Genomic DNA, 144,179 nt, shown 5'->3' on the forward strand with positions numbered 1-144,179 from the left:
TTATGACATATTCAACTTCTCAGTTTCATTGCTGGGGAGGTTGCAACGCCAGAGACAAAACTTTACAATGGAGTTCACTAACAACGAGAGCTGAGTAGTCTCACAGTAAGAGTTATTTTTACTTTGTGTGTCCATGTTAGCCGTGTCCATCCCGCAGACATCACTATCAGTCAATGCAGAAGCTGTGGGAGCCAGCGGTTGCTATAGGAGTGGCTAGCAACTCATGTCAATCAAAGAAATATGGCGATTTAACAGTTATTACAACAATCTGTGTAGCTGTGTCAATCTCAATTATGCTTATCTACATTTTCATTTAGAATGACAGGATGATGACATTTACCCATAAACCTTTGATTGGCCTGTGCTTCCTCTAGCTGAGGAAACAGCCATCAGTGAGTACCTGACACTAGACCTAGTTCAATCACTGAAAAAGAAAAATGTGGTTCAGAAATCTGGAACCAGGATAAGAACAAAGAAGTCCTCGGTTTCACCAAAAATGTTGTAAATCATGCATTGTAAAAACTTGGAGATGGAGCAACTACAGTATCCAGGTAGTTATATAGATAGATAGATAGATAGATAGATAGATAGATAGATAGATAGATAGATAGATAGATAGATAGATAGATAGATAGATAGATAGATAGATAAAATCAGTGCTAATTGGGAAGTTTTACCATATCCTTAGATCCCAGTGAGTAAACAAACTCTAAAGAGTGGCAAAAACTACAAAAATACGATCATTTACTTAATTAAATATTTTTTAGAGGATTTTAATTTTTCTCTCCTTACAGAGAGTGAACACTGAGTATCAACCTGCCATATCCTATCCAGAATATAGTAGGCTGCGATGACTCCAATATCCACAGGTCAATATAAGTAGGTCAGGGTTATCAGAAAATGTCAGCAGTGGAGTGGGAAAGGTATATGTGAGAAACAAAACTTGTTCTGCCCTATATTTAATGATTTCTTTCCCTAGCACTTTCTGTTTCTGCACCTTTGACAGTTCATACGAGCATCACCCTCATTTTTCCTTTTTGCCTTCATTGTTTTTACTGTCTATCTATCTATCTAGGTCTTTCTTTTGTTTTGTCTCTGTCTCTGTGTCTGTGCGGGTTTACCATGCTCCTCTAATTGTTTTCTCATCTCACTCTCCAGGGATGTGTAGGCTTGGCCTTATTATCCCGGCTGATCGATGTGATTTATAGGTTTAGGGAGCAAGACATGCAAACTTTCTCATCTCCTGGGGATAAACCGAAGAAATCAATCACACGCACTCGCTGTGTGCGGGCCAATCCAGACCTGAAAACTACTTTCGCCAAAGACCATCACGGAAGCACTAACAGTCTTCAAATAGAGCTTCTTTGTTTAAGTTGTTCTTTTTTCTCTCAAATACTCAATTTAATCTTTATACTAGCATAGTATGCCATGCCATGTATGCCAAAAATATACACTATATTAATGTTACTCAGCTGAAACACCTGGATACACATTTTTTAGTAATCCTTTTGTTTGTTTCACTACAGTTATGCTGATTAATTTGTTTATGCCATTGCACGGTGCAGTAATTTGCCATGATGCAGATGGCCTCCTTGTTAACATAATCACGTTGGCCCTCATGAGGACAGCAGGAAATCATATAGCAGTAGAGATTATTCCCACCAAGATTTGATGGTAATTGCTGTCATTTCTTCTTTCAAAGATTTATGTTTTTAATGGCATTCAGCTTCATTAGGGAAGAAACATGTATCACACTTGATCCAGACCTAGATAGACTGTGCACTTGCAGCTTTTTTTTATTGATCGTATACATGACTCGGGCTGGCTGAAGGACTGGGGACAATAAAAGCCTTTCAAAGACTGTATTGGATTAAAGTTACTCTGATTTTTTAAAACCTCGCTCATCCTTGATGATGGATCACACTGTGTACCTGCCAGACAGGTGTGTGACGTCAAATCAACATACGGCAAGCTGTTAGTCACAGCGTGATTTCCACGTGATCAATACCACACAGTTTAGCATTCAGAATCAGCTTTTTGGCTGAGAAGTGTGACGTGTAACGCATTCAAAAAGACTCCATCTCCATCCAACTCAGCAAAACTCTTGATAATGCATCCAGAAAGGTCAGATTGTTTAGCTTCCTTTAGCAGCAGCCTTAAGCTAATACCACTGACAACTGGTATTTGCAAAGTGGAGGAACAGGTTACTGCTAGTTAACCAGATTCCACTGTGTTTTGGCTGAAATAGAGCATGCTCTTCTTTATATAGCAGGTTTTTGTTTCAGGAATAATCAATATTTTCATATTTACAATGCAGCTTCCATTGGCTTTACAGATTGTAGCATATTCATTGATTTCGATTTTCCAACCTGCAACTTTATTGTTTTGGTTCACTGTCACTGTCCACATAGTGTCAGTTTGTAGCAGAAAAATCAGAAAAACAAACGTACACTAGCATCAAATGGCAACCAGACAAAGTTAGCAACTCGCTGACAAGGTGATCAAGAGTTGGCAGGGACCAAAACAGAGCTAAACATTACATTTGTGAGGTCGCCAGAAACACAACCGTTTTCTGCTTGATGTATAAATAAACGTTTGTTAAATGCTTTCGTAGAACTATTTTGTCATGTGACTCTAAATTGTCCCCAATGTTGTGATATTTTTTACACTTTATTCATTTCTTACAGCTCTGCCACAGCTTGTGAAAGTATCTGGAACTTCAATTTATTCCACCTGCACATCATGTGGGATCAATGATAAAGATGGCAAAGATCCCATATTTACTAGTTGCAGGCGTTCACATCATTAGACAACTATGCAGAGTGCAGAGTTGGTTGTGGGTGGGTAAAAATGTTGTGCATTAACAATATAACATGTATATTCCATTAAATTTAGGTTTAATGACCTTAAACTGCAGACTGGCAGATGTGAGACACCCACATTTGTTTGCTTCTCAGGCACTTAAGTCTTACTAAGTGCCGAGTTGGATACCTTGAAGGAAAAATCTAGGTCTTCTCATTTCCTGATTGTCATTATGACTTCTATGTTGATGACAATGCTGTTTACAAGTCAGGAACTGTGAATTATAGTAAATTTGATATATAGATCATAACTCCAGGAAGTACAGCATCAGAAAATATGATGAATGTGCCTACATGTCATTAAATTCCTCTTTTTGAATTGCATGTGATTATATTGAGAGCTACGAACCAGCAAATTCCCTTATTTGTGTCAACATAAATGGCCAATAAACTTGAATCTGATTATGTTTCTAGAGGAGATATATTGAGGTGGGGAACATATGCCCCCAAAGAGAAGATGTAATTGGCAGTAATCACATATGAAGTCCAAATCCCAATTGCTGAGACTTGACATGTTGTTTAAGACTTTAAAGTGCACTTGTACTTTTTTTGACTTAACTTGAGGTAAGACTTCACTCAGACTCTGATTTAAAGATTTGAGCCTTGACTCTGACTTTAATTCAGTGATGTATGAACATCTCTTGGTTCTATCCTCTCTCCAGCCTGCGGGGACGCAACCTGTTTACTGTCGCTGGATAATTTTTTATCTGTTTTCCAATGACTCAATATCTTCAATTAACTCCAATTAGACTTGTTTAAGGACAGTTAATCATTAATTAACCAAGGGAATAGGGTGGTAAATATTTACTTATTCATCAGACATATTTCTTGTTTTGTTCGTGATTATTTTATGAGCCAATTTTCTTATAATGTGTGTTCATGTGTGCAGCATTCTAATCTAACGGGCTGGTGTCCCTGATTGCACATTCATCATGAATGTTAGACCATAATCTTTTATCCCTCCTTCAGACAGTCTGTTGATAAAATCCAGTGGAGAGCAGGGACCACAAAGTTAATAGACTATCACTCCCCCTAAAAAGAACTGATTGTACTATTCAGGCGGGTCACATACACAGTGAGAGGGGTCACAGCAAAAGCGAGAACAAAAGAAAAACTGGGTAAAAGTGAGTGGAGTGAAAGAGTGTATTTTGAGTCCTGCGGGTTAATTCAGTGCCTTTCAGCTACAATTGCCGTGTCTAAACATTCATGAGCCGTAGAGGGATGGAGGGAGGGAGAGAGAGAGAGAGAGAGAGAGGCAGAGAAACGAGGGGTATGGATGGAGCAACAGCACAGCGCTCAGACACAAAAGGGAGAGCTGGAGAGGCAGCTGCTGTGTAAGCTCGTCCACAGCGCTTTGAGCAGGTAGAGCGAGCACAGGCAGCAGAGGGAGAAGCGGGGAACGAGAGAGAGAGAGAGAGAGAGAGAGAGTGCAGGAGGATAGGAGGGAGGGAGGGAGGAAGTCTGTCTTTTCACCTGAAGATTACTTTGTATCACACTTCTCTCACCCTGAGCGCTGGAAGGAACAGCGAGGAAGGAGCTGAGCTGATCAGGAGGTGCCAGCACTTGCTCTCTGTTTTTTTCCCCCCCTCTTCTGCACGGGGGTCAGCTGGACTTCTCTGTAAAAAAAAAGACTAAAACAAACCCACTGATCAGCCTCTACTGGAAAGACTGAGAAATAGAAGCTGGCACATCAAGGATAGAAGACTAAAAAAGTGAGAAAACTGCAGTAAATGACACTGGCCGCAAAGGAAGAGAAGTTTCACTGAAAATCTACTCCTGAGAGCTTTCAAAGGTAGGATTTGGATTTATTTGTTTAATATTTCTGTGCAAACGGGAATCTGTTAGAACCGCATCACCTGAACTGCTTGTAACTGGAATCATGTAAAATCCCAAATTGGTTTGACGTAGTGACCAGAACAACCTGTTACAAGGTAAGTCGTTACATGCTGACTTTGCATGCTTGCAGAGTGTCTCCTATATATATATGTGTATGTATGTGTTTGTCATGAGGCAATCATGAATATCATTTATTGACTTTGGGGAGCAGCAGCAATTTTTTACCTCTGTTATTTAAATATGATAAAAATGTTGCAACAATGTAAAGTAGAACAGAGTGTTGGAAGGACAGTTTGTGTCAAAAAGATGATCTGCAACAGAGCAGAGAAAGAAGATAAAAATGTGAAGGAGAAGAGGAAGAGACAGTGGGAGAAACAGTTGGGGGGGGTAGAGAAAGAAATACACGAGTGTGAAGGAGAGTTGGACTGAGAAAGACAGAGAGTAAAAGAGGAATAGCAGGAGGAGGGATGGAGGTCTGGAGTGGCGGGGGCTCGCTGGCAGCCAACTCAGTAACCAAGGCAGCTGACATGAGGGAGAGCCAACAGGGGACAGTGGGATTTCTATTTTTCACCCTTGCTGAGATACGCCGGGGCTCTGCCAAGTCCCCTGCCTCATCCCCCACGGATAAAGATTTCATTGTGCGGCTCTGTGACCGAATTCATTAAGCATCAACATGTACTCTCCCCTGGCCGTACTTACTCCCTCACGCTCTCTATCTCTTTTCTCCCCGAACTCCTTCTCCGCTCGCACTCTCCGGCTGACACTCACTCTCCCCGTCTGCTCCTCCCCTCTCGCTTTCATTATAGTCTCAGTTGGCCCCATAATCAGCTCAACTCGTGTTGCATCAACAGTTGTATTTTGTAAAGCCCTGCAGTGAATAATAAACACATATGCTATGATTCTTCAGGGAGGATTTCTATCAAAAGGAGCTACTTTTGGCAAGGCTGGCCCCCAAGCCCAAAGTTTATCAACCTTGGTTTCAGGATGCCACATGGGGTCGCTCTGTATGCAGCTGGGGGGTCTTGGGAGATTTAATGGATGGCAATTTAGCAACTTTGCTTGCGTTCTGGGGATTTTAGGCCAGTAAAAGGTTGAAAATCCTGCTTTTTGTTTTTAAATGTCACACTGAAATTCTGTAAATGCAGAAGAAAAAAAAAAGGTGTATTTAGAGTTTTCATGCATTTCTTATTCAAAGCTACCTTCAGGAAGACGTGATGACATAGAAGTGACTACAATAAATGATTTTTTGGATCATTTTATGGGAAAGGGGTCGCTCGAATACTCACCCGATCTACAGTTCCCCTTAGCACAATGGAACTCCATGGAGCGTTTTCAGTGTATTGTCTTCTGTTTTGGCCATCCAGCTTCTTTTTCAGTAGCAGCAGGCACCTGTTTGCAGCAAAGAAGCTCTGATAAACCAACTGTAAGCTACCTGCCCAGCACCAAACAGCACAGTGGCAAACCTAGTAACCAGCTGGCAAACATTGTGGGGCATTTAGCATACAGAAATAGGCAATTTGTGTCTCCGTATGTCGGGAATGCCTTTTGACAAATTCTTAAATGTCCATTTTTAAAGCTACATTTTGAAAATGTCCAACTTTGATGCCCCATTGTGGCAAACAGCAATGCACACGCCTCTCCTTTGAGTTTCTGTTCATTTCACAAAAATGTACGAGACTGCATTGGGAGTACCAAATAAAAGCTCCAGAAAATGACCTTACCACAGACTTTATGGATGGAAATCTCTAATTTGTTTAAAAAGAAATGGCATTTCTTCAATGTGGTATAATGTTTTCATGAATCTTTCTAATTTAAGAGGTCATAGTGAAAACAAAGGTACTGTTACATTAGATAATTGAATCACTGAATGTGGAGAAAGCTGGATTCAAATGGTTTTTGAATGTGTTCACTGTATATCATACATTAGTCCTTTCATTCTCCACTTTGAAGACCAAGTCATCATCCCTTTTAGGTAAAAGGCTGGTAAAAGGCTCCTTATTGTTTCCAAGATGTGAAACACTTTGCTTGTGGTGAAATCAATAGCCCAGTAAATTCTTAATTGAATGACTGCAGGGCCTGGAGCCCGATGGTGCTTTATGGGCTACCAGAAGGACCCTTTGAGAGCATGCAGAATAACAAGGACCCTGCCGGCATTGTTGTGGACTGGGAAACAACGTCATGTCAATCAGCCAGGCCTGGCAGGCGACAGCGGCGATGGGAGTGTGTTAGCGTTTGTACACCTGCCATGTTACGCTTGAGCAGAAGCTGGTGTCATATTACCTCCAATTAGCTTTTGTTCCTCTGAAACGCTTTTCTTGGCTCATTGGATCATTATGCAGCCTGTGTTATTTGACACCAAGGCATGGTTTCATAGATGTCATCAAGGCGATCAGAGATTGAAAAACACTCAGGGTGAAACATAGTTGTCAGGAAATGGACACTGGGTGTCAAAATGAGATATATGATTTCTGTACACAAAGCATCCTCATAGTATTTTGTAGCAGAGCGAATCCTTTTATTGGAGCTGTAACTTACCTGTCTGAGTTGTTGATGGATTGACTGACCTTGGGGCCGTGGTTGCCATTTCAACAGAAGTAAAAGACAACAATCCATACTTTAGGTCAATTTTCTGAACATCATGATTGTTTCATGCTGCAGAAGCTCACCCATCACTCTGTTAACCATGTTCTGTAGTCTGTTTATGGATCTGTACCAAGAATTACTTCTGCTTTTCTTGTCAATAGTCAAGTTTCAATTCTAAATAAGCACACATTTTAACAAAATTTCCAGATAATCGGAAAAGTTGGACCCATGATGTCACTGAAAGAGCACCAGTCAAACCTCAGACGCTGAAAAAACATGTGAAAAATGTGATGGAAATATAGCATGAACCATCTATTGTTTCTAACTGTTAAACCAAAGTAAGTCGAGAGAGTAAAAAACATCCTTTCCATCAAGAAAAGCCTTCAGTGCCATTCTTTTTTCTCCTTTCAATGAAGAAATATTCTACAGCTCTGATATATCTAATACTGCAGCATCTACACTAACCTCTATACGCCCACCCCCGGAGCTGCAGTTCTTCCTCAAACGATGTAGACCGAGCATGATGCACAATCTCGTTTTCTTGCGAGTCATTGCGAGATGTTTAAGTCACATGCGTCTTGCATGTCAGGATTTATTTGTCTGTTTCCATTGCTCTTTGTTGAATTTTGCTTTTTAACCTCAGCCAAATGTAAAAACATGTGATATTTAAACTTTCTCTGAGATTTTTTTTTCCACTTAGGTTTTGTAATGCAAAATTGAAAACATGCATTGAACAGGTGGTTGGAAGCACACTTTGACAGCCAACCTTCGCTAACAACCTCACCTCTGAGGGTGGCGTCTCGAAAAAACATGTCCAACTTGTCCATTTTTTTTCTAAATGACACATTGTTCAACCTTGTTTTAAAAGATTTGCAGTCCCTGAACAAAAACAACCGGCACTTTTCCAGAGACATATGTTCAGCACTACTTGTTAAAGAAGAAGCACATGCAGACAAATGGACTGAGGCAGCTAAAAATACGACTGTAATTTAAACTGTCAGTACCAACAAGGCTAATACAACTGCACAACCTTAAAGAACACCTACAGCAAGTAATAAGTTCATTCCTGTGGCATCTGAGAATTTAAATACAGCCAACACTTCCCCTTTTCCCGCAGTGTATATACAGTACAATAATGTTCATCTGTGTGTAATTGATGCGTGTGCATGGGCCATTGTTTGTGTGTTAGTCTTAACAAATTCCTCAGTGCCCGAGCTTGATCATGCACCAGAAGATGCAGGTTTTCATTTCATTAAGCCGCTCCTGCAACTCCCTGTAAGCTCAGACAGTGAATTATTCCATCCCCTCTTGGGTTGAAGAAAGCAATCATGTTTTCACTTCATGTTTTTTTCCAGGACTGACTCTCAGGCAATGTATCTATTGAAAATGAGAGTTGCTTAAAGTAATAGACAGAAACACCTCATCTCTGAAATTAATTTGAATTGATTCTCCCTAGTCCTTTTCCCCTCTGACAAGGTTTTGAGAGGGAAATTTCAAACGTTCAAGGCCACATGTAAAAATCAATTTCTAAATTAAGCTGATCCGAAAGATGAGCTGTCTCTCTCAGACGTCCTCACCGTGGACAGGAAAGCAGTCTGAGCACATACCAAACTTGCCTTAACTGTTGCATGGTAACATACTGTAGAGCTAATTAGAATAGAATTGATGATTTCCTCTTAAAAAAAGACAGCACTGCCTGTGTTTTATTCATTAACATATCATACATATCATATCCAAAGTACACAAACAACGATTGTATGATATGTACGTACACACAGGCTACTGCTCATTGTATGATCAAGATGACAAATTCTCAAAATAGATTGAAGACAAATTATGACTGATTGTTTTTAACAAATTATAGAATCTTTTTTTATTTCTGAGATATGGTTTAAACTGTGCAAAACAATACACATTTCCTTTTCTTTGTAAAAGTGAAAGTGAGGTCTTTGTGCCTTGATACCACGATGGATACCACAATTAATATTTAATCTCCCCATTTTGAATCAGATTTGTAGAGATTTAACTGTCTTGCGATAGATCTTTATATCCCTAGTCACTACAGCTTTGTGTCTTGACAAGACAATTAAAGTGCATGTACATTTGCATGCCAGCCCAAAAAAACTGACAAACAAGTGGCTGTGGCAGTGAAAAGTTGCCAAACACAAATAAGTTGGCAAGCTAGGCTAAATGAACCAGACTTTTCTTGAGGATTCTAGCCTAATCTTCTCAAATGGAGTCTTCCACAGCTCTGGTTGTTGGAATATGATGGCAGGTTTGATAGAAAACATGTTCATGTGAGAAGAGAGCTTTTTTTTCTTGTTGAAAGGACAGCAGACAAAACAGAATTTCGTTCTAGTGAATGAACGTTACCTTCACTGTTGTTTTGAAGCTGTAGCTGGTGGACATCATGGCATGGAAGTAGTAATGAAACTGGACATGTTGTTCCAAGATGGCGACTTTCCAAAATAAGTTGTTCACTGGATGCATACAACAAAAAATCATGCAAAAGTTTCTGCATGTTTGGGACCCAAGATGATGCACAGAAAAATGTATATAGTATAAGTTCTTAAGGCTAAAACTAAGTGATACAGCCTGCAGTTTGAAATACTGGCACTACTGCAAAATCCCAAGTAGTGGCCACAGTGCTGGACCTCGGAGATTGCGTGAGGGGTTGTTCATGCAGTGCTCTCTTTGGTGGGATGGGAGGACTGAAAGTAAACAGGATGATGTCAAACTGTCTTACCTCTGCCAATAGAGGAGACCGAGTAGTTGAGGAAGCTGTCCCCCCACTGAAATGTCACCAGCTTAATTCATGCAACAGTAAATGTGCTCACTGTCAACCTGTTCAAACATCCTACCTACTCAGTTATCACACTCTGGATTAGAGCACCAGGAAAAACACCTAAAATATAAGAGCAAACTATGATCTGCAATTACATCAACGCCAAACATCCCCTATTTAATTCTTTAACAATCAATCTCCCTGGCATAGGCGAAAAATAAACAGCTAATCGACCTTCAGCGAAGGCCAAAATAATCATCACATTGCATAAGGAATACAGTTTGACCTTGGTCCTGGCAGACAGTGATTACGTTTTATTGGCCCAAAAAATGGAGCCCCATACTCACCAATGTACTCTGGCTGAATAAAATGGAGCGCAGTGGGGAATGAATTATAGTCTCTGGAGTCTGTGAGCTCCAGTCAACTTTTTTTCTCCTATAGCAATGGAGGGGATGAGCCGCCATAAATCTGACCCAGAGATCCATTAGGTTTCTGTACTCTGCAGCACACAGTATCAGGCTACTCTCTTTTTCTCACTCTGTCCACTGCTCTTTGGACTGGCCCTGACAGTAACATAATCTGTAATGTTAATTAATGTTATGGATTTTGTTTGTGCATTTGTACATCTTTGAGACCATACATTGTTCATCTCCGTGTGTATATACTGTGTTTGAGTGTTTGCGTTAGTGGTGCAGATTAATTGTCGAGAGTTGTTGCAATGAAACCAGTGACTTAGAGAGGGCATTCCTCTGTCAAGCCCACGCTAAAGGTCTTCAGGGATTAAAAATGTTCGACGTGACCTGAAACAAACCTGTGTTAAACCTAAACCCTAACCTAATGTGAATTAGTTAAATAAGACTCAATCTAAATGGGATCCAAATACCTGAAGATAACTAAACCTAATTGTTGATGCAGTAGAACCAAAGAAACCCAAACAGGAAAGACAACTCTTTTTGACAATCAACGTCCCATAACAACCACGCTCAACTGGTATTACTAACTTTTTCTACATGGTTAAAGACTTAGAGACCCTTCTGTGTCATGAATGTTTTGTCCTGAATAAGGAAGAAATACAAGGATTACAAAAACTGATGTAGAAATTAAGTATTTTTTCTTGCACTTAACATCTAACACCCTTTGTCTTATCATTGTCTTACATTAAAACCTTTGTTTTCCCTGCAAGTTTACATGCGACTTTTTGCAACACATGATCAGTGCTGACTGAGAGTCCGGAAAAACCTGACCGAGAGTGTTCATGAAATATTGACGCACAGATCCGAGACCAGCAGCCATAGAACTTGATATTTTCCAGCCTGATTAAACTGAATATAATTTGGAACTAGCCCAAGTGAGGTCTTGGTTATGAGGAACCAGGAGGTCTTAGAATAGTTTAATCAGCAATAAATATGGTCAGTTGTGCAGACTGGCGGGCAATGGTTCTGACATTTTTATAATGACTTAATCCTGCCTCTAAATTTGAGATTTTTATAATAAAGAATTGTGGATATTTTTACATGATTGACTTATGAGCACACTGCGACCGTCCATAAGAGAACTGCCATCCAATTTACCAGAATTGCTCAAAATGTATATGCAGAAGTGTCATCAAAATCTGACTGTAATTGCACAATGTGATCAAACGTTATGGCAGCTCTAATCTAATTATTTTTACTGCATATATGGAAATGCATCAGGTTTGGTAAAGATTGGACTGGAGTTTGTAGCAGAAGTGGTAAAAAAAAGAAAAGATTTCAGCAGTGATAAGTGAAAATGTAGAGGTGGTTAAAAATAGCCTCTTTGGGACACTCTTAACAAAATAAAGCAATCAGTTTTTGGCTCATGGCTGAACTTTCCATTAAATAAAAAGAAAGGTGTAATATGTATTTTCTGAGATCATCTGCGCGTCATCATTTGCAGCTTGTTTCTTCTCCTATTCATGTCCAGGCTTGATGTGAAACCTGCTAAAAGAGCACTGTATTTGAGCATGTTTGTGTGTGTGTGCGTGTTAGTGTGAATTTCTCTGTGCGTAACCTGTGAATACGTGTGTGTGGGGGGGAAGGTGGGTGTTTGCATCAGCGCAGATTGCTCATAAAATATGACCTCTGGAAAAAGTTTCCTGTCCGCGTTCTCCTCCTTGAACTCCAATCCATTATCTTCAGGTATCAAATTCATCCCAACAGGTGTAGTGTGTTAAATGATATGGGCCCGTGGCAGCCTGCCACAGATGCTAGGATGAAAGAGAAGCACGAGATCAAGTGCCGAGTGCTGGCTCTGCTTATACACACAAACACACATATACCCGGCTTACCTTACACATTTCACAGGGGCCCTATACTGCAGTTATCACCCGCATCATCTGCAGCTGTGAGGGAAGTGAGAGCGTCACACCATGACAGCCATCTGATGAAAGTTTAGTGAGTTTTCCTTTTTTCTGTCTTGGAGGACTCAAGTTTTGAAGATACATTGCGCTGTAAGATACAGTTTGCTCTCTGATTGGCTGGAAAGCTTTTATCTGTGCTTTCCTCAAACATCATTTTTCTTCCATATCCTGAAGCATCCGATCGATGGTGCGAGCGGCATGTAGACAAAGAAGACAAAGTCAGAAAAGAAAAGTCTCATATCTGTTTCTTCCCCGCTGTTTGCTGACAGTCAAGAACTGTTAGTTGTGCAAGGTGAAAACATAAATCTTTGGCTACACTTTTTGCCTCACAGTACTATAAATGAAAACAGTTTAGACCCGCTCCTGCCAAACTCTCCTGCGCCACTATCAAAAAATATCACAATCCCCTTCAGACATCAATTCTGTAACATTGTTGAATGAGTCCATATGTTAAAGTAATGGCTGTAGGGCTTTTAAAGTGGCTATTATCAATATTATATATTAATAATAGATCAAATGACAGTGTGTAATGTGAAAGGGGTTGCTTGTAGTGATGAACCCACAGACAATTCTCATCCAACTCTGCAGTAGCTGCTTTCAGCTCACTGTTTTGCATCACTGTAACCGTTAGTTAACGACGAGGTGGTGAACACAGTGGAGCATTTAGCAGCTAGCGAGACAGATGAGTCTTTCAAGGGTTGATGGAGACCAAAAAAGAGCTATAAGGAGGGGGACTTAATTAACACTTTCACTTTTGTCTACTAACATGTTTAAATGAGCAGCTGTTTGCTGACTTGATCATATCAAATTTCTGGTGTTAAAATGTAAAAGTTGTGATTACAGCAAGTTAGCATTGGCATTAAGGCCATCACCATCTTGTTTTTTTGGAGCCAGATGTGATAATACTTGGACCTGCCTCTCTCCTGACTGGATCTGACTGAGATCCCGAGGACACGCTGTGGTAGGCTACTTGTCAATCACAAGGTAGTCTCATGATAGATTGGAGAGCTTGCCATCTACCAATCATCTGGGGATTTCTAAATTCCTAGTAGCTGCTTGAACGCCAGCACGTACAACCCTTACTTCAAGGACACACCTTACCTGACTCCATGCTCTCTGCCAGTGAAACAAACTGGAGATACAGTGAATCACTTTGTAACACGAAGAGAGCTTTTTAAAACGTTGTGATGTGAGAGTCACAAGGAAGCGACACCCTAAGTCATACCCTGCTTAATCATCTATTTTAATCTAAATGAGACCATAATTTACTAAATTAACATCTTGCTGTGTGGAAGAAGGTAGGTAATAAATCAAGTGGAAAGTAGGGTGATTTTCTCATAAACTTACATACAATCAGACTTTTGTTTGCAGCAAGTAGATTCGCCCCCTGCTGGACATGGGAAAGAATGCAGTTTTAAGGCACTTTAAGCACTGGCTTATAAATTAAATAATAATAATAATAATAAAATAATCATATTCTTTATATAACGTTTTATGTTATTATTCATATCGTAAACATTTCACAAGGATGAAAGTTTTTACTGTGAATAATGTGCTGAATTTATTTTTTGGCACCAAAATCTGAAGGTAGAAATTCAGTTTTATTTTGTGTTTATTAAACTTATTTAATTTACTTTAATGAAAAATGACAATGTATTAAGAGGAAAGGTAACCCAAATTGTGAATATAATATATTTCTGTTGCTTGCTGTAGACCTTTTATTAATGTGACTAACACCTTAAAAAATATTATGTAAATGTAATTAGATCCTAGTAAGACTATCACTGTAGCTTCTAACAGGGGATTCATATTATTGTGCTCATTTACATATTCTTAGAGGTGACTGACAACATAAAGTACACTAAATTGGTTATACGGGAGATAAATAACACATTAATGCATAACATATTAAATCCTGAATTTGTGACGTTAGATTTAATGGAATCACCAGATTGTTCACATGATTTGAAGAATAAGCCTCAAAATAGGATTTAAGATGAAATGACTTTGCCCCAGTGAAAGAGCTCCAGTCAGAACCTATTTATTTGCTCACGCTGAGCCAAAGTCCCTTGTGTTGATGCACGCTGTGTGATGGGGCTGACATTACTGACGCCTTGTTGCAGTGATGGGTGGGAGTGGTGGGGCGGGGCCCCTACCCCCCCTCCCCTACACACAAACACAGATGAGCCGTTTGATCTCACTCTGCCTCAGTTCAAAAGGGATCTACCCCTCAACCACAGTCATAACCCCCCTGAAAACATACACTTCAACACCCATCCTCCCTTCCTTCCCTTTGAAATCACATTACCTGTGTCCTCTTTTTCAGCTGAGGAGTGTATAGCAGTAGATGAGACAGAATGGAAGATGTAGAGGAGGAGTGAATTGAGGAAATAATCACAGTGAGAGTTCAGTATCGGCTGTCGACAGGAATTCCCAGTCAGGTGGGAGGATCAGCTCCTCTTCCTACTGAAGTCTCGCTTGTCTCCTGAGTGGATTTAAGTGTCTCATGTGGTGGCCATGAAATCAAACTCATGGAAACCACTTATCATTTCCCAGTAAACATGTTTTTGATCATTTGTAGGTCAAAAGATGTCTAGATGCTTAAAATAAATGCATATTTCAACAGCATTTAAATGACTATACTTGTAGTCAGCTGCCATTTAAAGCCGTATTAATTGATTTCGTTGGATACTTTGGGGGTAGCAGAACAACCTGTAATCACAACATTAAATCACCTTATATAGTTGATATATTGAACATGCTAGCTAACAGTTGCCTATTTACACCAGGCACAGAATAATATCCACATTCTTTCAACTGTTGTTTCTGTACACATAATTCACTCAGTCATTTAAGGCAGAATTCATGTTTTTGGCCACTTGGGGACTGCATAAATAGTTCTGAACACAACATTTACATCTTATTAACTTTGATATGGCTAAAACATTACCAACAAAAAGACATACAAGTCTAAACTGTGTATGTCTGCCATTTGAAACGAATATAACTTTGGCTTCCAATTTCAAAGCAGGTTTTGCATCTTTGCTTTGTGTGGTGAACTTTGACCAGCCTCAACCAGTAGCAAAAGTATATGTGATTGATCCTGCACTGGCAGACAAGATACAAATTCCACCTAACCCTAAAATGGAATAATTCTGGTAATATGAGGAAATATGTCATAAAAACTGAAATATCTTGCTAAACTGTGAACTCTCTGCATGTTTTGTGTGTGTAACAAGAAACTGAGCTATTTGTTAAATGATGTTGGCAGCAATACACTGCCATAGTAGCCCAGTTTTAACCTAGACGTCTAGACATTCTTTGACATGCAAATCAGTGTTTACTGGTTTACGTTTCATATCCAAGAGAACAGCTCCCAAAAAATGCATTGTATGAATATATCATAGCTAGGTAATGGAGTTAGCCTGGGACAATGGTTTGGTTTCCCTTCTTAACTTCTGTGGCGAGCCCTTGTGGCCATATGTTTGAGTAAGTGCCTGTCTTGTACAACAACCTACCAAGCCTTGTCAAGTGAGCCCTGGGATCCATGTTTGCAGTCACTTCAATTCTTAAGTCCTACCTTTAAATATTTGAAGAGCCAGACACGAATTAAGAACAAGGAGAAGTGAGGCTGCACTGAGCACATGCAAGAATAGGAATGCATTCATAATGAATGCGCCTCAGTTCCCTCTCTTGATTTATTTCAAGGCGAATGAGCATAGCGAGCAAGAGCTAAATTAACTTGTTTTACACACTTAACATGTGATAGGAATGGCAATTGTTTTTTCCTGAGTTAGGAATATAGTGAATCTGATGATTATTTAAAGAGAAATTCTTCTCCACATCAATTTTAAAAGTTGACAGCATCCAGGTGTGACGCTGAGTCTTTTTATTTTAGAGATAAACTCACTCTCCCTCTTCCTGGGTTGTATATGTCAACTTCAGTTTGTCATTTCTGACATTTCCAAGAATACTTTTTTGAAAAATGCCTGACAACGTGCTGTATGCAGCTGTGGGTTACATGTGAGCAACAGTCAAGAAGAAATGGGAGTCATGTAGTGCGCCCATGTCCCATAGCTGTGTGGCATTATGGTCTACTGAACCCGCTGTTGTTTGAGAAATTGGTCTCTGTCTTACAATGAATTTTGTCTCTGTATGACGTCTCAGAAGGCTGTCAGACGCGTCTTTGGTTGGGAAATTTTTGTGGATTACATCGTCAACACTGATATCTACATAAAACAGAATAAAAGAAATGTTGTGTTTTCTGTACATGACAACATATTATTTCAGAGATTGTATATAATCAGGGAAACGGCTGCAGGCAGAGAACTGACTGGTGGGATTTATGGTTTAACATTCTGAACTACATTTCACCAAAACACTGAATCCCTAACTGTTCATTCTCTGGTGAGCTAACCAACCAAAAACTGCAAAAAATAATAATAATAATTTCTGTTTTGTAATGGGAATTTGAAGCACACATAATCAGGAGAGAACCCCTATTTCAAAAAGCAGTTCAAACCTTCAGAGTCCTGTTTTATTTGCTTAGTGGACACTCTAATCTGTCATTTCAACACCGACAGCTTTACACATTTGGCGTTGGAGGATGGATTTGTTTTTATGGCTGAATGTTTATTAGAGCAACTGAAGTAAATTACTTTCTCTTGAGGAAAACGCTACAGCGCAGTTTATTCCCTGCTCCTACAATTACACAGCTCCATATAGTACAACACTTGACAGCCTTCACTACATTTTTTTGTTTACTACAGTTCTGAAATCATAATTTGCCACCTTACAGTGTTGTGTTCTGTCTTGTTAGAAAATCATGATTAGTATTCAAACACAAAAGGAAGACAGAGTGTGTGTGTGATTATGTTTGTAGACAATCCATGTGAATGTGCCAGGCTGAAATAAGTAAAAAAAAAAAAAAAAAAGAAGCCAGAACATTGATGTGGTGTGAGTAAAAGAGAGAAAGTGAGACGAAGACAGACGTATGTAAACAAAGCAGGCAGAGAAAAAGCGAAGTGGAAGACTGCTGAGTGTTGGACTGTGGATTTGTCTCCTCAGCTGCTGGCTAAGTCTGTCATCTGTTCAACGGTTGAATCAACATCTGGTGAAACCCGCATAAACACAGCTCTCTGAGCCACCGACAGAGAGGCAGTGAGGGAGACAGAGAAGCTTATACACTCGACTGGGTGTCACACTTGTAATACACCTATAGAGAAAAACACAGAGTGAGAAGCAGAAACCAATGATAGAGCATCTTCAACACATCTATTGCCAATTGTGTTGCAAGTAATGCATTAGATAGCAGGTTCCCAACTGTAATCACATTACTGTTTGCTCTAATAGTCTAATGCTTGATATTACAGTCCTAATTTTAGTCATCACATCACATTTACTGATCTTCTCAACAGGTCATGACTCATATTACATATACAGTATTATAAATAATTCTGAAATATTATACCTATTTAAGTCGTATTTATTTAGTTTGCCTTGCCCCTGCTTCTGCATTACAACAATGAGAGCACAGGATGCGTGCAAGACAAGAGGCAGTGAGATGAGGAAGAGATCAGACCTGATAGAGGAGAGAGAAGCTTCTAATAGCCAGAAGAGCAGATTTAGTTTTACTTATTGTCATCTGGCAAAGCTCAACAGGCATAGTTCACTTCCAGGGTGTGGTTAGGGTGTGGTAAGTGGATCTTAATTACTTCACCAGCAAAACTTTGTTCAAACTAAACCTTAAGACTGTTTTTCACACTGGACTCTTTTTAGTTAATTCCAAACTCTAATTTAAAGGCCGGCCCTTAGTCAGAACAAACATGTCAATGCGTGAAAAATGCAAGGGTTGGCGTCGGTGCTGGTTAGAATATGAAATATATCTAGGAAGGCCAGTGGGAGTGATAAATCCATGAGTTCGGAGGCTTTTTAAAAACCAAAATGAGGAAGGACTTTACAGCTCTGGAAAGTTATCATGGCAACAGTCATTTTATACCCTCCATCTGGACAACTGTAAGGTAAGGGGTAAATGTGTGTATAACCAGATTGCTTTGTTGTCGTGGCCAGTTTCAACCAGCAACCACAGTCTTCAGCATTGGTATCCCAATAATTGATCTCATCTCAATCGCCTCCCACAGACTTTAATGACCAACCAATAAAATATCAAAATTCTCAAATGTCCATCCAGTCTGAAAGAGAAGGTGGGACTGACCTTTATCAGGAAGCACTCACCGCTGCCTTTCCTTAATGGCATCACTGCGGCCATGTCACTATCAAACAAGTATGGCCGATTGAGTTGCACCTCAGATATTGGTGTAAAATTAAAGATCAAAGCTACTGAAGATTATACATTTTTTACACCAGCAGCAACAGGAAGAACTGGATGAAGGAGAATAAAAGTCCACTACAGAGAGTATATCTTCTTTCACAGGAAATTCCAGAGAATTTAGACCACCAAGCCCCTCAACACTGTCTGATGAGTGATTGCAGAAACACAAAAAGCAATGGCAACATACCACCAAAGTTGGCGCCAAAGTTGAATAAAAACAATTCATAATTTACCACTTTAAATGAGTGTACAGACAGTGTTTCAGTCAGCCATCACGGGCCATCCTCAATGCATCAAGCTGTCGTTCTATTTCTGGGCAGCGGGAGAGACACGTCCTATATCAGTGCCTGTTCAGGCTCGCTTTATGGGAGACCTCCTCCTCTTGCAGTTCAAGTCAATTGTCAACATGATTTATGGAGACGTGAGCTATCTCTAGACCGGCTCCTCAATCTTCCCCTGACGAATTGGTACCATCGGTCCATGTAACCGTCGTTTGTTTTCTTCACTGGCCAATTTTCATCCACGCTAACAAATTAAATCTGCCATGTTTTTGAGCAAGCTATTTTTTCCTCCCTTCTCCTTGTTCCACGTATGACCTGTTCGACAATTACCGGAGATGTGAGATTGACACCAAGGAATGAACTTCACAAAACAATTTGGCACGTCTTTTTTTCCTCTCCCCTTTTTTCCCTCCTCCTTTCTCCAAGGCTCTGATATGAGTAATATCCAAGTTTTAATGGGGGTATAGTGTCATAACATTTAATGGTTGGGAACTTGGTTTGGATGACACGTTCTGATTCTCGCATCTCCCAAAGACACGCACCACTTATTGTCCCAATCATCTCATATAGCTCACCAACACCAATACAACTTGATTAATGTGACTGGCTTTTATGAGCGGGATAAAAGGCTCTGCATGTTACAGAGGCAATTATAATACCCCAGGAAACTCTTCTAAAAACAATGGAAAGCTCATGCAATCAACGTAAGTGGTGCTAACTTTTTTAAAGTTTGGCTATTTAAGTTTATAATTGACTCCTCTCCAGCACCACTAAATGGAAATGAGGGTCCAGTGAGCAATCAGCCGTATCTTTATCCAGTAACTTTGTTGCCCTACTCTGCCCTGACCTGCCTGCATATTAAGGGAAATGAACTGCCGGTGGCAAGGTGGCTGAAAGGTTGGAGAAAACTGAACAGGCAGCAGGTTTCACCCATGCAAGGACCAGTGTGTCCATCTACAACGGGGGAAAGTGTCTACGATCAAAATACTGCATTTGAATGTCGGCGACAAACTTAAAATGTCAGCTAAAAGGTCAACAACTTGAAGTGCTCTGAAAATGTTATCCAGGGAGAGTACATGCAATATGATTTCATGAGGCCACATTTTTATGATAAAAGCATCTTCTTAACAAGGCAAAGAGCAGCGGGTAGCATGTTCATATGCTAACGTTTGCTCCAAAGTACAACTGAGGCAAATTTCTTTAGTTTTGGTATTTGGTTATAAACCAAACTATTGGATATATTAACATTTTGATGGTCCTTGATGACAAATTAAGGGACCACAATTCATCCTGATGAGAACGTGAATGTCTGTACCATATTTCATGGTAATCCACACAATAATTTAAAATGAAATTTAACTCCAATTTAATGGCAACCTCAAGGTGGTGCAGGAGGAACAGTCAGATCACTAGAGATTCATCCAGGGGCACCATGTGTAGCATCTGTATTCAATTTCATGGAAATGAATTAGATATTTCAGTCTGGACCAAAATGGTAGACCGACAGACCGAACGACCAACTGACAGGATTTGCCATCTGTAGCGCCATTCTGCTAATAAACTAGGAAGCATGCACAATATTTAGGAGTAAGAATTTGGGTTCTAAGTTATTAGATTAAGAAAATATATCAAAACCTTAAACTGTCAATGCAAATGGAAAGTTTAAATCCAAAAGTCTCTGTACAGTTCTGAGTATGAGGTTGTGTATGTCATGGTTAAGTATAACTAACTTTGTTAGTGAACTGCTGTTATGTACTAATGTAACCTCAGCTGTGGTGTAATTTCATGTGTGGCTAAAACTTTTTATTTTTGACTTTGGAGTCTGATGATCAGTGATCATCGGGAAAAGATGATGAACTTAAAAGACACATAATCTTATTATCTGCCATAACAGCAACAGTGCCAAATTCTTCCGAGGCTGCAAACAGAATTATTGAGAACGACGTGAAGATTAATCCCACTGTTCATGACTCTGACGTTCATAGAAGTTTTATCCCACAGCAAATATTGTCAAAACGCTGATTGTCATAATTCCAGGTTATTTGTTATTTTCCCACTGACCACCAGCATAAACTTCAGAAAATTAAATAAGCCGTAAAGCACTGAAAGAGAAGTAATCGGGCTAAAAACAGCAGCGATGGTGATTCATGGGAGCTGTGGATTTCAGGAGACAGGAAGAAAAGCTTAAGGCTTTTAAGACTCTTCATCACCTCCACCACCCAACCCCCCCCCAAACCCTTTCTTTCTTTCCACTTCCACACAACAACAAAAACAACACACACGAAGGCCTGCACGCAATCACACTATGGAGTATCACCACATATAGTGCCAGCTGAGAGAGATGGATGGGGCGGCAGTGGTTTCTGATTTAGTCCGCACAATGAGGCTGAGTGATTTTCTCTGTGGAGCATGTCTTGCCTCTCTTAACCCTGCGAGGGGGAACTCGTCCCCTCCCCACCGCCACCACCATACCCTCCCACCCCCTTACTCTCCGTGCTGCTCAGAAGATTGCCTCCCTTTTCCTGGTGTGATTGGGGTGATAACCACTAATGGATGGAGCCCAGGGCGCATTTAGGGAAGAGAAATGTTGGCAAATCTTTGTGTCCATAATAGACATGGAAATACTGGAAACATGTCAACCTGCTATATGGTCTGTATTAAGAATTTTTTAAAAATAGGGCCAAGGCTCTCACATTAGCAGGTGAGCATTGATTTTATAAACTGTTCATTCAAATCTAAACTGTAAAGGATTCTTCTCCTCCAGTTCATAGATATCATGCTCGAGACCTTCACGTTTCTGTACAAAACCCTTGACTTATCAGGAGAAACAACAGCTCAGCAAGGGGTAAACCTATAAATATGTAATCATAAATTCATATACACAGGAACAAACACTGGTGCGCCTGCACAGCGTGATCTGTGTACAGCTGTCCTTTAGCTTGCCTGGGGGCGGGCAACCCTCATTGTCATGTTGAACAAATGTGCCATCAGAGCTGCTCTTTAAAGATGGGACGTGTCACAGGGGGCATGTGAGAAACCCACTCGCCTGGAGGCAACACGGACGAACAGTCTGAAACAGAAGGAAGGGAGGAGGAAGTAAACAAAACAGGCGGCAGCGACAATCCTTGACATTTCGCTACGAGCACTCGTCTTAACGGCTGCTGAATACGTATTCTGGGCAGAGGAATGATAAATATCCTGACGGGTGAGGAGGCAGAGCTGTAGCCAGACCTCCAGAGGGAAGAGTTATTGGGTTTGAGGTGAGGAGCCTGAGACACACGGGGAGTCCATTAGACTTTCATCCAAACAGAGCCAAATAAGATGATGGCTTTGTGCTCTGGGGCGTTAGTCCGGAAAAACTCACTTCATAAAAACACCCATCTGAGTATAGAGAACCTTCTTCAAGGGGCATTATATGAGCTTAAAGCTCGCTATGTTTGTTTTTTACTTATGTAAAACTAGTCCTCTAAACTCTTTGCTCAATAGCAATTGGGGACTTTCTAGCTTTTGTTGCTAAAACTGGTTTGACTTTAGAAAAACCTGCATTGCAGACCCAATCCAAAGTCTTTAAGGTGGTGACAAGCAGTAGTCGGGTGCTTGTAAACACTACCGTACCATAACGTTTCTTTGGGACATTTTTCAATGTTTTAAAAAGCTCTCTCCATGTTACAAAGTGATTTACTATATCTCCAGTTTGTTTCATCGCAGAGGAGAATGGATATTGTTTCAGGTAAGGTGTTCTCGCCGTAGGAAGACTAAATTCAAAGCAAAGGTTTTCACCCTGTCCCTGACTATTTACGCAGTCCCTGTTTATTAGCCAATGTAACAACCAATGTACGAACTTCAGATTACTCCAGCCTCTCTTCTTTTCCTCTTACTTTTGTACGTTAAAAAGGAAGTTGACTCATAAAGAGTTTGCCTTCAATTAACATTTGTCTTTGCATTAATCACAGCATGATCTTTTTTATCTTTCCTGTGATGTTGCGTATCTGGACCCAAGGGCAGATAACACATCACACACATCATTTTATTTGCCATGATCACAAACTCTCTCTAACATTAACCCTACTGTACAAAGCACAGATGTTGTAGAAAGTGAGAAAGGGCTTTTAGAACCATTTGATATTCGAATAATATTACGTTCTTTGTCCTTTTGAGGACAGTTTATTTGGCTTACTTTGTGAGTTTCTGAACTGTCTTTGATTTTGTGTACTCTAAACTATGTTAGTAAGTGTTTTCTTGCAGCAGGAAACACAATGTATGGTGACATAATAGGTGAAAATCTGTTTCACTCAATATTTAATTTAAACATTTTGGTATTTTAAAATAAAATTTTGGTGAAAACAGTTAACAATAAGCCTTTTTCTCCTCTATCAGTGACCAAACCTTTCAGAGTAATGATGAATTATCTGTAATATAAGAGAGGACCATAAGGCAGCATTGTTCTCATTTGTTTTTTGCCTTGCACGTAAGATCCTAGTGACATCTGTTGCGGCACACTGCGCCTGCCTCCATTGTTAAACACTTGAGAATAAGAGTTGTCTTGTGGGAAGTCACAAATCTTAGCACCTGGCACAGTACCTGTTGCGTAATTTAAGGGTCATTTTGTGAAATCACAGCAACAACTGTGTCACTTTAAAATGAGTAAACCAATCTGTCAGTGGGTTTGAGACCGTTTTGAAATGCAGCGACTGTTTTCTTGAAACAAGAGACATTATCTTCTCTGTGGAATCAAGACTGCATCATTTGCTTCTCCCCGAAACAGTGATATTATCTCATCCTACTGGCTGAATATTTCACTTGTTTTAGGAGAAGACGACCCCGCTGTTAGATTGAACTTGTTGGGATGGGGTTGTTTTTTTGTGCAGGTCTCCTTCTGTTCGCCTCCTCCTGTTATCCTATTCGTATGCCCCCATTGCACCTCTCTCTATTCCGTCTAACACTCTGCCTCACAGGGCTTTCATGCTTCAGTAGGTGTACATGCACCTAGATAGAGCTTCTTAAATGGGCAGATAGGTCAAACACTAACAGAAGCAGGAGTGTAGTCGACGCAGGGCTTAAAGCTGGACACACGTAAAGTCTGGCCAATTATTTTTTTCCCCTGCTCTTCCTTTCCTTTTTCACATGTACAAATACACTGATGAGTCCTCCCTGCGTCAAAGTTAAAGCTACCCTTTTCTTGTTAAAGGCTTTCAAAGATGTGTTGAAGGGAGCGGGATGGGTGTGGGTGGACAGCTTTTGGTATCTTCTTATCAGTTTTATCCTCTCTGACATGTTTCCTGGCTATCCTGTAAAATGCTTTGGCATCGGAGGAGGAAACCAACCCGTGCTGGCCCCAGTAAGAACGTGTGAAAATCAATGATGTTTAGATAAGCTCGCTATCAATCCTGACATCTGCTCTGCCTCCTCTTCATCTCTTTCCTCTGTGGAGCACAACAACAAGAAAAACAAGCCTCAGAAACGTTGTGTTTTGTGTGCGTGCACGCATGCATGTCTGATCAGAGACTGTTGAAGGAGGGTTGGTGTGAGTATATGAGGAAGCTAAATATTGGAGAAGTTTGTGGGTAAGGTTGCAGGTTGGGGAACACTCTCTTTAAATTATGCTAATTTCGCTCAAATACTGAGTCTCACACCAGCAGCGGTGGTGATGAGTGGATGAGATCGTATGTGCTCAAAGTCTGGAATGAAAAGTTTGCACTTTCAGGGGTGTGGGTATATATGCAGGGGTAACCTTGCAAGGCTGCTGGACTCGAGATCACAAGAATCAATCTTGCCAGCCTTCCATCTATGTGTTTGTGGGCGGGGCAGTGGTACCGGACCAATCAGAGTCCTATGAGGAGGTAACAGGCAGATACAGGGGTGGGCATTAGGTTTGAGGCTGTTGGTGAAATAACAATGGCGGCTCCTGTAGAGGTTAGTGTAGACGCTGCTAGAATCAGTTATATCACAACTGGAGAGTCTTCACTGAAAGAAGAGCAGAGCAAAGAACGGCGCTAAAGGCTTTTCTTGATGGAAAATATATTCACTGCCCTTTTCCAAACAGTTTCCAACATTGCCAGATGGTTCCGTGTAACAAACCATCTGGCTCAGTCAGGTTAAGTCAGGTAAGGCTGTTAATACACACACACACACACACACACACAGCTGTGACTCTAGAGAGGGAATGAGTGGAGGTTTTTTGGGAGGATTGTAGAGGAACAGATATAAAAGATAATACAGTAGACAAAAAGCTTGACTGGTAATGTTGTTTTCTATTTATTTATTTGTATTAATTGTATTTTTGTTTATTTTTATTAATGCTATCAATTGTTTTATAATTTCTTTATTTACATTTTCAAAATGCAGGAGCATTATAATGATTTTTTCACATTTAGTTTTATATTTATTTTATTTCGTTAATTTTAGTTTTTATTTATTTAAATAAATTATTTTGTATTTACTTTAACTTTAATTGAATTTCTATATATTATTATATATTATACACTCATATATATATTATATATATATATATATTCAGATTTTTCTTACTTAATTTGTTTTAAATTTGGTTAAATTTATTGAATAAAATGTTCTATATATTTTATTAATTTACAAAATTTTAAAAAATGAAAGCACAATTTATTTTTATTATTACAATTATTTATTCTATTTTTCGAATTTTCAAAATCCTAGAATTGTTTTTTCCTTATTTATTTAATATTATTAATTATATATTTGCTTTGTTTGGTGGTGTTTCTACTTTAAAATATTATTACCATTATTTTATTAATAGCATGACACAGGTGGCATCAATCGAATGTCTATCTTCAATCAGAGATGAGTCACGTCTGCTGGTGGTAATGCCGGCACAGACAAGAACCGGAGAACTTTTCATGGCATTTTGTTCCTGAGCTTTCTTTTATCCATTTGCTCTCCCTCCAGCCTTATTCGATTTCAGACGTGCTGAGAAGGGATTGAGACCCAATATTCTCTCACCCTACCTTCCCACCCGCCTCCCTCCTCTGCTTACAGAGGCTAACATGAGACATGACAGGAGGCAGGAGATGGAAGATTCAGCTCTTCTGCCGCAGAGTAAGCCTCAAATTACCAGACAGATTAGAAGCAGCATCAGAGGGGCACGACAGGCCTCAAAGGGTTCGGAAATACCTGGCGAGAAGAGGTGCAGGTCAACATTAGAGTGCATCCTAGAGCCACAGCTGCATACGGGCCTTGTCGCCTGTAGCAGGTGGCTCGTGGAATTACACGTAATGAGGGATGAGAAGTACTTTGTGCTGGCTGGGAGATAGGCTCTGGGGTTAGGGTGATAGATCACAACCTGAGCACAGAGGCAGCGTACTCGTGTCTAATTCAGAGCTCCGGGAAACAAAGAGGTAAGTTTCTGGATGCGAGATAGTGTCTGTTCTTTTCAACATGAATGCAGTTATTATACCAGTGAGTGGAGAGGGAGGTGGACAGAGGAGTAAATGAGGAGTGAAGATGTAATCATGGTTGGACCGCAGTGGAGGATCTGAAGAGGTAGATGACACTACAGCTGTACTGTTACAATACTTCACTCTCACTTTTGTGAGTGGCGTAGTTACAGATTGTTAGTTTAACAACCTTTTCAGCGTACAGGGGGCAGAAATAAGTTCTTACAAAGTTTCTAAAGAACCAAAGTTCTTCCTTAATGGATATCAGCGACACTGGAGGTTGGCAGGAAGTCGCAGGAGGTGAGCTGAGCAACCCACGTGATTGAGTGAGAGGTGCAACAGTTGTGTCACGTTATGTGAAGAGTTTTTGTTGACATGCAGTGCTGCAGAGGTCTGTTACTGATGGAGCTCTGAAACTCTGCATTAGCCACTAAATACTCTTCTAACAATTTGACATCAAGGTGGCAGAATTCTTCATTTTTATTCATAGTCCTCTGTATCGCACAATGGTCAAAATTATACAAAATTATACTTTCAGTTAGAGTATTATAATTGTTCACATACCATCTATACACAGTAAAACAGTTGTTCATCCATTTTTGACAAGGTCTGAGAAAATCCAATGTCTGCCATTAGCAAATTGTTCCAATGGCCATGAGAGAGGAACAAGTCTGGAGCTGTCGGTTGTTCTCTATTCATACTCAGTTTGATCTTCAGTTAAAAGTGTTTTTGAACTGAGGGGTATATTTAAATGCATATTGATGAGATTGTGACTTGAAACATAATAAAACCTACTTATAAAGCTGTATTCAGGTTAGTTTTTTTTTTTTTTATCTTATAAATAATTATAAAATAATTACAGTTATGATGTCATGGATATGCAAATTAGCACGTGAAATGAGTAATCTTGCGACCTTTGGAGCAGGCTTTAGCTGCTTTGCATTGAAAGTAATTGGCAGCACTGGTGAGGCTGTGCATGCGGTGTCAGTAAGCCAAAGCAGAACCTCAGGGAGGATAGTAAAGCCCCACAGAGGCTGGAGCTTGTGTGGAATTTAAAGATGATTTAGCCAGAAGTTTTGGAGATAAACTAGTCAGATTATGTCATTTATTAAAACCACATTTGATTGGTTGGTATTTTCTGAAGGAGGAAATTGTGTTTTCTTCAGTAATGTTTGAAGGAAGAGTTCGACATTTTGGGAGATATGTGTTTATTCACTTTATTCTGGAGAGTTAGATGAGAAGTCCAGACAGTAAATATGAAAGCTACATCCAGGAGGCAATCTTAAGCTCAGTATAAAGACAGAGAACACATAGGAAATAAGGGGAAACAGCTTTCTGGCTCTGTCCAAGGGTGAAAAATTCATCTTGCAGCTCACCTAAAGCTCACAAATACACGTTATATCTTCTTTGTTTGAACCGTACAAACAAAGAAGCCGGTTTTTGGCCAGCACACGACTCGCACATGGGCTCAACTGGACCTTTCACAGACTTCACATAAGTCATTTAATGTCCGATCCAACTGATTTCGGACATTTGCATTCTCACATACAGCTCCTCCAGCTTCATTTTAACAGATATGCGAGTGTTATCGATCTTCTCATCTAATTCTCAGCAAGAATGCGAATAAACCTATCTCATACAATGTTGATGAGTCCACAAAATATATGTATAATTCAGTTTTAATTAAGTTTGAGAGCTGCTTGGCATTTAGTTTCAAAAAACATCTGTTGGTGGACACGTTGCACAGTAACTCTGAAATTATGTTTGAACTTGTAACCTTCCAGGGTTTGACTATTTGAAATGCACGGATTTAATGCTGTGAAAGAACTGGTCATGTAGTAGAGGGGAGTAGGGAATGGAAGAAAAAAGTAGACGGCACCCTTGGGCCTCTGGTTGTGTCATTTTGTTCTTCTCTGTGCCAGTCCCCGTTCCCTTTGGGCTCTATTACAGCCTATACCGACTCCTGCTGCCCGGCCAGATACAAACATAATCCCTCTGTGGTATAGTGAAGCCAGGAGCTCGGGGCAGGGAGCATGTTTAACATCTCGATTCTTCTTATTCCACCGTGGGGGGAGCGGTTTTGGCAAGATAGTGCTCCAAGATCAACACGAGGTTGACGGCCATCTGGTCTACAGCGCTGAAAATCCTCAAATGGCAAATACCACCCACAGCCTGGGCTCTGTCTCCCAGCAAACACAGCAGTGGCAGGATCCAACAATCAGCCGGGCAGGCCGGCCCAACAGCAGACCAGCGGCCCCAGACCAAACTACGGAGATTAGATCAAACAAACGATCCCATGTGTGGGAAGGTGGCTCGTCTCTTTAAACAGAGAGGTTTTATTTATAGCAACGTTTATCTGAGGGAGAATAGACTTTGTGAAGGCCGGGAGGCTCAGTCATCCGAGGGTGCAGAGTTTGTGAGGCAGTCAAGGCTATGTTGTACTGCACTCCACGCTGGATGGCAAGGAGGTGTGCACAGGGGTACTATTATCCTCCTTCGCTAACATGCCCCCTCTGGGATCATCATTTCTATGAGAGCTGCTATAAATCATTTTTACTGCAATGGAAACATCTATTGTGATTGCCTGCCCTTCTATTGGCAAATGTCATTGTCATAATAATACCTGGGAGGGTTCGCTTTACTGTGATTATGAGTGCCACGCTGATGCGGCTAGGTGGGCAGCACCAAGTAATCTGAGTGAAGAACATCCTCAGGGCGAGGATGACTTTTATACCGCAGTTAGCAGCTCACGTGATCTGTATGAAAAGTTCTGTGTGAAAAGTTGAGTACAAACAGGAAGAAAATCAACAATTATATCCTTTGAACGTCCCTTAGAATACATTTTATCAGCTTATTATTATAGCCAATGGGATTCTACATCAACACACTGTTTTCTGCGGCACAGTTTTGGTCATGAGATTTCTGCCTTTATGCTTTTCTCACAGTTGACAGTTTTGTGGTGTCGTTTGCTTAACTCGCTTGGCCACTGTCAATCAATTCTTATGACTCACAGTCTTCATTAGTAGAGTTATTGAGGCTTTTACTCTTTAAATCTTGTTGCACACTGAACCTTTAAGCACCATCCGCAGTTTGTTTTCATATTTTGCAGCTATGAGTAGCTCCTCCGTCTCGTATGTGCATTGCAATGCGGCACAATCCTGTTTCCTAAAGATTAGAAGTATTTTGAGTGGATTATATTCACTGGCAACGTTTTTTTTCCACTCCACAAACTTCTTGTGTTCTGGTTGGGTCGCGATGGATGGCGGCCATACACAGGGCATACAAAGCACAGGACTTTGACACAGGAGACCATAGTTCATGTGTGGTTAGGTTTAGATAACAGAAACACAAGGGGTTGGAATCATTGTGGTTTTCAATTTCAAAACCAAGACCATGAGCTTTCTCTAACTTCAACTCTGAGTTCCTTCAACAGACACAAAAAAAGTGAATCGAATTTAGTCGTCACTGGAAACATTCTCTTTTTGCAGATATGCTCGGTTTTGGCAGCTTTGCCAGTACATCAAGGGACAGGTCCAATTTTTTTTCAAAGTTTCAACTATTTAAACACCTGGTTCCACTGGCATTAATGTGTGACTATGGTGAACATACTCGCACCTATACACCGAATATAGACGTAATCAGACCACAGTATATACACTTCAAATTGCATTCCAGTCTGAATTAAAATGGTGTCACAGAAAGTGCCATAAATATGCCAAGGTATGTTCAGCCAGGGCTTTGTCAAACTAGTCAGCCATGGTTGTTTTTAGTGAAAGTGCTCAAGCTATCTCTTGTTGTTTCATGCTATTGCAGCCCTAGCTGCACCACTCATCCTGCAGCTCAGGTTGGCTTTGTGTGAAGGTTTTTCCGGTGACACACTCCAGAACATAACAACTCGTAAACGTCTTTATACCACCAGATCCCTTCCTAACATCAATCCAATGTAAGTTATGGGAGGATTTTAATAGTTTCCTTATTATGTTGATTAAAAATGAACCCATTACATTTCTTTTAAAAGCAGAATATAGACATTTATTATTTGTGTCACTTTTCCAAAGAGAATATACCACATGCTCCTAACCTGCCTAGCATTAGTATGTAGAATGAGGACAGAATCTATACACATATGGTAGGTGTGTAGGTAATTACTGGGAATATTTGTTTGTGTGCAGAGAGACAGATGAAACAAGCAAATCACAGACTTGTATGCAAAAGCAGGAATATCCTAAGCTTCAGTTCTACAGCATGCAGAAACCAGCTCCAAGCAGCTTTTTCTAAACAATATCCTCCAGGAACCAATATGTCAAACATTAACATACAGAGCAACCGAGTATCGCACAGAGGAATTCGGCTGTTTGGGACCAAGAATGTGTCATCCTGAGTTAAAGATATGTCAGCTTCCAGGGTGGCTTCCTGCTTCCCCATCACCCTCCGCTGCACCCAATACATCCATGTAGTCAATCTTTTTATTTTTCTATCTCTGTCTTCCAATCTGTACAGCCACATTTCAGGTTTTCTTTACTCTCTTTGGACGGAGAATCATCCCCATGTCTCTGGTTAGCTTTTCATTGATCAAACTTCTGCCTGTTTAGCTAATTGTTGGCAATTGTGAGCAGTGTGTAATTCATCCCCGGGCGCGATCCATCAGCCAATCAATCGTATTGATGTGCCGAAGTCTCCACGTCTCGACATGTGTTTACCACAGTGGTGTCGGGAACACATGCAGCGGGGTGGATGTTCATCATGTTGATGAATGTGCAATGCACTGAAATGGGAGGAAAGTCAGAAGAGTTATGCTCAATGGATGATTATTTTAACGTTCAACTATTATCTTTATTATTAATAATAACATATTTAATGTATTGTTTAATACCTCTTATTTTGAGTATCACTAAATATGACGCAACGGCACAATTTAAAGTTTAAATAGTTGCATAAAAAATCATCACTCAAGGTCCACTTACTAGCTTTTTGGAGCTTTCAGACGTCTTTGGGAAGTGTCTTTATTGAGCAAAAATAGAAACAGTTGCTCATTCTGGCTTCTCAAAGTGACGATGTGCTGCTTTTCATGTGCTGTTTCATATCATTCTAAACTGAAACTATTTGGAATTGGGACTTAGACTTAGACAAAAGGAGCAATTACACGTTACATTGGGCTTTGAGATCTTGCTTCGGCCTCGATTAATACAAAAAATAATTCATAAATGATGAAAATAATCAGTAGTTGGAGCCCTGGACAGAAGCCGGATTCAGTAAACAACCACCAGATGCAACTCACCTTTCTTGATAAACATACAGGGTTTTTGGGAAACCTGAAATTGTTCCCACAACTCATTGTGTGAGTAATGAACAGCAGGGCCCAGGACTCATTTTTTGATGGAGATGAATTACTAAGAAGAAAGAACGGAAGACAAAAAAAACAACACAAAAGCAGCTGAGACGCAAACTGACAACTCAGCCTCAGTGCACAGATCTGAAAGTCCAAGTCTCTGACAACGGAGATGGCAGCGCCTGCACTGGGTGACAGGCCCGATCCATTTGGCGCCGGCGAAGACACAAACACAAGCTGTCTAAAGGGAGTAAGGTAGACTTCAATCAGCTAAAAGGTGATAAAACATAATTAATTCAATCACCCACTCACTCTCTCTCCCTCTCCCCCCTTCTCTCTGTCCTCTGAGAGAAAAAGCAAAAAAAACCCACAGCAGTGAGCTTTTCTTCGTGAAGGGATGCATTCACAGAAGCAAGTTAATGGGAAACTGCACTCACAGTTTCTTTCAAAGAAGCCTCCTCTTTCTCTCTATTTATCCAGTCCTCAATAACAAGCTTGGGTCTGATTCTGTTCAGTTTCACATGGTAATACAGCCCATGTCATTAAACACACACTCGCTCACGCACCCACTTATACCCTGTGCATGCACACAAAAATAGACATCTGTATTCAAACACTGCATGCTGAGACCCTTTTTACGAGTCTACCTTCTGTCATTAACTGTAAGACCTGGAAAATGACAAATGACTGCCAGGTGAGAGATAAAAGACTGTCGAGTGAGCAAATGTATATACGTCTGTTTGTGTGTGTGTGTGTGCACTCATGCATCCGTTGAGCGCGATGCAAAGTAAACCAGTGAGAAAGGGCAACATTAGCGCTGCTCAGTGCCCTCACACTGTCTGAGAGACCATTAACACCCCAACCAGCCCAGCCTCCGTCAGGGTCAAGTAGGCCGCGATTACTCCACCGCGCCACGCTCCACCTCCCCTTGAAAAAGAGAGTGGGAGCTGGGAGGTGGGTGGGTGGGGTGTTGCCTCTGAAAATGAGTTAGCATCAGATTTCATGTCAGACTGGTGTGAAATATGCACCGGAAAAATTAGTTGTCTGTGAAGATCACGATGGCCTGAAGGTAGACATGTAGAGATCACAGAAGTGTGTGCTTCCTGAGTGTGTGTGTGTGTGTGTGTGCACCTTATTGTGAGCCAAAATGAGTAAGTGAGCAGGTAAAGTATGAGCGAATCTGAGTAGGAGAGTAGATGTTCATATTAGGCCGTACAGGCAGTGTATATCCCTGAGAACTGGTGCACCGGTGAAAGTAGAATCCACTTCCCCGAGGCGCTCGTCTCCCACTAGAGCAAGGTGTGAGGAATGAGAACAATAGCTGTTGAAGGCAGAGTCATGTTTCAGCACAATTGCTGCCCGCTGTAATACAAGGCCGCTACATCCTGTCTCCCATGACAACCAAGCCCTAAGCTCCAGGGACTGGTTGGTAACACAGGGGAAGGTTTGTCCTCTCCGGTGTTAACCTGACCACTACTGATGACGCGGTAAACAGAATCATGGAGGAAAACAACAGCCTTGTGTTAACAAGACAAAAACGCAAACAAATCAATATAAGTCAGTGAGTTTGAGAAAAGGCATTCATTCAAGCTATTTTCCCTTAAAAGATAAAACGGCTTTCATTAGCCTGCCACTACTTCCAATTAGACACTGGTTGACATGGGTTTTAATGTTTCTGCAATGTAGCTGCCAGTTGCAGCTGAGTTATATCAGTATCTTTTGATCAATTTTTAAAGATCTGCTAATCAATATTAATGTAATAGAACTTTTTAACAATAAATCAAATGGCTACATGTAATGTAAAAGACAAACCCATATTTAGCAATTTTGGGGGGTTTTACAGCACATTTACTATGTGTTCAGTATGAAGCAGCGATGACATTTTTCTAATAAAAAAAAGCTTTAATAAAGCCAGTGTACGCTACCTTCCCAGCACAGAATGACAGAGAAAGCTAGCAACAAGCTGGTGAAGAAAGTGGAACATCTAACAGCTAATACTCATTTTATATATAACAGACACCTGAGAGCTAAAGTGTGAGTGAATACTGGACTCAAACTCACTAACACAACTCCAAGAGAATGCTAATTTTGCACTGCGTTTGCTGAATGCATGAATGGGAAAAACAACAAACAATAAAAAGAAAATAACAAAATAACTTTTTTTATATTAACAATGGACTTGTTGCTTGTTGTAGCAATAAAGTTAGCGACTGACAGAGCCACATATATATTTCTTAGATGTTGGTGGAGACAACAAGCGATACCAGCAGACACAACCATTTTGTTTGGCCCTCTAGTGGCCAAGAACCACAAAAGCAGCTTTAAAGGTCCAGTGTGTAACATGTAAGAGGATCTATTAGCAAAAATGGAATATACATACATTGGTACGTTTTCATTAGTGTACAATCACCAGAAAATAAGAATTGTTGTATTTTGTTACCTTAGAATGAGGTGTTTTTATCTACAGAGTCTGCCATGTTAAAAATAATGTGTATATGTATTCAGTGTTTCACACAAGAATTCATGACAGGAAAGAAGAGCCTCTGAAATACTTTCTAGGAAACAAAACTTTCCTGAGCAATTAGATGAAAAAGAAAAGGTATATATAAAAAAAAATGAATTGCACTTTAGACAAATTGATTTTATGTCACAAATGATTAAAACTTAATATCAGCAAACTCATATATCATTCTAAATTCACTTAACATGGATTCTTTTTGACCTGGAAAGTTTGTGGACTGTGGAAGTTTGTTCAACTAAAATAATATGTAAATTGATTTTCAATGGCTCTACCCTCCACCTGAAGACCGATTACAGCATCACAGTGCAATGTAGCATAACCCGCATAAAGGACAGCACATTACAATCCCATTATAAACTAGTCATTTAGTTTGAATTGAGTCTTCTAATCTTGTTTTCCTAAAACCAGGTCAAGAATATCTGCCAGTGGAGTGATATCATAATGAATACAATTATTGTTTGAATTTGTTTCTAAAGCTGTTTTGCCTGTTATGAGAATTTATAAACTGTAATAAATGGACTCAAGGCGGGTCACAACATAAAAACCACCTAAAACATTGCTTTATAAACAATTACAATTTTGAGATGGATGTTTTCCAAAGCCGAAATACAGTTCTTGTTCCTTTTTTTGTGCACCGGTGGGTGATGTTGCCCATCAAGAAAGAACTAAAGAGCAAGAAAAGAAAGGGAGCATAATAGTTAGACAGACACACAATGAGACAGAAAGCGAAGGGAAACACAGAGAGGTTTCTGTCTCAGTGTGGATAATTACATTTCTACCTTTCTCTGGCAGTTGCATAGCCTTAATGCTCGTAATTAATTTCATTATTTTTGGCCCTGGCTGTTGAGTGCAGATTAGTTCTCTCTGAGTTGTGGGGATAAACACACGGTAATTGCTTATTACTCTCAGAGCCCGCATTAGATTATACTAAAGCCAACGAATTAGAAAATATCCAATCACCTTTAGCTAAAATTCAAAAAGCGGTTGTTATTGTCGTCGCTTGTTTTCATTTGTCCAATACGTCTTTCACTTTGTGCTGGACACTGTGGATCCACTTAGAACAATGCTCTGGCCCCTGGTACTCTGCAGCATTATCTTTGTTCTTTTTATGTGATTGTCCTCATTTTGTTTGTATTTTTTCTCAATTTAAGACTGCTATTAAGGCATACTAAATACATTTTAAGCCATTTACAACACATTCACACATTTTGGTATTCTTTGAAAGTCGTGTTTACAAAACCGTCTTTATTCTCAGTACAGAGAGCATCTTCTATTTCATCAAACTCACCCAAGTCCTTGTGTCTTTTTTCTTTTCCTGTACTATTTTTGGGAAGGTTAGCGTTGTTGCCCTTTTTTCAGTGTACAGACTTGCATTTATACCCGGGAGCTGGCCACTGCGAACAGAGTCCCCCCCTGCTGACTACTGAGCAGCAACAGGCTGGGGATGAAGTGCCTTTCTCAAGGGGACCTCAGTCGTTGTTTATCTTTAGCTGCCCGCTGAGAATTTTACCAGCTGGACTCGAACCGGCAGCCCTCTGGGCACATCGCTGGTTCTCCAGCATCTGTCCAATAATTAACTGGTGTGTGAAGTCAGTCACTGTGACAGTTCTTACCTGAAAATCAACGCATTCACTCTTCTTCATGGATGCGTTTCTGGGATATTAATATCTCAAGGCTCTCGAATTGCTGTTTCCCATCATACCAGTTACTTTTCTCTCTAAGTTATTGTCTTTCTCGTTTCACAATGAGCAGAATAATGTGAGTTGAAAAAGACATGCTTTGTGACCATTAACCCACTATGATCCAAAGGCTGTTATTGATATCGTTTACCAATAATACTACTAAAAAGACTTGTATACACTCAGAATCTAACACATGGCAGATACATAGTACCACGGACATATTTAGGTTTTTACCAAAATGCCATCCAATCTGTAATAACATATCATGTTTTCTTTGAAAACTTTGTTATCTATATTATCTATATTGTCCAAATGAATGATTCAGATGAAGTTGTAATTCAAAGGAAACAAAATTAGTTATTGGAACTTTTGTTTTACACACATGGAGGATTTGACCTAACATTGAAGCACAGTTTGTTGACTGCACCCTATCATTATACCCTATTAAGAAAGCAGTAAACCTTTGCAAGCAACTTGTCCTCAGGGCCACTGAGAAAGCCAAGTGTCCGGTACTCTCAGAAGCCTTTTGACAGCTCTAACGGCTCTAATAGACAGTCATGTAGTTACACAGTTCAGCAGGTTTGAAGCCCAAGAATACGCTTCAGGTTACAGTTATATACATGAAGTGTGAGCAGTTACTGTAGATAGGTCTAGATGTCTGTCAAACCAAAGCTGAAATGGGAAAGGAGAACCAGGATGAAAGTCAGAAACATGCCATGAAGACCACACAAAGTGCACCACATCATTGAGCACGCAACAAAACATCACTCACATCGGATCAGTTTTACTAGCTAAAAAAAAGTTATATAACTCTTAAAATCTACCTAAGTGCAGTAAATTAGCAGTTATACATTACATCCTTCTCCCTTTTGTAAAAGTATCCAAATATCTAACTATGCACTTCTGCTGTGTGGTTATACTTAAGTATCTCTCTGACTCAGGGCTCAATATCTTGTTACTTCTGCTCAAAGGCAGAAACCCACTTATCTGTCACCACCAGCAGAAAATCTACCTGAGAAGCACATCAGAGTGCAGGCTGTTATGAATAGATCATAACTCCCGTAACAAGATCTCAACACAGACACCTTATGTTCCATCAGGCGAGATGAGAGTTTGACAAGGACTGAGGGTAGGACTTCTGACAATGCTTCTTTGTATGGAGCCAATTTTCAATGTGGCTCAGTGAAAAGGCAACGTAACGAGATCTAGCAGTCGGGAGATGAACAGTGGGTACAATGACCCAACGGAAAAAGACAGACAGAAGGAGAGAGATCACTGTGGCAACAGAAATATATACTTCCAAGAAGTTTTATCACCTCTGTTTGTATCTTTGACGCTTTATTTGGATGTTTTGTTTTAATTACCTGTGCACTAATGAAGCAAAAGAACATAGCAACCGATTCACTCAAACTAGGAATCATTATTTTCTCACTTACCTCTTGTGGTATCCAGTCAGACAGATACAGTAGGTTTTTTAGACACCATACCAGTACAGTGGAGTTGAATGGAGTTTTGTTTGTTGCTCAAAGCATTGGGAAAAGATCAGGAACTACTTTTTACTGTAGAGATGATGCAGTTCAACAGCTTGTCCTGTGGATTATCCGGGGTAACTGGTGCATTTGCTTCCGGCTGGATTAGCAACAGTGCCAGAGCTCAAATTTTATTGAACATTTATATGAAAATAAACACATTTAAAGCTGCTATAATTGTATAAGTATGATGCTAAACCCACTGTATAACATGAACAGGGTCACTGGTAGTGGCAAACTCTCATTATTATCCCAACTCTTCAGTTCTTCGCACATCTACGGAGCATTGTAGTGTTCATTCTTTTAGTTTTAAGGCAACTTTACTGTTTTGGTTGAGTCTTAATAGCTCTCATCATCACATCACGTCACATATTTTACAGCTGCAGATGTTTTCAGAGAAAAAGCTCTAATGACCCACTGTGTGCTACATGCCCAGCACTTAACAGAACAAAGGCAAGTTTGAAACAAGCTGGTAAAAAATGGTGGAGAATTAAGCTCAAGACTCAATATTGGATTTATAACAGCTTATTGTGCTGCCCCCAAGTGGCCAAACACTTGATGCATGTTTAAAGTGCAGTATCAACTGATGTGATGGTTTAAAAGTTACCTGATCTTGAGGGCCTGAAACTTTTGAGACCTTCATCAATGCAAATCCACACAGTAAACCTTGGATCAGGTAGTATTCCATCAGTATTCATCGCTCTTAATGTGTAATGTATATGGTTTTAATGGGCTTAGTAGCAGCAGCAGTTTGCTACCTATAGGTTAGATACATTTTTTAAATCCTCCAAGTACAACAAATTCCACTCCCCTGTATTAGGGCAGCAACAGTAATGTCTATCTAGAATCCAGAACTATCTGCGCTGCTACATGTTTGTTTGTTTCTTTGTTTGTTTAAGTAAATTGGGTGAAATGTTTTATTGTATTTTAGCCCCTCACTAAGATTGCCTAGATACACCTAATTTAGAGGTAATCAAATCACTGGAGTCTGGGAAAATTATTTCTCAAAAAGAGTGGGAACCCTGATACTAAACCACCCCAAAATGCATTGCGTCTCTTTAGACTGTCCGGTGGTGGACTACGCGGCAGGCGGTTTGGTATCTTCGATACAGTCATGAGAAGACATCTCACTTGAGTATACCTTAGTGTGACAGAATGCTGCTGATGGCATACTTTGTTCATTTAGCAGGCAGTATACTGTACTTACGTTAGTGTGCGATTCCGAACACAACCTTAGTCGTCTTAATGATGTTGACTGGCCTGACACATCAGCCAATTAACATGATTCGACTCGTGGATAAAACTCATACCTTCAGTTTCTCGCGGTCAAGTCCACATGTACGTACAAACACATGCAGAGTGCAGCGTGCGTCTGCAGAGATGCAGAGCGCTTTAAAGCCTGACTAAATTTCATCTGAAGAACTGGAGGAGCTCTCCTGGGATGCAGCAGCCTGGCCCTGCCACTAAAGGTAATAGGGTCAGACAGCTGCGTATTAGCTGTGGATCATCTCCTTTGACACAGCCGTTGATCTCACTGGCGGCAGCAGTGCACAGTCCATACCTGTACCTGCCAGGCATATCTGTACTCACTGCAGAGAGGGGGGAGGTGGGTTGCTATGTTTAAGCAGCAGGCAGCGAGTGGAGCGCCTTCTCCCTCCTCGCTTCCCAGGTACACTTCACGCCTCGTGGCCTCTGCCTTCGAAGACGTCCTCACTCTGCATGTGAAGGGTGGCAAGTTTGTGTCTTGCAAAATGCACCGAAGCAGGTGCACACACTCTTATCACTCTAATATTCAACACCTTCTCTCCATTCATGCATTTTTGTTAGAAGAGGATAAATCCTGGGAAGATGGGAGGTCAGGCCATTAATTTCACAGAAACAAGAACAGATCAGACTTAGAGAGCTGCCTCTCCCCAAGGCCCCTCTACCGAACAAGACAAACACAAGGCCTGTAATTAAAGATGTAACAAAAGCTCTGTCAATTGTTTTCTCCTCTCAACTCCGCTGGCACGTCGCCTTGCATTATGGCACGAAGCTTAGTCTGGTGTGCTTCGTACACAAGGCTACGAGCGAAGGTTCAGCTGTCCTCACATCCACTCGGCTAAAAACTCCATTGCCCCTTTGAGAGGGAAAACTGCTCTACGGGTGCTGTGTTGTTCTTTTGTTTTAAGCCTCATAATATCATCGATGTTGATAATGAAATCCTTCAAAGCTCGCAGTGATTCATACTGCATGACTGAGCAGGTTGGGATTCGGAGTCTCGCTCAAGGACACTTTGACAGTGCACGTGCCTGTTGATGGACGTATGCTGGCTGTGGAGGGAATTGAACCTGTGAGCAGATTGGAGTTTTTGCTACAAACATTTCTCGGAGACAGAGCTGCTCTGGAGGCGGAAATAATCTTATTGATTAAGTTAAACCTCAGTGTGCAGAGCCAAAGAATTGCAGTGTTTCAGAGCGTGTTGAGGTAACTCACAAAAGAGTGGTCAAAATAGGATTTTTTAGGGGGATAACTTGCATTTTTTCCGGTTGGTACCATTGCACTTGGTTTTAGTAGTATTCTATCTTATCTTACCTGCCCTGAGTTACTTTGTGAGGGGACAACATGACATTTGTCCAATTAATTATCTACTGATATTACTTCCATGAACGTTCAACTACTTGTAACATTTGGATGGACTAATGAGCAATGTTAAACAGAAGTCTAACGGGGAAAAAAATTAGACGATCACACAGGTTTTAAATAAACATCCACATCATTCTTGGAAGTAAAATTACACTATTAACATTTGACTCCCTGGTTCATCTTTGACCTACTGTATACAAGCTATTTTCCTGTGAAATGAAGGATTATTAGCAACATTTCAGGTGCGCTCGCATTCGTTTTACCTCCAAATAAAGTCTTTATGATCGTCTAAACGCTTGTGTTTCTTACTTGCCTCATTTGTTTTTCTGTAATGACCCGACCACCAAAAAACAAAGGTAGGAAAAGGGGATTGTTTGCAGCATGCACTATAACACCGGGTCTCTTTTCTAGCTACAAACTTTAAAATACACTAACGGATCTCCTGCTCCTAATATTTTATGTCACTCTGACTTTCTGGCTACAGCGTCTCTACTAAATTTGCAGATGTCAATTTGGTGAATGTGGAGGTGTCACATTATCCCATTTTGTGCATCGGGAATGAATTCTGATTTAATTTTCCTGCAGATAATGCCCAGATCAGTCCCAGAAGTGTCACTTCTTCAAAAACTCATTCACAGCAGCGGAAGCAGTGATGGCAATTAATTCCGACTTTACGAGCGCTGGCCTGCTTTCTTCTACTTTCGTCAATACCAAGTGTTCCCACGTTCTTGGGATAGTTTTTGTCAGCTCCGTAAATGAGGTATTAAAATTCTCCTTTCTTTCTGAGGCTGTCTATCCAGCACACAAATGACTCTCTTTTAGAAATAACTGATGGCGACGTTTCTCAGACGCCTCCGGATTCAGCAGCCCAGAATGCTGCTTCACCGTGGGGCTGAGCACAGCAGTGGAGTCATTAAAGCAGTCAGAGAGATGATTTCAGATCAGTCTGTCACCAACCCCTGGGTTGCAACCCCAGCGTAGCGTTAATGGGAACATTATTAAATCAGCTAGAAAAACAGGTGCCAGATTTTACTCCGAATCAAGCAGCCACTTAAAGCATTGTTTCATCCTGCTCTCCTGCTTTTTTTTTCCGTTTTCTGAATATTTCTCATTTTCTTTTGATGTCTCTCCGCTAGCAGCGTAACAATCAGCTCATGATTCGATAAGATACAAGACAAAGAGTTCATAGTTCAATACACCTGAGATACGTTGGAATGAAAACAAGCTGTGGCTGCATGAAATCCTTCCTCCTTAGATAAAACGCGTGCAACAAACGTGATTTCAAACTTCACCATTTTTAAGGTTTTGGTGCAAAATGCAAATAGTCTCTTTCGTACAAGCAGATCTGTGTAAAATTAAACTGAAGAATGAAGGACTGAAACAAGTATCCGATATGGATAATGTACTAAGTATCAGAGTAAAATGTGTTCACTTTTTGGTCCAGGATGAAATATCTCAGTAACTATTGCATTCTTTGAACTTAGTACAGCTTCTGAAGGTCCCCAGAGAGAGGATGATTCCTTATGGCTTTGGTGATCCCCTGATTTTTTTCCTCCAGCACCACCATGAAATTTTGAGTAACCATGAACAACTTTTGAATGCGATTTACATGAAATTTGGCACATATATTCATGGTTCCAAAAGGAGTGTTAAACTTAGGTGATCCCAGAGCTTTTGATTATGACCAATTACCTGCTAACATGCTAGCATGGCTGTAGACTCTTGTATTAAGATTTAGAACAAAATGCAAAAAATCCATTTAATAAAAAGATAAAGCTGCTTTTTACACATTGATCTATCTGCATTAAACCAAACTGAAGTAAGAAAAATGTCTGCAGGAGAGTGTAATCGTAAAACTGCAATTAAAATTTATAGAATATAAAAGTGCCCCTTCTGGATTTTAATGTATGGACACTGAATTGGTACCTTTAGGGGCTTCCTAACTGATCAGTTTTAGCTGATGTTGTATTCCAGTGTCTGGCTCCATAATTGTCACAGTTTTTTTGTTTTACAATAGACTGCCTTGTTGTCCCTCCTCCATCCTCTTGTGTTCATACAGGATATTTAATGCTAATGCACTCTTGTGCATCCTGGCGTGTGCTCGCATGAAGGGGGCACAGAGGCTGGCTCCTGCTTACAAAGCCACACATACACACACATAAAATAAACACATGCACCTTCTATCCATCAGCACCTTGTAAAGTCACCAACATGGGAGTCTTCAACATAATCGCTGTAAGTGCACCGAGGCGGAAGTCGTGTTCTCTGGTAAAAGGGTTCACCGTCTACAGTCCAAGTTTCTTTGACCCCCTCGATGCGTGTTTAAAAGAATAGAGCCAATGGCAGAGCAAAGGTTTTGTGGATCTAAGACCTTCTGAGATAAACAAGTCCTTTGAAGCTTTTAGTTGCCAGGTGACAGAGAAAAAGTATTTTCCCCCGCAAAATTTGACCGAGCATGCTGTTACAGACCTTGGGAGCGAGCCTCCAGGTGGAGGGAGGATTTCATAACCATCCTAATTGATTTTTTTCATGCACCAGTAGTTAATGACTAGTTGGCAAAGATTGGACAACAGCTTCATCTACAGTGTTGCACAAGATGGACTTGTTTGAGGAGATGGAACAAATACAGCATCCTCTCTTCCTGCTATAACCCCTATTCCTTTCCTTTGTTTAGATTTATCGTGTTTATGTAGCTGGAAACGAAAATGGAAACTTTTCACGCACATAGCTTTGAAGGGACTGTTTTTTCCACTGTGATAAGCCAGGTTTGTTTCGGGGGTGGGGGGGGGGAGTGGCGGACAGTGTTGTTTAAACCCCCGCTGAACTATTTCATTCCTCTGATCACTGGATCAGTGTGGAACTACAAACACACAGAAACCAACAAAGGAGACATTTATCCTGTGTGTGTTTGTTTCTGGTTAGACGCGGCTGCCTGTGCATACACCCCCCGCATACCAAACGTGTAATGGAGCGCGCGCACTCCCCCTAATTGTTATTCTATTGACTCTGGGAAGTGGGGGGAGAGACTGAGCCAAACCTGCTGATATGAGACACGTGCACTTGCTACCGGGACATGAGCCCTTTTGAACCCGAGATATTGTGCCCATTAGTTTGGTTTAGGTTAATTAAGTTCTAAAAAAGCATCTCTTGCGCTTCCAAACACACTCCCTGAATGCTGCCACTGTGTGAGGTAAAATGCTCTGGAGTGGGATGCTATTTTGCATTTGGAGAAACACGTTTTCCTCTCATTTTTCTGCACTCATTTTTCGTTTGCATGTAAATAATTAAGCAGCGATGACATTGCAGACAGAATACATATGAATACATTCATAATTTTGGAATGTCATGTTCTGTGTTTGTTGCTTGCGTCAGTCACAACACGTGGTCCCCCTTAATTTATACTTCAAAAGTTACTTTAGTCTTTCATTTAAGATTCAGCAGACAGGGTCACAGGGACAAAGCACAGAGGAGGGGTTATGAGGAATGACAGAACAGGGAGGGGTAAATATCAGAGCCAGGCAAACTGTTCCTGAGGTTTGTGGTCCTGCTGCTCAGAGGCCCCACGTCTCCTCAGCTCCTGTCAGCTCATCAAGGCCAAGTCCCTGCCTATCCCCGCCGGAATACCGCATCAAACAGCCCGGGGAGCCTTTTATCCCAAACAGAATGCAGCCGCTTGTCACAGTGAAGGCTCTGCAACAAGCTGCACGCGGATGGCAAAGTTTAACACGGCGGAGTGAAAGTCAATACCCAGGCGAGGTGGCGTAGATCAGACACGAGAGGGGGGAACGGTGAAAAGGTCACCAGGAAAATGGGATCTTGAAAGACACAGCTTGTCTCACACAAGAGCACGCAAAGCAAGAAGCCAGATGATGCCAGGAAGGCGGTTAATGTCACGGTTCACTTTTTCCGACCTTGTGCCAATTCTGATGTCTTACAATTAAGGCCAAACATCTTTATTTTTGCCTTTTCCACCAATTACTGTAAAGGTTACTGCTTCAGTTGTGTTGCGTATACAAATCCTCCTTTCACGTGTGCATCTCCCTCAATAAAGAAACGATGACTTCCCCGTCTAATTTCCCTTTGTTTCGACCTGTAGCCAGAATCAGACATGAAAAGGCTTGACTGCGCACCCCAAAGACACAGAAGAGCTCTTTGTACTCAGGCTTGTTCTGCTCCATGCCATTTTTAATCATGGGCAGAAGGGAAGAGAGCTACTCCTCTTATCTTAGATGACATGGAGGCTTTGCTCCCCCTCTCTGGCGCTCTCTCATCTTGTTCTTCTGAAATCTAACCCTCTTTCATGCTTTCCCCTAGTGGTGGTTGTGGTGGCGAAGTGATACACTGAATGAGGCTGAATTTTGTTTAGGGTATTCTGTCTGAAGGCTTTTACATGATAAGGGTAAAGAAGAGCAGACAGCAAGCATGGTTTCACCTTCCTGGGCTGTATTTTTGATCAAGTCTAGTGCACCTAACTGTTGTCATTATTTTTAATTGACTATGGATGCATAGCACTATTAAGAACGTATTTAACTTTTAATCTTGGAAGAGAAGGTCAGGAGATTGTATTTAGTGAAGTATTTTCTGGACACAGACCTCCAAAATGTTGCCCGTGTCTTCTCAGTTGCTGACACAACCGACCCAATCTGAGGCGAGTTTGGTGTGTTGTTATCAAGTTGTGTAGATTCAGTTTTAGTCCTAGCTTTGTTTTCAGCAGTAAGTTTGTGCTGCACATGATAATTAAATTAAAATATATTGTGGGTGAAACAGAACAGACAAAAGGTATAACACGCCAGAAAACAAAAATCTGTCATAATACAAATATAGCTTACCTCAGCCACCTGGAAACTGCGATGGCTATAATTACTGCATTAATTATATCTAAAATCTCTATTAATTCTCTTGAAGAGAAAAAGATTTCAACTATTTTGAATATCAATCAAAAATGTCATTCGCTTCTCAGCTGTAAGGATTTGATGCATTTCTGAGATTTATGGGACAGTAAATTTAATATTTTTGGGTTTTGGATTGTTGGCCAGACAAAATAAAAGACATTTAAAGACGTCACCAGTGGCAACATTTCATAATCTAAGCTAATTGATCTGTGTGTGTAATAGTTAGCATATAGCATAATATAGTTGCAGCCCTATTGTACAAGACACTACCAGTGGGCTTATATGTGCTGTAAAACAACAGGCACTGGGGTTTTGTTACGCGTATACGCTGCTGGTGTATGTTGTCCTCCAGCTTGCATTGTTAGTCTCAGGGCAACTATCTTTACAGGCAGAGAGAGAGTCGCGACGGGCGAGAGAGCTTTCGATTGCAAAGACAGGGAGGGTAAACGAGAGCAAAGCAGTGAATCAAATAAATAAAGCCTTATTTTGTGATTGTTTCACGGCGGTTGCGTTCTAAAGCACAAATGAACTCGGCTACCGTCCCTCCTGCAGTATGTCGACTGTTTTTTATTGACGAAAGGCACTACACTCCGCTCCGGTGATAAAGCTATAAATTCTTTGCAATAAAAGCCCCTGTTATTTTGTTATTTAAAAGCTTTGATTATAAAGCAGCAAAATCAGGAAGTGTTGAGTTTTCAACAGCAGCAACTTAATGCGACTCCTGTACAACTGAAAGCGAACACAAAACAGTCAAATAAAGCAGATATCTGAAAGCACAAACAGGGATGCAGGGGAGAAACTAGACTTCAAACCACAGAGATTCAGTTAGATGCTGCAGAGGTACTGAGAGCTGAACACTCAGAGACTTTTAAAAAATGTCTGTCTGGTCTCTGGAGCTGAGTTTTGGAAAAACACATGCATGTTTATTGAGGGGGAGTTGTCACGGGTTGGCCACGATGGTTTGACTCGGCATGACCAAATGTGCTATATGCTGTCTATTATTTTGTCCTATATTAGGAAACCAGTCTGGCAGTATTTGCTGATTTTAACAACAACAAAATGTCTTTATAAATGTAATAAATCTCTGTATACTTGCCTGTTTGTGTGTCAATGGAAAATTATATCAGAGTGGACGGATACTTAAGTCACAAAGGGCTACTTAGGAGACAAAATGGCTAACAAGACAATAATGTAAGACTGATTAATGGAGTGGTAAGAAATGGGAATTGAGAGGATACTTCAGTCCAGAGAGGAAATGTAAATGTAACAACCATGAAATTTCCTTTCTTAATGAAAGACCTGAACAGTCTGTTGTAAGTCTTAAGTAAAAGGTACTGTGAGGTGACAGAACAAGTCATGCCCTTTATAAGCCTACAACCCTAAACCTTAAGAGAAGGCGTACTTGATCAGATGCGTGAAAGCACCGTGTCCCTACAACATCCTGCATATTATCACAAAACCAAAGTCCGGCAACATGCAGAACATAACTGTATCCAATCTATTTCTACGGCGGATCTAGGCCTTTGTGAAGGGATCCGAAGGGACCTGTTTTCCAGACGTCTACCACCATAACAGACTTTTAAAAACAGACAGAGGCCCTTCCCAAAGCCCTATAGCTTCAATTTGTTCTGCCAATTATTATCCTCTGCCCTGCCACAGTGATTGAAGGTGTTGTTCAATGGGCCTGAATGCCACCCTCTCCGTGGCCCGCCCTGACAAAAAGGGAGCCCCTGCCTTTTTTTGGGGGTCCAGTCAAGCATTCGCTGACAGATTGGCTGGGGCGCTAACCAGTCAGGTCTTCAAAGAGACAAAGGCGAGGGGAGGGCTGCAGGGGAAGGGAGGGAGGCCAGTGGTGAAGAAGAATGACCTGCCAAATGAGAAAGAAGACATATTGAAAGGGACAGAGTGGGAGAAAGAAAAAACATATTGAACCGATGGAGAAGTACAACCTTTTGACCATCTGGCTCGGTGGGTGACAACAGCCTTCATCTGTATTTTTAGAGCTGTACAACACACCAAATTACTCTGTCAGGAAGATTAAGGAGAGTCAAAGGGCTGTCGAGTGGAAAAAAAAAAAGAGCAAAGTTGTCCCAGTTGGCTATGAATAGTGGAGAAAGTCAAAACTTTGCTAGCTTATGTCTGCAGCTCCATCACTTTATTTTCACTCTTAATATAATATGGAAACAGTTCACACTATGTAATGAAAAAAACCCAAAATAAGAACCCGAGCAGCAGACTAGAACACTTCTTGTTTCTATGTAATATATTCTCATTTCTGTTTAAACATGGTTGAGTACATCTCCAATATGATTTCACTTTCCCCAGTCCTTCTCCTCCTGCGGAGAAATATGCAAGAAACTCAACTCTGAAAACCTCTTTTTGCTGCATTAATTCCATGATTGCTTAAATGAAACACTGCTATTTTCTCGCTCAGTGCTAAACAGGGATCAGATCTCCGTGACCATGACTAATCTTCCGCTGCGCTTTTTGTGCGTATTGGCGTGCACCTAATTTTTCAGGATCTTTTTCCCAATTTGGAAAACTAATTGCTTTGACTCTGACTGGGCAAGCAGCGGAATATAATGCAGTTTAAAGCTTCATCTTTTATGCCCATAAATCCCTCCACAGATCCAGCCGTGTACAACGCTGGCTCATTAAAATGCATTAGGGCAGGAGTGAGAGGGTAGGTGATTTTTTCTTCCCCCCCATCCTTTGCGTTTTTCCACTCCGCTGGTCAGTGATCCAAGGACCCTGCACTCCCGGCAATCTCGGCGCTCGCTCCCAGCCGTCACACACTCCCGAGTCCCCCCCCCCCACCATGCTGGTCACTTTATTCACTTGCAAATACCCTGAGATGAAATGAGTTGCTTTTGTGGTGCGTGCAGGAGCACTTCCCTCCACTCCTCGCTATCTGCCACCTCATGTCTCTCTCTCTCTTCTCATTCCTCCATCCCTTGCTTGCCACCTCTTTGATTTCCACCCCCCTCTCTCCCGCTGTAATTTCACCCCTATCCTGCTGTCAATCTACCCCCCTACGACTCTTTTCACTCCCCTCCTTCTTTCTCCACCTCTTGTCCGTCCACTGCTCCTTCCGGCTGGATTTCGCTTGGAGCCAGAGGAGGCCGTCCCACTGATTGTAAAGAGGGGGACAATTGGTCCTTTAGTCTGATTGGGTCCCCAGATAGGCAACACGACGGATGAGAGTGTGTAGACAGCTATGAGAGGCAGACAGCAGCAGTGACAGAGTAGAGGCAGCAAGAGAAGACATATATATATTTATATATAGATGGAGAGAGGGGAAACTTTACAAAGAGGACAGCGAGAGAGAGCGTGGACTCAAGGTGACTTTAGGGAAACTGATGCACTGCAGGCAGCAGCTTTCACAACTTTTACAAGGGAAATTTAGCGAGCGTGCAGGGAAAAGCAGAACAAAGAGATAACAGAAGAAGAAAAAGGAGCATTTTTCTGAGAAGGAAGAGGAATAAAGTAAAAAAGGTAAGGCGTGGAATTTTTGCCTAAAAAAAAAAAAAAAATGATCCTTGACTTTTAGCGGTCATGTTTTGAAACAGCAGCGCCAATGAGAAATGTCAATAATACTTTCAAGCCGTAAACAGGGAATGTTGAGGATGATTTAAGGGTGACTGGGGATTTGTCAGCTGTAACTGAGCGTTGCAGCACTGAGTGGAGATGGAGAGTGCTGAGATGAATAAGGCACGAGGTGGGAGCACTATTTCATTACTGCGCTGAATCAATATTTCATTTTTTTGTGTGTTAATTGATAAACACTGTTTACAGAAACAAATACATCGCATGTCTGCCTGTCAAAAGTAGGTCACGGTGATTATTCGGTGAGCCCTACCTCAGCCGGGAGGGGGGGGGAGGGGGTTTGGTGGCACACTAGAAAAACTTTTGTGAACACGAGCTGAGGCTCAAAGCGTGGCTCCAATTCTCAGCACGTCTGCACTGTCGCTACTTCAAACAAGTCATGCTGAAGGAGAGGAATGCCTATCTGCTTTTTACGGACCTCTGTTTGGCATTCAGACCTCATTCCCCAGCCTGAGCCAAGGTTCTAGTTTCTCAAGATGAGGACAGATTCATTTTTTTTTCTTTTTTCTATAAAACCCATTAAGCTATCGCCTGTCTTGTAAGCTCAGGCCGACAAATAAGACACTAGATTGGCATGTGCGCTCTCTCGCCGGGGCAGAAAGACTTTTCTTCCCATTATCAGTGTCAGCAAGAGGCGGTGAAGGATCTTCTGAAAGATGAGCATTGTGCGCGGGCCTCCATATTAACGACACCTCTCAGGGTTTTTGTGATTGGTTGAGGTATCTTAAATGACATTCCAGGACAGGAAATTGTCTAATAGAAGAGAGGATTCTCCAGCTGCCGCCATGTGGTGGATGGAAACTGTACATCCAGTTCTCCTCCCAGACAAAAAAAACCCAAATTCAAAAGAGATTATGAGTTCGATATTAATTTGAAAGGATCAGTCCCCAAGACACCGCTGTTTAATCTGCGGCGGAGTGACACTGATTGCAAACTTTTCCAGATGACGCTTATGCATGGTGACATCATTTCCATGCACCAGTGCCTGGGATGAATGCCAGTTTGTGTGATTTAATTTCTCCATAAATGACAAGGCTCCTTTTATGGCATCCACCGAGCAATGAATGAACTAAATGTGCATCGGGGAGGGATGGGGAGGAGAGCGAGCGAGTCCAAAACAAGAGAAAAGATTGAGGAATCGGAGAGAAAACTAAAAATAAGTGCAAGCGCTCAAATGATATAATAACAGACATAGCAGATGTTAAATGAATTTTTTTGGTCCATGCTATTACAAAAACAGGAGTAGAGGGCTGAGCAAACTTCTGAAGCTCACCCAGCACGCAAAGGCAGATAGAGAACGGAGGGAGGGAGTAATTAAAAACACCTTACAGTAAACGAGCCGCAGGGAGGGAGACGCTCGTCACGGCACAGCGGTGGCGGCGCACGCAGCTGCACAGACCGAGGCCCGGGGTGCTCCCTACAATTAGAGAGCACGGCAGAGGCAGGTTCAAAGTCTGCCCCATGCCAGCCTCTCTGTCCTCGGGGGGGGTTAGAGGAATGAGGACGAATAGAGGGTAGCACTCGCACACAAACACACATAGGCATGCTGTGCACAGAGAGCTCAAATTCATACCCACACACAAACAACTGTGTGATCCTGAGAGAGTTTGGCCAGAATACACACCTCCCTTAGCCTGGCTCTTCCTTTGAAGGCTGCCATCTCTCCCTGTGTGCCGGCTGAGGAAACTGGGCCCTTGCTGCAGGCAGTCACGGTATAGACCCTTTGCTTTTAGAAACTAGAAGACCTGGTCATTTTATTCCTTCTTTATGCACACACACATACAAAACATACCAGAGGCCACACTGCGGGGGCGACCAGCTTATTAAAAGTTACTGCCACTGCAGAGTCTGAATTTAATTACGTATAAATAAGTAAATAAACATTAGCATTTAGAAATTAAAAACTACGCTTCGTTGAGAGGAAATGTGGCTTGTCACGCTCAGCACTCGGCCCGGGAAGTGAAATTAGATTCAGCAGCTGTATTTAAGAAAAACCCTTCCACATTTCTGCAACAGCAGCCACCCGGCTTATTGTACTCGGCTTATTGAAAGACACTTTCTCATGCTGGAGCTTCTGCATCTTAAAAAAGTCAAAGTGCATCGATGCAGCCCCTCGCCCGGGTTGAAGATATGCAGGGGCTTCGTGGTGGCGTCCCTTTCCACCGTGCTAAATCAATTGTGGTTAACAAATTGGCCGTGACGTTTTGCCCTGCCAGGGTGGGTGGAACCCTTTTTCACGGGTCCACCCAGTTTGTAAGGACCTTTTCCACAGTCTGGGAGGCCTTCTTTTAGAGCTGAGGTGAGTGGAGCACAGACATGGCCACTGTGAAATTAACACTTAATAATGCTCCACATAGCACTTAAACAGAGCGAACCCATACTAATGTACCACACACTGTGTTGGCCCTTGGTAACCTCACTCAGTGAATGGGAGTTTGGTGGACCAAAAGGTCTGGGTGAGGTTTTTGATAACATGAGAACTGGAACTAATGATTATGTCCATGATTAAACAGTTAACCTGACCTAGAAAATGAAAAGTTTACTGTCACATAAACTAAAGAAAAGAAGGAAATTGTAATATTTGTGAAGCTGAAAATACATGTAGGTAGACATTTCTGCTTGAAAATGCCTTAAAGTAACAAAAAAAAACAGAATTTTGGAGGAACTGATGAAATGTTTTAGTCCTAGATAACACTGTACAATTTTTTCTTCACAAATACCTCGTTTACCAACAAAACCAACATTTATTTCAATACCTAATGTGTACACGATCAACCAAAATCTGAAATTAGCTAAATTATTACGCAATTTATCTAAAGAATCCCATCCAATTTTTGCTCCAACTTTAAAGTTTTAACACATTTTGTCCAAGAGTGTTTCCATAAGTTATTATACCGCAATGGCAATATGTTTTTTCTTGTTAATTTGGCCATTAGTGACTCATTAATCTGAACAGGTGGAGTTAGCAAGATTATATATGCTGCCTCAGCCCAGTGGTGGTCGGCCAGTCGTACAGTAGCAGGTGTTTGTTTTCCTCCATTGGAAGGAGACGTTCACCTCGCTCACTCATGTAGGAGCAGTTTGATATAGTCTGTTGTTGTCAGATTGCAGTTAATGGAGCAGCAGGTGGACTTGGAGTAAGATGATACAACAATATGGCCCATCATTTTGTCACACCAGCTGCTCCTCGTGACAATCACCGTCTCCTCCACTGTCACTCAATTTCATCCTCCCTCTCAACAAACACCTTTCCTTTCAGGGGTTTCTTGCTTGTCAAAACAAACATAAAAAATCAGATGCTCTTATACCTGTCTCGCCATTTCGACTTAATTTTAGTGTGTTACTCACTAACAGCGACTAAATTGAGTTATATATAAGGCAGATTTTCGACGAGGGAAGAATGTTTCAGCCCGGTGGGAAAATACCTCTTCGCCTTAAGTCTGGCAAAGCTTTTGCATATGATTGCTCCTCCACCTTCCTCCTCATTCCTTCGTCCCTTCATCTTCCCATCCCTTCTACCCCCCATTCGCAGCTTGTATGGCAAACACCAGCTGCTTTTTCTTTAAACAAGTGGAATGCCATAAGATTAGCAGAAGAGAGGTGTGTGAAATGTTTTGCCAGCACAATTGCGTGGCATGTCACCTCATTAGGGACGACAAAATGGAGCAAAATGCTCGGGTGCACGCTGTGACCTTTTAGGGGCGGAGCTGAGAGGGGAGGCCGAGGGTTTGTGAGCAGAGAACAGGGAGCTAATTTTACTTCATAATGGCAACCAGGCAGCTTGAATAGACAGAATGGAGGGGAGCGGCGAGGTCAAGTGTCAGCCATCCTGCCAAGCAGCTCTTGCAGGGGTTTGCCTCTACAGAGGAAACACACACACACACACACACATGCATGCACACACACACTTGGGCCAGCCTCCCGCTGACAATGCAGCCACGCCCCCCACCCTTCTCTGCCTTTTGTGCCTCTTCAACAATGATTAACTGAGTTTGGCGATTCAGAGAGTCTACAGCAGCACAATGCACTCTCTCTTACAAAACATAATGGAGTCAGCCCATGAGTCAAACAGTCTCTCTTTCTTCCGCTGTTTTTTTTTCTCCGGCCCCAAACTTTCCATCTCCCCCTGCTAACAGCCTCCATGCTTTTCTTTTCCTTCCTCCCCCGTCTCTCTGCTTTTTCTTTGCCTTTTGAACATAAATCCTATTTCCCCCCCGAGCTTGTTAATGCAGGAAAAGCGGGCAGATGCTGCCGTCCTCCTAATACATAAAAATAAGATGCAGATGGAAAGCGGCAGCGTAGGTGCCATGCGCTGCATGTGAAAAGGTATTGATTAGCTAGAATCGATGGGTAACCTTAAAAAGCATCTCCTGCAAGAAATTCGCGGGATTGACCTCGCTGATCTTAAAGATTCCTATGATGTTCATATCAAATGTAGAGGGAGATAGTATTTAGAGGCATGAAATCCAACATCCAGGCAATACCATAGGGGCCTTCAAAACCCCAGATATGGAAAAAATAGACAGTACACTTGTAATGAGAGGTGTGCAGCGCTGATGGGAACTTGTGGAACATGGTGTGAGTAAAGCTGAGCAGGGGTGTTAACAGAAACACTACAGTCTCAGAACATCACACCCCCGGGCCTTTTACAGGAGGTGTGAAGGAGCTCACCTCTCCGTGTGACAGGAAGAGGAGGAAGGAAGGAAGCACAATCTTCTTTTTTATCTGCAGGTTGCAAAAAGTGCCTTTATCTGAGTGTATTCAGGAGCTCAAGACAAGATTACACAATTAAAGGCAAATGATCAACATTATGGCAAATATACTTATTTTCTTTCTTGTGGAGAGTTACATGAGAAGATTGATCAGCTACCACTCCTCTCATGTCCCGAGCAGTAGGTGGTTAGCTTAGCTTAGCATGAAATACTGCAAGCAGGATGAAACAGCCTGGCTGTCATCTGATTTTTAAAAATTCAATGCCTGTAAAATGTCTAAAGCTCACTGGTTATAATCAATGTATCAAAAATGACTTTGTGTGGTTGTAGTGAAACTAAACAAAAGATATCCATCCGCCCAGTACTTTTATGCTGCGTCTCATTGTCATGTGGTTTCCTGGCTACCTCATGGTGACGACAAGACTCCAAGAAGTCGCCGTTCCAAGCTGTTGTTCATCAAGAGATAGTCACAGCACCTAACACTAATCTGTATCGTTTTACGGACGTTACAGTTACGTACACCTTTGACGTCCCCAGTCTTTTGTTCTTTATATTTTAACTCTCTGGGGGTATGGTAATAGTGAGTGGCAGGATGACACCAATGTTTTGCTTTGTACTACTGTCCCAGTCTTCCTCTCCTCTCATATTACCTCTTCTCCTGTTCCACGTAACATCATCGGCGGAATGAGAAGAACCCCATTCAGCTTTGATAAGGCACACACAGCTCATTATAATTCAACAAAAACTCAGTAGTGGAGGGCTAATCTGGAAGCAGGAGAAAAGCCTGTGAATGTGTGTCATCCGTAGGCCTCCCAGGGTGTAACACAGACTGGGTCTCAATACACAACAAAAGTATGATGTTGTCCAAAAGGACGCAAATTTGAGATTCATGTGTCTTCTTTGTTCTCTTACAGTACCCAGAAAGAAAGGAACCCGGTACAACTGCACTGGTGAAGAAAGAGGAAAAGTCTTTTCAAATACTACTCTGTGCTTAACAATGGGAGACCGGTTGCATCTTCCAGCAGTTGCCAGCACCTTGCTCCCTTTGGCCCTCGGCATTTTGACCCTTCTGCCTCACAGCCTTCAGGGTAAACCCGCGGAGGAGGAAAATGCAGGCAGCTCAGCACTGCTCCAGAGGGTGAAGAGAGGCTGGGTGTGGAACCAGTTCTTTGTCCTGGAGGAGTACACTGGGCTGGAACCACTTTATATTGGAAAGGTCAGTGTTCACTACATGCTGTACTGTATGAGCAGGCACACACATATGTGCACACACAAAGGTATAACTTGAAGAAATGCAAAGTGTACAGGTTTCTGGCCTGGTAGGGGAGCAGCTTTTTTGCATGACCTTTCTGCATGACGTATCTGATGTGTAAGGTGTCTCAGTAAGGTGCTACAAAAGTATTTCAACCCTAACCTTCAAACTGTGCAACAGATTTATAGGAGAGCTCAGCAGCCTGGAGGTCATCCGCTACTTGGACTGAGCTGAGTGCATGAATGCAAAAAAGAAGATCATGGGTGGGCAGAGGCAAACCTCAACCACTGCAAAGGAGAAAAATCCCAATTTAATCCCTGGATGCACCGCGTCCATACTAAGACAGCCTCTCTTCTGTCCACTTTGAACCAGAGCCAGACAGCAGTGATTGAGTTAATTGACTCGAACCGAGTCTTCACTCAGTCGGCCCTTTTCCACAGAAGTGGATGGTGCGTCTGCAACACAACCCACATGCTCTGAAAGGAGTAGGAGAGGGATGCTCACAAAGGAGCACTTTGATCGCTCAGTCGCTAAAGTGAATTGAACATTTGATCAATAGTTGTAAGGCCAGTCATCATCAGCAGAGAGACACAACAATCTTGCAAACTCGAATGAAAATTGCCATTACATCACCCAAAAAGTGGGTTCTGGGGAATCTTTTTGAGTCATTTGTAGGTGTTTGTGCCAGAGTATGTCACTGCAAAACTGACCCACTTGAACCATAAAATATCAAGTCACTTTGAAATCTTTGCGACAAATAATATGATGACTGCTACGAGCAGGCTTCTCTTGTGTATCTGTGTGTTATCTAATTACAGATTAAACTGTTATTGGGTAAACAATAGTCTAATTGAATTTAACATTACATATATGATATAATATATCTAACATTTTGTAGCATTTTTACAAGTAAAATCTCAATTCTGCTGCTGTTGTGCAAATAGTTTTCTTATACATGGAGCAGCTTTTGATCAACCCAGATCAATATCAGGACTAATGCCTGGTCTAGGAACCGGTTGATTAGATACAGATGATGGTTTACTCACTATGTAACAGTAGTGCTTACTGCCCCCCTCTGCATGAGCAATGACCCCTAGAACCGTACTAATGGGCCCATTTGACAACCGTGGACAGTCCTGGCTCAAACACATTATAAATGCATGTAAATAGTGAATTCACATAATATCTATGCCTGTTTTTCCCCCCACTTAACTAAACCGAGTGATTCCTGCAGAGCATTCTGTCAGAACTTGGATGTAAGATCTCTCAGTGCCCACATCGTGACATTAAAACACTCCTCAAAATTCCTAAAAATATGCTGCCCTGATCTTAAAACGCTGATTCCAAACCTTTGATTGAATTTGCCGTTGCCGACTTTAAAAACACTGCGTTACTAACCTCTCGTCCTCTGAAATTCCCCTTTAAAAATTTTGCAAACGTACCTAATTACTGTTCTGGAATAATTTCCCAGCCACCGCTCGGGAATACCGAGGCAAATGCTGGAATCCAGAAAGACACGTGCTCCGACCAGAAAGACGAGTAACAAGTCCTCAGAGAGTGCCACCAGTGCTGTAGAAAACTAAAAGTACTGTATCTACTTATGTAGTATGAAATATTCCTTACAGTCGCTGTACCATATTCACTTCTATCTAACCTCTTCTTCTTTCCCATTTAGTGTTTCTTCACAGATTCTTTTCAAGCCGCCTACCCTAATTTTTCCAAGCTTAATGAAATAAGTGATTCTGACAAGCCCGGCTACTACCCAGAGAGCCACTCAAGGCAGAGAGGCATTGTAGGATATGACAAAGCAGGAGAAACATGTACTGTAGCCTGTCCCCCCCCCCCCACCCCCAGGAGGATTTTTCCCCCCCCCTCAGCTTAGTATTCTTAGAATTCAGAGCCACAGGGATGTCGGAGGTTTGGGCTTTGGGCTGGTGCTGAGACCGAGCAGGTAATTGATAGTGTGATAGAGTGTCAAACTCCCTCTTTTCATAGGCTTGGGTGGAAAGGAAGGATCAGAGCAAGAGAAGGCGGATAAGGCGGAGGGAAGGCACCGGCCTGAGATATATCACCATGAGACACGGGGCTGAAGTCCACAATGGGGTGTTGATTAGAAAATATATTCTGGGCCGAGCTGGGCTGCACGGCGCTTTGCAGGAGAGAGAGCAGGTGGGCCCGTTGTCCGAAGAGATAGGAAAAGCTGTATTGTCTGCTGCTCGGGGAATGATAGGTATTGTGAAGATTGCTGCTGAACTATCACCGGAATAACAACAGTGAGTGCTGTAGCTGCAAACTTTTAGCAGTTCACCAACCTCAGCGTGGTCATTTCACTTAGCGGCGCCAGACGAGGAAAAGGCCAAAGTGTCTTGAAAAGAGTGTGCGTTGAGAGTCAGCGGGGTGATTTCTGTCAGTGCTGTGTTGTGCGCTTGCTGTGTGTTGATTATATATGACACAGGCATCAATGGGGGCATTTAATTCCGCTCTGCCAGTGATGGCAGTACTCATCATACGCAGAGGCCCTCTAAGTACAAAGTAAGGAGTGATTGCACATCAACAGGCTGGCATTTGCACTTACAGGCCACAAAAGGCTTCTGATTGCCCTGCAGGGCCTGTGGCAACAATTGGGTTGTAAGCAGTGATTAGATGTACTTACAGCTACAGTATTAAGGTACACATACAAGCACACACCACCCATGGAGATCTGGAGTTAATTTATCCACTGGCTTAAAGATATTCGTTGTACAATGAATTAACATTTAAGATGCTGCAACCAAAGATTGCTTTTGTTAATAAATAACTTAAATCATTAATTGCTTAGCAAGATTGTGTAATTTTAACTTCATTTTCTTCACCACACACTTGCTCTGCCTGGCCTGAACCTCAGCCTACCTCACTAGCACATTTTCAGTTGGATTCAGATCAAGAACTTTCCACTGTTTGACCCCAAAAAGTTATTTTGATCGTCTCGTCTGTATGTTTAGGATCACTGTGCTGCTGCATTGTTCTAAAATTGGCGGATGTGACCCAATTAAATGTCCTCAAAAACATGTTGCTGCACCATATGTCTGTTACTTTCATGTTTGTTCAACTTGTAAGCACTGGTAAACTTGTTGTCTGGGATATGTTGTCATGATTTTTGAAAGTTATCGTCTTTTTTTGACCAAGCGCTGGCAGATTGGGCACAGATTGAACACGAAAAAGTGGATCTTTTCTTTTTATATTTTGGAATAATTCCTTACAAACATCTCTGTGAACAGCTCCACTCAGACATGGATAAAGGCGACGGCTCCATTAAGTACATCCTGACGGGCGAGGGCGCGGGCACCACTTTCACCATCGACGACAGCACAGGGGACATCCACGCCATCCAGAGGCTGGACCGGGAGGTGAAGGCCCAGTACATCCTCCGTGCCCAGGCCCGCAACCGCCTGACGGACAGACCTCTGGAGCCTGAGTCCGAGTTTATTGTCAAGATCCAGGACATCAACGACAACGAGCCGAGGTTTCTGGACGGGCCGTACCAGGCGTCTGTACCCGAAATGTCCAAAATAGGTGAGCGTGGGGAGATGAAGGCAGACAGATGGACGGAGACAGAAACTAAACTGTTGCCTGTGCATGTTTGAGGTGTTTGTTTTTGAGGGAGCGGCTGCATAGTGAAGTACATAATGGCCCGGCAGAGTCATCGTTTGTTCCTACAGGCTCGTCTCCATCTGCTTCATTCACTATTCATAAACCTACTTTTGTGGTTACTTTGAAGTAAATAAGCATAGTTAATTCCTGGAGCCGCTCCAGCCACAGAATAAAAAACTCCAACCAAAATTATTTATTTGATTTATATGACGATATTGGTGTAGATTATGTTTCTTTCTCATCCACCTCTTCCTTTTCCTCTAATTCTGTCTACTCCTCCTCACATTTGCCCCCTGTGTTTACCCAGGAACATCTGTGATCCAGCTGACGGCCACGGATGCCGACGACCCCACATATGGCAACAGTGCTCGTGTGGTCTACAGCATCCTGGAGGGCCAGCCTTACTTCTCAGTGGACGCCAAGACTGGTACGACTGCACACAGGCTGCTAAACTCCCTCTAAAACACTCAACCTGTAACTCGGGGAAACCAGCATTTTTATCCGTTACATAAAGAGTCTGATGGATTTCAAACTTCACCAGCCACTTTAACTATTTTATGAGCTCCGTATGAATGTTTTATAAGTAAGAATGATGTTAGATGACCTGATAAAAGTCTACAAACTACCACTGACAGCCAGGATTTACTAACATCCTCGACTGGCAGCTACTATTAATTCCCCACCTTGTTTCTAACACTGTACCGCACTGTAATTGCACCGCAGTCTGATTTTAGCAGTCCACACTTTGAGCCCCTGTGTATACCAACCAGCTCTGAATGTGGGAAGCTCAGCATGGCTCCTGTTGTTGCTATGAGACTACCCAACACTTGTCTGAAACACGGCGCTCTTTTGTTACAACTTGCAGCATCTCAAACTCCTCGCACTCGACATAAAGATGTGCTAAGCACAAAGTGTGACTTCTCTGTTGAAAAGGAGGACAGCATAAGACAGGCAGCCCCTCGTGGGGAAGTGATCGAGTGGTTCAGGAAACTGTCTCACAGGTTTAATCCCCTAACGATATATCTATTTGTCATAAAAGGACCATGGCAACGAGTTTGTATGTGTTAGTTAGTCAGTCTACTACAAACCAAATACACTGCCAATCATTTGGCAAACAAGGCTATTGTGGTGTTTATCATATCAATATAGCATTCATGTTATTAGCATTAGAGTTAGACGAGAAGATTGATATCACCTTCATGTCTCTGCATTAAGAACTGAGCTGGAGCCAGGAGGGAATTAGCTGAGCTTAGCAAAGTTAAAAACTACATCTACCATCAGTTCTGAAGCTGAAAATCTTCATTTATTCAGGGAAATAAAATACAAAATAACTCTGAGTATAAGAAACAATTTGTTTTGCAATTATCCCCAAAGAAGCCCACAAAAGATGACTTTGTATGTATGACGAGGGACATAACTGTCACATTTGAGAAATTGCAGAGCAGCCTTTTTAAATCAATCCACACTTTGGTTTAAAATCAGTCTGCACTACCACATGCTGATAATTATCATGAAAAGTATGTGGACACGTGTACTTCTGGTAGTGTTTATCCTGGCTTGGCATCCTTAGTTCAACGAAAGGAAATTTTGATGTTACAGCGACAACATCCGTGTTGGACCTCACTCATAATCTTGTGACTGAATGGGAGCAAATCCCTGCAGCCAGGGAGTCCAACATCTGGTGGAAAGACTGAAACCAGAAGGGTGGAGGCTGTTCTAGTAGCTGATTAATGTCCATGGCTTCCAAATGTGCCCCCATACTTGTGGGCTTTTAGTGTAATATATAAAAAAATTAAGCAAGATGGTAGCATAATAGTATACAACACTTGTAAATAGAGGGGCTAAAACTCCTTGACCGTTAACGTCTAATTGGAACATTGCATCACATACTATCATTCACAACTCCAGCTACCACTTCCAAAAATCCATTAGTCTCCTAAAAGCAAAGAGTCACTGGCCATTGTTTACCACAGCTGCCTCATTTCCTTGTTTGTCAGCACAGAAATCTGTTGCCAAACCTCTCAGGCTGCGCTGCCCATCAGCACCCTCTCAGACTGCTGCTGCTGCTGCTGTAGGTTCATCCATCACTGAAACACAAGAGTGGCTCTACAGCTATCAATCAGCCTCCCTGACTGGGCTATAAGCGCAGCACTGAGGCTTTTATTGGAGGGAACACGGTGTATAACTTTAACACATATAGCTCAGAGCACTGTTACATGCACTCCTTTTCTTACTCTTCAGCACAAAACATCCCTTGACCTTGGTTGGATTCTGCTGCATCTGGCAAAACTGTCTATGTATGGATGTCTTTGGTAATGCGGAAATGCACTGTTGATAATAGTGTCCAGATCCCATCCAGGCAACAAGGAAAGTGAACGGAAAGCAGGAAGACCTTGAAGGTTTAGTACGTTACATGCACTGCAGTAGCCCGGTTAGGGTACCGTTGTTTTTCCGTACAGTTCAGCTGTGTCTGAATTCTACCAATTTTGCCTATATCCGTCAGTTTATAGTCAGTTTTAGTCAAAGTTTGGATTTATTTATTGTGGATGGAAGCGTGTCCCACATCAAGTGTAGATTTATCCTTTCATGCTGCCTCACTGCTGTCACAGTGATATGTTATCTCCTGTGTCTGTCACGCATACACAAAACCATCCTAACTCAATCACACATAAATAAATTCTACTATTTTAACCAGGAAATCTCAGCGCTCCTATCCTGAAAAAGGGAGACCGCATCTAACTCTGGTGGTAGAGCAAGTTGAACATTAATTATAGGATTGGAGGTTTGATTCTTAGCTCCTCTTGTCCAAATGTTGAAGTATCCTTGGTCCAGATTACTGCTTTAGAAACTCCCATTAAGCCTTTTGTCATGCAAAAAATGTATTTCTTTGGACAAAAGTGGCTAAAGTGCATGTGATAAATATACACAACTAAAGGCGAGGCTAGAAATGCAAAACATAACATTAGTTAATGCAGCTGACTGTCCATATGACACTTGAAGTCTCCATTTTTAATTTCTTGCAGGCAGAGAATGACACAATGCCTTTCTTTATTGCAGCCCAATAATGAAGTTGTGTTTAAACCAGAGGCTTTAAATGAATGACAAGTTTAATTATAATTCACTCATGCAACCTCTTGTCCGGCTCATTGAGAGCGCTGACATTCCAGGACACCATCGCGTGGACACATGACCCTAATCTGTGTCACCAGCTCTCTGTTGCTGACCTTTAATTCACCTCGTGTATCTTTCTTCGCCCTCTCTTACACTCTCTCTCCTTCTCTGTGTGTCTTGGTTTCTCCCCCTCAGGCGTGGTCCGCGTGTCCCTGGCAGATATGGACCGGGAGACAAGAGAAAACTACACTGTGGTCATCCAGGCCAAGGACATGGGCGGCCAACTGGGGGGGCTCGCTGGTACCACCACTGTCAACATCACACTCAGCGACATCAATGACAACCCGCCCATGTTTGACCAGAGTAAGAGATGGACAACAGCTCCTCCTTTCTGTCTTATTATTCTCACATTTTACTTTCTTTCCTGATTCACTTTCCTCCCCGCTCGACCTGAACTCACATCACCTTTCTTTCTCGGATCTCTCCTGATACTCTTACAGATAAAAAACATTTTAAAAGTTGTGGACAGTTTCTCTCAACTGTAGAGAAACAGTGCAGCCAGAGGCAGAAGGCTATATTATGGTATGATATACAACAATACAAAAATGGGACTCAACGCATCATGGAGCTGAAAAATTGATCTCAACATCAACTAAATGTGACAAATTATCATTCGCATGAGGGCTGCAACTAAGGATTATTTTCATTATCGATTCATTCTCTTTCTTTCTTAATGTTAATCAGTCTTATTATCTCCCACCAACAGTACCAAACCCTTATGTTTATGTAAGGGATCCTTTTATTTGCATTTTACACCAAAACCTATGGGGAAAAATGCTCTTTTTGCACCCAAGGATTTCATAGTCACAGCTGAGTGTTTTTATTTGAACACTGTTAAAAAATGTTTTCCCTTCCCTTAATTAGGAACCCTCAATTATAATGAGTGAATCCTGTATCGTACTGAGCCCTACACGCTCACATTTGCGGCTGAAACACATCACAGGGTCAAAGCCCTCAGATGACCCCGAAGTTCACTCAAATTTCAAAAACAGCGCGTCGTTTGGTTCCAGGATTGATACTTGACTTGTGGTTGTGTGTTTGAGCTGCATGTGGGGCAGCAGTGTGGCACATGCATTAAAACATGGGCCCGCAGCATCTGCAAGCCATGTGTGAACTCTACTACATTCAAAGTGACACACACACACACCACGGTAGTTTACTGTTTTCTGTGGGTCGCTCTACATCTATCCACCTCATTTCTCTGGAGCATGCAAGCTGTTAACCCCTCTGCCCTCCTCCCTCTGTCCACTTTTGGCCACCAGTCCCTGGTCATTTACCCCCTGGCCTCCTCCCTCGGACACCAGTCGCCCCGTGCTGTCTCTTTGATTATCCCCATTTCTGCTCCTCTCATTACCGTCTCCCGGAGGTCAGGGGTTGTCTAGCTGTCCATGGTCATCTCTTCCTGCCCGGCGGGTGGCTTCGCTCCTAGACAAAGAAAAACACCCGCCGCCACCGCCCATTTTCACTTCCATCACTAGTCCCCCAATTAGCGCCATCACTTCGATAGAACTTTGATCGGTTGTGAAGAGCTTCAGGGATTCTCCTCTGTCAAGCACAATGTGCAGGCATTTCACTTTGGACTGCAGGGAGTGCCACAAATTGGGCAGCTGTCACCTCTTCTTTGAGGTTAAACGGTAGATGAAATTGAAGCCGGCCCGCGAGACAGTATATAACCCAATTGTGAGGCGTTTATGGAGCCATTTATTTTAAGCTGTCTAGAATGTGATTTTGAGAGAAGAAAGCTGCCATAGAGGTGATGGAAGACGTTTGGCTCCCTCTAGAGGATAAAAAAAAGAAAAACAGATGGGGGAAAAGGTGACAGGATGATCACTCTGTTAATTTGCTTCCTCAGGGCTGTATCAGATGAGCGTCCCAGAGTCAGCTCCTGTGGGTTCAGTGGTGGGTCGGATCTGGGCGAAGGACAGGGACATCGGGGTCAACGCTGAGATGAAGTACAGCATCATCGATGGAGATGGAAGGGACACATTTGACATCAGCACCGACCCCACCAACCTTTTTGGCATCATCTCTGTGAAAAAGGTACACAAGCAGACTGATAAATGAAGAAAATATAAATCTATGTTTGTCTGTGTCACAACTCATAGTTAATAAATATAGGTTATTTATGTTGTTTATGTATTTATCTCACTTTGAGGCTGAAGATATATGCTTAACTAATATAACCTGTGTTTTATAATACATTTCAGCTCTTTTTGTATTTATTTCGTTTACAACCCTTATGTAAATTTTAAAGGGCTCCTTTATCATAGAGGAACAAAATTCCCTTCAGAAATGTTGCAATTTAATTTTGCATTAAGAGGGAAAAACATGACATAATATATAACTGCTGTCTACAACCCATTCCTGTTTCTTAGTGGGTTTTTTTTTTTTTTTTTTTTTGGTAAATTCGTTTCACTTTTTTGAAGAAATCCTTTAATCTCTTCACCTTTTTGCTGTTTCCTAGCATCCTTCATCAGATTGTCCTGGCAATGTTACTTCAATGCATGTTAAGTTCTGCAGGAGATTCTTTCTTTAACATCAAACTGGCACAAATTCAAGTGTTTCTTGAAAAGCACAACTTAATTGTAGCCAAAGACAGCAGAAAGGTTTCATCTTTGTAATGTCTTTATGTGGGTTCATCCTACAGCCACTGGACTTTGAGACCAAGCCCAGTTATACTCTGAAGGTGGAGGGCGCAAACATCCACCTGGACCCTTCCCTACGCCACCGCGGGCCCTTCAAGGACGTCACCATCGTGCACGTGAGCGTGGAGGACGTGGACGAGCCCCCGCTGTTCGACTCGCCAGCGTACTACATCGAGCTGCCAGAGGACGCTGAGATCGGGACTGTGCTGAAGACGGTGTCAGCGAGGGACCCCGATGCTGCCAACAACACTGTGAGGTGAGGAAAACAGCGAAACAACACTTCATGTGGTTTATCTAGCTTTGCTCCTTGTATTCAACCTACCCTACCCTTACTTTATCCAGGTAAACCATCGCAGTAAATACATGTTACTATTGAAATGCAAGAGAAACATGGCGGATACAAGTGCAGCTGTGAGGGTCTGAAGTCTCAGGTATAAGAGCTGGCTGCCCAACAGTGTTGCCGTCATGAGCTGCTGCACCTGTAATTTGTAGGAAAATTAAATCAAGGTGACAAACAAAGGAAATATGGCCCTCGTGAAAAGGATCATAGGGATTTGACAACTCCTTCAATTAAAAATGCCAATAACAATAAAAATAAATTGGCTGCTGTTCGCTGCTGTCATTAAGTTTTATTATGATAACAGCTAATTTCAGAATACGTCTCATCAATATCCAAATAAAATGAGCGCCAATAACATAATGCATTCATGAAAACACATAAAAGTCAGGTGGGAGTATAAGTACCTAACTTCATGAGAGTGGGTATTTCTCCCAGTGCATGTTGGGAAAGGCTGTGATGCTGATAAAGTATATGTGAGTAAAGCAAATGAAATATTATTAGAACATTACATTTAGCTGATTTAAATGAATAATAGTAATTTACTACAAGCTGGCAGGCAGTGTTTTCGGGCTCTATAGATGTAATGTTACCTGATCACCAGCAGGAGGCAGCAGCACAACATGACCCCTCTTAGCAGGCTACTCCTCAGGCTCAACGTGTGTTTAAAGGGGGTCCATCGTGGGACAGCTGATACTGATGAAGACGAGGATGAGGAGGACAAACATAATAATGTTAATACCAACTCTGACAGGTCTCAACATCCAGCAATTAGTCAGCACCCAGAAGCTGAAGACTTTCTCTTCTCTCAATTACTGAATAGTATGTTTTGTGCCCTAACAGAACAGATGTTGCGTGCTGGGTTTACTGTCCAGACTGCACCTCTCATAAACTAATTAGACATAAAGCCTTTAATTAGGCTATTAATCATCTGAAGGAATCAATGACTGCGGCAGTAAATGAGTGTTTCACATGGCACCGGCTGTACCCGGTCCCAGCTGTCCTTTTTACAACCTCGATTAGGGCTAAAAGTAGTGGCACAGGAAATGGATGTAGATGATATGGTGGTTGCTCGTGTGTGCGTGTTTGCTGCCCTGTCTGCACGGACACGCAGCAGTTTATCTCGAGTGCTGCATCTGAAATTCCTTCCTCGTTCATACATTGCACCTTTAAATCCTCATCACTGTCACCTTCCCTGACAGGTAAAGTGTCACACACCCTTCTAAAAGCATTGCATTATTGGATTTTTTAGCAAAAAGTGGTTCATGTGCTATCGACGCCTTACTTTTCGTTCCATTGTGGACATTTTGTAAGAGCAAACACTTACACTTAAAGCAACATTTGTGTTTTTTTGTGATTTGGCGCCCTCGTTTCAGAGTGCATGAATATGAACAGCTGTATCCGTGCATTTGTTATGATTCCATTACTTACTCTGTCGACAGTTTTGCTCACACAGCCAAGTGCAGCAAGTGCAATAACACAAGACATAGCAAGCCAGCTAATGTTACTTACTAGTCCAACAGCAAGAAGGCCAGCCAGCTGTCTATTACACAAAGCCCTCGCCCACGCTCTTGTCCGACGGCCTCTTTCTATGTCACTCTTTCTTATTCACTTCTTAGCTTCCTTGGTCTCTTTGCCTCTGCCATCTGAGGCTGCTGAGCCCGGTTATGTTGCCTGGCTCCAGTTTTGGTGCCCATTTCAGCTCACAAACTTGTCTTGGACTTGGCCATTGGCATCGCCAGATATCCTAGTTGGTCTCAACCGAGTCCTCCTTCAAAACAAAACCATTGATGAAGTTTAGAAAATTGGTACTGTTAAAAATCCATCTAGAGCGGGCCTTGACATTGGCCGGTAAACACGGTTATCAGGCGGCCAAAACTCATCTCATTGGCAACGTCTCCCTCATTTGGACTCAGTCTTGACTTGCACTCAAACCTCTTTGGACTCGGTTTTGGCTTTGTCTCAACTAGTCTTGTTCTTGGACTTCTCAAAGGTGGTCTTGACTGCAGTGCTGTCAAATATACAGTAAGACAAACACAAAGGTGAAAGTAATAAAAAAGTTCTCTTAGTTTCTAAATTGAAATTTCATAAAAACTGACAGTTCTTTCCATGTTGGGAACCACTGCTCTAAATTCCTTGATGCTTGAGGAGCTCCGCTGATGACAATTAACCACAACAACTCTCTCGTTCCTGAAGAGGGAATGAGAGCAGTCAGCCGCTGATGCAGTTAAAGCTCCAATCTGAATCCCCAGAGCTGGCGCTTGATCCTGGCAACGAATCAGTGAAAGATTTTCAAAAAAGCCGGTTTGGAGCACGAGGAGAGTTACAGCATGAGTAGCAGATAGCTAAAGGAATCAGTTGAGGGTGACAGGGAAGAGCTGAGGCCAGATACTGCAGCAGCAACAACAACATCAGATGACAGATAACAAGCAGCAGGTGACCTTCAGTCTGCCTGTTTGTCTCATTTCCATTTTACATCTTTCTGTCCTTTACCGACAGCAGCATGACTGGCAGATACATCTGAACCCACACAAGCACGTGGCTCCCACACACACACACACACACACACACTTTTTCACCTGCTATTTGACACATTCACACACACACACACACACACACTCAAACACACACAGTGGCCCCTCCTCATGACACTGGAGGAGTGATATTAATAGAGATCCTTCAGGGAGATCCTTGCCAGTCACGACTCTTCCCTGTCAGCACACAGTCCGAAACACACACTGCAAACAACCCTAGGGACAGGAACACACACATACACGCACACACACTACTGCTACAGTGACTTTAATATATCTGTGTGCCAATTCCAGTCTTTAATTCAACAATTAATGGTTATTTTTATGTTAATTAGTCGTTTAAAGGGAATTGAGTTTGTTCCAGACTTTCCCTTCAAGTAAAATCTTATCAGGTCCCTTCTAAAATATATAAAAAAAGAGAGATTATTGGTTTTGAATGGTGAGTTTTAGTGTTTTGTGATGCTTTTAATGCTGTTTAAGACTACACATCTGTTGCACAAAAGACTGAATTAGCACAACTTCTGCCTAATATTAGATATTGTAATAAATATAGGTGTCATCTGTAGATAAAAACCCTAAAAACCATCCAGGCCAAAATATGTGATGAGAAAGAGCAATCTGCCCAATGAGAATCTCTTGAATAACATACACAGAAGAAAACAAGAAAACATTTCAAACTTTTTAAGAATTCTAAAGAAAGCATATTTTTTAAACTTAAAAGAAAAATATCTGCTCTGTAGCTTTAAATTGCAAGTGGTGATAACATATGTTATTGCTCACAGTCACAATGTAAAGGATTTTAACTTTTCTAAAGTTTCGAAAATTCTGAAATATGCTATATTCACATAATAAATCTACACTTATTGCGATTAATGCTGATTATCTATTAATAGACGCAGTTGCAAGTCCCCAAAGACCAAAGTTAAGGAGTTAGAAGAACTTGATTTGCTAAACTCAGCATTATTTTTATTAGATACAGTGTTTAATAAATTCATACATTTTAAAAGAAGAAGGACAAATGTCCATTGCATCGAGTCAGGTGTTATCTTTGGTTTTTTCCCAATTTCAAAGATATGCAAATGAAAAATCTCTTAGGATGATTGGCACTTTTTGTTTGGTAGATGACTTAAAACAATAAATCAATTTGATTATTTTCTAATCAATTCCTCCTTTCCCCTCTCTTGGAAGTGATTTGTTCTGATGCAGACAAACATAAACAGCGTTCCTCCTTCCAGGCGAGAGCAGAGTGAAGCTACTACAGTTGAATTCAGTCCTTGTGTGAACACAGGACACCTCATGGTTACATAAACAGGCTTCTGCTCCACAGCCTGGAAGAGGATGCGCTCTACATCCTCCTCTTCTGTGTGTGTGTGTGTTGCATGTCGCTCTCAGAAGAGTGTTTTGGAAAGCGGCCGGCGGTGGCAGGAGAAGAGGCGAGGTGGCACGCTGCAGGTCTGTGTATCCCCGGCGTCAGTTTGGCAGAGGAGGCAGATACTCTGATTAAGCCTTATCTGGAGCCTCTTCTTCTTATTGTGCCTTCAGAAGCTGCCAGTCTGACGCCTTATCGCACTGATACACACAGGCTGCACATGCCCCCCCCCGATAGGATTACAAGCTACCGGAAAACACACAAAAAGTGCAAATCAGATGCTTCACATGGCACGTGTCATTTTGTGTCTCCAGGTATTCCATCGAGAGGTCCACTGACCCCGAGAAGTACTTCTACATCGAAATCACTTCCGGGTCGCTGATGACGGTGCGTTCACTGGACCGAGAGGAGATCGGCTGGCACAACATCACTGTCCTCGCCATGGAGATGAGTAAGTCTCACACTTACTCACACACACACACACACACACACACACACAGGCTCTCTCACGCCAAATCTCCACCTTATCAAGTCATTTCTGCCTATAATTGAGTCCTGAAAATCATATTTTTCCCTATTTCATGCCAGGACGATAAAAATATTTCAATCTGTTTCTAGTAATCAAAGATAGATAGAATCTATCCTGTCTATCTATCTGAGCCTGTGTCCGTACTGAAACCAAGAATAAGATGGCACATCGCTGCACTAAAATCAACAAAACTAAGCTTGATTTTAGGAAAACGTTTCTACACTGGCTTTAAAATGGAGCTTACATTTTTATTCTACTCTCTTTTTGTGCAATAATATGCAGTAAACTCAAATGATACTGCAGTCATTGTGCATATTCTTCTGTGTTTAACATATTTGCGGAAAGAGACGCATGTTCAACATCTGTGGTGAACTAATAAGTTGGCATATCATTGGTTATGCATCATTTAAATTATATTACAGACAACTTTTCCCTTTACAACATTAGACATTTTGTACAACCCATGGTGCTGTTGAGTTTGAATTCCACTTAGAAATTAGAAGTTAGCAAGCTAGGACAACTCGGTAAATGGAAATTAGATACATTTTATTAGCCCTGATTCCCACTAGGTGGTGCTATTGATTAAACTCGACTCAATTATATACACCGATTTCTTAACAGAAAGTATTTTTTAATTGGAGTTAGGCTTTAAGGTTACAGGCAAACTTGACTTGATGAGAAGGGGATTCATGGTGACAAAAAGATCAGAAAAAAACAGATGGGTGAATATATTTGCACAAATAGAGAAGCAGTGATTTTGGAAAACAACTCCTGCAGAGTTGCGTAATGTAGAGCAGGAGATGCCCTGCAGATCTGCACACAGCTGGTGGCACCGAAAGTCACCTTCATCCCCCTCCCTTTGCTTTGTTTGTCTGTTTGCTTGGTAGACACACTTAAAAGGAGGTGGTAATTGAATTAATGACTAATTGAATAACTTTTTCGCATGGTGGATAATTACAGGTGTGACGGAGACTGCGAGGGCGAGAGGGCAGTGACAGAAACGGTGCGGAGGCGGAAAATTAGCTGGAATAAAATATGATTTGATTTGCTGAAGTAACTCTTTTTTACTTTTACTTTACAATATGGAGAAATTAAGAAAATTGTCATTGCTTCATAGCAGACATTTTGGCACAGTAGGAAACCTCAGGTGTTATGAATAACATTTTAAATTCTTCTTTCTTTCATTAAATAATCCTGTTTAAAACTATCTTCTCTCATCCTTTTCACATTGTCAGTGGAACCAAACTCTCATTTGTTTAAAGCAATTTAATCAATATTCACATTTTGAACTGAGCTGCTTCGTCCTGTACTTCAACTCGCATAGATTCTCACACCGCTGACTTCACTTCACCGAGGTGAAACGTCAGCAAAGTTACAGCTCGTTCACTCGAGCTGGAGATTTAAGTACTTCTTTCTGCCCCTCAAACACACATTTACAGAATTACACAAGGCCGCAGGGAGCCTCGACCTCCAGAGCCAAAGTCACACCTTTGATTGATCGATCATGTGATGGAACCTGAGAAAGTAGTTACTGCCCACTAATTGCGTTTCTAGTGCCTATTACACAGCTGGTTAAGATATGCAAATTTCTGATTGGTAATGGAGAATAATAGAAATGTAATCTGAGCGCAAGGAGCTCTAATGTGCCGCAGGCTCGCTGTAAATGAGGGGAAGATTAAGAGAGGCACAAACTGAGCTCAGCGGGATCCTCGAAGAGTCATTTATCTGAGTCCATCAGTGCATCTTACAGCTCCTGACCAATGTGTGCATCTACTGAATGTTTGGGTGTGTTCCTGCAGACAACCCCACACAGATCGCGAGTGCGTCGGTGGCTGTGAGGATCCTGGATGTGAACGATAACCCTCCCTCCCTGACACACTACCTGGAGGCTTATGTGTGTGAAAACGCCAAAGCTGGGCAGGTACGGAGACACCAAACATCTGACGTGACAACATTAGACATCACAGCATGGAGGATAATATAGTTCAGAAGTGGTGTAAAGAAAACTAAGTGCTACAGTGTACTTAAATACAAAATTTGATGCACTTTTACACAGCTTTATATTTCTACTCCACCAAACTCCAGAGGAAAATATCAAACTTTTAGTCCACTACAGATATTTGAGTGCTTAAGCTACGACTTACTTTGGAAATTTAACTTACAAACTTTCTTATCATCCTCAAAAATATGTTACAGACTAAGATCCCAACAGTATATAAAGCAATTAAAATTACCTCAGTCTTACACCTGTAACATTAAAACGCAGCCTACACATTAATGAATCAGTAAAACTAATAATAATCCACCCTGAAGCACAGTGAAGGCCATTCAGTACCTTTACTTGTGTGCTCTACTTGATAAAACTGCATTTATGCCAACACTGCAAACACTGTTGGAGGAAAAACATCAAATCTGAAGTTTTGAGAACAAACTAAATATACAATAAAAATCTTTATGTAATGAGAATGAAGCCTCGTGGGAGCTGTAGCTGCTGTGATACCAAGAAAACAATCAGATATTAATGTTACACATTATATTGCATGCACGAGCACAACCAAATAAGAACCTTCCGTCCTTCCTCTGGGATGTAACTCTGTGTCTGTTGATGTGATCCAGCTCATCCAGACGGTGACGGCGGTGGATCCAGATGAGCCGCTGGGTGGACAACACTTCTACTACAGCTTGGCTCCAGAGGCCGCCAGCAACCCCAACTTCACCCTGAGAGATAACCAAGGTAGAGTAAACGTGTTGATCAGCTGGGACTGCAGGGGCCCAGGATGGTTGTGTTTTACTAGGCTCTAACAGTTTTCAGTGAATTTCCCCAGTGTGGGATCAATAAAGTCTATCTTATCTTATGTTAAAGGTGGACAGAAAATCCATCTTGTATGATTATGGCACCGCTTTGTAGAATCAAAAGATCACCAGGTTTCATAGTTTCCTTTGAATCACAGGTTCAACTCCAGGCATGGGAACAGAACTTTCATTGACTCTCCACAACTTTTTTATTTGGCCTGTATGGGTGAAGCACCTTTAATCTTCACTTCACTCTTTCATGATTATGTGTTAGTGCGACTAAAAAGTCAGGTTAAGTCTTAGCTCGTTTAATTCTTTTCAGTGGGAAGATCATCACCCCCTTTCTTTATCATGCCATTAATGCGAGTGTGATATAATGTCGATCACTGTGTGGCTGTCCCATATGGTCTAGCGGTTAGGATTCCTGGTTTTCACCCAGGTGGCCCGGGTTCAACTCCCGGTATGGGAACAGTTTTCAACTCTATTAACCAACTCAAGTAATATTCAATATACTACATATCTTGTACTTTGATGGTGTTGTTAAAAAGTAGACCACAACCCTGTACATGCAGTACATTGTAGCAATCTGACATCTATGTAAGTACTGTACTGTAATTGCATCTTCCTCAACTCTCACGTCTTTGTCCGAGTGACCTTTTAAATCTTAAACTGCTTTAAGGCGGCCCGGGTTCAACTCCCGGTATGGGAATAGTCTTCAACTCTGTCAGTGAACTAACTCAAGTAATGTTCCTCATATCTGGCATTGTATAAAGTAGACCACAACCCCGTACATGCAGTACATTGTAGCAATCTGACCTCTATGTAAGTACTGTACTGTAATTAGATTAGATTAGATATTCCTTTATTTTTCCCACAATGGGGAAATTCCATAATTGCACCTTCCTCACGTCAGCCCTCGTGTCTTTGTCCAAGTGATGCAGAAATCGCTTAAAGCTTAAACCGCTTTAACTATTTGACGATTTGATGTAACCATTGTACTACATGGATGGGTCCCATATGGTCTAGCGGTCAGGATTCCTGGTTTTCACCCAGGTGGCCCAGGTTCAACTCCTGGTATGGGAATTCTTTAATAATCAGTCAACTTTCCTTGCCCTCTTGTACTTCCATAGCATGGTTTAAACTAGACGTGCACAATGCAATCGATGCAAACGTGTTCTAGGTAGCACCTTTAATCATCTGTTTAACTCTCTTGACTGAGAGTTGTTTGATACGTTGGAATATAAAAAACTGTCACATGACCTATATCCCATATGGTCTAGCGGTTAGGATTCCTGGTTTTCACCCAGGTGGCCCGGGTTCAACTCCCGGTATGGGAACAGCACCTCAGTTATTGTCTGTAACAGAAAAAGGTGTATTTATTTCCTTGTAATTACATACAGCTAATTTTGAGGGTCGATTTTGATCATTTCTTTAGTGTCTTTGTCTGGTTAATTAAGATGCTATTAAGGTTAATTATTTTTCCACCAGAGAAATATAATTATATCCTGGCTTTCAAAGAGCATTGAGACCATCATGTATGAAGAAAACATTCAAAGAAAATATATAATGAATAAAATAATAAACAATTAGCTATAATAGTCAACAGTTACTGAATAAGCTCAAAAGTCTTGTCTCTGTGTCTCTGTACAAACCACTCAACCTTTCCCTGACCTCTTTGTCTCTTTCCAGACAACACAGCGTGGATCCTGACGCGTCGCGGAGGCTGGTCACAGCAGGACCAGACCGTCTTCTACTTGCCCATCTTCATCTCTGATGGCGAGCAGCCGGTCCAGACCAGCACCAGCACGCTGACCATCCGTGTGTGCAGCTGCGACCAGGAGGGCAACGTCATGTCGTGCAACGCCGAGGCGTACAGCCTGCCCGCAAGCCTGAGCAGAGGAGCTCTCATCGCCATCCTGGCCTGCATCTTTGTGCTGCTGGGTGAGTTATGACCTGCCGCTGTGAGGATGTGTAGAGAGCAAGAGGCCTTTGGTCTCGAATATTTAATCTGAAGCAATGTCAGCTAAACTCATTCATCAATTGTAACTTTGTATGACAGTGTTACTTTTCAGATTACAATTTTTCATACCCTTCTGTCCAGTGAAAACCATGTATTTCCAAATTTGGTAATTTTAAAAGTTTCTGATGAACTGAAGGATGTTCCTTTATGGGTTAAGGAAGTTCTCCTACTTCTTCAGCTGAATAAACTATTTAAAAACCCTGTTGGATTAGCTGGAAAATACAGTTTACAGGGCAGTTTTTAGAGATGGTTCTCAAAGGGCATCTACAGCAGTAAAATGCAACATTCACATTAATGCAGCAGTAATATTAATCAAAAAATATATATTAGTAAAACACTAATCCACTGGGTACTTACTTATTACTAACATTTAACTGATATTAATAATAAGAATATCTCAAGTGAAACAATTTGAAAAAGTGTCATATTTTTGGAAGATTATTGACTTATCTGCGTTATCACTTAAAGTTCTCTTGGGTGCGAATCATAACCTTGACTAAGCATCATCATTAATGCATCACAACTTTCTGCTCACTGGTGCCCTTTTCATTTTTCCAGCCCCTGCCCCTCAAACAGCCTGAGTCCGCCACTGACAAATATCACTGAATATCCCTTCAGCTACAATGGATAAATAGCTTTTCGTAACAAAACCCCTCCTTTGAAATCAGAATCATTATGTCTATTCAAAACAATGAGCTCACACTCAAAGCAAGCAAAGATGTTTTAAACAAAATGTATTGCTGTCTGTCGGTGGAGCAGAGTGAGTCAACCAGCTGAGCCCTCCTGCTCACATTTACAGGTCTGCAGGGAGAGATAAAGTGGGTCCGTATCAGCCTCCAGGGGGAAAGAAAGTGTGATGCTATAGGGCAGTTGCTAATGAACATTTTGCCAGGATGCAAAAAGAAACCCTTATTTAATCCTACGCCGATGATATGATAATGCTCCTGTGCTTTCGCCTTTGTCAGACTGAGAGTTTCTACTCTTAAATGTTGTGTTTGAGCAAAGCAGTTTATCAAGTTTACTGATTTCTGCTTCAACACAAACAAACGTGATACTTCCGTGATACTTTGTTCTAATGTGGTAAACAAGTGTGTGCAGCAGAAAGTCCCTTCTGAGGTGATACAATGTTTTAATCTTGAAACATTCATATTCATTAGTTTGGCCTAAGCAGCACATTTTATGTTTATATTCTGCTTCAAGGTTGATTATTTTACACTGCAGGAGAAATCACGAATAAAAGCAGCACACTCGCTTTCACTGAAAGGTCAGGGTGTAAATAAAGTGCTGCAGTGATTTTAATCAAGGCCTACTGCTGCCCCGAGGCTTGCCCTAGGTCGGTGCTTACATTCTACTACAAAAGTTTGATGTGCGGTCTGACCAGGAAAATGTTTTCTAGCAAGAAATTCCAGTTAATGGCAAGGTTTTCCTGAATTTATGTGTCTTCACATTCGGCATGTAACGAGGCATCTGATCAAAGTGAGAGAAGCCTGCATTGCAGTTTTAAATACACAAAACTTCAAACCAGAGTCTTTTATTGTTGTTCACACAGCAAACTGTACTTTAGTTTTTAGTTAATGAACTGTTGAAGCTATAAAAATTGTGATAATTTGATGATGCTTATGAAAGTGATTTATTGCTGGTCCAACAGTCCAAACCCCAAAGATATTCAATTTGCTGTTATATGAAACAGAGAAAATGTTTATTTTTGCTCGAGAAATTAAACTATTAGAAAAAAAAAAGAAACATCATAAACTTCCATAAAGAGTTCTCCTGCCTCTTCTGACTGTTTCTTATCTCTTCCTTTGACCAGTGATGATTCTGCTCATGCTTTCCCTGCGCACCCACCGCAAGAAGCCCTACCTGTGTGACGAGGAGGAGAACGTCCACGAGAACATCGTCCGCTACGACGATGAAGGTGGTGGCGAGGAAGACACCGAAGCCTTCGACATCGCCGCCATGTGGAACCCGCGTGAGGCACACCACCACCTGGGCAAGATGAGACAGGATATGCTGCCGGAGATCGAGAGCCTGTCACGTTATGTCCCTCAGGCGTGCGTCATGGGCGGCGGCAGCGGGGACAGTAACGTTCATGGATATGTGCTGGCGAAGCTCCTGGAGGCTGACGTGGACCCGTGCGCCCCACCTTACGACTCCCTGCAGACCTACGCCTATGAGGGGGAAGGCTCGGTCGCTGAGTCGCTCAGCTCACTCCAGTCGGGGACGTCCAATACGGACCATGAGTACGACTATCTGAACGACTGGGGACCTCGCTTTAAAAAACTCGCCGAGATGTACGGCGTGCTGGAGACAAACAGTCCTCCAATGTGGTAGAACACCAGAACCTTTGCCTTTTTAATCTGAGATGAGTTACGCCGACAAAAAGAAAAAGAGAGACAAAAACATCAGAGAAGTGACACAAAAAGACTAAAAACGTGCAAGGAAATACACAATAAAGCCGGGATGTGCTCATGTTCACATCCATGACTGTTAGCACTTGAAATCCTGCCGAAGCCTCGATTCTCCACAGCCTTGAAGGCCTGAGATGCCCGCAGCAGCAGCAGCAGCAGCAGCAGTGTGAGCTGGTTTTAAATCTCCCCCAGAGACGGGCTTCAGAGACAGGCTTGGATTGGCAGCCGCGCAAGGCCCGCAAAGAAACGGCTTCAAAGCACATGTTAACTCCCCCGCCTGACCCAGCCACAGGCAGAGCCCCTTTGGTTCAAAGTGTTGAGCGATTTATGCGAGAGATGAAAACGAGAGAGAGGGGACTACCTTACTAACAGCGGCCCGGGAGACAAACTCTGAATTGCTGATCCACTGTTCTGAGTTTGTGCTTTTATATGACCCAACAACACTGAGGGGGGGAAATGAAAGCGAAAAGTCATTGCTGCAATCGGGGATGTGTTCATTTCTGTTTCATCTGTGGCAGGTCTTAATTTATTTCTTTGTTCCATGTGCTGTATTTATATTTTTTGATAACTTATTTGGGTACTTCAAACCAACACTGTACTTAAACTGCCGCTATGTGAGGAAATCTTTAAAAGATCACATATATGTTGTAACATACATGATGTAACTGCCCTTGTTTCCAGTCTGTGTGATAAAAAGTTTTTCCACGCATCTCTAAATGTCACATGACATGCACAGGAGATGGCTATGTGTAATCCCGTGTGGGTTTTCCAGGTTGATATGTTTATTGTATTATTGTTTTTGTATCATTTTTGAGCTATTTGTATTGTAACTTTTTCCCAAAAACATAAAGCAGTTATGCATTCATGAGGATTTAAGGGAAGCCATTTTTGAAGATCTTTTGATGGAACTGGATATATCCCAGCAGGACGGTCAAATGTTACTTAAAGTTGTAGCCCGTACTTGGACGAGCACACAACCGAATCGCCTTTCATTTCGGATCCACCACCGTGCCAACCAGAGTCCGACGGCAATGAGGCTTGATCTGTCCTGTTAGAGATACCGCGTTTCCTTTCTGCCACCACACACACGTGGCTTAACCCTCCAATCCTGTGGACTTCAGAGACATTGATAATCTGCATCAAGTGCCAAATGTAAAAAGGACAAAAAAAGACGTTTTGGATGAAAAGGTAAAAAGAAAAAACATCAAAACACCAAAAGACTAAAAAGGATTTTACAAACTGCGAGGGAAGTGAAGGTACATTTTGATAACTTGATTGGGTGAAGTTTACTTGAAATCTATGTGGTCAGTCATGCTACAGTAAGTGGTATGTGAATGTAGATATTTTTTGTATTCTTGGTAATAAAAAGGAAAAAATAATGTTGCTTCTCTTCTTGTCCTTAAACCCCATTGTACATCTTGGTGGCAAAATTTTCAGTGGCTTGGAATAATAATAAACTGCTTTTTTTTTTGGTAACAAGGGGCATTATGCAATCCACCCTGAAGCGTGACAAAAATATAAGTCCTTCAAAAGATTAACTAGCTATTTAAATTTGCAATCATATGCTGAATTGTCCTCCAAAGTGTTATTGCAGTTGATTCACTTTTCATTACAGTTTCCCTCAAAGTACTTAATTTACTCGACTTATTTTGTTTTGCAGCGATAATGCTTAGCATTGATTAAAAACCTCATCCCCCACACTGCCTGCTGTACCTGAGCCTCGGCAGCACTAAATCGTTCCATCTGATTGCTTTCACTGTAACATTTACATGGGCGAAGGGAACGTTTGCCAATAGGAATTAATCACTTATAAACAAGAGTCTGTACTTAATTGCCGACGTCAATCAAAGTGATTCCAATGAAGGACGGGAAAGTCAAAGGGAAGAGGAAAAGAAACGGTAAAGAAAATTAAGAAGTGGACAGAAAAAAGAAAAGAGAATCAAAGTGATAATCTACCCAGGTACAATATTTTCCACTGGTATGAATTTCCATTCCCATTGTCAAAACAAATAACAAAGAAATAACTCTGAAAACACCTGCTGGGTGGCATTCAGCGGTGAAATTGCACAGAAGATGAGCCTACAATATTCCCAGGATTTAAATTCTCATATAAATGCATTCATATCCTCCGCATGCTGAGCAGAACACATCAATTACACACCGGGGACTCTCCTCTAATTTGTCTCTCTTTGTTTTAACATTCAGCGGTCCACAAAGGCGTCACAGATCTTTATGTTTCTCCATCTTGCATCATATCGCAGTGTCCTCATCAGTATGACACTTTCTAACCTCTCACCTTATCGCATCACTCATCATTATTATTGCACTACAGGATGGTCTCATTTCCTCGAGTGTGGAGATTGGCTCTGTTGGAAAGTTTCTGTTGTCTTTCTGCCCTTGTTACACGCTTCCTCCCCCGCTGGTCATGAGGTGCATAAGATGTTAACTCATGTTTTCCTGTTTTCAGCCTCAGGTGTAGCTGATCTGCTCATTTAGAGGGAAAACTAATAAAGAGGGAGCAGGAAGGGTGGCTCACTCAGCCCTGAGCAGCAGTCGTTGACTTCAGTTTGTTTTGTTTCTTAGTCCTGTTTCTGTGGCTTTATTTCCGTTTGTTAGTTTTAGTGCAGTTAAGGTTGGTTTATGGTAGCGGGGAGAAGCCCAGATCCTACAGCCCCATCTGGTCCGGTCTGGGAGGCTCCTCTTTTTATTTTTTATTATTTTGGCCGGCTCATGATTATCAAATAAACAGCTGTAACAGCTCTCTTGTGGACAAAAATGGCTTTATAGGGCTTTAAATTCTACCATATTCAGTATTTGCAAGATGATTCAAGACTATAAATGTATTAAACTTAATTTGCTGTTTCCAGAACTTTAATGGTACACAGTATCACCTGTTGTAGTGCTAACAGTAGCTACTAAAAGTTAAGCTTGCTTTAATAAGCAAGGCCCCAACATACAGATTCAATAGAACTGGGCTGCAGCCTTTCAGCTTTTAGCCTTCATTGTCATTTCTCAGCATTTATACATTGAAGCCAAATGTGTCTACATATGAGCCATCCTATGAGCAGTGGGCAAGATCACGCTTCTAAGAAATTTCTAAAATGTTAAACTATTCCTTTTTAATTGTCACACTTTGCTTGATTTTCTTCTTGACAAATGCACACATAAACCTGTTGGGTGAAGCTGGGTGGCATTATACAAATGTTAACAAAGTTCGAAAAAGTTACAACAGTAAAATGAGACGAAAACACTGAAATCTGTCATGGAATAAACTGTTCAAACAAATGCAATCCAGCAAATAGTTAATTATGTTAAGTGTACCCTTAAATTTGTGGATATTCAAACTTGCATGTAGATGCATTTCCTTCTATACATGTAGCTATGACTGCAAGATTATTTTATACACGAATTGTTTCTTTAATTTATTCATTATTCAGTCCATTATCCTTCGGAAAGGACTCCTCAGCCTGTCCATGCGGGAGCCTGGATGAGTTGGTTCATCAAGGAGATTCAGCTTACCTGGTCTGAATACTGCATAAGATGTCTCCACACTTTACCTGTGATTTCCTCCTTCTCAGTTTTTGTTGAAAACGTGTGTCATCTCTTTTGTCCAACCTTGACCTGACTAGATATTGTCAGAAAATAGATATAAAAAGTCCATAACAGTTTCTCAGAGCCCAATATCTTATTTTTTTTTCCCTTTAAAAACTTCAATGATCTCATGAAGAAATAAGCTGCAAAGATAAAGACAAATCCTCACGTTTGTTTTTCTGTTGATCCACTAAAGAGTCTTTGTGGTAAAGAACCGTATTTTTGCAAGGCGGTCTCAGGGTTTTATTATTCTGTGAATGTTATTCTCTAGGTTACCAAACTCTTCATGCGCTCCGTCAGTCCACTCCTCCTCAAAAACAAGAAGGATCTGCGCTCACGGTGACCTTATCCCCATCACCATAAATCTCTTGTCAAGAGCATTTGTCAGCATAGAGAGCTCCTCCAGTTTTTTTCTTTTCCTCCTCAGTGCCCTTTCCTACACTTTGCCCCATCCCATCGCATAAATTAAACCCTAACAACCCCTCCAACCCCTCACACTCGCACAGACGCCCCAATCGCAAACCTTTCTCCTCTTCCGTCCTGTTTGCCCCGTTGCCAGCCTCTCCCAGGGCCATTTCCAGGCCGAAGCTGTGCCATCCGAAAGGCACTGAGGGGGTAATTTGTCTTAAGCTCCACTGCTCTTTCTAACAGACGAAGGAGCTCAAACGGTAGAAGATAATAAGAAGCCTTCCAGCTCTAATCCTGCTGAGGGTAAACCGCAGCAGACCCAGTGAATCATCCCCTAATGCGAAGTGGAAAAACACACTCTGCTCGGCTGGAAATTGAGGGGCGGAAAGAAAGGCAAACTCAAGGCCCTGGGAGAGAAGAGCAGGTCCAACCCATTTGACATGTGGAGTTAGAGAGCGAAACATATATACAGACCCAAATCGCTGCTGGGCTTTCTCACTCTGATCCTCTTCTTATCTCTCTCTTTCTGTCTCTCTACCTCTTTCATTCTCCCTGCAGTTCAACTCCTATTTTGTCTGACTTTTTCTATCCTTCCTCCTTCCGTCCAACGCTTGCGTCTATCTCTCACACAAATTCCCTTTTTATGTTTTCCATTCCCTGTCTCCCTCACTTGTTTCTTTCTCCTCTCCTCCTTTGTCTTTCCCTCCTCGTCCTCCTCTCAGCCCAGCTCATGAGTGCAGCGATGGGTTATTTCCGCTTTATCTCGTTAAGCTGCAGAAGAACATGAGCTTTTGCCGTCAGGGTCTTTGCTGTGAGAACGGAGAGCAGTACATCATCAGCGTCTCAGAGGTTTATAGTAACTTAGCTGCAGACGCTAGGGTATATTACTTTGAAACAATAATCTGCTAATTTGTTTTCTTTTTTTTTTATGTTTTTTTTCTATTAGATCTTGGGTGCTAATAGAACTGCTGGTTTATTTCCCGTAAACTAGGAAAAGCTCATTCAAAATCATGTATGCAATCACTTCCTTTGATGGGGAAAAACCTCATTATTCAATATTTCTGTTTTGGCAGCCTTTGTGAATGCGATTTCCCACAAGATTAAAGCTGTTGTAGTTTAAAATTGTCACTCGTGGGGCGCCACGAACCGCACTGAAGCTGAGTCTTTACAGCGGGGGTCCGGGTCCGATTCCACTCCTTTGTTACATGTCATCCCTTCTCTCTCCTCTCTTTTCTGTCTCTGCTTCAGCTGCCCGTAGTGAATAAAGGCAAAAAGCCCCATAAAAATATTAAATAATAAGTATCACTTGCTTGTGCATTTCACAGACGTAGCAAATAAATCATGGCATACATGAAACATGTGACAAAAAGTAATTCAGCTGACGTAATTGTCACCACTTAAATAAATGTGTGGTTGCAACATACAACTTCAAATAGATTTTTAGATAAAGAATTGCATTAGAGTGCAGCAGACAGAAACATCAGATCTGTGTGGAGAGATGAGGAGACTTTTACTTTCATCAAATTAATACATCAGACAAACAGAATATTCCATATTTCCATAAAGATTTCGTCATTGTTTTCCTCCACCTGAGGTTTGACTGGTGCTCTTTTAATTCATCTTGTTTCACCATCTTCTCTTGAAATGGTTTAATGGCCCCTGACTGGAGCGATAGCGCCACCAGCTGTTTACCTTAAGAACCAACTCCTAATATTTGTCTAACAGTAGTGGATGGACACCCACATGAGTTGGTATTTTCTTTTGTCAATCACTGCTAAAATTTACATCACATTTGGATGGAAACCGAGCAGCAGAAAAGTTGGCCGCAGTCAGAAGTCTAATCAGCCAAACACCATACACCTGTGTGAGCTGGAAATGTTTGAGAAAACAGGAGGTCCTGAAGGAGATATGGATAATGACAGCCATGCAATGGAGAATAAAAACCTGTGTTATGACTGAGCCAGCATGCAGTATACAAACCTATGCTGCCCACTTGTCTGGTTTATTTCAAAGATATTTCAGACTAGACAGAAAACATTTTCTGGGCCTCAGGTTCTGCTTTCATGCCAGGAGACATATTGTGTCCTGTATTTGAAGCCCATTGCAATCAATCGGGTGAATCAATGAGTGTATTGTGAGCCAAGGCACAAACGTTTTAACTTTTACAAGGTAGCTGGATCACAAAATCACACAAGAATGTATGAATCTATGTGTCTGTGTCCAGCACTGTGGTACCGGACCAATCAGTGTCCTTTGAGGAAGTACTGGCAGCTACGGGGGGAAAGATGTTTTCGATCTTCTCTCAACTGGCTTCAGTAAGAGTTTGACTATGTTATACGGTTCGTTGATGGACAGATTGTTCATCCAATCACCCGCTGAGACTTTCCAAACTGTTTCCAACAACGACCTCCCAGATGTTTCTGTGTAACAAACCATGCGTCGCAGTCAGGATACAAAATTTTGGCAAAGATTAGGTTTATTTGTTCCATAAAATAATTCTGGAGTATTTGGACAGTTATTTGTTTTTTTTGGCACCTGGCAGCAGTGCTGCGAATGCTAGCTATTCTTCTTTTCTTTATTCCAAACAAGAAGTAAAACATAATTTCTAAAGAACCACCAGACATGCTTTGATACTTGAGACTGTTACATTAACAAGAGATGGCTACCAAATATGACACTTAATTTAATAAAATATTATTTATGGATCTCTTTCAATTGGTACCGTTTTAGTAACAGCTATTTCTTGGAGCAACACACGAACAAATGAGCCAAAAATCAAAAGCAGCATCAAAGCATCCCTCCCACTCCCAGAATAAAATAACAGAGATACAGTGCTGAAGCATCCTCAGACACTAGAAATATATAGGAGACACTGCAAGGATGGCAAGTACTCTCCAGGTAAAGATGACAGCAACATGACAGAGGAACACAAGTACATGTTCTGCTTTCTTATACCAAGTTAAAATTATTCAAGGCGGGGGAAGAGATTTTTATTCTGCACTTCAGAGTGTTTTTGATCCTGTACAATTTGTCTCACTCCTGCCTGCTTTGCACATTTTATTATTAATGGCGTTGACAGACACCTTCGTATTGGAGCCTATATGTGAATTGAAATTAAGCGGTGGGGGGGGGACTGAGGTGGGAAGTGATTCCAGGAGGTGTTAACTACAGTTGTCAAAGGCAGTAGATTAGAAAGAGGAGGCTAAATAAATAAAAAAAATCCCCCCCATTGGTCTTTCAATCCCTGCTACTTCTCATCTTGCCTGCAATGACCAATTTGTTTGGTTGTTTCCTGCATCTCGAGAGAGGAACCCCAACGCTTTTTTTCCCCTGTTTGACAAAAAAGAAAAGTGAAGCGTGATAACACAAACTGCATCTGACAAATTGGACTTGGCACACAGCGTATTAGGTATCTGGGACCCTTGCGATGAATGTCACTTTCTACAAATAGAAAAACAGCAAGGGGACTGGAAGGAAAGTGATGGAAGAGTTGAGAGCGGGTTGATATGAAGTGTTTGTCAAATTAGAGTTGGATTGGGATATGGCTACAGCACTGGTTGTTGTCCCTGTGATAGCGTTCTTATCGAGCTGCCAATCCAGTCAATCCCAGCAGGACTGTTTGTTTCCCAGCCTTCTTTATTTTGTCAGACCACAGCGATACAGTGCATCTGTAGGGGTTAAATAAACCCGTCTGTATGAGAGTCTTTGTTGGATTTTGTCATCTTGGAAAAATGTTTTTCTGTAAAAAAACAATTGTTCGCCTCTCAGTTTTCATCCCTTAAACCAGCTGGTATATTCACAAAAATGAGGATTATGCTTTAGCTAATCCAATTGTTCTTTTTGACCAAATTTTACATATTAAAACATTTAAATTTTAAAGCAGAATCCCAGTCTGTTCAAAGCTTAATATCTATTTTATATAAGTTTTGCTTAATTAACACACATAAATTCATTACATTTCATCAATAGATGGTTGTATCCCAACTGTCCCAACCACTGCTTTAAAATAGTGCCATCTAGGGGTGTAGTTGCAGATAACAACCCCCTTGACTCACCCTCTAGATTTAAGCATGTAGGAGGGACCCACTCCCTCTGTGGATTAAAAACAGCTCATTTAAAGGTAACGGAAACACAACAATTCCTTTCAGGTGATTACACACTAATAAAAACATACTTTAGAATATTATATTCCCAATAGATCCTCCTAAATGTTACACACTGTAGCGTTAATGCCTTGGTAGCATATTTCATAGTTTGCAATCTACTCTAATATGTAAAGATGAAGAACTCATTTTCAACTCTAGAAGTCTATGCAAAAATATAAAAAATAATCAGCTTGGGACCAATCAAACCACCTGGGAAACGCAATAATGTCTTGCGTGGGCCGAGAGCCAAAAGCCTGCAGGTTTTTATTTCAACCAGTCACCTCAGCGGGTGATGTCACTGAAGGTGATTTCTACTTGAGGATGTACTAATCAGTTAAATCAGCAGGTAGAGTCTTTGGTTTAAATTAAATCCTGCAGACTCTCAGCTCCCTCCACGGCACATGATTGTCCATTCCCAGAGGCTAAAGCAACCTGGTACACAGGCTGAAGATAGACACACGAATTCTGTGCATCCGGTCACGCACACATGCAACTCCAGCTGTGCAGACACGGACTGCAGTAAAAGCACCTCATGTGCATTTTGTGACAGGAGTCGCTCTTGCACGCACACACTTTTGGGTGCGTCCACTAAATCACGACATAGTGGCAAAGTTTCTTAAGGTGATGTTTAAATGAAGTTGCATAAGATGATAAACTCAGTGGTCATTAAGAGAGAAAGAAATGGCCGTTTTTAAAATATTCATACCATATTCACAGCATCGTTCAAAATTTAAGTTAAATTTGGTTTCTGCAACAATTTTCCTTCAGAGAATTGAGTTCTCTGTTAAAGGACGAGTGTTTAACATTAAGGAGGATCTACTGGCAGAAATATTCATGGTTATTTTTTAATTGGTGTATAATCACCTGAAAATAAGATGTGTTGTGTTTTTGTTACCTTAGAATGAGCTGGTTTTATCTAACTCTTCTACAGAGGCTGCTATGTTGAACCGCCATGTTTCTACAGTGGCCCTGAATGGACAAACCAAGCATTGGTTCTAGACAGGGCCTTTAGCAGGGTTTTGTACGTGTTCCGTGGCCACTGCAGTTTCTATTACACACTTGTAAGGCGAGCGATATTTAGCTGGTTGCAATCTGCAACTTCACCACTAGAGGCCACTAAATCTTACACTCTGGTCCTTTAAGATGTGTATGAACACAGTCTTGTCCCGTTGACCTTTCAGCAATAAACCTTTTTCAACCTATTTTTTCAGCTTTCAGTTTTAGTGTTTCAACTACTTCATATTTTCTGCATGCAAAATGAGAAGGACTACATTTTTACTCTTTTGGCTTGGCTTAGTACAGAATGTACACCGACAGTCTGTTCAATCAGTTGACTATGAGTTGAAGATGTTTATAATTCTCCACTTTGCACATAAATCATTCTGCAAGGACAGAGTCTGACACGTCTGTTTTCATGTTCATCGGCTGAAGGAGAAAGTTTCACCTTAAGTCTCAGTTTACCTTAAAACTTGGGTTAACGCATTGACGTGCCAGCAGGATTTGTGGCATCCCAACTAGTTTGGAAGCCAATCACAGTGTGATGTATAAACTTCACCTCCAGAGCACATCTTGTGTCCATTAGTTACAAAAACAAAAAACTGAAACAAATTAATATTCTTATTCAAAAATAGATGTAAGTTTAGCAAAGTAATTGATCTTTTTTATGTTTTAAAATATGTCTGGAAGGGATTTCTAAGGTTTTAGTCGTTGTTGTCACTCCCCTCTCCCTCTGTGCTGAGCTTGGTGCTTCTTGTGGGGAGCGACGAGTTCAGAGACTCTTAAAGCTGTACATATTCAACATTCACATAATAGGTGTCCATACAGTTGACATTTCTTTGCTGCTGTCTATCCAATTAGTGCTCAGCAGGATCCCAGGACAGAAAATAACTGTGTGACAGTGTACACATCTTTCCAAGAATCCTATGTGTTTGGCATTTTCAAAAATCAATATTTGAGTCTCGCCAGGAAGCCAAGCATCTGTTTCCCACATCTGCAGTATACCTGAAGGCTCATTTTACTTTATTTGTGAATATATATCATCTTGTTTCATTGAATAGCCACTTTAATGACAGTTATTAACTGACTTGTGACGGCCAATATCGCAAAGAAGATTTTTACAAACAACCAGAGGAGCTTTCCAAGGAGCCTTGAGGGGAGGAAGTTGAGAGGTCATTTCTCTTTGACACAAAGCATCAGAGGTGAGTCCTGACAAGCTCCGACATCCACAACCTCAGGTGGGGGAGATGGCGGGGCTTTGAAGGGCGAGCAGCGAAGGGCATGCCTCGGGCTACATCGCCGGAGAGACAGGGATGGAGAGCAAGGGCTGTCATAATCGGTCCAGCAGGGATGTGCAGAGGATGTTATCACTAACTCATCAAAGGCGATTTTTGGCAAATAATTAAAAAAGCGGTCCTTCCAGGCATATTTTTATTTCAGGAATATAAAAATGGTTTTGTATTTAAAACAAGCCCATGACTGAGGTTGCCTCAAACACTGCTACATGACAGTTAATTAATGCAAAGAAGTGCCTTTCGGTAAATTTTCCTCACATGTTAATAAGCCGAAGTCTTACCTAGCCCTCTGACTGACACCCTCACTGGCAGGAGCTCGGTTTAATACTGCTGACAAAGACACACTTCCTCTGGCTGCATGGCTGTTTGTCTCCATAGAAGGCATAATTGCTTCAGTAATAATGGGCAATGAGAAAATTATATTATATAAAGTAAAGATACGAATATTATGTGCCAACAACAAATTAAGTTTAATATAACTCACATATCATATAATGATACAGAGGCTTAAGACATTATGAATTCAAGTCTACATGTTAGGATTTGAATATCTTTCTTTCTTTTTTTTAATAATACAGAACTAATAATTGTATTGTCTTGCTTTGTAATAATAAACATAAAGGATAATCTAATTGTGGTAGCCTGTATAGGCGCACAGGCACCAGTAGCACGCAAAGGAGAAGTTATGCATTTCTTCATCTCACCACAACTGCCTTGAAAAAGATTTTTTTTCTTTTGACATGACCAAATAACGGATAAAACAAACACCCCAGAAAAGGTGAGCTGTCTCCCTAGGAGGTCTATGCATGTGCCAGAAGTCCAGGATTACTTCTGAGGAAGCTCGGCCTGTGCTCGATGCATCACAGGAGCTGCCAGCGTGCATCACTCATCGACACACTTCACAGAGATCCAGCCATGTGAGTGAGGAGCAGCTGCCTCCGTCTGATTCTACCTGCCAGCTAGTTAATCTGCTGGATACTGTACGATAGCGTGTCACATGTAACAGTATAACACAGGTTCAGATTATGACAAGATCTTTCTGAGTACGTATAAAAAAAGGCAACAGAAAAAACGCTTTATCGTCCCATTAAGTCAACACAGCTGAAGTTCTCCAACCTTGAGTCAAAAACTTGATCCATTTAAGACTCGACTTGACAAAATTTAAAAAGGTTAGACTCAACTTGGACTTGAAAACCAATGAGTCTTGACATCACTTGTACTTTTGACTTAAAGACTTGATACCCTTCCCCAAGACCAAAGAATAAACCGTATGTTATGTATGCAAATCAATCCTTTTTTTTTTGTGCATAAGGACCTGTTTAGGACTTGAGACTTTGGACTTTATTTAAGACTTAAGACTTACTTCTGACTTGACAATGACTTGGCCCACCTAGTAAAATAAATAAATAAATAAATAAATTATAGATATGCTACTAGAATAAATGTGATTATCACATGATCCAGATCCTATAAACAGTCTTCATATTCCTCCACTCTTCCTAGCTTGTTGGAGTTAATTTTGCATCGTTACTGTTTTATGTTAATGTATTTGTTTTGGCTTTCTGCAGATATTTTTTTTCATTTGCAGAGATCTCACCACCTACCAGTGGTTTGGGGATTTCTGAATGCAAGGTAGTTGCTTGAACGGCATCGAGAGCCACCACTAACAAACGTACGCCCCTCACTTCAAGGTCACGCCTTACCTGAAACAGTCCTCTCCCCCCGTTCTCCTCCATAGTGGCACAAACTGGAGATATAGTGAATCACTTTGTAACATGGAGAGATCTTTTTAAAACACTGAGGACTTTCTCTCAGCTTCTCTATTGCTATGTTGTAGTGCGTCTGCCCTTGTCCGCCACTGTAGGCTTCTGTTGGTAACTTCAGAGTTCACCCACAAACTGACACTGTAACTACAATCCTACAGACAGACGCACAACCACATACTGACTGTCGGAGACTGCTTTCTCCCATTGAGAGAAGTGAAGCGAAGCGTCTCTCTTCACCTCTGACTCCACATCCCGCCAACCTATACAAGCAGAGAGCAGCCGTGTTGGGTCGTGGCCTCCCTGACCGAGCTGCAGTGACAAATGGGAGGACAAAAGAGCCGGTACACACTCGTCTGCGAGGACTGGATGTAGTTTTGTGGTGATATTTCCAATTTAAAGGAGCATGAAGCAATCTGTGACCTTTTATTTCCTGCCCAGGAGGAACACAGACTGAACTTATTTCCTTCAGGGGTTTTGCTCAAGGGCACCGCAGCAGTTTACACGGCTGAATAACCTTGAAAGTCCAGTCGGAAGCATGTCTCTATCCGGTGTGTGTCAGGTTGATGCCAGGATGAGGGTGGATTTTGGCGGACAGAAATCGGTGCATCGTGAGAAAGCATCTTGTCAGGTCACAGCGTACACCGAGCAGCATGATGCATATTCCCAGGATTAGACACATTTGTTTTGAGTTGAGTATGACCTCCTTTAATCCGTCATGCCGCCTCTCCAGCCTCCCCGGTGCATTCATTAAGGCCGAGAGGCGTAAACAGATCGATGGCATCAGAACAGGTAGAAAATGGAGCCTCAAACAGGGTCAAATGCAGTCACTGCGCACATGTAAAAACAGTAAAAAAAATAATCACAAATAAATGTGTAATCATAACTGAAACATAATCTATAGGCATATTCCCCAAGACACAAGAGACACGTTTTAAGATTATTAACGGGACAATCCCTTTAAAGATGAATAAGAGTTCAATCTAAGTGACAACCATTGTATATTCTGTGGTGGTATTACTGAAAACACAGACCGTGTCTACTTTTCATGCAGAAGTATATTTGTTTTGAATAGTTTTTTATGATTGACTGGCAGCTGTAGATCCATCCTTTATCCTGTAAAGCCAGAATCTCTATGGTTTCCTCTAGTTTCACAGAATTAAAGTTATGTAGGAAAAAGAACAGAAACGACTATACTCCTATTCTTTGTTATTGTAATAAAGCTTTTATCAAAAGAACCCCTCTTTGAATGTTGTTAATAACATCTCTTCCATATTCTAATATATGCATTTTCTATTACAGAGCTCCAATGTTTATACATGGAAATATATTCTTAACATTTAAAATATTTGTTTGTTAATGAAAGTTGAATCTCTAGACTATATTCCTTATTTATATATTTAGTTTTGTTGCTAGGTAAATGCCCTTACCAAGGTTAATATAGGTAACTAAAACTAAATAATTTTAGTTAACTGAAATGAAGATAAAAACTAGACTGTGTTAAAAAACTAAAACTAAAAATAACATTGTGTACTTACAAAAGTAACTCAAATAAAATAAAAAATAATAGTCTTTGTCAGTTCGGTCAAATTTGTCAACCCTATAAGCATGAAGAGGTGAAACTAATAACTAAAACTGAACATTGTTTACTTGATACTGGGCAGATGATTTTGGTCACATTAGTCTGTGATCAATAACAGGTTAGTGCTTACAGTATTAAACTAATAACTAATATCAGTTGATAAGGTTAATAAATTCTTTGTACTAATTCAACGCTATTATGAATATTTTAGTTTGCTTCAATCTCATTTTCTATATACACACTTTAAATTGTGTGTGAAGGGCTTTAGTTCAGTTTTTTTTTTTTTTTTTGAAAGGGGATCTTCATCCTCTTATCTTTACAGGCATGCATGCAGGCTATTAGCTGTATCTGAGTTCTCTCCTGTGCCATCAGATCAAAGGATAATTACAGGCCCGTTTTGGCGGTCTTGAAATAGTGTTCATGTTCTGATGTGTCTTTTAAAAGGGAGGAAACTCGTAAATGCACATTTCCTGCATTCCAGTGGAAAGAACTGCTCAAACGTTTGTGCCGTTGGAGGGAAGATGGAGAAACAGAAGCAAAGACACTTAAAACACTTAACTTTAACTGTATTGAGAGCTGTTTTAAACACATTTTATCCTTCTTTTGATCAATAAACTGGACATCTGGGCATTACTGATGAGCCAGTTGTGATTCTTGCTGCAGTATATTGACCATTTTCATTACCAAAATGCTTGAACATACCATCCAAAATCCATTCTAAAATCCATCAAATGCCATTTAAAATTGATTGTCTTTGATGGATGGACGGAAAATTAAAATGTCATATCCCTGAAAATTCTTGTATTTTATTCCTGGTGCAACATGTTTGCTCTTTGCTGCTCTCTACCATGTTTTATTATTTAAAACAGAACTTGAGTCTATACATAAAACACAGATAAGTAGGTGACCCTGGTTTCAACATGATTACGTTGATCATGTTCCAGTTTTAGACAATTAGAAATGTTTTTTTAATAAAAGTTTCTTGCAAATAGTATATTTTCTCAGGATATGAATGCACACAAATGGTTTACCTGCACTTTCTCTCATACACAGACTGACAGTTATATCATTGTGGTCAGGTGGGGCGTAAATGTCACAGCAGTCTGTTGCCAAGCAGTCAGGCTTGATTAGATCAGAGCTGACAGGCCATACTGACTGTGGGAGCAGGTGTGTGTCTTTAGGAGTGTATATGATCATATGCGTCCGTCAAAATGTGTGAGTGTGTTTATACCCTCAACATGGTGAGGACTCGCCTCCTGTCTGGTGACAAAACACTGGTCCCCAAAAGGTTTCAATTGGATTTTTTTGTAAGATTGGTTTTATGCATTTTGCCTTTAATTGACAGTCCAGAGATGGAACAGGACCAGGAGAGAGAGGGATGACATGCAACAAAGGGTCCTGGCAGACAGTTAAAGATAGAATTACACTTATCTTAAAGGTCCACTCTGTTCTGCTCTATTGGTATAAATTAAATATAATATTCACAGGTATGTTTAATTAGTGTAGAATCATCAGAATACAAGAATAGTTATGTTTTTGTTACCTTATATCTACAGACGCTGCAGGTCGCCTTCTGTGGAGGCCGTCATGCTGAACCGCCATGTTTCTACAGTATTCCTGAACGGACAAACACTGGCTGTAGATGGGGCCTTTCATGGGTTTTGCAGCCACTGTAGTTTCTCATACACACTTCATAGCCTGCTCTCATTTCCATCAGTGTTCACTTAGTTGCAATGAGCTGATTTAGATGCCACTAACTCCTACACACTGGTTCTTTAACGGGTAAACAGGGGTGGTAGCCGAAGACAAATCAAAAACCTGACCACTGTGCTCTCTGCATGGTTAGACGCCACTTTTGTCATTTGGGGCGAACCGGCCCTTTGAGGTTCGGAACAATCCAAAACACAAGTAACAAAATGAAGTGTGTGCGGTGTTAAAATCTTTTCAGGGGCCTGAGGTGGGCACAGGCAGGTCGGCTGATGAGTTTGACAGTGGGGGATTTAGTGAAAATGGCTGGTCTGGCGCTTTCTCCGCAACTGATGGATTAGACAAGCTGGAGCAGGGCTGCGAAGAAAAGCGGCCTTTCTCACGCTGAGCAAGTGCAGGTGTTTGCCTCTGTGTGTGTGTGTGTGTGTGTGTGTGTGTGTGTGTGTGTGTGTGTGTGTGTGTGTGTGTGTGTGTGTGTGTGTTTGTGTGTCTGTGTGTGTTTGTGCATAATTTTGCTTGTCTGCCTTTATGATTGTGAGCATAAAAAAATGCACTGCTTGCAGAAATTGGCTTGCAGGCCTGTGTGATGATGGCACAATAAAGGTTTCCACAGTCAATACTCCAGTATAGTCCAATAATTTGCACAGGGCCATGCATCGCTGGGAACTATCTGAATCAATAAGTGGGTAAATAAATTAAACTGGCGATGGGACGGTTGAGGAAATATACCGCCAAATGACAAAAACGTCAGTGAAATGGAGAGAGCAAGCGCTTTGCTCCTCAGCTGGCAGAATTAATTTCAGTTTATGCCTCTTTGAACTATCAAAACACACAAAGCTGTTAAGAGCGTGTGGGTGGGAACGAGAGAGAGAGCGAACTAAACCCAGAACCACATTCCTGATGTAAAAATATGCAAATGTACATTTCTACCACCTACAGCAAAGGTCGTCTCCCTACAGCATTGATCCTGTCATGTGCTATCAGCTCGTTTTACAGCCCTGTCACCACTGACGGCAAATAATCTGTGCCACCAATCTAATTAAGAAACAATCTAATTGAGGATGACGTGTTTTGCTGCTAGAAAAATACATTTAAACACCCTCTTGGGGCCAGAGGGGATCAATGTTGTCTTCGCTGGGTTTGCAAGCTTTTGCTGAATTCAACAGAGAGGACGAGCAAATTGGATATGGCACCTTTTTTGAGGATATAAATAATGCAGGGAAAAAACCAAGATGAATGGATAAGATGCAGGAATTAAAAAATCTATAGCGGTTGTCAAGAACGATATTTGCCAGATGATTGTCTTTCCATCACCAGATAATCAACACTGGCTCCAAAATAGTGTAGGGAAATGGCTGAAATCCGGGGCCCAGTGGGATGTGTGGCTGACGAGACTTAAGAGGACAAGTGGACTGAGGGCTATTCAGGTCAGAGTGGAAGAGCAGCGATTTGAGCGATTACAGGGAAAAAGAGTTCTGCCATTCTGAGTGTACTCCCAGGAATGAAAAGCTGGCCGGGATGTCTCGTGTCAGGGGAGGTTACCTGCCATTTGATGGGCTGTGGAGGACAGAAAACAGGCAGGAAGAAATAAGTGAGCACTCCAGGTTGGAGGACTGAGCCATCGTAGCAGCTGCACAGTCTGTGTGTGAGAAGAGGTCATGCCAAGTGAAAATGGTTGGTATAATTTTAGTCCATTAACTACAACTGACATATTTTTGCATTTGGACCATTTTACAAATGACCAAGACTTGTTCGGTGATAGCTAGAAGAAAAAATTCAACAGCCACATTATCAGCAATGTGTGAACCTATCGTGACGTTGCTGTGTGGCATAATTGTCGCTACCATGACAGTTTGTCGGAGCCAGCGGAGGTGACGTACTGCGAGTTGAGCTGCTCCCATTGGCTACGCAGTCTCGACTCTTCTGTAGCCGGAAACAATGGTAGCTCGCCTGGTCACACACAATCTGATATTACAGCTAAACAGTACAATAAAGTATGTTTCTGAAACGATTTTAGGCGAGAACTAGTTTTACAGTGATCATAAGGTAGCCACACCCTAAAGCATACCCTGCTTTATTGTCTGTTTTACTGTAAATTGGACCATAATTTATGCTGTATGGAAGAAGACTGTATGGAAGAAGACTTGTAACTAGAGATTAAGACACCTAACATTAGACAATTAGCAGTTAGACACAGACTACAGCCAAGACTATGATTAGTTTTGCATTTGTTTAGTTCATAAACCAAAGTACTGGACAAACTGGGGGCTCTAGACCAAAAGTCATCCTCTGAGCACCATGAATGTCTATACAAACTTAGATATCCATCCAATAGTTGATAGATGAAAACATTTTAGTCTGGACAGTCCGACCGGCTCACCAACAATCCAACGTTACCATATACATATACCAAACTTTAATCAATAAAATAGTTTTTCCATTCGGACTAAGATGTTTTAGGATTTTATTTGCTAACTTATATTCTTTTCAATATGCTGTGACAATCAGTTGGGCAAAATTATGTTGACCTTATTTATTTTGTCAAAGTTACCTCGGCATCCTGAATTGTTGGTGTGTTCAAGAAGGCTCTGATATCTGACTTTTCACACAGTCACATTATCCTTTAAGGTCCATGTTTTATTGTTTTTCCACCATGTTTCAGTAAAATAATCAGTTCTTGAGTGTTCAGTTTTGACAATTGGATGTTATAAAACAGTCCTTGCTAATGGTTGTGTAACATATTGATATGAAAATGAGGGTAACAAAGAGTTCACCGTGTTGGATTACGTATCTCAAGTACATTTTGTAATCTTTCATTGTCTTCCATCTCTACTTTTCTTCATCCTACTTTTAATCTATGTGTTCTTTGGCAGGATTGTCAAACACAATCTATAAATAAACATCACAAGATGAATTTGCCAAACCACTTTGTGAAGACAAGTGTCATGTTGGGAATAATGACTGCTTGGTCCAGAAGTGCATGAGTCTGCTCTCTCCAAACTGCTTACAGCTTGTTTACTACCCTCGTTGTCATCTACAGAGACACAGCATTGAAGCAATGAGGGATGAGCGGCTCGTCATAAAGACAGACTCCAATTGATGGTTTGCTCTCCAAACCACAAAGGTCAGACTGAAACAAGCCACTCAGCTCTTCTGGGGCTTTCAGATCAAAAGAGCCTCATGGAAAGACTCCAAGAAGTGAGTGAGAGTGTATGGGTTTGTTCACACACTAATACACAGTTTTATTTGACAGACCGGCATTGCTATCCGTACAGCCACACTGCTAGCAGTCCATCACTTTGGTCTGGACTGAAATATCCCAACAACTATTGGATGGACTGCCATGAAACTTCATACAAATATGAACAGCAGGCATTCATGTAACACTCAGGATGAATTGTAATAACTTTGGTGATCCCATGTCATGGTCCTTGGCGTCTCCATACAGACCAGGCGTCTCCAAGCGATCTTTCATGCAAATCCAACTTAACCAATCCACCCATTTTGTGCCCAATCCTCATTATACGGCTCAGTTTTAACAAAATATTCTGCCTTCTTTTGCCACAAGAAAGGCTCCCTTCTTGAAGCACGATTCAAGTTTTTCTTAATCATAAAGCCAAAAGAAATAATCACAAATGGAGGACATTTTTCTAAAAAAAGTATTTAAAAAAGTGAACCTTATTATCAGTTTCACAGAGATCACACAACAAGCGAAGTCTGTCCTCCTCTGTCATGGCCATGTTAGACACAGCAATGCTTTTAGCTAAAAAGTACAGCCTCACAGAGCTGATAGCAGGGCGGTAGACTTTCTTAGTGTTATAGCAAAAAGCACTTTGTTACTTTGGCTTAAAAAGGTGTTATATAAATAAAGTTTATTTTGATATTAATTCTAATACTTCATGTTTATCAGTCGATCTGTTGAATATATTTGACAATGAATTATTTATCATAGAAAGGTATCGTCTTTCATCTGCTTGTTTTGTCTGTTCAAAAAACCCTAAAAGATTTAGTCTTTGATCATATGAGACAGAGCAACGCTGCAAATCCACATTTTGGAGAAACTGGAACCCACAAATAAAGTACTTCAAAAAAGATTAATCAATTATTAAAAGCGTGGAATACATTTCTGCACCACTGTACTTTTTAAACAGAGAACATCTTATGGTAAAAACGGGGATGTTAAATGTTACATAAGAAGGCCCATCGGTGGAAAAGCTAAAGTGACTGGTTAAATAGAAGCATGCAGAAAAACACACACACACAACACACACTGAAATCCATCTCGTCCTTTCCCTCCCCCATCACGCCGACAATCCCTGCGAAGATTGACAGAACTCTCCAACAAAAGGGCCGCTTCCTACACAAGCAACGCTCTCGGCTGTCTAAACTCCTAATTAAGCCTTCTCTTAACGGGTATCCCTCTGATCCTCGACACCCCTCCTGGAAGATAAGAAGACACTGATGGGCACGGAGAGACAGACGAGGAGGGAAAACAAAAAAACCATGTCTATTAAATCAGTAATTAAGTTGGAGCCGTGGAGTCAACCGGAGAGGTAAAAACCGGGAGAATCCTCGGGCAAAAAAAAAGCGGCGAGTGTCAACTGGTGTGATTAAGTCCTTGAAGTGTAATTGCACGAGGGAATCAGGGTATTGTCAGCGTCAGAGAGGGATTTCCAGGAGTGAAGCAGGAGGGAGGGGAGGGGAAATGACTGCGTGTACACACTCCAGGTCCTGGAGCTCGGGGAGGAAGGAAGTCGGTTCGGGCTACACTTGAAGCAAACAATACTCAAGTTCAAAGAATAGCACGAGGGCTGAGTGGAGGAGCTGAGTGCTCGCCGTTGATAAAGCGTACCATCTGTTGTTTATACCCCATCGTTACCTCATGGGCATCCTCTGTGAAGAAAATGAGACAAACACATGGGAGCCCGCTATATCCATTCAAATTACAAGCCCTATTTTTCTTATTTTACCATCCCCCCGGTGAGCTCTTGGTTACCTCTTGAACTTTCTTTGCGCGCTTGTGAATTCTACTGTGCAGTTAGCAATGTCCATAAACAACATCTCAACTTCTCCCCCTTGTTTTTCACACCAGCTGCGCCTGTCGAGACTAAGCTGTCTCCTTGGAAAACAGAAAATTGGAAGCGGTTCAGGATCTGTTTGGCCATCTGCCCTGCTTGTGGCAAAGGCCACAGCGAGAATATGTCCAAGCAAAAGGTCTGCGGATGATTGGAACGTGTCGTGCCTCGAATCAGGCTGCGTGTATCCATGGTGGACGTGCAGAAAGAGGAAATTAAGAAGCGGGAGTGACGTGGTGATCGTCATTTCCTGAGCAGGAAGGCGAATTAAACCAGATAGATATCAGGGTGTTCTGACCCGTGTGTGTGTGTGTGTATCTCAAATGCATGACAGCACTTTTATCTATTCATGCAGATATAAGCTAACTGCACAGAGAGAGACTGTCACAGAGTAACCCAGTTTTACTTCAGTGCATCAAAACAACATAAATACTTAACCTGGCTAGGGGAATATTTCTCTGGCTTGGAAACATTTTTCTCCTTTCACTATTAAGCTTCACCCACAGTGCAAGCTCATTGTTTTTCATACATTTTATACATAAAATTAGATCAGTTTACTTCCTAAAGCCTTTGTAGAAAAGTGTAGGCTGTTTAGAGAAGCAGATTTTTGCCCATGGTTTTAGAATCACTTGAACACGCACACATAGTCCACATACTTTTGGCCATGTAGTGTAAATTGAAATGTTTCCGAGTACAGCACTCCTGAGAGCTTCTTCATGCTGTCAAGGATCAGAGTGTCAAGTGGTTCATAATGAATAATCAAGTCAGGCTTTGGAATGTTTTTAAGTGTTTGCAGGGTCAGAATATTAAAACACCTTTTCTCTCATTAACATCATTAAGAAATTATGCAAGCAAAGGTCTTAATATGACTCATTACTTTTTTTTTTTTAAATTTAAAAAACCCAAAATGTTTTTACTTTCATGCCGGCACTCATTCCTTACGAGTGGGTGTCATTTCTAATTCAATCTGGAAGGAAACCCATTAATTAATTCTGCTCTGACCATTGAAATTACCATATAACTGAACTCTGGGCTATTGGTGGGTGTTCAAATCAGCAGGATAAGGTGACCTTGAGGTCTAATTCCCCAAAGACTGCTTTAAAAACTGAAGCCCAAATTGTTCTTCACATTTTCTCTCCACTTTATGATGTTTTTAAAGAGTTATACAGGCAGTTTTTTTTTTCAGTCAGAAATGTAAAGCGTTCAGTAAAGATCTCTCAATCAAGCTCTCAATAGGTGTCGCCCTCTAGAAAAGATTAGCTTCTGAATTTGATCGGGGGATTGATTAGTAATGTTCTCCTGCATGGTCGACGCCGTCAAAATGTAAATGAGGGCCTTTTGTACATCTGAAAACCTAAGAATGATTGTTGCATGTATGCAAGTGCCGCCACCTCCCCCCCCCCCCCCACACACACACACACACACACACACATACTAATTAACCTGTCATTACCCACACCTGCACTCCCAAGGAACGACTGCTGGGTTAACAGAATTGACTTTCCTCTTCGTCTGTACGCTGAATTTTCTAGCTTATTGGGGGGTCATTTTCTCGGGCTGTCATATTTCAATTTGTGTGATGGTCCCGGGTCAGACCAACCGACTGCAGCTTCTCTACTGGAAGCAGGAACGAGAGCTTGGACGTACCTTGCTCTACGTGGATGTGCAAAATCTTTTTCTCACTGAATAATGCAGGGGCTATTACTGTAGTGTTTACTTTCTGCTGCTTCATACTTAAAAATAGTACAAACTATGATGCTCTGTTATAGATTGAACAAGACAAAAGTATTTATTTCTATTGTGTGGCATCACTACTTTTACTTAAGTACATGATGACAGTTCTTCTAGTTATTGTGAAGCTGAGAAATGTCAATGTAACTGAATACATTTAGTCAAGTAATGTTCTAAAGTACAAATAAGAGGCAGTAGCTTACATATACACTGTAAAACCAGATAAGTTCATTTAACTACAAAATAATTGTAATTTTAAGTAAAACTAACTCAGTTTTGTAAGCTGATCAAGTCGGTCCGGTGTGTAACATTTAGGAGCATCTATTGGCAGAAATTAAATATAATATTCATACATATGTTTTCATTAGTGTATAATCACCTGAATATAGGAGTTGTTGTGTTTTTGTTACCTTAGAATTACTTTTAATCTAAAAATGCCTTCCGTGGAGTCCGTCCACCTCGACCAACTACGACAGTAAAATCGTGCTTTTACATGAGTCATAACAAACTAATGATATCATATATTAGTATAACCGTCACGGAGGAAATTTTTCTTACTTTTACTTAAATAACATTGTCAATGCAGGACAACTTACTTGCAATGGAGATAATTTACAGTGTGGTGTTAGCACTTCCTCCAACCTCTGCAGAATGTCACGTGTGAAGTGATAAAGGCTTAAATAACACTGTAGTACATGTACTGTATTTTGCACATGAATAGTTTCCCATTAAGAACACATTGCTCTAGTTGATAAAGACTGTAACTTTAGTGACTTTTCCCAGTCGCTGTCTCCCTTTACGACATACTGTACACCTCCATCTTTGTGAAATTTGCAACACAGAACTTTGTCCTCTAATCCTTTCAAATATTTAACTTTTCAGCTGCCTGACATACTGTAGGAGTGTTCTCTGAAAAATTGATATTGCTTTTACTCACTCCGTTGCACACTGTCACCCAACACTGCCTCCTACAAATAGGAACCATAACTTTTTTTCTGTTTTTTTTCCAGCATAAGGAAAAGAAGTCTCCTCTACTGCCAGGCTTAAACAGATGACAGTCTCCAAAGCTTGTGCCAAGAATCCATGATACATCCTGGAGAGCGCTCGCGTAATGCTATAGTGAGTGATACAAGAAAATAGTTCCAGTGACAAACCTGGCATTTAATACTGTTCCAGAGAGGAAGCTGGAATTTCAGACTTGAATAAAACATGCCAATGATTAGCCAAAGAGGTGAGAATTGGAAAAACTTTAGTGAGTTACATTTGATATTAGATCTTTGAATGTATCTGCTAGGTAGATAAATACTGGAGTATAAGTGGCGCTGGTATCAAAAAGGAAACAAATCAAAGATGTGACTTTTCCCCCAAAAAACAAGCTGTTGGAGAATTTATGGGATTCTTCAGATCTATAACACTTTATTTCCTTGACTGCATGAAATTGTTATTTAAAGAAAATGAAAACAATATGGAAATCTGAGGAGAGTTTTTGCCTGTTTTTGTTTTTATTGTGTGGGAAGAGTTTATGTAGCGTGTCAGTGAGTTACCGTGCCTCTCACAGGTACATTATTCCACCAGTGTGCAGGAGTAAAATCAAGTTATTGTTCTCCTCTGGTAATCCATCCAGAGAAGACTGTAGCTAGTAGCAACAGAAACAGGACAGCTATACTGACATTTGTAAAGGAAATAAAATGTTTGACTGACAGTGGATTCAATAAAGCGTAAACATCAGTCAGCAGATAGAGAGGCAAAGGAAAATGGTGGGTGTCGTAGTGAAATAATAAGTATTTAGTTTGTCAGACTATTTACTGTGACTTATTTTAACTTATTAAACTGTACATATTGTTATTCTACTACTGCAAATACAGTCTACTCTAAATGTCCCTCCTGTTGCTCTTCATCCTGTGGAACCAGCTTCCGTTTGTGGTTCGGGAGGCAGACACCCTCACCACATTCAAGAGTAGGCTTAAGACATTCCTCTTTGATAAAGCTTATAGTTAGGGCTGGATCAGGTGAGTCCTGAACCATCCCTTAGTTATGCTGCTATAGGCCTAGACTTTCGGGGGATTTCCCATGGTGCACTGAGCTCCTCTCTTCCTCTCTCTTTCTGCACTCATTCATGTCCCATTAATGTATGTTACTAACTTCACTTCTTCCCCGGAGTTCTTGTGCTTTCTCGTCTCGCAGGTTCTCATGGATCCTGGTGGAGCCTCCTGCCATGGTCCTGCTAGATTGCCATTGCCAATACTGTTGTTGCTGTGCACCTGTCTGTCTGTCTCTCGCTCTCTCTCTCTCTCTGCCTCTCTCTGTCTCTCTCTCTCTCACCCCAACTGGTCGAGACAGACGACCACCCACCTTGAGCCGGAGGATCTGTCCTAGGTTTCTGCCTTTTAACAGGCAGTTTTTCCTTGCCCTTGTCGCCAAGTGCTTGCTCATGGTGGTACTGTTGGGTCTCTGTAAATAATGTTATAAAGAGTTCGGTCTAGACCTGCTCTATTTGAAAAGTGTCCTGAGATAACTTCTGTTATGAATTGGCGCTATACAAATAAAATTGAATTGAATTCATGAGGTTATCCCCTATTCATTCAGATTGAGACATAGACATTGTCACATGATGTGTAGATCATGACACCCTCTGAGACAAATTTCTGTCTCTCTTTATTGAAACCATTGACATGACTTGGCTTGAATTACGTGATAGTTTTACCTCTTAAGACCTCTTTAAATTGAGAATTTCTATCTCATGTCACTTGAAATATTAGTCTCACTGTATGTTTTGTGTGAAAAATCAGCTATCAGACAAATGTAGTGGAGTCAAAAGAACATCATACATTCTTATACAATAAACTAATTTTAGAGGTATTTTAATAGGAATTTCCCACAAAGAGCACACATTATAAGGAACGTGTGAGCAATGTTGACACAGTTAGGAGTCATTGATTTGAAGAGAAAAAGAACGACTAAAATCTTGACAACTGACTGTGAGACTATCTAGCAGTTCAATGGAATTAATCAATTGGAAGTGTGTCCATTTTCATTATAATCAGTATCAAATTTATCTGTTGCTGTGTCCTGTTACATATCAGGTCCTTTACAGGAAATTACAAGAAGCAAAACAAAGTGTTAACAAAAGACATTTTAAGACTGCACGCATGCAGTGTTTCCTATGAATCCCTTGTGCTTCTGAATCCAGTGCAGGACTACCAATCTAAATGACTATATATTATAGACAGATACTGAATGTCAACACTTTGAGTGGCTGAAAAAATGCAGATTATACAGTAAATAGTATCAAAAATGGGGTTTGATTTCATGGAAGTCTTATGGATTAGAACTTGAATGTTGCTAAATTGAAATGTTTTGTCGTCTTCTAGCCCTTCTTCTACAGGCTTAACCATCTAGTAGCTTGTGTCACTAAGTACTTTTCAGCTTTTATGCCAACATACACACAACTCCTTGAATAATGGAAATTTAAATGTCTACAGTTCCATGATAATTGGGCCAATTCAGTCTGCAAAGAAGAATGTGTGAGTCAGTCAGAAGGTCCAGACAAGCCACTAAATTGCCTTTTGTGGTGAGATTGTTTAGCCAATAGCTGAGGACGAGTCTCCTCACGACAAAAGACCACAAGTTTAAGCCCTAAAAACAGGTAATGTGTCTTTCAATATTCATCTTTTTGTCTTTTTTTTTAAATCAAGTTTCTATTCACAAGAGCAAATGAAGTAACTAACAGAACAACCTTTTGCAAATATATATAGTTCCTACTTTTCCAAGGATAATTGATGCACTTGAAAAACCCTATTCTGTGGTCATTAAAGTAAAGAACACATCATTAGGAGTGAGCAGAGATGGCCGGTTGTCGCTGTGCAGTACATGAAGAGCGTGGTCATCATTAGCGGCTGCCTGCGAGGAATGGAGGTGTTTCGCTGCGGCAGAGCCGGCTGCAATTGGTCCCAGGAGAGCGTTAATTACCTCCCTCGCTATATCAATAAATATTTGAGGAGAAAAAGAGGTTCCTGAGGGTAAACAAGGAGAGCCAAGTTCACTCAACCACGAAATATGGGACTTCGATAAATAAAGCTATAAGGAATAAGCTTTATATATATCTCTATGGAGGCAATTTCTTTAAAGACAGAGACATTTCAAGCAATAAATGTCAAGAAGTATTTCTCTACAAATGGATACTTATGTTAAAGCTGAACAATAAAGGGTCCATAAGCTGCCAAATAAAACATTTAATTTCAAAATGAAGAGCACAGGAGTCTCAGATTCAGAGCATTTGCTTTAATAGTTCACCAAAAACAGCTGCTGCTTGCGTGGTCAGCCGTCATCGACCTGACACAAACAGGAAACTACAACAGGAACTTCACGGCATTTTACAAACACACAGGCACAGAAATGACAAGCCTCCTTTCTACGCTTCTCTAGTCGTCACTCTTTTAAGTTTCTGTAAAAATTCAGGGCAGTTTTCCATTTGAGGAAAATAAAAACAGATATTACATAGGACAGGAAGGAGAGTCAGAGGCAAATCACAGAATAAATGATGAATGGGAACAGAGCTTTATGTTAAAGATCAGATTGATATAAAATATTCGGTTTCACCCATACTGATCTTTGTTTAACAGGAAAAAATATGAAACACAACAACCAAAATGGCTGATCGATATCTGAATAACCTTGTGTGTATCCTTGGTTTTGTGCATGACAGCATTTTACAGTGTTTGCATTCAAATAATAATGGGATTTCACCGTCTTCAGATCAATAATCTCATATATTATCACTATACAGACACTATAATTGTGTAGGAAAAAAAAGAATAAAAGAGGTGCATTTGTTTCTCTAACCCCCCCAGGCGTTACATCACGTGCAGTGCCTCATTCATGATGGATTGGCAGAGGGAAAGGACTAAAGACAGGTTCATTTATCATGAATGGAGTCAACCTGGTGTGTGGATAATCACCAAGAGCATGTTAGGGCTGTTCATACTGGTTTGAGTTTCTGTTTCCTGCAAAAAATCTCCAGTTTAACCAGTTACTGCAGCTACAGTTTTCTCCTACATTCATGTTTTATAGCTCCAAAATCCCCCAAAATCAGGAACTGCATTTTACTTTCCTCTTTTAAGTTAAATAAGACAGATGGGTTTTTTGCAGTGTTTGGGTTACATGATGATCCAGTGACTTGGAGGGGACCGTCGTGAAAGCGTAAGATCCACAGCCGATATCGAGGCTTTGTGCCAGAAATCTCCTAGCAACCACATCCGGTCATCAGACCAATTGGAAAAAATGAGCAGAATAAAGCTAAAAGAACCAGAAAACAACATGAGGATTCAGCAAGAAAGTCTTTAAAATGTAACCAATGTTCATTTTAGTGTGAAATTGTGGTTAATAAAAGTAATAATCAGGCATTTTTAAAGCTAACAGGCTAATATTTGCTAAACAGAATGAGCTGATGAGACCCAAAGTGGCTGCATAGACCGAATATTAAAGGCCCGGTTCACCCAAATTACTAAAAAGCAACTTTTTGCACTTCCTTTTACACCACGTGGTATCGAGCTGTGCAGATAGTGTTGGTTTAATTTGTACAGATTTGGAGATAAATCGAGTTTCAGCTCTTTCTAGACCCCCTGTTACTCTGATTAAGTTAGGGCTTTTACACAGAAATGAAAGAAGTGTTGCTCTTGGCTGTATTTCTTTCCATATTTGAAGCATCAAAACTTAAATCCCTACATTATATTTATTACTTTTAATTTATCTGTATGGCTAAATACAGAAAATGTGGGATTTTCTTTTGTAATTTGGGTGATCTCAGTGATTTCTTAGTACTACTTTCTAATAAGGTATAAAGTACATGAAATATCCGTATGAATGGTTATTAATGCTTTATAGATCAATAATAATGCATTAATGACAACTTTTGGGTTGAGTTAGCCAGTTCTATTTATGATTTAAAGTGTTTGATAAGGAAACATGGTGGACGAGAAACAGCAACAGCTATTTATTTATTTTTTTTCAACCTACAGTAAAGGTTTGTATAAATGGTTCATAAGTGATTTATAAAGCATTAAGTAATAATTCATTAACCAATAATAACAAAGTATGCCTTATTAAAAACTTCTTTATCAAGATTCCCCTTTAAAAAAGACATCATGCTGAGAAATTAACACTTTTTTTTTTTAATTCCACCGAGCGCAGAGTCCTCGGAGCTAAAAATATATAAAATATATAGCGCTGCACTTCAAAAGGGCTTTCTGTACAGTCTCATAGCAACAACAGGAGCTGCAACAACAGGAGCTGCAACCAGCAGCGTGTCCCACGTGAACAAGTTCAGCTGAACCTCGACTGCGTTTCTCACTGCATTTGCAAAACAAATAGTTGCCCTATTGTAGCCCGAACGCTTTCATAACAGAATATTCCTGTGCACGAAGCCTTGAGCTGCATAATGGCTGTTTTTGATTTAATCCATTTAAGTCTGATTTGAATGTCCAAAGTCTATTTAACAGGGAAGGAATCTCAAGACTTTTCTGTGGTGAAAGGGGGTGAAATCGTAATATAATGAGATGCAAAATAAAAATTAATTAAGTTTGAACAAAATCAAAGACTTTTGCTCATTTTTAAAGACATTTACTGTTCAATAGAGATCTCAGAGTTTGATTTAAAACTGTAAAATCATGCTGATATGTAAATATTCTTGTAATTCATAAGGGAAAAGTCACCTTTTTAACCTCCAGTGACTGGATCATCCATAGTTTAGATGTCTAGGACTTGTTTTTAAGTGAACAAGTGGATATACGTATTTATATATATATATAACATTTTGGTACAGTATATAATTCTTTATATACTAAACACCAAAACTTTATTTCCTTATGTTGTGTCACTGGTGTGTCATCATAACTCTGAGTGCCTTGAAGTGTACTGAATAACTTGTTTCTCTTGGAGCAAGCACAAGTTCCCTAATCTCACATCAGACTCTTAAAACAAACCGAGTAAAACATGTCAACAAAAAATAAAAGTTATCAGAAAAAGACAAGGAAATTACAATCATTCTGTACATGACGAGGCTGCTATACAAAAAGAGTTCACCCTGTTTGCGTGTACTGTACACGCCATTGCTTGAAACGATACAGTAAACAGACAAATTGCTTGCCTCAACATATAAAAGTGAAAAGAAAGAGAAAACATCCATCTCTGCGGATGCGAGAGATATTCAAAAAAGCAGATAAATCGATACAGTCGTAATTAACTGGAACCCTGCACGGTCCGCCCACTCCTTGACCCGCTGCTGACCCATTACTCACACACATAAAACACACACCATCGCACTGTTGAGCCCGTATCCACCAGTTTTCTAAATTAAGGAAGGTATTAAGATGAAGGGGAGTCGATAGTGTGTGTGCGTGGGCTGTCGGTGAAGAGCCCGGTCAAAGCTGGAGAGTCGGTGGTGGTCTGCAGGTCAGGGGGAAAAGTAGATGGACGGTTGACTAATCGATGGAAGATAACAACAAACTGTTAGCATCCGTGGGAAATAAAAAAAAAAAAATGGATGCACTGCAGAATAAACACTAAAAAACAAGAATGTTGCCTTGAATATCCAATTTTGAATGTTCATTTAAACAACTTGTTTGACATGGCGCTGATTGGCTTTCTCGCCGAGAGTTGGAGATCAATACCAGTTTACATATGCAGAGCTAGAGCCAGATTATCTTCAAAACTAAAACTACTGCAACACGTTTTATCCTGTTTGTTCAACCTGTACAAACACATTTTTAAATATAAAGTTGTGGGTTTATGAGCTGTAACTCACATAGCATGAAGTGCCTGGCATGACATTACATTTCTGTTTGTACAGATTAAACAAACACGATAAGACATGTTTATAAGTGGGCTTTAGAAGTGATGATAAAGTGTCTTAACATGAGACAGAGCTAAGCTAACTGTTTCTACCTGCTTACAATGGATGCTATGCTAAGCTAATCACCCTCTGGCTCTAGAGTCGAACTTAACGCACAGACATTAGAGAGGTATTGACCTAACTCTCGGACAGAATGCAAAATTAACGTATTTCCCAAAATGTCGAACTATTCGTTGGTTATTCTGTCACCAAATTCTGAGTAGAAATACAGTATTTTGAGCAATTTCTTTGTTTTATCACCTAGCCTGTACATTTTTGGAAGCTAGCATCCTTGGCTACACAAAGTTTCCCATCATATTCAAAATAGGACAGCGACTAGTGATAATAAAGATTAAACATTTAGTACAATGAGAAAGTGACCAAGTTTTGAGAGCCCAAGGTGTCCAACAGTCCAAAACCCAATTACAATGATACAAAACAGAAAAAACTTGATTGCTTGATAAAAGTCATAAATGATAAATCATTTATTTACCAACCAAACTCTTAATTGACTAATCATTTCAGCAAAAATCCCAACGTTTAAGCCTTAATAAAGCAACTCATTAGTAGCTGTGTTTTTAGTTTAGACCTGTAATATGCTGGCATGAATGAACATAATACAATCCATGTTTTGGCGTTATAACCACTAACCACATGGAGCCATCATAGCAACAGTTCGTTCTGAACAGGAAACAGGTTGTGTGAAAGGAATAAAAAAAAAAAGAGAGAGAGAATGAACCCTGTGTTGATGATTCAAAAAGCAGCCAGACGTGGATCCTGCACAGTTAAGTCCTGCAGCATCAGAGAACGGAGAGCAGCCAAGTCCGAACTCTTTGTACTGCAGCACCGGCTGGAGACACCGCACTTGGAACCTACACTCAGCTAAACAACACTATGATAACTGATGTACTTCTACAAACCACAGACTAAACAGGCAATCCAACGGCCGTGAGTGCGAGTGTCAAATCGGCCCTTCGCCAAAAAACATATCAGCTGGCCAAAAAACAAATCAGCGGGCCAAAAACATAACTGGAGTAATTCCCAAAAGCGTTCTTTTTTCGGAGAAAATGAAAGGATGGGAAAAGGGATGGGATTTTCAGGGCCGGCAGACTGCTATTGGACAAGGATTGTATCTGTATTTCCATTTTAATTTCAGTCTCCCAAATAAAAAAAGATGGGACACAATGGCAGACTGTTTGTGGATCTCCTCCCCGTTCTCTTCTTCTTCTTCATCGGTTTCTCTCTACGTTGCTCTGTAGTTTCCTTAGATGCCCATGATGTGAGTTTAGTCCCCTCTCCTCAGCAGAGTCCCGCTCTGAGGAGAGGCAGGGCTAGAGGGGGAATCCAGGGGGGGTCCGTGGCAGTCCGAGCAGCCTCCCCTCGCCCTCAGCCGCAGGAGATGACAGTGAAGCGTTTGGAGATGCAGGACATGTTGTGCAGCACGATGCCCAGGAGGAAGAGCAGCACGCACGCCACCAGGATCACCGTGCACACGCCGGACCACGTGGAGCCCTTCCCACCACCTCCCACCGGGCCAGTAACTCTCCTCTCTCCCTCGACACCCTCCAGCCCCACCCCCACACCCTCCAGAGCCATACCTAGGCCCAGAGGCTGCTGCTCGGGCACGGTCACCACCGTCACCCCCTTCTGCTGGCTGCCAGGCAGGAAACGACATCCAAGCTCCCCAGGCAGGCCGAGCGCCCGCTCCTTGGCGATGGGCAGTGGCAGCATGTAGCAGCCGTTGCTGGGGAGGCGGATAAAGACGGGCGTGTGCTCAGAGGCGTGAGGGATGGCGATGACAGTGATGATGTCCGGGTCATCTGGGAGTTGGGAGACGGACAGACCCGGAGGGAGCTTGGTGACGCCACGGCACCATGGACAACGAATCTCCTTCTGGCTGCTGCGCATCTGGGTCAAACACACCGAGCAGCACGTGTGTCTGCAATCCAGGAGTTTGGGCCGCCGGCGGGGGCTGTAGTAGTTAAAGCAGATCTGGCACTCCAGAATCGAATCTTGGGAAAGAGTCTCCATTATTTATTTTTTTTTTCAAGATGGCAAGGTGGTCCCTTATTATATTCACTGTAATTGTTTCAGAGAAGGTAAGTCAAACAGGTCTTGCAGAAAGGTTGCACAACTCCAAGTGAAGCTAAGAAAGTGGCTCCGATACTTGATGTTTCACCACCGTCCACAACTTCACAGTGCTGTCACAGCTCCTTGGCAACATGGTCGTTCATCCTGCAACAGAAGAAGGGAGAAAGCATTGATGAGACAATGAAGGGCAGCAACGGTTAGAGCTTTAAGTACCTTGGTGCTTATGTTGGTGAGAAATTGAGCTTTGATGTGAACAAGTTAATATGCAAAAAGTAGTATCGTATAAAGTGTAACCATTGGTAAGGAAAGTAGCAGCCTTAAAAGAAAGCTCAAACCATCTAAACAAATCTAGACCACTCTATTAATGATGAGAGAAATACAGGTTTCCAAAAAATTAGGTGCAACAGGTTCTTCACTTTCTCTGATTGCGATGGATTGGTATCACCCTAAAACCAACTCCATCTCTCTACAACCCTGCAATCACAACCTTCACCACCACTGTACCAAGCGTAACTTGAACCTTTTCCTCAAAAACCATATCTTCTACCCTATTCCTAACCTGCATAGTACATCTCAAAGGACCATATGAGTTTCAGATGTTTATGAAGTACAGTGTTACACACAGCAGCCCCACTGAGCTTTTATAAATATTCAGCAAACATAAGTACACATAATTTGTATTTAAAGAGCTAAAACTTGCCAACATGTTTGGTTTGGTTCTTTGAATACTATAAATGATGCCAAACATCCCGAACATTCACTAAGAGGAACAAATTGCACTTTACAGACGAGTGATCCCTCAGCAGGGAGCAAAGATACAGCCCTGAATGAGGGGAATGCAATGGTCAAATAACATAATGGATGATAAAGAGTCATTATTATGTACAGCAAACATTATACACATCAGCCTCCAGCTGACTGCAGAAGGGGCAAGTTCATGAGACCCTTTGCCTTAGTATCTGTGTTAAGTATGGTTAATTCTTTCAACTGTCTCCTTCAGGCCACAGACTCCATAAGCAATTTCTTCCTCCGCCTACTCCTCTTGCATAATCACGTCTACTGTGTTAATCCATGCGGAAGCTGTGATAGTTTACTTTTACAGATGATTAAACCCTGTCAAAATAGCACCAAGGAAACAATGAATACCAAACAGGGCCCTGACGACTTTTTCTTTTATTTTTTGCCCAAATTGTCAAGTGTGAAAACTGCGGAGAGAAGACGACTAGATTTTTTTTCTTTCTCTTTGTCTCCGCTGCCATCTCAACAGAGCCGGTGTCCCTCCGGGCACGACTGTGGGTAGACAGCTAGAATGAGGAGTGAGACAGATGGAGGGGGAGAGTAGGAGAGGAAAGTGGTGATAGAAATGGAAAAAGGTGACCACTGATTGCCCTGCAACACCGTACATCTCAGTCCTATATCAAAAACAAGATCTCAGGCAATTAAACTGCTCATAGCGCCCTGTGGGGACACCAACGTGGCAATGACAGATAAGAGCGTGTTCACACAAGGCATGCTTGGAGCAGTTTGTTCAGTCTCGAGTCCTTTAGTTTGGTTCATTTGGAGGAGAGAGGATGATCACATTTAACCTTGGGCGGCCGTAAATAACTGCGGCAGGACAAGGATTAGGATTTGATAGCATTTTTATCGAATTTAAATCCCACATAGATTCTGCTTATCAAACCAGAATCCTTTTTGAAAACATTTCATCGATCCATCCATCAATATCTAGGTCTTGGACGTCAATGCAGAAGACCAAACAAGGTATCCAGGACGACCTTGTCCAAAGCTACGTCCTCCAGCTTTCCTGAGGGGTGGGGTGGGGGGGGGGGGGGGGTACTAAGGCATTCCCAGGCCACATGGGATACATAATCCCTCCAACATGTTCTGGGTCTGCCCTCGGGTTTCCTCCAGGTTCCCCCGACCAGAATACCTGCTTGGGAGGCGTCCTGGAGGCATACTGATCAGATTCGTGAGCCAACTTTTCTTTCAGAATTAAGGAGCAGCGATTCTAATCTGAACTGTTTCCAAATGGATGACCTACTTTCCAAACCATTAGTGGTTCTCTTTAGTTTTTAGGGATGCACCTCTGAGATATCTGCAAATGAATGCAGACACTTGCCTACAGATTACACGCAGTGCGGTACACAGATTTTATATTTGGGAAAAGGCAAACAGTGGTGTCAAATTAGTAACTGGTATATCTTTGAGTTGAGGTATCAGAAGCATCACTGCAGAATCTTTTTCTTTTATACGGTTTAAATTCTTTTAAGAAGGACCACAAAGAACAAAAGAATAATTGGATTATACTGTTACATATTACATGTTCACATTAATTTAACAGCAGTCTATCAAAGCAGAAGAATGGGTGACAAAACCTTGAGCTGAGTTTAGTTAAAGACTGACATTTTGAAAGCTTTGCCAGGAAAGATTATATAATATTTGCAGTTTTGTGCCCACCTGGCTGTCTGCATGGCTTAATGAATACAAATCTTTCAACTGATCCAATTTCATGTAACTGAATCTTACTGTAAACCAAACCAAGATGCCTCATCAAGGCGAAAAGTCACGTTTCGAGTTAGATACCACAGCAAGTAACCTGAGAATGCTGTTTTATGGGACAAGTGGTCAAACACTTTTGCCTCAGACAGTAAAGAAAACCAGGTTGTTCTCACAGCCTAAAATGCTCCAGCACAGGAAGTCCTCGTTAGTCTGTTACAGTCAAGTCAACCTATCTGTTGTCGTCAGCATCATGTCTCCTTCCTTTGCCCTCAGCAGCAGCGCCACCAGCCCCTCGGGCAAAAACCCTCCCTTCCCGGCCAGGTCCGGAGGCCAGACCCCCTCCACTCCTCCTGCCTCCTGGCTGTGGACTCCCCGACTGACCTACTTTCTCCACACCGTTACCGAGTCAAAGTCGAGGGAAAGTGCAGAAAAATCCCGGCAGTTTTATGGAGAAGTGAGGAGAGACGAATACGAGCACAGGAAGCACAGAAAGAAAACCTGCCCTTGAGGGGGCGAGACAGCCCAGGGTATTACTGAATCCTTTTCCCAAAGATAAGGATTAGCTTTGATCTGACATAAATGCTTTGTGGCTCAATATTCCCATACACCCAGTCTCTCTCTCTCTCTCTCTCTCTCTCTCTCTCTCTCTCTCTCTCTCTCTGACTGAAAAGCTTTTCCTCTTCTACTTTACATCAATTCTTCTTACTTTTCAGCGGTTAATTTCTTTCCTTTTCTTTTCCACAACTACCTTTTCACTCATTTTCTACATGTCGAGGACTACAATAACTCTGTACAATACCTAAAAAGAATTTGAAAACAGCCACATTGGCCACAGTGTACTCTGGTACATGAGGAAAGTAATTTTCGGCATCTTAAACAAGAATTTTGTGCTGTGCAACATCCAAACTCCAGAAATTATGTTGTAAATTATCGATTTTATTCAAAATGAGCAACATTCACATGCAATTCCCCACATCAATAACATTTTAAAGAGAGAAAAAGATAATTGTGCAAGAAAAGTTTTGCCCAGGTATTTGACAATGTGCATTACACTATTATTATAGTGTTATTATTGTCATTATTTTGTCGTTGACATGATCAAATTGCGTCGTTTATCCAACCAAAACCCAGGTTTTTTTTTGTTTAATATAATACCAGTGAATTTCTGGACTTTTTTCCCTACTTGAATTACTTAAAGGAATAATTGCATATCAAGATAGTTGCTAAACTGTCAAAATGTCAATCAATTTGTTAATTTGTTGATTTCCTGGAGCTTTAACCAAACCATGTCTGTATCATTATGCTGTCTGAGGATATCTAGAATTTTTCTGTCATTGCTGCTCCAGTACCACCTTGGTGTCGTAGTAGTAGTCGCTCTGATGGAGGAGATCATGTGAGGTAACAATGAAAGCACGCAGCGCCATTTCTCTCAGAATCTAAGGAAAATAAAAACTTGCTCTCGAGGATTGCTTGGAGGCCATGAAACAACAGCGAGGAGCCCGAGGAGCCACCATGGCTGCAACTTAACAATATGATTTATCGGTTCAACTGAGCTGTAACCAGGACAACCTGGCTTTCCAGAAAAAAAAGCTCAGTTTGTGACCCATTTTCTATCACACCTACATAGAAACACAACAACATACCCTCCTAAAAGGTCGGGGAGCAGCTTTAAACAACATTGTACTAAACAAGCTGGTTTGAGCTGAGCTTCCCCTTCAAAACAGGGGAACCATTCGGAGTAAAGTTTAGGGTTTGATTTAGCCTCTATCTGGTCTATTTTCGTAAAAGCGTGACCTTAATAGTGTTTTTGTGGCGTCATCGTGGGAGCAGGGTAGGACGTATGATTTAGTAATGATGCATGATGAGTGACCGAGCAGTAGCATCCACCACCCCAACATGCCTGTGGTCCACTGGGAGTAACCAAACAGAAAACACACACACACACACACACACACACACACACACACACACACACAGAGGACTGAACAGAAACACACACATTCCCTCAGGGCCTCCGCACACAATCAGCCAAGGAGAAAGCGCACTCGTCCTAGCAGACAGAAGTTAAAAATAACTGCCACAGTCAAAAGTACACACATGCACACACATACTGTATATACACAATATTCTCTCACACACACCCACACACCCACACCCACACCCACCCACACACACACACACACACACACACACACACACACACACACACACACACACACACACACACACACACACACACACACACACACACACACACACACCTCAGTATAATAAACTACCTGAAAGCAGTGGGGGAAGGTGGGCTGTGTGCAGCATGGAGGAAAAAACGTGTTAATCTGCAAACCCGGAGGTGTTGAACCAGTGAAATATCAGCAAGACGATGATGATGTAACTATTTGTTGAATGCATGTGGGTGCTGGTTCATTAAAGGACATGTGTTCAAACTGAGCAGGTGCAAAGCAGTTACCTGAAATGTACTGGGGGTTTTTTGAGGTGATATCAACTACAGAATAACTTCAGAATTTTAATACTAAAAATGATATATTTGGCATTATTTTGCTGTTTGTTTCATAAAAACTGAATGACCCCCTAAGTTTGGTTAGTTAAGCATTATGCCTGAGGTAAGATACAGTTGATATTTTACATTTAAACAAGCAAAATAAGCATTAATGTGTATACTTGACATTGGAAACAGTAGTTTGACAGAAAAACCAACATAATTCTATAATAGGGTCCACTAACTAGATGTCTTTAGAGAGATTTCAATCTCCGGATGTGGTGGAAAGCTTTGGAAAAAGCTGGTAAGTGGACCTTGAGTTTCGTCAAACTATCTATTACCTATCTATCTATAATTCTATAATCTAAATCTATAATAGAAAAATGACAGTAACAGTAAATATAACAGAATATAACCTCACTGGAAATCCAATGTTTATGAATAGTAACTGCAAAAATCAGGATTTAAACAAAATATACAGTCAGTTCTATGTGGAATATTTATTGCTGCAAATTACAAACACCGTATTCCTTCTTCCACGTCTACAAAGAACAAACAAGGATACTTATAGATCTGTAAAAAAATCCAATATCCACTTATAATATTGTTTATCACTATGTGTATTTGTGTGTTTCCCCCACTAACTTTGTCCAGAAGATCATTCATATTAATATGGATGACAACATATAAGTAATGATAATGATAAACTACCAAATGACAAATATGTAGAGGACATTAGTTTTTTATCATTATAACCAATGTGGTTTCTGTTCAGAACCGAAACCTGCTCTGAGATGGATTACAGGATAACAGGTCCCAGCATTAGTTTTATCCATCCACGTAATGATTGAGGTTTTAATTTCTTTTTCATTGCACATTTTATCCCCCTGCAGCCCAATGCCCTTGAAGAAATGACGAGCCTGGGTCCAGAGTCCAGAGGTTGGGCATTTGGATGCAGCCCCTGTCTGGTGATAATAAATTGGTCTTTGGCCCACTGCCGCGCATTCAACTAAATTTCATTCAAATCTGTTGGCAAGCCTTTGAGATATCCTAACTAACCACCAAACAGACACACAAATAAAAATGACAGAAAACCCTGTGGCAGCAGTAAAAAAATGTCTGGATTGATGCCCATATTCTCCGGTTTCTTTGTATTTATTGTGCAGCGTTAAACAGATGTGAGTCCATCAAAATTAAAGCTGTCGCTCAACTCTTCTCCAATATACCATCCTGTATTCCCCTATCTTTTCCTTCATCAGATATGAAACATCAGAGAAGCCGACAGGAGCACAACACATTTCCTATCACTTTCAAATATGGCAGGAACAATTAAAGCAAACTGCTCCATTTGGAGTCCGTCCATGCGATTTGTGGCACTCTGGCATCATATTTCTAATGAATTCCATTATGCTCCAATGGACATTCGCTCATTTAAAATGACAGATTTATGCATTGTGCCGTGACGCAGGTGTTGCATACGTTGAATTTATGCTAATTGCTTGTCACTATGCACTCTAAGGTATGACATTGATCTTAATATGCTTGTTTTTTATTTGTGATGAAAACATTTCAACAGTAAATAAAAGGCTACGGTGGTCAAAGAACAGTCGATTAATTACCGTATTTCAGCCAATGCAACATAAATGTACAAACATGTAACATCAAATGTGTTGTGTTGAATGTGGGCAGTGTGCTGAGGCAGCATTTGCATACAGTGGGTGTGCTGGTTTCCTCACCCACACATCAAGATGTTGGACGGGAGTCAACATCTCTTCCAGAATACATTTAACAGCTAAAGTAGTCATGCAGGAGCTGCTGAGACTAAAGGGCAACGGCAGCTCCTTCGCTGAGTGGCCGGCTGCTTTTTACGCTCCGAAGTCCGCCTGTGTGTGTGTGTGTCTGTGTGTGTTAATCCAGAACTCATCAATTAACTCAAACTGCAGCTCATTTTTCATATACGTTTAATGTTAACTGCACAGGCGAGAAGGACAGAGAACAGTCTGTCCTTGACGAAGGTTACAGCGTAAAGTAATGTGTGTCTGTGTGCTGATCTCACTTCTGCAAAAGAGCGGTTTGAGGATTATGTCTCAGTTTTAGGGTTACGGGTAGAGTTAAATTTAGGGAAATAGGGATTTGCATGCATATAGTTGTGGGTTAGAGGCTAAGTAAGGCAAGAAAATGATAGAGGTAGTCTAGTGACAACTGTAACCAATTTTAATTCATCTGAATTATGTTAACCTGAGTCAAATTTTCAAATAAAGATTCAACCAAATCTGCAGGTATGCTCTCCTGATTAGACCCTAATTAAAAACAACACGGTAGGTTGAGAAATTAGTCAACTTGTTTACTTCATACGCTCGTCGTAGGCGAGTAATTTATAGAAAATAGCCTGTAACATTAGCTAATAATGTGACATGACCTCTCCATCAGCCCAGATTGAGTGTCCAGAGGATGTTCTGAACCCTGTGAAACTGAATTTCTGAACAGTTGACACAGCAATCAGCTGGATAATAGTACTTTTAATCATTAAAGAGTAAAATCTTCTGCTGAAACCCATGTGTAGAGGTATTTTGTTATGTTGCTGATTGACATAAATTCTACATTTTGTGGTATAAATATGCATACAACAAAAGTTACCACACAGAAGCTTTTATAAACAGCCATGAATGTGCTTCTAGTGACCCAGCAGCAGCTGCTCCTGGATGGTTAGCTCGGGAGATAACAGGATTTAGGGCTTTAGCTACACTTAGACGCATGTATAATTTAGTTAGCTATGGGCTGTAGACATAGATAACATACCCTGAGGTGGACAGGGCAATGAGAGATGACCTCAACCTTACCCAACAGCTTTGGGATGAACGAGAATGCCAACTGTGAGCCAGACCTGATCATCCAACATCAGTGTTGGACCTCACTAATGCTCTTGTAGCTGAATGGGAGCAAATCCCTGCAGACAGGGAAACCAACATCTGGTGCAAACCAGAGGAGCGGAGGCTGCCCATGGTTTAGGAATGAGACTGTCAACTATCACATATGGGTGTTTGTTCCCGTGTCCACTTACGTTTGTCATTGGTTGTGTACGTTATCTGATAAAACTGAGTGCTTTTTAGCATATTGTTGTGTTTGAGTGTACTTGTCTATGCACCACCACCCATTATGACGTGTGATTCATTGTGTGTGTGTGTGTGTGTGTGTGTGCGTGTGTGTGTGTGTGTGTGTGTGGGCTCGGCACAGATGGAGCCCCTGATAGAGGCCTGTGCAGCCGACCACTGCAGGACACATTATGGCAATTTCCAGCTTGAGGAGCCAGTGAGCGTCAGAGCTGGCTGGAGCTGCTGGATGGGCTCGGCCCCACAGACCTGCCCGAGCGTGACTCTAACTCCTGCACCGCTGGGACGCCGCCCAACCGGAGGAGGCGAGCAGAGGACAGTGGTGTTCATCCAGTACATCTCTCCAGGTACTTGGTTTCATTCTCTAAAGCCAATATTTGACTACAGAAGACCTTTTCCTGACTTAACAACAAATTCACCAGGGGAAATAGAAAGCAGGGGCAGTGCTGATTGAATTACCTCTCCGGTCAGAGTGTCCTCAAGCACACATATCCCACAAAAAGAAACTTCCTTTACCAAAACAGAGACTATAAAAAGTTGACCAAGAATGCAGCGTCAGATTTATAGTCTTGTTTACTTATTGTTTGGTAAGATAAAGTCTTTAAGTAAGCTGCTTGTGGTTCGGCAACCGCAGCGTATTTTGTTAAAATGGGAAAAAAAAGGTTTCATAGTAAAACACATTCCTCAAAGTAAAATATCAGAATTGTTTGGTATTGTATTGGCTGCAATATTGATAACTGTCCCAGTTAAAGGGCTGAAAAGCTTCTTTCCTGTACAGTTCAATCGCCCACATTCATGTAATCTGACTGACTGAATTTGATATAAAAGCCTTTCACAAAATGTATTTTCACTGCCGCAAGTCAATCTGTAAATGCGCAAAACATTTAAGCACACTAGATTAAAAAAATTAGCACAAAACCAATCATATTACATAAAGCAGCTTTTAAAGGGTTATTAAAGCTTTTTACTCGGTCAGGCTTCCCAATGTTACAACTCATCAGTTGTCAACATGTTGAGGTATTTTCTGTGCAGCTATAATAGAGTTTCACAGAAGAAGGTCTAAACTATCGCCAGTCAATTCATCAAAGAGTGACTCTTTTCTAGAGCTTTCAACAACCATAAATGAAGAAATCAATCAAAGAGGAGGCACAGTAATCCATCCATCTTAATACCCCAGAATGCAACAAGGTTTGAGTTAGAGAGGTGACTCGCTCTGTCATGCTTTAACCTTCTCTACTGTTTGTTTTTTACATCCAGTTAAAGGTGGCCTGCAGTGTATGTGACCACTAGTAGTGCTCTGGAGCCATGTGGGTTTTATTTGTCCAGATGTCCATCAGTATATTGTAGCTGCATACAATTTAATTTGTGGTGCTAATATCATTGAAAAATTCCATCCATCCATACAGCCATCCATAAAAAATCCAAATGAGGCTATTTATTCAATATAAAGTACTGAGTTTCTGCAGGGTTTGCCAGATTGAATTTATGACCACATGCTGTAGGATGCAATTTAATACCTGTTTCACGGACAAAGTATGAAAGTATGATGGAAAACCAGAAGGACCAATATCACCTTGAATTATTATATCACTTTTTTTTCAGTACTTCCCAGCAGTACAATAATCCCTAATGATATAATTAATTAAATTATATGCAGGTCCAACCTGGACATGGCAGAAAATGGATGGATTACACACATTACACACGCCATTTAAAAATGATGAATTCCTTTTAGGTTTTAGCTAAAATTGACACTTGCCCATTATGAGAGGATGAGCTTCCCAGCTGCCGTAGATAACAACAGTGACAGTGTTTGTAACAAAGGAGCGCTTATGGTGCCTGAAACTCCACAAAAAAAGGACTGAACAATCGCAACAATCACACATATTAAGATGTTTGTATACCTTGTGCGGCCCTTTTTGTGTTTTAAGACTTTGCAAGATCTGCACATACCCTGTCACAGTCTGTGGATTATCCAGAGTAACCCAGACATTGTTTCTAGAAAGAGTTTAAATGTATTTTTCAACACAAACCGAATTTCATTCACCTCCATTTTATTGGGGTGGAGGCAGAAAATCCTGGGCAGATGAAACCAAACTTTTCTGCATGGCTAGAGATCAGAAGAGGACATAAATATGTTTTTAGAATTTGGGTGGCTTTACCCCTTTAAACGAGGTAATGCTCCGTATTTTGGGAAATGCTCATTTAGTGAGTATGGTTAAGCTAGCACAGATCCAATAATAAATAGAAGCTTTGAGAATTTGCCTTTATTTATATGCAATACGGTCACATCTATTATTAAGAAACCAACCCAATGAAAATTTAATCGCAATAATGCCAGCTGTGATTGGTTTTGACGCTCTGTCATGAAAACTGGAGGAAAGAGTGGAGTTGACTGAAGTAGGAAGGCATTTTCAATTCTCTTTGCTGATTCATAAAGTGATGAAATACAAAATCCTGACCTAATAAAGCTGTCCTATATATACACACTGCAACGCTTACTTGTGTCTAAATTCACTAGATTTCTATTAGGAAATATATATTCTCTATTTTCCATCTTTAAAGTAGCACTATACATTTTTACTTATGTGTGTGTGTGAACTCACATACCTGTATGCATGTGAGTGACAGGCTGTCGGCATATCGCTGTCGCTCCTACACTATCCCATCAATCTGTCAGCGAGGTCACGCAGAGTCCAAAAACTCTCATCAGCAAAACAAATCACCGGCCCTCTCCGCTCTTTGATGAAAGGCATCTCTACACTGAGAAATTGTGCAATTTTCAAAGCAGATGAAAGAGGTGAATGCCGTGATTTTCACCCGCCGGAGGCCTGATCTCCATCTGCAGATTCAAATAAAGATCCTGGAGACCTGAGATAAAGAGAAGCACCGCAGCTCTGCCCAAACATCAAACGACACTGACAGTTTTAATTAAGCTAATCAGCGAACGACGCTGCTTACGGAACCCGTGTAAATGAGGATTATTTAAAAATGATCAACTGTAGGACAACGGTGTCAACATTTTCTATCCAGTTTCACAATAAAAGATTGCTTCCTGAGAAGTTAACCAATTTCAAAAACAAAGATGGCTCCCTTGAAAACATTTCATAAGTGAGAGTGGTCTTTAGATGAGTCATAACTTTAACTGTAGGCAATAATGTGCTTTTTTCCTCTCATGCCAGAAATCATTTTGTCAGAGCAGGTCTCATTTCTTCAAATGGAGTATATCTCGCTGTGGAATGAAACACTTTGATTCACTTATTAAATAGAAGAGTTCACCACGGAGAGGGTGATAAAATTTACTGCTAAGGACAGGCCTCGGGGCTGTTTCTCCAGAGGAGATGGCTCTAAGAAGACATTTTGAAAATCACAGACTTTTATGGAAAACAGCTTGTGCAGCAAAATGCGTTTTCTCCGAGGTTTGTCCGCTCTGCCGAATCTGGGTGGGCGTCTGGGTTTGTGCTTTTTAAGTCTGATAGGAGGCGGTAAATAAGAATCATTCCCGGGCGAGGCGGTACCTGAGAAGACAGGTTTTAACATTGTGCAGCTTTTTGCAGCTGCTCGAGTCTATCCAGCACGGTGCGACGCAGCAGGCAGCGAACGCACCCCAACCCCTGTTCCTCCAGCTGAGTATGAGATCATTCGCACATCAACGAGCAGCACAGCAGGAGTGTGTGTGTGTGTGTGTGTGTGTGTGTGTGTGTGTGTGTCTGTTTGTTTGTAGCATTTCCACTGCACAATCATAAAAAGACCCAGCTTGAGTTTCTAAGAAGCTCAGTAAACGTTCGGGGGGAAAAGAAATAATAAGAAACACTTTCAGTAGATGCTCAAAAACCGGCCGATTAGACATTCATCACACGTACTGCTCTCCTGCTCAACCTGCACATCATTCGCAGTTACGGCAACGCTGCGAGCTAACACTTTAAAGAGTCTCTCAGTCAATTTGAACCCGCAGACTGGAGATCTAGCATGTTGCTAGGAGACAGATGTCGTCACATCGCTACTGTTCTGTCAAAATCTCGCTCCGAGGTTTTCGGGGGGGACCAGAGGTGGTAGAAGTGATGTGGCGGCGCGGTACATTTTTAGAGCTGCCCTCAAACTGTTTCACCTTTCACCATTAACGCCTCAATGTCTTTCGCTGGTGATCTGACATGTTAATTATGGGCAAAGCCAAACGTGAGGCGGGCGACATCATCTTACTCCACAAAGCAAATCTCGCCCACACACATCTGTGTTTTTCAGGAGGAAAACTAAAAAGGCAAGCAGAACCAGAAACAAGCCCGGGGAAACCATGGATAGGCCTCCTTCAGGGAATTTTTTTGATAAACTACCTATTTTGGTGTCTTTTAACGCTTTCTGACAACTTTATTTTATTTAAAGTCTTAAATATTTTCATGTAAACATCAGCTTCCCACTGTCCTTCGAGCTCCCAGTCCGGGAACAGTCAGCAAATGGGACCTATAACTAGCTAGTGGCAGCAGCTGGTACAGTTGTATGGTTGTATAGATATATAGATATATAGATATACAACCGTGCAACCGTAAGTAAGACTACAGGAGAAAAGGTCGATGTTGCAACAAAGCGCTGCTCCTGAAGGGATTTTGTTTTTCTGCGGATATCCGACTAATGAAACTAACGATTCAGTCGATTATTAGGGGGCAGCCCGACTATATTTTACATTTTATTGATCAAATAATGAACTGATTAATCAAGGAAGCAACTGGATGATTAATCAATTCTGAAAATAATCGTTAGCTGCAGCACTGAACTAGCCCCCAGCTGCAGACATCACGGACGTATACCTGTCATTTTCTCCTTAAAATCTTGTCCAAAACATTATTATATTCCTTCAAATGTTAATATTATAACACGTCTCTCCACTAAGAGGCACATGATTGCGTCTGTTTTCATGCAGTAGTGAGTTCAACCTTCATGCCTTAATTCCCTCCCTGATATAAGTCATATTTAAAAAGGTGGATTATTTTCTCTCTTCCCATTAGCTCCGATCCGGTCGAAACCTCATTAAACCTGATGCTTAACAGCTACTTTCCATTTAATGCAATTAAGTTTGAAAATGCGAGTTAAATTCCTGAATAACAAGTACCACAACAAAGCCGCTGGTAGATGCGTGCTGCTGCCAGGCAATACAAAGACTTACTATCAAACAATCACATTTAAAACAAGTTCTTGGGAACGCACTGGAGCAGCCACAATATGCACTGGCAGTCTGTCCTCTATCACAGACAGTCTGTGTGTTCAGTAATCCATACTGTGTAAACAGTCTGCCTGCAGTCATTAAAGGGACACGGGAATCAGCAGAGAGAGCAAACAATTAGCCTGCTTACTCTTCAATCTGAGATCAGCCATATAAAGAGGATGTAAGCAGTCTTTATCGGAGCACACTGGACTGACACAACAGATTAATACGGCCAGTCGAGGCTCAATCTGAGGGTGTAAAAGACGTCTTTCTGCCGTTTAATTCAATTACGTTTAATTATGGTGCAATAAGTTTATAAAACACTGACTCCTCATGCTTCCAAATGTTTGATTTCTTTACTTTTTCTTTCAATACGACAACATCCACGTACGTCTGTTAAAACAGTGAAGGAAATGTGTGCTGCTTTGACACTCACTCAGGGGCTCTCTGTTTGGCATCAACATCAACAACAACAACAACAGGTTGTTTTTCCTCCAGTTTCTCATGGAAACATGTAATCTGATTTCCAGCTCCTCTAGTTTTACTTCTTTAGCCGGCAAAATATATAATAGAGAATTTTAACCATACTGCTCACCTATAAATAATTATCAGAGAATATAAGACTGACGCTGACATTTAAGATGTGTTTATCAGACACATACAGAAAGAAAGTAAATAAGCTTATTTTCGAAAAGTATAAAAACACTTTGGTTAAAGTTAAACTGATCAAGATCAAGCAGCAAACTGGCTCAAATGGAAATCTCAAAATGTCCTTCTGAATTCATTTTTCAGACAATCATTAGTATTATTATTACACAACCCCTAATTATCAATGACATTGCTCCACAGACTGTACCATAACTATCAATCAGTGGTTCTCCTTGTCTCTTTTAGTTGCACAATGTGCCAGTTTAGCTCTCCTTCCAGAAAACTTTCAATGAAATGAAATACTTTTTTTTACTATAATCCTAAATCCTTTGAGTACAAACCAATTAAGCATATTTAATCCCTCTATTTAAAGCACAAATTGAAATCCCAAAAACAAGAAAAACTTGTGGAAACGGCAGTATAGATAGCAGAAATCATGAAGTAACAGCTGTAGTGTCCCTGAAAGAACAACCTCAAACAGGCTGTTATATAAAAAGGAGAACATGAATGGCTAACTGGCAACGTTGATGATAAAAGCCTGGAAGAACGAAGGTAAAGGAAGTATTTGGAGTCATTTCTGTATGTGCTGTAAACTGCAGAGCCAAGGAGTGAGGTTGCCGGCTGCCGGGCCACCTGCTACTACAGTTCTGAGTTTGAGAAATGGCCGTGATGTCTTCCATCGGCTATTTTCACACCCTCCCTCCCCCTCTCCCCCTCTCTCCCTCGCTCCCTGTTCATCTCTTTTAGTGAGACAGACAGCGCCGAGGCTGAGGACGCATTTGACGCTCAGCCAAGGAGAGAAATATTTCACCGAGACCGATGTCAGCGTGGACACCTCCAGCTGGCGAAAACACAAATGGGTCGATACACTGATTGGCGTGTAGCTGCCGAGTCACAGGTCAGGTCCTCCCCCTCTGACGGACTGAGACAAATCCATCAGGAAGGACCACATACTGATACTATATAGGTGCTGGCTGGGGAGCCTCACACCCATTTACATTCCTCACTTCTGCTGGGATCAGCACAAGATGGAAAACGAGTGAATTAACGTCTGCTTTTAAGAGTAAAAGGTGAATGGATTCGTCAGTCCAACAATATTTGCTTGAGAGTGAATTATTTAAGTGGTTCCGAACCTTTTTCCTCCTTTTTTTTTCTCCTATCATTCTATCATTTAGTAAACTGACTAAGTGACATATTTTATGGTTATTTTCTTATTTTTGAACTCAGTAACTGCAGGAAGTTTGTGTAAAACATGTGATTTAGATGATTTTTGAGCAGATTTTTTTCATGTTTAGGCAACTTTTTATACAATTCTCTGTCTGTATTATGTATTTTTTTTAATATTTTTAACAATCATACAGACTAAATAAAATGCTTTCTTGCCATATTCACTGTTTTTGATGTCACTGATGCTTGATCATTGTTCTATTAGACAATTTACTACCAAATGCTGAGATATAGGCCATTTCGTTGTTAATTGTTTGAATCAGATATATTTGAACTAATAATAGCTACAATATTTAATAAAAACAATTCGTAATGATCAACAGTGTATAATCTTTATCTGGCACTGTACTGCAGTACTATCCATACTGTTATCATGTGGGGCTGCAGCCAACTATTGTTTCCATTATTGGCCATTTTAATCTGTTTATTATTTTTTGGATTCATTGTTTAGTCTATAAAAATACCTGCCAGCATTCCAGTTTTTCTAGGGTTTCTCCCATAATTCAAGGCCAAACTCACATCAGTTTCACGGCCCTCAAACTGATGTATGAATACTCTCATACAAGGATTGTATGTTTGTCTGACGTCACCCAAGATGCCAGATCGTCTAAGAAACATAATGTTGTCAAAACGTCTGGGCAGGATGGCGTTTCACCTAAAAAAATCTAAATACACCTGGCAGATTTGGACTGAACAGTTTCCTTTTATATCTGCAAGTCATCAGGTGTGTCCGTGCCTTTTGTCAACCCTGTAAAGTTCACATTTACACCACCAGCCCCACTGTATTGTTATACAATGTCAGAAAGTCCTGAGTGACTCCTTCAAATTGTTTGTTTTGTCTAATCAACAGTGAAAAACATGAAGATATTCAATTTACAGTAACTGCAAACAGAGGAAAGCAGCAAATCTTCACTTTTGTGAAGCTGGAATGCATATTTGTGGCACTTTGCTTCAAATAAATAACAAAAAATACTTGAATTACTAGAAATAATGCCACATTGAGGTCAAACCTGTAGCTAAAAGTTATTCTCAGTTCAGTTATGACTGGAAAATGAGGGAATACTGAAGAATTATGGTCCGTTTTTTTAAAGACATGTTTAACTGTGCTCATATTGAGGCTAAGCAGGGATGATGAATTATTGCCAGAGTTCATTCAACACTTTTTAGAGTGACAGATCTGGACTACTAACCCTGTTGGATGGAGTACCGCTGCACGATACTCAAATTAGGTTGTCACAGCATCAAGTCTTTTTCAAATTCAGGATTAATAATACTTAGAACTCTAAACGAACCAATCATAATATTCCCACAAAATCCTTCAAATCTGAACCCAGGAAAGCTACAATTCCAGCCTACAGTCCAGGACTCTCACTTTTATAAAAAAAAAGATTGCTCATGCATGGGCTGCAGTTATTGCGTGCGTTTTAATTCGTTTAACGTTTCAAAATAAACTGGAGCGGAAATTATCTCACGCAACTTTAGTGAAACAGGCCCCAGATGTCAACTGTTCATAGTGTAAATAATCCAGACAAAAAAAGAGAGAAAGGAAATGAATTCAAATGAACAGTTGTCTGTAGGCGTTGTAGTTCAGTTGATAAGCAGGTCGGCCATCGCTACAGACTGGTGGTTGAATCCCATCCTCCTCCTCCTCCTCCTCCTCCTCCTCCTCCTCCACGTGTCCTCGAGCAGAGACTGAGCTGCTCCAGGTGTGTGTGTTTAGGAGAAGTCCCTCTGGATAAAAAAAGTGCCTGAATCTCATTCATAATCTAACAATAAAGAACTCACATCAGCAGTGTAAGCCAACCAAATCTTAATGCAAAAGTTTTCCACAAAAAGTTCAGACCCAACATAAGGAGCTGTAGGTGTGATTATTCTCACCATATGCTCTCAGTCTCTACACAAACAAAAAACACACCAACACAGCCTTAAAGCCTCTGCTCTTTCTCCAGAGGAAAGTGAAGTGAAAACACCGGGGTGGTTTGGAAACAAGAGCCCAGTCCTTGCTGATGTATGGGGACTCTAAAGCAGCTTTGAGCTCAATTCTCTGTGGAGGAACCTTGGCTTGCTAATTCCCACTTTTAAAAGGACAGCCTTCGATAGTTTCTCTTGCAGTCATTCTCCAGAAAATGTCCCCAGATGTTGCCAAATAAATAGGCTTTGATATTCCTACATGTCTTATCCCTGGCTGGCAAGCTCGCAGTCTTTAAAAAGGGAGCGTGGCGTTGGTGCGTCTGACAGCTGAGCGGGACCCTGTGATGCCGGTAACGACATGAGGGATGACAACAGAAGCTCCGACATCAAAGCCCTGCAGCACTGACACACACACACACACACGCATATGCATATTTGCAGCAGATTACCGAGGCCAGTTATTCATCAGTTCTTCCACGAGCCGGGTTACAAGTCGGAACACGCATACACACACAGCGCAGCTCCGAAATGACTCCCGCAGCTCATTTGTATACGAAGAAGAAAAAAAAGAGTGCGCCTCTCAGCATCCTATCGACACTCACTTAAGATAATGGGGCCTGTTGGGTTGGATATAGATTGGAGAATGAATCTGAGAGCTTCTGTAGACGGTGGATGGGCAGGCGAGGCAGATAAAAGGGCTTTCGAAAAAGGGACTCTACAGTACCCGTTGGTGGCAATTTGTCAGGATTAAAGCTGGATGGTGTGGGTTTGTATATGTGTGTGTGTGTGTGTGTGTGTGTGTGTGCGTGCAGTTGTCGCAGCGTCAGGTGTTGTTCATTAGCCCGAGGTTGACAGGGAATCAGAGCGCTGATCTGTGAGCACGCAGAGGTCATCTGAGGCTGCGGTTTCATCCTCTGCATCCTCTGCAGCACGTCTCCAGCAGCATTGTTTTCTATATCAATTAATATGTTGATTTTAATGAATTAACCATTTGTCTTATACACAAAAATGGGTCCAACCAGCAGTCTAAAACCCCCAAATATCCAATTCCATGATATATAACACAGAAAAGGAGCAAACAATCGACTGATGATCGATTATTAAAGTTGAGGTCAACTAATTATCTGTTAATAGATTAACTCAATAGTTTAAACAATTGAGTAATCATTTCTGCATTAGTCTCATGTAGTGCAGTTAGATATGTTGCTATCATCTAGTCTTAAAGGGTCAGTTTTAATTACCGAAACAATTAGACGATCAATCAATTAGTTGATGGACAGCAAACAACTTTCATTAACTGATTTTCTGGTGTGAAGATTTGCTGCTTTTCTCTGTTGTATATGATTGTACCTTTGTTTTTGAAAACATTTGAAGATGTCACCTTTAGTTCTCTGAGTTTGTGATGGACATTTACAGACTAAACCCCAAAATAACTACAATAAAATGTCACAAGAACAACATTTAAGAAGCTAAACAGCAGCTGTTCTTTTCAGAGTCTGAATCCTGCTTACTGCTTCAATCACAGACCTTTCAAAAGATTCAAATAGATCCGGTGTTGTGCTCATTCACGACATCCAGACCAGTGGAGAAAAAAAACTGAGCCGATAGGGGATTTGAAAGATGTTGGCGTCATCTAACCTGTGCCAGAGCCAGAAAAACGGCAAACCCCGACAAGCTTGGATAAGGTCAACACAGCCATGTGGGTTGTCATAGCTCGACTTACTGGAATACCAACTTTTATATCGACATATTCTGTTAAAATTGACACTACAGCTCGTGAGTGGACTGATAAAGACGTCAATTAACAGCCAATATGAGAACAATGTTAGACTGCAGTCGACCGGAGGAAGAGGTTCACACAAACAGCATTGTTATGGGTTTAGTGTGAGCAGGACCGTGGGTGGAAGAAAGAAATAAAGAACAGACCTGGAGAGCCTCATGTGATCGTCTCTACCTCCACATCAGCTGAACAACGGTGCCCTCCGACCTGCACAGACATCAAACACACACCATCACTGACAAACCTGTGATTACCTCCCTCTCCATCTCCAATGCTACTCTCTCGTCTCCCTCTTTGAACCTCTGCACACATTCACTCACATGTTGCAAGATACAAGAGCCCTGCAGCGGAGAGAACAAGAAGGAAAAAAGACAAATGTCAAACATAAAAACGCACAGACGCACATACTGTACACAGCGGACACGCCTGACCTTCAGCAGAGTCTCCTGAGGCCAAACATGTGACAGCCTACCTGTGTTCAAGCAGAGATCCCCGACGGCCTTCCGCTCATTCTTTCAAGCTACCTCTAATGAAATTGGTTCAGCTTCACAATACTCCCTTTCTGAGCCGATTCTGCCACTGGACGGGGCCGATCGAAAAGCCGCAGGTAAAAAAAAACAGAAAGCAATTGGTTTCCACAAAGCTGTCAGACCTTCAGCTGACAGAGAGCTGTTATGGTAGTGGTCAACAACACACAGCCGACATTAAAGAAACATCTAAACCTCAGTACAGACAGAGGACATGCTGTCCTTCCTGCCCGCTGGGGTTAGGAAACATGTTGATATTATGCAAATAGATTTCCTTCAGTTTTTAAACCAGTAGTTTCCTCTTTACACGCTGTGACACATGAAGCCATTGTGTCAGATGAATTCATTACTGGAGCTGTCAGAGGAAGCTCATTAAAAGACCAAAGGGGAATCACCACATCTGAGTGTTAAAGCCACTGAGGAAGAGCTGAAAGGTTCACAAATCTGATCACAGTCAAGGAATCTGCACCAAGCTTAATGGAGTTAAAGGACGCAGTTAAAGACAACTACTGATAAAATGATCCATCAGGTAGTCGTTGGCAAGAATTTGGATAATTAATTTAACATGCAAGCATTTGTGGGTAATCATTTCTCAGGTTCCAGCTTTTCTAATGAGAGGTTTCACTTCTTTTTGCTGTTTGCGGTTTTTGGACCAGACAAAAGACATCTGATGACGTCACATTAAGATCTGGAAACCTGATTTAATCTATTAACTGATAAATAATTCAACAGGTTAATCTATAAAATAATCCTTAGTTGAACCGCTACTGCAACATTTTAGTATGTTGCTCTTAGATTCATGATAGAATATTACATTGCTAAACTTGAATAACATACTAAATGTATGTTATTGTGTATATTGCTCGGGAATCAATTATAAGCCTTCAAACTCATATCTCGTATTCTAGAAAATACAAGGTCAATGAATTATCTACATAATGAGCTTTATTTACCAATTTCCCCTCTTCTGATGAGTGTCTTGGTGCTGACTTTGACAACCACGGTTCCATGAAGTACACATTAATGCTTAAAGAGGGTTACGTTTGGTGTCGTGTCGGCTTTACTGACAGCTGTCTCCGTCTATCACCCTCAGTCCTGGTGGTTGCCACTCGCTCAGCTTTAGTTCAGCCAAATTTTGAATTTCTGCCTGAAGCGGCTGACAAAATGAGTGTAAACTTCAGAAAGTCCTCACTGAGGTCTCAAGGCGACGCCACGGATACGGCATCGATATTTGTCCGCAGTCGATGTTACAAAGCTGTTTAAGTGTATTATTTGTATGAAGCAGCCTTTTTACATCCTTACAATCTTGGCTTGTGCAGACTTTAATAAATAATCTCTCACAGCTGCCAAAGAAATAACAGACTTGAAAGTGTTTTGGTTTCGCTGCATCTTTCCATCACATTTACACATCACACTCTGTTCTCTGACAGCAGCACAGGTGTGGATGGACTCTGGTGAGTGAAACGATGCTACAGTAACACCTGGTGTAGCATTTTGCACGGTAACCTAAATGTTAATGACTTGAGCAGTTGGTGGGCAAATTGACAGGATAACAAGCTCTGATGAGGCCCGCGGAGTTAATCAATGCCAGTGACATCCGATGAGATGGTCGTAAAGGACCAGACAAAGACACAGTCAATGGGAGGAAACGAGGATCCAGAGCACAGTCAATGAAGAGCACAATGCAAACTCAGCAAGTGAGAGCCGCACAGCCTCCGGCATCAGGGGGAAAAGAATCCAGTTTTACAGGGTCAATGTCGAACGAATACACCAACTCCCCTGTGCAAAAACAACAAAACTCTAGTGCTCTTCAAATGCAAGCAGATGGGAGAGCAGTTTCACAGCAGGAGCGTCGGTGTGCTACAGAGGTCATAAATCAGCCGCTTGGCATCGTGTGTCTACAGTCAGGCAGCAGAGTCAGACTCCGGGCGTGTTTCAATCAACAGGCCAACAGACACGCTGACAGCACCAGACGCACAAAACCGAAGCCGCCCAAGGACTACGACCGGCTCGACTGAGGGACGAGAGAACGGAAAGAACGACATATATCAAACTTTTAAAAAGGGGAGGACGGAGACAAAACCGTGAATGAACTTCTAAAAAGAGAAACGACATATGCAAATCCAGCCTTCGAGTCTGGGGGTTTGGGTCATATGCCTCCAGAGCTCATAATCATGGCAGCTTTAACATGCTGTCACACATACAGTACAGTACAAAGGCCCATGAATATTCTCTTTGTCTCTATCAGTCCCCTCCAAACGCCCTTTGCTCCCTCATTCTGAACTCTGCCGCCTCAAAGCTGTGTGGTCACATCTGATCAAAGAGAAAGAGGATTACTGACTTGGCCGTCAATTGGTGAAGTTCAAAGTTCATTTTTGACCTTGGCTGACAAAACAATCTCTCCACAAGGTCCATTTAGAAGTTCTGCAGCTTTCAACTGGCTCAATATTGGCTTTAAAACTGAGATTGAAAATAAACCCGACCATTTGTCCCAGTGCTGATCGGAAGTCATTAAAGTGTTCAGAAATAAGGAACTTTCATAATAAAGGCAACAAACCAGGAAGATGTGATCAAGAGCTCCAGAACAACTACTAAATGGACCTTGTGGTGAGATTGTTCTTGTCAGTAATTGGTGAAATTTACATCATCCTCAAAATTAGACTTACTGCACTAGAGGAGTGTCAACAATATGTTTGTAATTTAGAAAACAATGTGGCTGTTACAGTACATAGTTTATCCACCAAAGAGTAGTGATAAGTTCAAATCTTGTTCATACTGATTAAAAAAAACAGATTTAAGCGAACTTTACCAAAGATATACAAACAAAAATAGGCTAACACATCATTGTCAGATATGGAATCAGGCTCTAACAACAAAAGGAAGAAGAATCTGACTTTAAAATAGCCGATCTGGACCTTTCCGTTCATAGCACATGACCTTCATCAGCAGATTTCAGTAACTTTGTACCCAACAAGAAGTAGCCTGATTACCGGGTCAATGTTTGTTTTTTATAGCTAGGATATCTAGTTAGCAGTGCAGAGGTGAAGATGACGTCATAATTCTTAATGATCCACCGTAGAAAGCTCTGATTGTAAAATGGCCATTGATGGGCCAGGAGGCCAACACTAGGAATACTTGAAATGATTTGGAGAAGTGAGCAGAGATTTAGATGCCTGAAAAAGTCCCAAAAATGCTCAGCCAAAATGTTAATTCAACTATGGACATTTCCATGACAACTGAGCAAACGGTTTTATTTTATTTACTCATTTTACGAGATATAATTGCTTAAAAACCAAGCAACACTAATGGTTTAACATTGGATGGAGTGCTAACTCGCTGAGACCTTTTCCTGTGGGTGAACATGCCCAAACAGACACCAAATTTAATTCCAACACACAGAGCAAATCTACAAATCTGTCTCAATTAGTGAAGGCTGGAACCATCTTTCGTTCTGCAGTGCCAGTTTGGGATTTAGTTTGATCTAATGGGCATAATTATACATGAAAAGCCTGCCTAGTCCGGTATTAAATAAACAGAGCGACAGCCAATCATTTTGAGGCCAAGTGTGGACATCCGTAGATGCAATCCCATAAAATCCTGCCTCTGGGATTGCAAATATAGCAAGTGCACTGGCGGCCAAAAGAAAGATGTGCTCAACTCCTCCAACAGATCAAGAAAAACAAGCCAATGCCACTTACAGATTGTGTGATTACCAAACCTGCAACTCCACCCGGCCCCCCGGTTTAACCACTGTTCTCTACCTGTGAATTTTTGGCAACAAAGCTAAAAAAAATTATTTATTTTCCAAGAAAAGTGGGGAGGGAAGCGAGGAGAGTGTTTGTTTGATCTGACAGCCAGCTCCTGCTTTCGCTCAGGCCACCCGAGGAGTGGACAGATTATCATCGGCTGTCTGGGAGGAAGCAGAGCTGCAGGATCAGTCCGCAACCCACCGAGGTCAGGCCTCTGGATGCAGATAAAGCTTTCCTTCTTTATCAAACGCCTCGTGGAGAAAACCAATCCCAAAAGCAGCAGTGTGGCGCTGCGGAGCCGTCAGACTTAATGCTGCAAAGTGGTTAAATTATAAGAAAGGGCACCTTAGAAAAATTATGCTTTTTCTTGAAATAAGCAAATCGCTTTGGTAAGAATTGTAAATTACATGGTTATAATCCAACACTTTCAAAAATGAAATCAAGTTCATTTTCCAAAAAGCTGTATTTCTGATCTTCACATACTGGCAGCTCCAGACTCTAGTGAGAGGTAACTTTTGAGAAACATCAATCCCCAGAAATCCAGCAAGGTGACATCAAGTAAAAGCGAACACAGCACGCTCGTGTTTGCTGTCCCATCCAAACTCTGAGGCTTTAAACCAAAAGGAAACCCCCAGGAAGCGCAGGGGCAACACATCTGACGCTGGATGAGTCCAGCCTTCTCTGGACGGAGACGCTCACAACTCTCTAATTCCAATTCGTCCTTTCCTGTGAGCAAGGATGCAGTCATAACACATGCCAGAGTTTCATTTTGGAGGGAATCCATGTCGAGGGACTGAATGACACACTCACAGTGCAACCTCGTTATGTGACTGTCTCTGATAAACTGGCTGCACGTCCGGATTAAAAAAGTAAATAAGATTTCCTGCCACCAGATATTAGCATCCAATTTACATGTGGTATTATTATTATTATACAAGTAAGCAGTGGACTTGAATTTGGGTTGATTCTGGTGCCCCCTGTGGACAAATGTGGTAGTGTTTCTACCACCTCATTTTATTGATTTTAAGTAGAATATCAACCCAGTAGCAGGGATTGAGAATAACTATACGGAAACAGCCATAATCATCGTTTTGCTTATATTTTAATATGCAAAATAGGTGGGTAGAGATGTTAGAGTTGTCAAAGAGTTAGAGGGAGTTGCTGTTTTTTTCAGTTTTATATCACTATAAAGTGAATATCTTTACCTTAATGGATGTTTTATCACTATTTGTTGCTAATTATTAGAACAAGTGACACAATAATTAGTCGAGAAAATAATTGGGAGTTTAATCAGTATCATTAGTTGCAGCCCTAAATGAGAGCCAGTGGTGAAGATTGCTAGTCCAATCTGTGTTTTCTGTACAGAGCTGAAGCCAGGGGGCAATTAGCATAGCTTAGCATAAAGCCTGGAAGCAGGATGAGAGGATGAAATGAGATCCGTACCACTTTCATATCTGTGTGCGAAATATGGAGCTGGAGCCAGGAGTTCATTAGCTTAGCATAATGACTAGAAACGGGGGGAAACACCTAGCCTGGCTCTATTCAAGTTCAAAAATACACCCACCAACACATCTAAAGCTCACTAATTAACAGGTTGTAATTATCTATCTATGTAGCTACTTGCCTCCTGGCTCCAGCTCCATAATTAGCCAACTATCAATCTTCTCAAAAACAAATATTTTCCAAAATGTCAAGCTCTGATTTTTTTCTTTTTTTTTTATCCAGACACATGTTAATACCAGGTATAAATAGGGGGTCTCCATTTTGGCTCAAAATTCAGGAGTCAGTGCAGGTAAACTTCTTTTTCCAGCAGCACCTGATGCAAAGTGCTGAATGCAAATCCAGCCCAGTGAGGGAGCAGCTAGCTCCACAAAAGATACCAACACGGACACCTGTGGGTCCTCCTGTTGCCATGACCACCAGCAACAGCAGCAGCAGCAGCAGCAGCAGAGTCACTGTAGCGCTATCGTCACCGGCTGCCGGCGGGGACTCAGCGATTCCTAAACAAATTAGCCCAGAGAAAACTGCTGAGGCCCGAACCCTTTAATTACATCAACCTGAAACCAAATTTAAGGCCGACTCTGCTGCGCGTAATAACTAATGCACACAAAACAAGCCCTCCTCCTCCTCCTCCAACCTCCTCTTTCCTCCCCCCGACCCCCCACCGTCCCACTCCATCATCAGTTTGGAACATTTATATCGGGGTATTCATTCCCGGGAGAGACAGGAGAGAAATGTCAAGACAAGGGAGACATGGCTTATCCTCCCTCCCTGGCCTTTTCGCTTCTCCTCCTATCACTCCCTCCATTCTTTTTTGCTCCCCGCTCCCTCTCCTCATTCATTCTCCGCCACGCTGTCTCCTTCTCTTTTTATCCTGTCATCTACATTGTGGGGAGCGTCTTGCGGTTGCTCTGAGCCTCGGCTGTGTAAGCAGAGCAGGCGAGATGAGAAGCAGAGGTGCTGTACTCAGAATAGTGAAGCACAAAAGCCGGATGTGATTTAAAATTCTGCCACCGGTGGAGCAAAAGAAGGTATGCTCCTTATTTGAAGGATCGTCTACTTTAAAAAAAACGCGGGGTGTTGGCGCCTCAGTCACAGTTCGGTTTTACAACAGTCACAGCACAGAGCTTTCATTTTGTATCTGCTTGAAATGATCCCAAACTATGGACACGTTCTGTCGTTCTCTCTGGTCCGTCTCGCTATTTTCTCTCTCTCTCCAAAGCCCGTCGTTTAACAGTAATCATCATCCGTACAAAACACAGTGCATCAACTCGCATCAGGTATTTTTAGTAATCGAGTTACTGTAGGAATCATTTCAGCCTGTGTCTCCATGCAGTGATACTGAGGGTTACTCTTATATCCTCTAGTATCACTTTTTTTTTTTTTTTCAAATTGAGCAGCACTTAATTATTAACAATTTACATGTGTTTTGTTATTTTGCTGCTCTTGCTACTATAAAAAAGGCATGAAAAGGGAAAGTATAACCCAGGAACCACTTCAGGGACTCAGGAACTCACAAAATAAACCGGAGGAACCAGGGACTAAATTTTGTCCCTCCACCATGGCTGTACCTGCTTTGGGTGTAGCACTTAAATAGACGGCGCAGGAACTACTGGGACAGAGTTTTCAGCGTTCACAACGAGGGTCAAACACAAAACACGCTCAAACACGCAGTAAGCAGCAGTGAGCTTTCATGTAACTTGTTACTGATGTTGTAAAAGTTGTGTTGTTGGCTTCCTGGCTAGTTTAAAAGAGGAAAAGATAAAAAGGGAGCGTTGGCGAACGACACGAGAGGACGAGAGAACAAAGCGGATGAACAAGAGAAGGAAAGCTTAATTTGTTATTCATTTCATCACGGGAGGGATAAATAATAGTCAAACACTCGATCGACCTCCACTGGAGACGTTCTGGGGCTTTCTGTCTACGTTTGTACCACAGCGTGTCTCCGTTGCATTCATCCATTACATCCAGTCAAACATCACTGCTGTAATCTGTGGCAACAATGATGTGTTAAAGGGAGTTTTTTTAAGTTCAGTACCTGTCGTTGCAGGAGATTAAAAAAAGGGGTCACAGGGCAACATGTCGGGAACCACTGGATGGGTCGATCAATTAGTGATTGAGTCATTTATCGAGAGATAAATTACCGGATTCAGATTCTCAAATGGCAAAATCTGCTGCTTTTTTCTGTTTTATATCTCTTGTAAATGTAAAATCTTTGGGTTATGACAACTGGCTGGACAAAGTAAGACATTTAAAGGCGTCACATTGGGCTTTAGGAATTTATTAGGAGCATTCTGACATTTTATGGACTCATCAGTTATTCACAAAATACTCTAATGAATTCAACGATGAAAAAATATAATTAGTTTTTCTCCCCGTTTTAAGATATTCACAAGTTAAGTCCAGGCAACAATTTATTCCAACGTGAATACATGAAACTGTTTTCAGGAACATGTGCCGCTGCATAGCCCTGAAGCTCTTATCGATTCATTATAAAAACATTACTGTTTGACTCCACGTCCTCCTGCTTACCTTTCTGCATAGAGAGACAAGTACAGCAGCCTTGTGACGGCAAGTCATATTGTTTATCTTCAAACCATTACAGCGCCATCCAGGCACTAAGGCAATTAATTACTGAATTATACCATGCTGGTGCACAATGAATGCAATAGGTCCTTGGGGCATTTTTCTCATTACCAGGTACACACTGTCCTACACAGGCGAACCAGGGGAGGCTTTTAATAACATTTAGTATTCAGATTAAACTGCTGTTTGCAGCCAAAGCTCCGGCTTCCAGGGTTTCAGCTCCAAAGTAGGATCAATTTACAATCCAATTAATTCAAATTGTGTGGAAACATGCTCACAAGGAGGAAAACAATCGTCTGTCCCATTAAGGAGAAGACAAACGGGGGTCTGGAGCAGAAAGAGGGAGGGACACCTGATGTGTTTGACATCCCTCCTTTGATGATCCACCGCACTACAAGTACAACAATAAAGGGGGCCTGTTAGTGGGATGAAAATCCTCCTCTAACGCATTGCAGTCAGTGTTACTTATAAGCCACTGAGCTTCTGCTACTTTCTGCATGCCTTTTCTTCCCATCATCATCATCATCTTCAGGACCCGGAAGTACCGCACCTTTCCGCTCCGTGCTCCAATAAGAGTCCAGCGAGCTTGGAAGCCGGCAGTACATATATATATAGGTGATAAATAAGTAGATACATTTATGCCACTCAGATTAACTATGTTCAGCTGCATAAAATAAAATAAATAAAGAACATTTATTACCACCATGACTGGTTAAATTTAAAATCCGTCTCACATAAACTAATATTATCTGCATGTTTACATGAAAACTATGAAATCTTTACCACTATCATGCATTTCTCAGCTGTACTCCATCTGTGTGTGTGTGTGTCTTTGTGTTAAAGTGTGTGTATCAAAAGGGTCAACTCCCGCTGCGCCACATGTGACCATCAACCTCCCCGCCGGCAAGGTGCTGGGCGAAAGCCTCGCCGGCTGCCATGGAGACAAACAGACACTGAGACGCCTAATGTAGCAGAAGGGAAAGCTGGCTGGCCCAGTTTGTCATTCTGTTTGTGTGCTGATTCAGACTTAAAAACAGGTAAAGCAAAAGGAAAAAGATGGAGGGGGAGGGGGGGCAAAGTCACTGAAGCGCTTCCCTGTGGCAGTAAAGACACATTAGAGGCCCAGTGGAGGATTTGTGATGGATGAAGTAAATGCGATGCTGCTGCAGACTCCCTGGTGACCAGGATGATTCTTTACTGCTTTCATAAGTTATCTTCTGAGGAGCATGTGTGAAATTCCCTTTTTACTGTATATAATATAGAAAACCACTTTTTAGTATACATAAAATAAAAAAAAACAGCCTATGTGTGACAGACTAGTCTATCAGTATCAAAAGCAAAATCACACACACATCTAATTTCATCAACCAGTCTCCGCACTGTATCTTTTCCTGGACGAAAATGAAAGACATTTTTTATTTCAGCACCCTTTCCTTTCCATCCCAGCCACCCATGACTTGTTTTACGCCCCAACAATGATCTGTGGAACGGCTGCCAAGCAAATAAATTTGGCTACGAGGACAGGCTCATTGGCAGCGCTGAACAGAGTGAGCAGTGGTAAATCCAAAAGGCAGTACGTCTTTATTATGGTGTGAATGGATGGAGCGACAGAGAGGCACGGAGAGCTGTGGTTCCAAATGCGAGGTGGATGGAGTGGGGAAGGAAGGAAATGTATCATGTCTTCCACCTGGCATTGAAACTATCATCTGTCACATTAAAGGACAGTCAATCACACACACACGGGGCGGTAAAACAGATCCAAACATCCCAATCCATCGCAGGCAGACAAGCCGCCATTACTGTGGATGGCGGCTTACTTGTAAACCTGCATATAACATCATGTATATATGAATGTGAAGGATTTAACTTTTAATTGTGTTTAAAATATATAAAATATAGTCATGAAAGGCCTTTAAATTTAAATTTATAATCTACAAATCTTGAACTTCTCATCTATATAAAATCAATTTTACCTTCACAAATTTCTGTCCTCGTTTTCCGTCAAACTACCCAGCGAATCTCTTTCTAGCTTCTGCTTTTACAGCATCACGTGTTTCCAATTTTCATAAAATGATAACGGTGCAATAACATGCTATTTGGTAAATTAGCACGTGCCTTTGTGTGCAGCTAACATGTTTAAATTGAAATGTACCAAAAGTTTAGCATGTTAACTTGAGCAGTTTAGAAATGGCTTCCTTGCTCTACATACCTACCTGTTACCAGATCGGGTGTTTAACCTGATCAACTGAACACACTGGTTTAGCAGGTTCAGGACGAGAGGTCACCATTCATCTAAAAAAGGGTCAAACTATTTAAATCTGTCCCGTCGTGAGCTGTAGAGGAAGTTTTGACCAGTTTGTAGCACTAAATAAAACTTCAGGGGCTGACGTTATTAGGATTCATCCTTTGGGAACGATGACTTCAGTCCAACCATGGTTGTGAAGATATTTAACTCAGGACCAAAGTGTTGGACTGACAGACTCAGTTCAGCCCCTGTAGCATGGTTCAAAATCAGATAAACTCCCCTGCTGCTCAAATGCCTTTGAGTCTAATACTGTCTTTCTTTTTATCTGCTCTCCTTTCCTTGATCACTCATCTCTCTTTATCCTTTATCTTCCCTCCTTCATTGGAGCTCATTGCCAAGGTTCCATCAAACCACATCCCTTCAGGGGTTGTGTCCTTGTGTACCAGAGAAAAAAAAACAACAACAACAATCTCAATCACGACGGGCGTGTGTTGTGACTACTCTACCCTACAGACACAACACGGCATGCAGACTTTTCCACACAATGTCCTCAAACAAGCTCCGCCAGGTTCAAAAGGGGGGAGGTCACCCTGGGAAAAAAATGCATTTTAACAAAGACCTTCCCCTCCTGGGATAACAACCATATTAACAACTCTCCTCCGGGTGCCCAGGCTGCCAGAACCCTGCTGAAGAAATGAAAAATTAAATAAATAAATAAAACACCCCGCTGTACCCCGTCTGACTGCAGCTCAACCAAACCACCACTGCAAGCCAATTTTTTTACGAGGTGAAATAGCTTTCAAATTCAATCCCCAAGTCAAATTTGAAAGTAAAATTAGACGCCCGTGGCGAGGAAGTGTGGACAGCGGCGGGGAGATATCTGCTTACCTGGCTGGCAAAAACAGGACATGGAGGATGGAGACAAATAAAAAATAATAACAGTGGATTTATTTTTTCACAGTCTCTGTACAATCATTAAGTCGCCATATGCTGCAGCTGCTGTTGATATTCCTTTTCTCATGATGCTTTCATGAAGAGCGGTTGTCACAGATTGTGTCATGTCCCCGTAATAAATAATGAAGGCGTGTGCGAGCCGGCGAGGCAGACAGCCGCAGATGTCGGAATAAAAGAAAAGTGGGTCAGGTGTCTAGCTGATGCTAACCACGGTGGCTACAAGACGAGCTGAGCAGACGGCGCCGAGCGGTCGGCCTAATCAGGAAGCAGCAGTCAGAGAATGGATTGTAATAATTTGTAATGGTTTAATCTATATGCAAAAACTGGTCACATGACAGCTGTCAGTTCCTCCAGAGGCGAGCGGTAAATTCAGAGCGTGAGGACTCTGTTGGATGTGGTCCGTCGTCTGTTTCATTAAAAAGGTCAAGAGGTCAGGTGCAGAGTTTTTGTCACCTGTGTTGCAAATGACTCCCAGGGGTCTGCCACGGCTCTGTCAATATATCATTCACTGTGGCGGTGGGGGGGTTATGTACTGTAGACCTTCACAGCTCAATGATGTTACACAAGCTCATCCATCAGCCTCAATATATGCCTCAGATGTGCGCCAGGTCCAGGTCCAGGAACCCATTGGCATCTGATCAAAAGTGACACACGAGCCTCCACCAACGCTCCTGCAGCCCAGCCAACATTGGACCGTCACGTCAGTCCCGGTGTTTACGACGTGCCGCTTCCTCTCCCGCCGTAAATCGACCGTAAACGATCCAGCTCGTCAATCATATCTGGATCATTTGACGAATCGCGCACACCGCCCTTGTCAAATTAAAGCTCCTTACTCCGGGGTAATAACAACAATTATCACCGCAAAGTTAAAGAGTCTCCTTTGGTCTTCGCTCACTCATAAAAGCCAATTACACACGAGGTTTATGAATGAAAACAACATTTATTAACGCCTCTAGAAAGGCTTACACTACACGTCTGCGGCTTCATGAAAGGTATTTTAACCATAACGACATGTAAGAGTTCTCCTGCACCCTCAGCCTCCTGTACGTTCTATAAATACTGCAGTAAATTATGTGTGGATGCATTTCCCTGCACGGGCAAAAATTCCTTTGCACCTAAGCCATGTTGAGACATAGAAATACATGCATGTTGCTGCAGATATACCCAGTGAGAGATCAGCCTGCACACTGGTTAACAAACAACAACGAGGACAGATTTTACAACCCTGGGAAGTTCTCATGGAGCAACTGTTTGCTGCAGCACAGTGAGACTTTGTATTCTGTACACTTTTCACACATATTGGAGGCGATAACTCCCTGTTAAATAATTCTTTGAATTTTAAATTGCAAATCATTGTGAATTATTTATAAGCAATTAGTCTGCATTAGCCCATATTAAAATAAAAAGTTCACGAAACGCAGTCGACAGTTTTAAAAAGCCCACTGATACCCCAGTATGGGGCCAGAGGAGAATCAAAATGGTGTTTTTACAGTGATTATTAGCATTTTAACCACATTATTATTATTACTGCATATACTGTAAGGCCACATGTTTAAGTGTGTATATATTACATAATTCAGAGTTATATGTATGTGGTTTGGTTATAATATACACACATAAAACCTCAATCTTGCTAATAGCGAGGTGATAATACCGTTAAGGCTGATCGACCTTTGTGTTCCTTTTGAAGAGAACTCGGGACCCTCGCTGCACCAATTCAGTGGTCTCATTGAAATGAATGAGGAGGCTGTGCTTATTAGGTGGTGCTGGTTCCAGTATGAACAAAAGTAGACAAACAAGGCCTTTTGTTGGCTGATGGGGTGATTTGTAAGTTAATGTCAGTGGTCAAAATAAAATATAGGATCATTGCAGATAGTAACTTTTTTAAAAATATGTTAGTAATTTATTTTTCAGCATTCAGTCTATGTCACTTTTAGCTGAGGTTGATGCTTGGAGCACGAGCAGGACGCTGGCTGCAGTTCACTTAACAGCCACTGGTGTCACTATTGACTAAGTGAAAGTGACATATAGAACATTTAACTATCAACCAGGCCAACAAAAAGCATTTTTTTTGCAATAAAAAACAAATTGTTGTATAATATATGAAAAATCAAAGGCAACTTGTTGGAGTGAGAATAACTGAGCACTGGAGCGTACATGGGGTGAATTTGCGTTAATTGTTGCAATCACAACTTCGCAACTTCCTGGAGGGACTGATTTCTGTTATTGTTTTCCATTTGAGAACAATCTTGTGTTATTAATTACTGTAAAGCACAAATTATTTTTCTACATGAGCTCATCTGGATTGATGTTCTGTGTTTTGAAATCAACAATGAAAGTAAAGCTCGTCCTGCTCCTCTCCTAGCGTGATCCCTTTGAATTTCTGGTGGAGAAGTCATTGTCACTGAGGTCAATGGATTTTCAGGTGTGCTGGAGTCGTATAAAAACACTATAAAAACCCAGAGTACTGAGGTGTGATGGCACCTTGCAGGCCCGTCCTCGGGGAGTTGTATGACCCAATGACGCATGTCTGACACCAGACTGCAGGTGACTCAGAGGAGCACAGACCTTCATCCTGAAGGCTGGAACATGCTTCATGCACACTCGTCTGCACACGTGCATAAAACATCCACACCCACCGAGGTACTCATTTACTACGAAAGGATCGTTAATGGAGAGAACTGCCACTATCTATATTATCTGGATATAGATAAGGAATACTCAGCAATAAACTTGAGTTAATACACTTTTAAGAAACTCGCCCATCTGACCACATTGTTAAAAGTAGAAACAAATATATTTACAGATAGGGATTTAACCCTTTTTGTCTGTGATATTATTTCCTCTTACAGCTGTGTTTTGAAGGAACCGGGAAAGCAACTGCATAGCAAACGATGTGATCACCAACAATGTGCCACACGCAGCTGGCAGGTCCACAGACCATCCTGATTTCAAGAGGTCTTTTGCATAATTGCGCACTCGTGCAATGATGCTAGACCTTTTACTCAATATGGTTTCTCATAATTACACATCTAACAATTTCTATAAGTGTGTTCTACTGCTCTGAAGAAACAAAGCAGACTACATGAAGCATTTGTAACAGCAGCCATTTTGACAAAGCAGAAACCCACAGCTAGAACGACGAACAATAATGGCGGCCAGTTCCAGGTCTTGCAGTAGACTGGCGACTAACTCAGACACTAAAGTGGATACCCAGCCATCATTCAAGTTTAATGCTGAAATTATGAGTCTAAAAACTAATTTGATAATCGAATGATCATTCCAACCTGTCGTTGGTTGAATATTTTGGTAATGGACTGTTGGTCGGACCAAATGAGCACTCTGGGAATCTGGGAAAACAAATAGGCCTTTTTTATACGTAGATTTATTGACTTCACTGATTTCACTACACAAATACATTTATCGAGAAAGTCATTGTGAGATTAAACGTTAACTAAAATAAATTGTTAGACGCAGCCCTCATGATGCTATTAGTAAAACCTGTGATCTCAAATGTCTCCTGCGGGAAAAGTTATTTTTTGAAAACAATATTTTTGTCCACGCTCCGACACAACAACGAGGATTTACTGAAATTTTGTGCATCACAAAATAAAGTCCAATATGGCTACAGGAGGGTGCATTACACCCCTAAATGGCTGTAAAAGGAGACTAACTTACCTCTATCAGACTAGCCAACTTCTCCCCATTGAAACAGAAATAAATGTGCATAAAGGCACATTTTATCTGTAAACTGCAGTGTCCACAGATATCATCCAGCCTATATTCTGTCAGTGTCGTGTATGGAGTGAAACCCCCCTGCAGATCCAAGTTTTCTTCTTCTCATCAACTTAATGGATTGTGAAAGCAAGGTAAATGATTTTCCTCTGACAACAGAGGATGCATTAGCCTTCGCCATTCGTCACCGTTTACAATCCATCCCGCGAACGGAAATAACGGCATCTATCATCGGAGGAGACACCCACAAAACAACGGGAATACCGGGGGGACGATGATTGATTCAAATTGGACCCTTTTCAGGATTGCCGGGCAGGAGAAGAAGCAAGCGAAGCCAGATGCCACAGGTTCACGGCTATCCACTAAAAAAAAAAAACTTTAAAAACTGTCATTCAGGATAGATGGACAAGTCAGCGGGGGTATCAATATGCCTGTATGTATGCAAAGAAGCCTCATTTTTAGATAGAGCGGCTAAACAAATCGGGTGTCAGACTGCAAGAGGAAGACGGCAGTATCAGCTCACAAGCCTGCTGCAGACAATGAAAATATCTGGAACCTAAACACACAATGATAACAGCATTGAATAACACATCTAGCGCCGTGTGCAATTCCCTGAAAGAGTCTCAATTTGTGGGATAACCTTCGCGGGCTAACGCTGCGAGTTACTTCTGTCATCTTCCCTCAATTGCCACTTTAAACTTCGCCCTCTTCTCATCTCTGTTTCCTTTTTTTTTTTATGGCAAATTAAATTTACTCAAGCAATGCGGCCCTTCATCCATTCACCCTCTGCTTCCGCTGAGGAGAAACCCCCCACTGGCAGATACGGAGACCTTACCTCATTACAGAAGGTCAACGCTGGCACCCCATCAATTGTCAGGAAGCTCTCAAAAAGAGCTTGAAATTGATTCATCGCCGACAGCTCTCTCAGAGGGGATCATGTGGCAAACATTATGAATAAAAATGCACAGATACAGTGCGAGGAGGAGGAGGAGGAGGAGGAGAGGCGAAGGCCATAGTAGAGAAGCTCAGAGGTAGAAGAGACAAACAAATGTGCAGGTTCGTTTTTCCTGGTATTAAAAGCTGCATTACAATCAACAGATGCAACTTTCTGAACATGCTAGATTTGTTTTTAATCGTTGAAATGGATAATAAATGCCTGATATATGTGTGTGACATATGTATATCGATATATATTGTGCTTTAGAAGATTTCTGAAAGTGTTCGTAGATGAAATTACCATTCTGTTGCTAATCATCTAAATTAAATAATCTAAAAATCCCTAAATGCCCATTTGGTAATCATATCTACACGACTACTGATCTAGAGTCTCAACTGGGGCAGCTAATAGGGTTGGTTTTTTTTCATAATCAAATTATTGTTTTTCAATTATTACACTAATTGTTCTGTCTATTTAACGTCAGAGCCCATCTTCAGTGACTTGCTTTGTCCACCAACAGTACAAAAAAACTCAAAAATTCAGTTTATTATTTTAAAACAGAAAAAAGCTGCATATCCGGAGAATGTTTGACTTTTTTCTTTTGATAAATGACTTTCCTTAATGACATATCAAACTTCTTGTCAGTTTCTGTCATTGACTAATCCTCAAACTGTGGGATTAAAGTTAAATGATGCTACCAAACGCATTAATGTAGAGATTAAGTTTTAGAAAGATTTCTCAAGACAGCAGAACAA

General features: G+C 41.3%; 2 protein-coding genes, 1 long non-coding RNA gene and 3 other non-coding genes across 9 annotated transcripts in view; 4 read left to right on the forward strand and 2 right to left on the reverse strand.

Moving 5' to 3' along the window:
• The first annotated feature begins 3,594 nt into the window (after nucleotides 1-3,594).
• LOC127369399 (cadherin-20-like) lies at nucleotides 3,595-77,429 on the forward strand. Of its 2 annotated transcripts, none has more exons than XM_051410759.1 (12): nucleotides 3,595-4,653; nucleotides 54,277-54,578; nucleotides 57,872-58,166; nucleotides 58,552-58,671; nucleotides 61,551-61,718; nucleotides 63,268-63,455; nucleotides 64,063-64,316; nucleotides 68,615-68,751; nucleotides 70,629-70,750; nucleotides 71,446-71,563; nucleotides 73,312-73,563; nucleotides 75,453-77,429. In XM_051410759.1, exons 2-12 carry the CDS (start codon nucleotides 54,360-54,362, stop codon nucleotides 75,971-75,973), a joined length of 2,394 nt encoding a protein of 797 aa, XP_051266719.1. In that variant the 5' UTR covers nucleotides 3,595-4,653; nucleotides 54,277-54,359; the 3' UTR covers nucleotides 75,974-77,429. The 2 variants fall into 2 exon arrangements, with proteins under 2 accessions (XP_051266719.1, XP_051266720.1); XM_051410760.1 differs by lacking the exon at nucleotides 3,595-4,653 and adding an exon at nucleotides 48,238-48,539.
• On the reverse strand, nucleotides 64,453-66,042 carry LOC127369417 (uncharacterized). Its single transcript, XR_007886071.1, has 3 exons — nucleotides 65,910-66,042; nucleotides 64,991-65,093; nucleotides 64,453-64,539 (listed from the first exon to the last, which is right to left on the reverse strand). It is a non-coding gene; the product is annotated as an uncharacterized LOC127369417 (long non-coding RNA).
• On the forward strand, nucleotides 72,020-72,091 carry trnae-uuc (transfer RNA glutamic acid (anticodon UUC)). Its single transcript has one exon. It is a non-coding gene; the product is annotated as a tRNA-Glu (tRNA).
• trnae-uuc (transfer RNA glutamic acid (anticodon UUC)) lies at nucleotides 72,634-72,705 on the forward strand. The gene has a single exon. It is a non-coding gene; the product is annotated as a tRNA-Glu (tRNA).
• On the forward strand, nucleotides 72,888-72,959 carry trnae-uuc (transfer RNA glutamic acid (anticodon UUC)). Its single transcript has one exon. It is a non-coding gene; the product is annotated as a tRNA-Glu (tRNA).
• A 25,180-nt stretch (nucleotides 77,430-102,609) lies between the features above and the next one.
• The window catches only part of rnf152 (ring finger protein 152), a 49,836-nt gene continuing 8,266 nt past the window's right edge, over nucleotides 102,610-144,179 (reverse strand). Inside the window, exons 2-4 of one of the 3 annotated variants that reach the window (XM_051410779.1) lie at nucleotides 127,512-127,532; nucleotides 127,338-127,398; nucleotides 102,610-108,466 (exon numbers count right to left, since the gene is read on the reverse strand). In XM_051410779.1, coding sequence (XP_051266739.1) covers nucleotides 107,618-108,262 — 645 coding nt within the window. In that variant the 5' untranslated portion in view covers nucleotides 108,263-108,466; nucleotides 127,338-127,398; nucleotides 127,512-127,532 and the 3' untranslated portion in view covers nucleotides 102,610-107,617. The remainder of the gene's footprint in view (nucleotides 108,467-127,337; nucleotides 127,399-127,511; nucleotides 127,533-144,179) is intronic. The other 2 variants (XM_051410777.1, XM_051410778.1) reach the window with 2 other exon arrangements.

This window comes from Dicentrarchus labrax, unplaced genomic scaffold, assembly GCF_905237075.1.
Source record: "Dicentrarchus labrax unplaced genomic scaffold, dlabrax2021, whole genome shotgun sequence".
Taxonomy (NCBI): Eukaryota; Metazoa; Chordata; class Actinopteri; family Moronidae; genus Dicentrarchus; species Dicentrarchus labrax.

Excerpts from the sequence above, each read along its gene's own strand:
- LOC127369399 (XM_051410759.1), top strand. The coding sequence starts at position 54,360 with ATGGGAGACCGGTTGCATCTTCCAGCAGTTGCCAGCACCTTGCTCCCT. Across the intron at positions 58,167-58,551 it reads ACCCGAAATGTCCAAAATAG|GAACATCTGTGATCCAGCTG; the intron begins GTGAGCGTGGGG and ends GTGTTTACCCAG. Across the intron at positions 63,456-64,062 it reads GCATCATCTCTGTGAAAAAG|CCACTGGACTTTGAGACCAA; the intron begins GTACACAAGCAG and ends TTCATCCTACAG.